The sequence below is a fragment of the Rosa rugosa genome, chromosome 2 (assembly GCF_958449725.1).
Source record: "Rosa rugosa chromosome 2, drRosRugo1.1, whole genome shotgun sequence".
Lineage (NCBI taxonomy): Eukaryota > Viridiplantae > Streptophyta > Magnoliopsida > Rosales > Rosaceae > Rosa > Rosa rugosa.
The window spans coordinates 62,304,668-62,428,771 of NC_084821.1; the positions used below are offsets into that span (position 1 = coordinate 62,304,668).

At 40.8% G+C, this 124,104-nt stretch overlaps 8 protein-coding genes, 1 long non-coding RNA gene and 1 other non-coding gene across 11 annotated transcripts; 5 read left to right on the top strand and 5 right to left on the bottom strand.

Annotated features, from left to right (window-relative positions):
- Positions 1-4,132: 4,132 nt before the first annotated feature.
- LOC133728259 (uncharacterized) lies at positions 4,133-5,612 on the top strand. Its single transcript, XR_009855711.1, has 4 exons — positions 4,133-4,543; positions 5,156-5,245; positions 5,331-5,406; positions 5,590-5,612. It is a non-coding gene; the product is annotated as an uncharacterized LOC133728259 (long non-coding RNA).
- Positions 5,613-16,516: 10,904 nt separating this feature from the next.
- On the top strand, positions 16,517-22,589 carry LOC133729146 (nuclear transcription factor Y subunit A-7). 2 transcript variants are annotated; one of them, XR_009856250.1, is made up of 7 exons: positions 16,517-16,689; positions 18,063-18,129; positions 18,901-19,043; positions 21,468-21,569; positions 21,659-21,823; positions 21,917-22,454; positions 22,496-22,589. XR_009856250.1 is itself a non-coding variant. In XM_062156631.1 (6 exons), exons 2-6 carry the CDS (start codon positions 18,102-18,104, stop codon positions 22,091-22,093), a joined length of 615 nt encoding a protein of 204 aa, XP_062012615.1. In that variant the 5' UTR covers positions 16,517-16,689; positions 18,063-18,101; the 3' UTR covers positions 22,094-22,467. The 2 variants fall into 2 exon arrangements, 1 of the variants encoding a protein (XP_062012615.1); XM_062156631.1 differs by lacking the exon at positions 22,496-22,589 and having other exon boundaries at positions 21,917-22,467.
- Positions 22,590-69,089: 46,500 nt separating this feature from the next.
- On the top strand, positions 69,090-75,572 carry LOC133729149 (homeobox-leucine zipper protein ATHB-14-like). The gene is made up of 18 exons (XM_062156633.1): positions 69,090-69,873; positions 71,071-71,230; positions 71,505-71,620; positions 71,709-71,799; positions 71,910-72,005; positions 72,124-72,237; positions 72,355-72,438; positions 72,598-72,753; positions 72,836-72,910; positions 72,995-73,101; positions 73,194-73,383; positions 73,495-73,683; positions 73,787-73,867; positions 73,985-74,119; positions 74,214-74,539; positions 74,685-74,796; positions 74,886-75,035; positions 75,234-75,572. The coding sequence occupies exons 1-18, from the start codon at positions 69,665-69,667 to the stop codon at positions 75,378-75,380; spliced, it is 2,538 nt and encodes an 845-aa protein (XP_062012617.1). The 5' UTR covers positions 69,090-69,664; the 3' UTR covers positions 75,381-75,572.
- A 5,893-nt stretch (positions 75,573-81,465) lies between these two features.
- Positions 81,466-81,556, top strand: TRNAY-GUA (transfer RNA tyrosine (anticodon GUA)). Its single transcript is given in 2 exon segments — positions 81,466-81,502; positions 81,521-81,556. It is a non-coding gene; the product is annotated as a tRNA-Tyr (tRNA).
- A 64-nt stretch (positions 81,557-81,620) lies between these two features.
- Positions 81,621-83,969, top strand: LOC133729151 (kxDL motif-containing protein LO9-177). The gene is made up of 3 exons (XM_062156635.1): positions 81,621-81,757; positions 82,655-82,807; positions 83,626-83,969. Exons 1-3 carry the CDS (start codon positions 81,642-81,644, stop codon positions 83,726-83,728), a joined length of 372 nt encoding a protein of 123 aa, XP_062012619.1. The 5' UTR covers positions 81,621-81,641; the 3' UTR covers positions 83,729-83,969.
- Positions 83,970-85,143: 1,174 nt separating this feature from the next.
- LOC133729150 (DNA-damage-repair/toleration protein DRT111, chloroplastic) lies at positions 85,144-88,195 on the bottom strand. Its single transcript, XM_062156634.1, has 2 exons — positions 87,128-88,195; positions 85,144-85,690 (listed from the first exon to the last, which is right to left on the bottom strand). The coding sequence occupies exons 1-2, from the start codon at positions 87,992-87,994 to the stop codon at positions 85,394-85,396; spliced, it is 1,164 nt and encodes a 387-aa protein (XP_062012618.1). The 5' UTR covers positions 87,995-88,195; the 3' UTR covers positions 85,144-85,393.
- A 3,114-nt stretch (positions 88,196-91,309) lies between these two features.
- Positions 91,310-94,405, bottom strand: LOC133728057 (uncharacterized). The gene is made up of 3 exons (XM_062155480.1): positions 94,359-94,405; positions 92,851-93,776; positions 91,310-92,431 (listed from the first exon to the last, which is right to left on the bottom strand). The coding sequence occupies exons 2-3, from the start codon at positions 93,764-93,766 to the stop codon at positions 91,434-91,436; spliced, it is 1,914 nt and encodes a 637-aa protein (XP_062011464.1). The 5' UTR covers positions 93,767-93,776; positions 94,359-94,405; the 3' UTR covers positions 91,310-91,433.
- A 1,554-nt stretch (positions 94,406-95,959) lies between these two features.
- LOC133729152 (uncharacterized) lies at positions 95,960-104,646 on the bottom strand. The gene is made up of 19 exons (XM_062156636.1): positions 104,273-104,646; positions 103,348-103,451; positions 102,315-102,401; positions 102,150-102,225; positions 101,977-102,051; positions 101,773-101,826; positions 101,060-101,119; positions 100,757-100,873; positions 100,285-100,379; positions 99,973-100,175; positions 99,762-99,859; positions 99,331-99,434; positions 99,078-99,243; positions 98,817-98,939; positions 98,123-98,205; positions 97,724-97,865; positions 97,571-97,600; positions 97,137-97,207; positions 95,960-97,014 (listed from the first exon to the last, which is right to left on the bottom strand). The coding sequence occupies exons 1-19, from the start codon at positions 104,309-104,311 to the stop codon at positions 96,408-96,410; spliced, it is 2,334 nt and encodes a 777-aa protein (XP_062012620.1). The 5' UTR covers positions 104,312-104,646; the 3' UTR covers positions 95,960-96,407.
- A 1,105-nt stretch (positions 104,647-105,751) lies between these two features.
- Positions 105,752-109,723, bottom strand: LOC133732849 (U3 snoRNP-associated protein-like EMB2271). Its single transcript, XM_062160447.1, has 7 exons — positions 109,147-109,723; positions 108,286-108,628; positions 107,610-107,834; positions 107,044-107,272; positions 106,749-106,906; positions 106,598-106,663; positions 105,752-106,234 (listed from the first exon to the last, which is right to left on the bottom strand). The coding sequence occupies exons 1-7, from the start codon at positions 109,605-109,607 to the stop codon at positions 106,139-106,141; spliced, it is 1,578 nt and encodes a 525-aa protein (XP_062016431.1). The 5' UTR covers positions 109,608-109,723; the 3' UTR covers positions 105,752-106,138.
- Positions 109,724-112,221: 2,498 nt separating this feature from the next.
- On the bottom strand, positions 112,222-117,866 carry LOC133729153 (30-kDa cleavage and polyadenylation specificity factor 30). The gene is made up of 7 exons (XM_062156637.1): positions 117,287-117,866; positions 116,257-116,640; positions 115,182-115,344; positions 114,944-115,054; positions 114,241-114,309; positions 113,718-113,804; positions 112,222-113,441 (listed from the first exon to the last, which is right to left on the bottom strand). Exons 1-7 carry the CDS (start codon positions 117,664-117,666, stop codon positions 112,560-112,562), a joined length of 2,076 nt encoding a protein of 691 aa, XP_062012621.1. The 5' UTR covers positions 117,667-117,866; the 3' UTR covers positions 112,222-112,559.
- Positions 117,867-124,104: the final 6,238 nt, after the last annotated feature.

The window sequence follows — 124,104 nt, forward strand, 5'->3', positions numbered from 1 at the left end:
AATCTCCAGAAGAAATAGAAGCCATTGGTGGAAGTTTTTACGTCGAACTCAAGCTCGCCGGATTCTGGAATTTTTCCGGCCACCGAAACTTTTGATCCAGATATCTCTAGCTGTAGACCATCGTTTCCTGTGATTCTTGAACCATTGAGTTCACCTTGAAGTTCTAAACAATTATCCCGAAGGGATCGAAGCGTATAGTTGAAGTTTTTACGTCGAATTCAAGCCTCGCCGGTTTTTGCAATTCTTCGCCGGTTTCTGGAAAATTTCCGGCCACCTCGACTGTTTTAGGTCATTTCGACCACTTCCGGTCATTTCCAGCTTACATGATAGTTATGAAAGTTCTTAAATCTTCTTCTGGGTCTGCTTCTTCTTCGAGCTCGGTGGTTGGATGCTGAGAAATTGAAGAGGATGGGTTGGGTTGGCGGCGGCGGCGGTAGAGGGTGATAGGAGAAGCGGAGTTCGGCTGGGATATGGAGTTGGGGTTGGCGGTGAGGTCGAGGCAGGAGATGAGGGACTTGAGGGAGGGGTCGCGGTCAATGAAGGCGGGGGGAGAAGGAGAGGAGAGGATATCGGTGGGGTTAGTTATGGTTTGGGTGGTGGAGAAGGAGAGGAGAGAGAGGAGGTGGAGAGAGAAGAAGAAGAGTCAGGTTGAAGAAGAAGAAGAAAAAGAAGAAAAAGAAATGAATTAAAAAAAAAAAAGGTAAAAAGTCTATTTTGCCTTTTTTTTTTTTTGCTCACGTGCTTGCCACGTCAGCAAACAAACGGAGCCGTTGAATTTTTTTGACAGAAGTATCACGTTGATGCCAATATAGGTCTTTAGGTATCACATTGATACTTTTGAGAGTTCGGGTATCAAATTGGCCTTGGCACAATAATTTGGGGACGGTACCTGAATTTTTCTCTACGTATATACGTATAATATATATATTGAAAGTTCATCCAAACTTAAGTGCCTTACATCTTAAGTGGAAAAAAGAAATTTTCCCCATAACTTAATAACGTCTCTGAATCATTTTGATGCTATATATATACATTGGTCAGCTTGTGGTACAGGGTAAACCGATCATGACTCCAATGTAGTGCGACACTTTGCAATTGCCCGGCCCTGAAAGAACCCCTGATATGCCAGATTTAATTAGCCTCCTGAATTTCGTAGTTTGGAGCGGGATGAAATCTGGAAGTCTACAAGTGTTCCTTGTCCATCCAAGATGTCAAAAACTCTGCCTTGTTGTGCACCAATTTGATTTCACTTGTTATCTCATTAATTATGATTGTTCTGATTGCAATTGCGATGGCGATGTTCTTCTCATTACATTTGATGATTTGAATCTGAAATTATCAACTCGAATTAATCCTTGGACATAAGTACCTATTGCTCATGAGCAATACTAGCTGCTTGCCCACTTCGAAATTGTATATAGACCCGGCCGCAAGCTTAATTGCTTAATTCCCTTACGCTCCAACTCTGTAAGCTTGCTTAATCTTCAAGTTTTTTTTTTTTTTTTTTTTGCATTCAGATTTACCTGTATTTGGACATCAAAGTCGAACATATATTAGTAATATTACCACCATGATAGAAGTGATATTATTGTACTATACAACTGTACGTTGGATGCATGTGATTCTCGCCTCTTTGTAATTTTCAGTAACATATGTATACATGCTTGATATATATCATCTACTGCAAAATGATATACATATAACTCCAAGATATGTGATATGATGGCTGGACCACGCCCCTTCGCCATTATATATTTCATGTTTGTCTGCAAAATGATATTCATATATAACTCCAAGATATGTGATATGATCGCTGGACCACGCCCCTTCGCCATTATATATTTCATGTTTGTGAAGTAGTGAAGGTTAGTAGATCGACTACGGATGTTAATTAGATTTCTATATTAGTAACCTAGAAACCTAGATTAATGTCATTGTAGATAATAGAAAACAATGTCTATCTTATCTATCTATCTATACCGTACGTGGAGGAAGGGATCTGTTCCCTTAGGCCCCGTCTGTTGTCCAGGAAATCAAATCTGGAATGTGAAATAGTTTTCTATATATTCCATTAAATTGTCGTGTTTGGTTAAATCATAAGTCTGGAAAGGAAAGTAAAATAAATGAGTTGACCGAAGTTCAATTCCATAAAAGAGTTGGAATAGAAATATCATCTAAGGTGTGGTATTTTTTTTTTTGGTTACATCTAAGGTGTGGTATTTCAATTCCTTCCACTACACCAAAAACGTTAACACACAACACTTTTTGCACAACGGAAAAAAAAAAGTGTTGTGTGATGAAGAAAAGTTAATCACACAACATGTTTAGTAAACTTACGTTGTATAAGGTGGTTAAAATTCTGAAGTTTTTGTTTAGAAAGTCATTGCACAACGGTTACAAGAATAATCTGTTGTGTGAATCAAAAAAAAATTTGCGGCAGATTTCCCTCCTAGATGGACTCAAATTTGGCTCCAAATTGTACAACAGTTTAGTTATTTGTGTTGTAGGAGTATACTTGCAAATCATCATACAATGGTTTTTAATGTGCCGTTGTGCAAGTAAGTGGCAGAATTTGGAGAAGTCTCCAAAATGACATTCATTCCCCCTCAAAACAAGCAAATTTGGCTTCAATGGTTTGTCATGCTTGCAACTTCCTACAACATAATGAACTATTTCTGTTGTGTGAATCAGAAATGCCTAACGTGAGCGCCAAAACTGGCATTTTAATTGCACAAGCGGGAAATTTTCATGTTTTGTTCCCTCAGCTATGTAGCAATTCAGACAACGTAAATGTATCTATACGTTGTCTGAGTAACTTAAAAAAAAAAAAAAAAAAAAAAAAAAAAGCTATTGCTTAATGCCTTAGACAACTGAGGGCACATTTAAACAAAGTTGCTTGGCTATTTTTCATAACCTCTCGATCTCTTCTCTCAGGACGCCCAACACTCACAGCTCTCCATCTCTCTCGCGAAATCTCTGTCCTCCTCATCGTTGAACTCTCACGTTCTACTCTCTCTCTCTCTCTCTCTCTCTCTCTTCAGATTGCTCCTCTCCTTATCTCACTCTTAGTCTTCTCTCGCTCACTTCTTCATCCAACTCTCTTCTTTACCCAGAAATCATAGTCTTCCTCTCTCTTTCATTCTGAAATCCCAAATAGGGAAACCCCAATCTTAGATTCCCCGAAATCAACCAAATCTCTATTGGTCGAACCCTCAATCTGAAACCCAAATTTCATTGACCTAACTCTCGTCTCCAAAATTAGCCGGATTTACACCGGACAACCATGGGCCAGGAACTTGATGAAGAACAAGCAGCGCCGCTGGTCATCCTCCGATGGCAAGATTTGGGTGAGTTGCCAGAAAAACGAGCTGATTATTAAGGCTCCCGAAAAGGCGAGAACGGGGGGTGGAAGATGGTTTGCAGAAGATTGCTCAAGAACAGCGGTGAATCTAGGGTTTTGTAGAAGAATACCCGATATCCATTGCTAGTTCCAGGTGAACTCTCTGCGAGATTGCACAATTTCAAGAACTCCCACTGCTTATTTCTGGGTATGATTCTTTTTCATGTTCTTCCTAGCGATAATTGGCAATTTTTGTTCTTTTTCAATTTCGTCAAATCTCTTGGTTTGATAAGCCTTAGTAATCTAATTCTGTTTTACGAATCTCATCGATATAGATCTATTTTTCTACACTTGGTGGAAACAAAAAGGTCAAGAATTTAAGTAGAATATACAGCAAGGCTTCTTGACAAATAACAATGGCAACTTTGTTGTTCAAGATGCATGTGATGTAATATGGCAGAGTTTTTAACTGATGCATGTGATGTAGTATGGCAGTTCCAATACATTGAATATTGGAACTGGGTTAACGAGATGATTACTTTGTGGCAATTTGATCTTTGATTGTTGAGAAGAAAAAGGTGATTACTTTGTGGAAGTTGATGTGTGTGTGAAAATGGGAGGTAAGTTATTCTGTTACTTAGGTTGGACTTGCAAGGATAGGTGTTTATTATATGTCAGAATGGTCACTCAATTCAGCAATTTTTTACATGCCAATGAGCAGAATTAAAAAGTTTCTTTGGCTTCTGTAGAAAACAGGGAAGGGTAGGAGACTGGGAAATTATGGAGGATTTCAAACATTTTTACCTAAACACTTGGTGATTTAATTCTGCTCCGCTGTTCAAGCCATTCTTTTGCATATATCAACAGAGGGAAAAGGGTTTTTCTTAATGTTATTTGATTTGAATTTTTTTTTTTGAATTATAAAACACAATTATGACATGATTACTGTCATGTCAAAAGGGTGAACTCATTGTTAAGGTGGTTGAATTTCCATAGAGACAGCTCTACGATACTCAATATGTGATACTCTATAATTTTCGTTTGGTGCAGAACGTCTTCAGTTTTGCTTTTGGGCCTAGAGTTAATTCAATTAAAATTATATCTTCTTCTGTTTTAGAATGTTTCATAATAATCACTTTGATTTGTGTTTTGTCTAGAATCTCTTCTTTCTTGCTTCTGGGGCCTTCTTATTTGCTGATCTCGGTGAGTTGTTTGTGTTTTATTTTCTATTGAGAATGGTATTTTTTTGTTTTGATTATGCTAAATTCAGGTCTAATCAATTATTTTTTATATTTTGTTTCTGGTTTTGCTATTCATTCTCTTTCTGCTGCTGTTGCTGCTATCCGATTTGTTGTTCCCCCTGCATGCATAAATTGCTCTTCCTTGCCTATTTCGGCGAGTTGCTTTTTATGTTGTCTGTTTTTTTTCTTGGTCTTCATATTTTTGGTTTGAATCCTTTTGAGTTTGCTTATTTGCATAAGGAGTTTGTGTTATATGCATATGGTGTATATTTGAGCCGAGAATAAATTAGTTAGTTGATGCATATGGTGCAGAAATCTCAAACTGCAGAATGTCTATTTGAAATTGCAGAATGGTTGAATCATTCATAGCAAAGTCATTGAAAAGCTATATATTTCTTGGTCTAAAGGTAGCTAGATGTCTATAAATGAGTTACTGGAAAAAACAATATTGGAATTTCTTTTGCTTCCTGATGCTGTCATTTAATTTGTATTATGTTCATAATGTTTTTCATTTCTCATATTTTTTTGCTAAGAAATTCTAATTACCTATGTGATTTGTTTTATGACTTCGCAGCATTGTTCTTTTACATGGAACTCCAGGGACTAGAAAAACCGCTTTATGTAAAGCATTAGCTCAAAAACTATCCATCTGATTTAACTCCAGGTTCGTGGATGTATCACTTTTCTCTCCATTAAGTCATGTGTTTGTATATTTGTAGAATGCCCGACTCATGGTTTATGATTTACAGATACCTACAGTCCCAATTGCTTCAAATTAATGCACATTCTCTATTCAACAAATGATACTCTGAAAATGGCAAGCTGGTATGTAGTCGACACTATCACTGAATATGACTGCTCTTTGTAAACTAAAGTTGGATTTGGACCATGTGCTCTTTGTAAACCAATCTGATAGTGATCTGATAGTTGTTTTGATTGGTGAAATTTACTGTTACTGTGATTTTGTTTTTTCATCTGGCTTGACTATAAATGTATGATGATATGCAGATGAAGTTGAAAGTCTCGCTGCTAGTAAAAAATTTGCTTGATCGAGTTTGGAACCTTCAGATTCTATTCAGGTACCATGCTCTCCCCTTTTCCTTTTGCAGGCTATTTTCTAAGCTTTTTCATCAGATGTAATACAAAAGATCAAAATTAACATTTTGCATTCAGTTGAGGGTATTCAAGCTTTTCCTAATTCCCTTCAACCATGGCATGTGCCCACAAGCCCTTGACTTGGAGTTACAGGACAGTAGTAAACTAGTAATGGTAGGTATCATAATGAAAATAAAGTAGAGGAGTAGTAATGAGCTAGATCCCTAAGGATTCATAGAGTCCTTCCAAACTGTACCATTGAAACTAAGATGAGACAAAAAGAAGAAATATAGCACTATCAAAACTGAGATTTGAGGATGGCATTGTCAAGCTATAATTCATGTTATTTCTTATCCTTCATTTGGTTTGGAAGACCTCCATCAATACTATGTTGTCCCTCACCTTTGGTTACATTCACCAAATTGTATAAAGTGGTGAATGAGACCGACAGATGTATGAGTTTAATTTTTGTTGCTAGAATGAGGCAAGATTAATTAGACTACAGAATACCATTTTGATTAAAGAAGCAACTGAATGTGCAGATGGACAGAAAATATGCAATAATGTCATTGTATAAGTTTCATTCTTTAGAGTATTGTTTTTGGCCATTTAGCTTTCTTTCAACGGTTTTGTTCAGGAAATTACTAAGGCCCTTTATGTAGTTATCTTGCTTCGATTTTTTTTTTCTCTCCCTACTTGACCAGCTTGACTTACTAAACCTAATGCTAACTATAATACTAAACAATATCTGTTTCACCGGACTGAGATTATAGATGAATAGAGGAGAAGAGAGATGCAGGTATTACCTATGGATTACTGATGTAGAGATTAGTTATCAACTTTATCTGATTCGGAGAATTTCTGGTGGTAGTATATATCAATTAGTTATCAGTTTTAAAAATCATATCGAATCTCATCGATATACTCATGCATTTCACTTTTGTTTCATATATAAATGATCACTATATCGATTCGAAGTTTGTAAGTAACATTGGTTGGTATATATTAGCATGTATCAATCAAATCATATTAAGAGTGTAGCAAATGACTAATATACAGCTCAGAGATGTATATGACTTCTATTTGGACAACTTGACTTGCAACTTTCAATATTTAAATCATAAGCATAACAATTGGATATATGCACTTTTGGATGGCATGCAGAAGGTTGTGTTCAGATGGATAGAGAGTAATTTCAACTTTCTGAAGCTTATTTGTTTGTATATAGGTTTTGGACTGGCTTTTTTGGCTGAGGTGTCTTTGGTTGGACATTTGGACAGAAATTGCAAACCACTCGCTTCAACTTTAAAGGTTTGACACCATGGCTGCACAGATTAAGTTCCTGGAATAGTGGGAAGACAAGAGTTTGTATCAATATGTTGGCTATTGAAACCAAGTTCCTGCACAAACTCTATATGTGGCATGTTTTACGTAGTTGTATCAGCTTTTGGGAAATGCTTTTAACATTAAGAGATATATGGAATAGGTTTGATTACTCATTTGAGCATTTGCAATGTGTTTTGTTTCCAATTGATCAACAATCTAGACATACTATTATTTACGTAATAATGGAGCATTAATTTTTCCTAATTCTGATCACACAATGATCAGGTAACAAAAATGGGACAAAAATACATTGTAATCAATCATATCACACATCGGTTTTTAACGAATCAGTGTCTTCTGATTTACACTCAGACAACAGAATTAATTGAACTCTGTTGTCCTACAAGTTAATCACACAACAGAAGCAATTGAACCATGTTGTCCTAAAGTTAATCACACAACAGATATAGTCTAAGAACTGAAGTTTGAAGAGCAATCAGACAACAGACAAACTAAAAAAATGTTGTCTGACATGCTTAACATACAACGGTTGCAAACTGGCACCGTTGTCTGAAGACGCCCCTCAACTGCTGCGCAGCTGCGCTGGGCATCTGTCGAGCCATCTGTCGAGCTATCACACAACGGTTATAACACATACCTGTTGTCTGTGTGTTTATCACACAACTGTGTTCCACCGTTGTCTGATTTTTCATCAGACAACGGCTCACTCTACAACGGTGGGTCTTCAAATCACACAACGGTTTTCTACCGTTGTCTGATAACAAAATTGGTGTAGTGTTCACTCAATGGAATTGAAAATTTACTTGTTTAATTAGACCAGTTCACTCATTTATTTTTAATTTTTCATATTTAATTTGATTGTGTTGTAGAGAAACTGAAATTGAGAGGAATTTGCTGTGTATTCTCATTGATAATAGAGGCCTCTTTATATAGAGGATTACAATACATAGAATCTCAATCATACAAGGAAAGTAATCGTACATTGAATAGGAATCTAGATCCTTCTATTTTAACCCTATTACCACTAGGTCAAGTAACCTAGAGTTTGGGCCAGACACATAATCGGGATTTCCTTGAACACTCCCCCTTGTGTCGTCCAAACGTGGTGCTTCTCTCGTTGCCTCATTAAAAACCTTGCCGAGTAACAAAAACCCAGTGGGACAAAAATAACCTCGGTCGAAAGGGAAAAAGAGCACAACACACCCTTCACGTTTCGAGACCATACATGTAGACATCTCCCCCTGAAGTCTGCATCTCCCCCTGATGACTACGGTCATGGGAGTTCGGATAACCTCCGTAAACGATGCTACCAATATGTTTCTCGAAAGTGGAATTTAGGCAATGACTTGGTGAGCAAGCCTGCCACACTGTCCTCAGATTGAACCTAGTTCACTTTGATCTTGAGGAGAGTCTGTTGTTGCTGATTATCCTTGGTGTTGTCGCTTTTGATGTAGCCTTGCTTCATTTGTTCAAAACAAGCAGCATTATCCTAAATGCTCGTAGGCTCATCTGTGGTAGACTTCAAACCACAATTGTTCGAACATGCGTAATTATGGATCCAATCCATATCCATTCACGAACCTCTTCGTGAAGAGGCAATGATCTCTGCATTGTTCGAAGATATAGCGACTAGGGTCTATTTCTGTAGACCTCCAAGATATCACGGTTTTAACCCATGGTGAACACTTAACCATTTTGGGAATGACCTTTGTGTGGGTCAGAGAGATACCCAGCATCAGCTAAACCTTCCAAAACACATGTTGTTTTGGGATGGGGATAGTGGACACAGGCCAGTGTTGGCGGCGTTCCTGGTGTGTGATGGGTCCGAATCCATCATCTCTCTGTAGGGATAGAACAAGCCCATATCAATCGTACATCTCAAGTACTGAAAGATATCTTTTACACCAATCTAATGACGTCGCGTTGGCGCAGAGCTATATCTTAGCTAACAAGTTCATGGTAAATGAGATGTCCGGTCTTGTGCATTGAGCTATGTACAATAATGCGCCTATTGTACTTAACTAGGGCATTTCTGCCCCTAGCGCATCTTCGTCATCATCCTTCGAACGAAGAGGATCCTTTTCAGGATCAAGACTACGGACGATCATGGGGGTGCTTGAAGGTTTGACCTTGTCAAAATGCCTAAGCATCTATCAACACGATGCTCAAGTTCCAAACCGAGACATAATCGTGTTCTCCCATAATTCTTCATCTCAAAATCGGATTTCAAGTGTTCAGCGGTTTCCCTTAACTCTTTAAGGGCTTCTAATGAAGATCATGTCCAACATGAACCGCGATAGAATCCGAAACTTGTTATGGAAACGCGTGGGCATATCCCTTCCCAATCAAGTAGTCATCTTAGTGAGCGTTTCAACCTCTTTGTAAAACGCGCTCCGTGGTCTAGAGCCACTTGACTTGGGTAAATGAAGTTCACCATGAACTTTCATTTATATTCCGTATCTAGATCCCCATAAAGATACGTAGTGACCACATTTGTAAGCTGCATGTTCAGTTATTCGGAAACTACCAAACTGATAGGGTAGTGGAGTGCAATGACATCCATTACGAGAGAATATGACTCATCGTAGTCGATTCCAGGGCGTTTTGTGAGAAGCCTTGCGCCATAAGGCGAGATTGCCATCTCTTTTTCTCATCACGCTTTCTAACGAAGACCCAGTAGTCAATAGGTTTTTATGTTAGGAGGTGTTGGCATCACTAGCTCGAAAACCTTCATCTTCGTTAGAGAATCCATCTTAACCTGGATCGCATCTTTTCCATTTAGGCCAAATTTCTCTGCGTTGGCATTCATTCATCAACGGAGCGTGGTTCGATATCATCAGACTCAACAAACTCATGCGCAACGAAATGCGTGACTACATCATCAATTATGATGGAGTTTTTATCCCACGTCTCATGTACACTAGTGTAAGTTTCATAGAGCTCTATATTCTCAGGAATAGGTTCTGACGTTGAGGCGTCCCCCAATGATAACCATAACCCGGAAGATACTCATGAGACGGATTTTGAGTGTCGATGATCAAAGGATTGGAGTGTGCCAAAATATCCTTCGAAACCCACGGGCCTCCCATGCATCCTAGCTGGGGCCATGGCCTGTAACGCTAGAGTGCCACATTCTTTGGCGTTGGCTCCATGCCTACCTCCGTGTAGGGTGGCGCTACGTCCTCTCATAGGGACGTCCTTCCTTGCAGGCATGTTTGCAGCATATTTGTGTGATCTAGTCACTTTAACAGGGATCGAGATGAGACATAGTGGGGACAGACTACGACAATTCCTGTCGTTCCTGTTGAACATTCGTGTTCGTATCTCCCCCTAACGACTGGAAGACTGTCTCATCAAAGTGACATCCGCAAATCTAGCGGTAAGGAGATCGCCTAGCAAGGGCATTAAGTGGCGGACGATAGTTGGAGTCTCAAATCCAACGTAGTTGCCCATTCGTCTATGAGGACCTATCATAGTGAGCTGTGGCAGCGCAATTGGCACATAAATGGCTCACTCAAATGTGCGTAAGTACAAAATACTTGTACCCAGTCACTAGCTGTAACGCAGAGAGACAATGAGTGGCGGTAGGTCGTAGACGAATTAGCATGGCTGCATGCGATATTGCATCACCCCAGGCGGATATAAGGAAATTGGTGCGCATTACCAATGTCTGGACTACCATCGTAGTCGTTTCCGCGAGACCATGTGGGTGTGTTCATGGGAATATAATGTCCAACATTAGTCCCAATGCAATAACCATCGAAAGTCTTCGATGTAAACTCTCTAGTATCGTCAAGTCCAATTGACGGAATAGGATGATCCGGGGAGTGAGCCCGTTGTTGTATAATATGTGCTAGGAGTGCACCATAAGCAGCATTACAGGTGGACAATGGCACAACACGGGACCAGCGTGTTGGCATATCAACCAACATCATGAGATATTTAAACGTCCGCAAGTTGGTGGAATCAGTCCACAGAATCCCTACGAATTCTATGTAAGAACATAATGAGTATTTTCATATCTTTTGCATAGGACGGTCTCAGTCCTAATTTCCCTAAGGAACGGGCTTTGTAAAAAGAGCGAGAGGCTTTAGAAGCAACCAATGAGAATTTTGGTTAGGCATGAGCGTCTGAAACGCTATTTTGAAGCAAGTTGGTGATTGCATCATCACCTGGGGCGCCATCACCATGATGGACGCCATCCATGGCGTCATGGATAGGGACTACGTCAGCCCTAAGCTGGTGGTGGACGGAGGCAGTGCCCTAGGCAGCAGCGTCGGTCACACTTAGTCCAGGAATCAACTTGTGATTCATGCTTCATTTCGCTCGAGAGAAAAGATGTCCATGTGAAGTCTTTCGTAGACGGATCATCATATCATGACTAGGATGACCTATCCTGTCGTGACAAAGCCAATATGTGTCTAAATCCAAGAGATCTTCTCTCATAACTTTTATTGGATTAATAGCTCGAATAGTGACATAGAGTCCACTAGAGAGACACATAAACTTCTCTTAGATGCGCCTTTGTTCGTAATCATTAGAGGTATTGCAAAGGAACTCATTTCCGTTCTCTACATGCGTTTTCGCATGGAATCCGTTGGCTATTTATAGGTGCGATTGGCCCTAGGAGCGTAGAGAGTTTCTGTGACAGTAATTAAGGTGCCATTTGGCAAGTGGAACTTGGGCTATTCCATGTCCTTGAATTAATACTGATGGCCCAGCCATCGTAGTCACAAAAGTCATATGCTCATAATCAAAATGGAGTCATAATGAAAAGAACTCGAAATTTTATTCATAAGCCAACAGAGTTACATCATTGTCTCTTTGACCAAAGAAAATCTAATCCAAAATGCTAGCTAAAACAATGGTAGTCGTTTGACTTCTTTCGGTAACTCCAAAATAAATATGACCAGGTGAGTAGAGAGATGTCGGTGGAGCAAAGCTCGCTTAAGTACCACTTATCTCAAAACCTTCCTAGACATCACACTCATTTTGGATGAGCCTATGTGAAGAAAAACTAAACCAATAGCATTTACTACATAGTGTGGCAATTGCCTATTACATCTCTTGGAAAATTAAGACTTAAACAGAATTGGCGATCTATTGATCCCAGCCAAATTTGTAGTCTTCAACCCTTTACTCTAGATCATCTTCTTGATCTTCTTGTTCCACATAGTGAGCTTCTCTTGCTTCACAATATGCTTTGTAGGCGGTGACAATTTCTTCACGAGCTCTACAAATGTGTGCCCAATGATCAGACACTCCACATCGAGAACATACATCTCTTTGCTCGAACTCCATTGATTGAGGCGCTTTGAAAGCGTCATTTAGATGGCTCTTAGTGTTGGTGGCGCCACCAACATGGCCAGAGGCGTTGCCTCCCTCTCTCTTTCCACGTTGACCTCTTCGGTTCCGTGTTCGCCTATATTGGCGGTTACCTTCCCAAGTAGAGCGATTATATAGACCAGAACGTCCAGAAGTATCCCTAAGGTTAGGGTTTCGCTCTTGGTGCCTTCTCTTAGGGGTGCGACTATAATTGGATTCCGGAATATGCTCTATTTCCACGGATCTCGAATTATAGTTCTTCACAAGGATGTTGTCGTGCTTTTCAGCGATATTCATAGCTCCAATGAGCTCATGAAACCTTGTGATCCGTCCTGCAGCAACATCGATTCGATAGTTTTTAGCAACCATCAATGCAGAGACGGGGAAAGTAGAGAGAGTCTTCTCAATCAACATCGCATCTGTGATCTCTTTACCACAGAATTCCATTAAGGATTTAATGCGAAGTGCTTCCGAGTTGTAGTCAAGAACTAACTTAAAATCACAGAAGCGGAGGCTATGTCATCTCACTTCTAGGTCAGGAAGCAGGGAGTCACAGACGTTGCCAAATCTTTCTTCGAGTGAGACCCACAGCCTTCTGGAGTCTTCTTCATTCATACACTCGTACTGGAGCGAATCATCCATATGACGAGTCATTAGGATGATGGCTTTCGCCTTATTTTCCTCTAAGGCTGCTCTATATGCTTCCAAAGCTTGAGCTTGCTCAACAGTTAGCACGTCCTGGCTAGGCTCGAGAATCGTATTCAAGATTCCATCGGCCTTGAGATGCTGGCGGATATCACGAACCCACCTGTGATATTCAAAACCAGTTGTTCCCAATGGAGCAAAGTCCAATTTGTTCAGGTTACTCATCCTGAAAAAGAACAAGAAATTAGGGTTAGTTTCGGAGCGTAAAAGGCTACCACGAAAACATATAAAATTTCTGAGCGTAGTCGCTTCCAAGAAATTAGGAATTTCTGAGCATAGTCGCTTCCAAGAAATTCGGTTCCAAGAGGGGTTGGATTAGATCGAAACAATGATATGTTTGTGGTCGATCTTAACATCTCAACAAACTCTAAGTTTGGAGATCTCAACAAGCTCTAAGCTTGGAGTGAGCACGAACCCCCACAGTTCGGCTTAATTTGGTCTCCCCTATAATGAAGAAAGGGGGGGTAGAAGAAGGGAGGTAGCAATTCCCCGAAAAAGAAGAGAAATTGAATTAAAAAACTCTAAAAAACGGGAACGTTTAGTAAAAAATAACTTGAAATAGGTCGCCGGAAAATTTGCCGCAAAAAAATCGCCGGAAAAAATGCCCGGAAAAGTCGCCGAAAAAGTGGCCGGCGGTCGTTGACCGGCATTGACCTGTTGACTGTTGACCGGCGTTGACCAGGGCTGGCGGATGCTGACGTGGCAGTGGTCCAGTGCTGACGTGGCGGATGATCCTAGGGCTGACGTCAGCGGCTTCTGGGCTTGGGTCAGTGGGCTTCTGGGCCTTCTTTCTTCTTCTGGGCTGGGTCTTCTTTTCTTCTCTCTTTCTTCTTCTTTTCTTCCTTTCTTCTTCTGCCGGTTTTCTGTCGGATGATTCATAGTGCCGGTTCAGTGAGTTTTAGACCGGTTTTCAGTGTTTTTCTTTCGGTTCTTGAAACTTCAGATGAAGAGGCTTCTTCTATCAAAATTTGGTGGGAATTGAATGTCCGAAAGATGGTGAACCGGTGGCATATGTGCTGCGGGCTGTATGGAGCTTCCGGTGGCGGGTTCGGTAGATTTCCGGCCGGTTCTTGGGGTGGCGCCGCCGGTTCTGGACTCCTGGGATCGATTTCTTCAAGGTGTGAGGTGGAGGAAGAAAAGGCTTCAACGTTTTGTATTCGGATTCAAGGTATTTAGCTTCTTGAATCAGGGTTTGGCTATTTGTTTCAGGGTTAGGGCTTCGTGCTGATAACGTGTTGTAGAGAAACTGAAATTGAGAGGAATTTGCTGTGTATTCTCATTGATAATAGGGGCCTCTTTATATAGAGGATTACAATACATAGAATCTCAATCATATAAGGAAAGTAATCGTACATTGAATAGGAATCTAGATCCTTCTATTTTAACCCTATTACCACTAGGCCAAGTAACCTAGAGTTTGGGCCAGACACATAATCGGGATTTCCTTGAACAGATTGGGAATTATTGGAAAATCATTAACAAATTAATTCTCTCAAACCATTTTCTAATCTCAAGTCTTGAATCCTTCCAAACACCACAAATGGAAATGTTAAATCAATTCCATTCCATCCTTGAAAGGAAAATTAGTACAATTTCTTTTCCCACTGTAACATTCTGGTCAACCAAACGGGGTCTTAGGGTTTGCTCCCAAATTTGAGCCTATTGGACTCCTATGTGGGCCTTGGTTCTTTTGCGGGCTTGGTTCTTTTGGGCCCTTAGAGCCCCTAGATGTTAATTTTTTATTTTAGGTTTGGATCTCCATATTTTTTTTTTAAGAAATGTTGATAGGTCTGTTTTTTTTTTTTCTTTAGTGAGAAAATCGACAAGGAAAACAGATGCTACGTTGTTAAATTTTTTTCATCTTTGAAGGTCTAGTTTTCCATGTTTTGGGGTTAGTTACAAAAAGGTGGGTGTATTAAGGGTATGCTGTTTGTAGCATACATGTGGGAGAGGTATGTTAGAGTAGTGTGCGGCTATGCGTTAAGTAATGGCTTTTTCTGATGGTCCCGCAGGAACAAATCATTATTGTACTGCTTGCTAAACTATTAAATAATGACATTTCACCTCAAAAAATCTATCTATCTATCTATCTATCTATCTATACTATAAAGCGAAGCGCCATGCTTCACCAAAATATTGATTGCCCAAAATACCCTTTTGTCTGAAAAAAAAAATATACTCATAATGAAATCATCAATATAGCTATTTTAGTAATAAAAAAAATTAAATAAAAAAATAAAAAAACAAACAAACATAAATACAATTTTTTTTGTTTGAATAAAAATACAGTTTTTTCTTTAAGAAGTGGATCATGTTTGAAGGGTCTTTACCAACCACACGCACGGGTACGAGGCTAGTTAGTATTTAGTCAAGTTAGTATAAATAGGGACTCTTTTCCTTTACTGCTTCTTATCTTTTTTAGAGATGAGCATTCTAGCCTTTGTAATAAACCAGAGAAATATCAGTAGTGTTTTCTTAGTTTCCTTGCTTCTTCTTCTTTGTCTTCTACCTTTAACCATCTTCATAAAAAAAAACTTAACATGGTATCAGAGCGGGTTACCCACGTGTGCATGCCTTGCGGCCACACGAGTTCCACGTCATCCAAGTTGTCTACGTGTATGACTTGAAAATTCGCCACACATGCGGGGGCGTGTTGAGAATATATACATCCCACATGGGGAAATATGAGCCTTGCAAACGGGTTTATAAAGGTTTGGGCCACTCCATCCATTGCCAATTGATTTTAGATGTGAACCTCAGATTACTTTATAAAGGAAATTGAAATTACTTTATCCAAACACGACCTAAATGTTTCCAAACCTCCACCAATACTGCATAAAACAAGCACAATGAAAAGGTAAAGCAGAAAATTTGTGACATGAGCCATAAGTTTGAGAATTTAATCGAAGACGAAAATACCGCATAAAACAAGCACAATGAAAAGGTAAAGCAGAGAATTTGTTACATCAGCCATAAGTTTGAGAATTTAATCGAAGACGAAAGCCAACGAGTAAATCCTAGGAATGAAATAAAAAAATCAGGCCAAATACCACGATATCTTTGTTAACCACCAATGAAATAAAAAATTTACTGTATTACACTGTTGGTCTAGTGTTTTTTTCCCTAAAACCTGCAATATAATTATATTTCTTTCTCGCTAAAGCCCAATCTTTGACTAGACAAAAGGAAGAAATTAGAGCCCAATTATAATTATTATATCCAAACCGTGGGCCCCGCCCGGTGGTGCGGTGGCGGACATAGAATTGACGCCCACCAGTCACTCTCACTTCTCGCCCGGTCACCATTGTGGGCCCCACATCACAGGAAATTTTCCTGGTCCAGATTAACCCTCCGATCACCATATTCCCCCGCTGCCCGAACCCGGTCCCGCAATCGCACGGCCCAGATCGCTTCACTCTGCCCAACCTGCTCGACATTTAACACCCCCCAAAAAAAGAAAAAAATTGCAGAGTGTGGATGGAAATAGCAAGTAGAGGGATTGTAATTCTGTGAGAGAGAGAGAGAGAGAGAGAGGGTTCAGTTCCCCAAAAATAAATTCCTCAGAGCAAAAGAAAGAATTTTTTGCCAATTTTAGTAGCAACCACACGAAAGGATCGTCAGAAACAGAAGAAAAAGGTAGAATTTTTCGAAACTCTCAAAACCCTAGTTTTTTTTTTCTTCTTTTTCTTTTTGGCTCTGAAATTCTGCTGTTCCCGATCCATTTTGGGACTGTTTTCTTTTTTTGGAGTGGAAATGTGTGGAAGTGGGAGTCTTTTGGTTTGTGTTTGATTTTATCAATTTTTGAGTTTTACGAGCTTAATCTGGAGGTATTTGCATGGTTAATTGAGCTCAATTTTTTGGTCTAATTGAGTTTTCGCTTGGTTGGAATTGGATTTTTGTAGATGAATTACTGCTAGTTTGAGATTGATTGAGACTATTTTCGGTTCAGTTTTTTCTACTACTTGCACTCCGCATCAATTTCTTTTACTGTGCCGAGGTTAGGTGAAAGAGGAATTGAAAATCTGGATATCAGTCTAGTTCTTGGAATTTTGAGTTTGTAAATTTGAGGCAAGAGTTGTAGCTTTTCGGTAATATAGTTGCAAACTAGTGTGATTGTATGTTTCGAAATCGTTGTGTTGGATAATGTTCGTTGAGATGGAATAGATAAGAATCGGTCAAAAAGTACTAAAGTATGTAGATCATGAGGGAGGTTTAGATGAATTCCTCGGTAGTAAAGAACGAGGGGCAAAGAAAGAGTATTGAATGGTTTTGAAAAGGAAAGGCTTCCACTTGTTTGGTGTTTACTGCAATCTTGGTGGTAATTTTGTAGGCCGTTCGTTGATGTATTACTTTCAGTTCTGTTGTGGCAAGGCAGTAAATTATATGGCATTCTTATTCTTTTTCAATAATGTCCATTTATCTAGTTATTTCAAGCATTGCCGCGACAATACATTCGCTGATTTATGAGCCGGCGGTTCGCATTTGAGTGTGAAACAACCTCTTTGTAAACTGCATCAAAGGCTTTGTAAATCTGATCCTCCTTAGTGACTCTGTACTGGATGTAGCCAGAGCCCCGTGCACTGAACCACCCCTTTTACTATTTTCGTATTTAGTTATTTCCTGTACTTCATAGTTCATTACTGGATACAAGAAAAGGCCAGCAGCCACCTACGCAACATCTCTAACTTATGCTGTATGCTGGTATCTGCACTTTATATAATAGTAGCTCATACTTGAAGACATGTGAAGCATCATCAGTTTCTTTGATTGTAGTCTTTTGTTATGTTTGCCAATATGGTTCTGTAATATATGTCCAATCTGCTAATATTTTCTTTTTATTTTCATGTGATGTGAATACATTCAGTTATGTTAGGATCATATTGAAGTAATTGAATGGTTCTCAATCAAATGACCTTTCTTCTTTTAGCTTATCATTTTTTAACTCGACTGTAATTGGAGTAGCATGTTATTTTGGAATGTCAATGACCTGGTTGATATCTATTTTGCAGCCACATTGTTTTGGGGCTCTCCACCTGCAACGCGTCCTCATGACTTCTTCTGTTCACGATCATTCCGGTATAGTTACAAAGAGCTAAATATTCATATCATTCTCTGATACTAGTAGTCTCAAACATTATGGATCTGGTAGTTAGTTGACATAAATAATTGATATACAACAAGAAATTGAGCTTCTTCTTGTATGTGATTTTGGTTCTTCTGGTTCTTCCATATAAGCATGGTGGTCGTTTTTGTTTAATTGACTAAAGCAAAGGTTCTTCCTTTCCTTTGGTGATTACTCTAGAACCCAATAACTGTTTCATGACACTATGGTATGTCCAAGCCCACTTCTGATTGATAGGTTGAACCTTGGTTGGGATATAGCAACAGATCCAACCCTCAACTTCCTTGGTGGTTCCTCATTTTGATAACTTACCATCTTAATAATATCCCACTGTCATTTAAGGTGACCGGCAGCAAGGCACTACCTAGTGAGAAAAATTATCCTGGGATAATGGTGGTTGTTATAGGAATTTTTAAGATGTCTCAAAGTAATTTTGGGTCATGATGTTCCAATCTTCTATATATTGCTCCTGTGCTACTGTAAAAATCAAGTAGTGATGTAGGAGACTTTTAACTTTTTCTCATATTTCTTGTTTCATAGAAATGAAGTCTATATAGCTGAAGCTTTTGTTACCTTATAAATTTGTTTATTTATTCAATCCTTTTGGTGTTTGTTTCCTTTTTTGAAGTCTGGCATCATAAGTTAACTGTTATGCCATATAACTCATGTAGTATAACCTTTCATCAAATGCAAAATTATATTGTTTTACTATATTTGATACACAGATAGTAGTGAATCTGATGATCAGCAAAAGCATTCAGAGTCTCCGATGATTTCTTCCTCACCTGCACCTGGAATGTCTAATCCTGGAATTCCAGGCCCTATGCAGTATGTAGCCCCTCCACAGATTGGAGCAGGACATGCAGTGGTACTATTTTTGAACTTCAACTTTTTCAGCATTCACCTTTTTTTTTTTTTTTTTTGGTGATTTGTTGGGTGCCTATTCATGTAATATACACCTCTGAATATGGAGAGTCATAGTCAAGTGATAATTGGGGAGATAATGTAAATCATTAAAATGAGCAACAACCAAAGGTAATTGTTGTCTCCAGGTAGTGAAAAAAGATTCAATGTTTATGTGGTTGTGATTTTACAACTCATGTTTGAACTTCAAGAGTTGGACTGCGCTGAAGCATGTATGTACCGTAAAACTATCTCATTAAATTGTTTGATATTTAATGACCTTTGAAGCGAGCGTATTATGAAGATGAGTTGCCTGCTTTCGAAATTGGGTCACGGGAATAACTGTGGTGAAGAAATGTGAAAGCACATATCCCCAAAGACAATGTGCATATAGTGGGAAGGAAAAGGAGATTAATCCTTCAAAACACTCTCGAAAAAAAGAGTAATCAGCAAAAACCAAAAGGTGAGAGCTTGATGAATTAGAGACTTCCGACCTGTAAAGAAATTGGCGGAATCATAGGACAAGAGTAAGGGTAAGATGCTGTTTAGCCTCACAAACATTATTGGACAATCCACCTGTAGACTGGAACTGTAAAATAAGGATAGGCCTGTGTACTATGAGAAGGGTACTGCAGGTGGTGCTTGGATGAAAATAGAACTGGTTTTGGTGCATCCTGTTGTACATCACATTATTAGTACTAATCATGTTGGGATGATTGTGGGAGAGAAAGTGTTCATATCAGCAGTTCTCCCGGGGTATGATTAAGTAATTAAGAGTTTGTAGTGTTGTAAGGCATCACTTGTGTTATTGTTGAGCTTTGTTTCGTGCATTGGGAGAGAGTAGCAGAACCATGCTGGTGATGGCATGTGGAAGCTGAATGGGTTGGTTTGGGGACATTGTTTTGCTGTAGCTTTGCAGGTCTTCATAGCCATGGCTGCGAGAATTCTTTAGTACAGATCTAACTAGTGGTGATCATAGCAATGGCTTATTTGTACTGACGTGGTGCACTGGACAATTAGTTTCTGGGTCAGGGTCTTCTTTGTTGAAGGTGCTTATTATATACCTACTTTATTTTCGGTAAGAATGGTGCCTTTAGTTAGCATGATGACTTCCACTATTTGGCACCCTAGTGTTTTAAGTTCTTGGTGTGGTGATGGGTGTTTGCTTTGTTCTGCACTGTAATGAAGTATGATATCTATCTTTTGCTAATAGACGTGAATTTTAAACAAACAAGCTCCATGTTTTACTCTTATTTTTCCTTCCCCATCTAAAATTCTGTAATGTATAAAGCAAGTTAGACACATGTGCAGTACCATGTTGAAACTGCACCACTCTCTTCTTTTAAAGTGGCACTAATACTCTAAGTTGTGTTATTGCTAGTGACATGGGTGACAAGCAGGGGAAGGTTTTCAATCTAGATGCCCTTTATTTCCTCCCCATCTTTTACTCTGCATTTTACTCTACTCATCACTGGCACCCATTTCGTGCTCAGCTTTTTATTACTTGCACTCGGAGTCTCTCTAGAAATTTTCATTTTTGCAGTATGTGTTTAGTTTAATGGCTTTGCATTCATTCATTTAGAAAAGGGTGAGAACTGATGGTCACTGCTCTTACGGCACTATTGTCAGCCTTTTTATTTGAAGGATGAGATTTTTGGGATTCTCTTATTGATATTATCAATATCTTTTAGAGATTACAGAGTTCTCAGAGCAGCTGAATATTTTCAAGTCAGTTTGCACATTCAGAGTTAAGATTTTCTAGTAGAAAAGGGCTTCTGATTTGCAAGTACTTGGGCAATTTATGTGTTTCCCGGGCCCATATTTTGTTGGGTTTAGTTTGGCGTTTAATCTTTTCTATAGATTAGATCTTTGTCCGAAGAAATTAGATTTTAAAGCGGTTACAACCTTCTCTCCCTTTATCCTTCCTATATGATTTAACATCTAGTTGCTTTGTCCACTTCCATTTCCATCCAATCAAATATGAGCACCTAAACAAACTATGTATTACTACTGTTCTGGCCTTTTGTTCATCTGATTCTTTTATCACTCTACTTTGTTTCGGGTGCTCTTAATTCTAGACAGTAATACATAGTTGCTTCCGTAAGAGGGTAAGAGGCGTTTTTTATGTAAGAAGAGCTGTGTGCTTTTTCCTCTTCCCTTTCAGGATTGGCAAATTATTATTTTTTTTTTTCATTTACCGATTGTTAACTATTGGGCTTTTTGGACAAATTGGTTACAGCAAAGGGCTTCTATTACTGAATAACCTGACTTCTTGTTACTTGTATGTTCTGCTTTTATCCATTTAATTTACAACTAGGAGGGCTAGAAAACAAAAATTGTTTATCTTATGTACCTAATATAAATTTAATTATATCTCGTCTAATTGAAGGCGCCAGGAGCCTACCCATATCCGGACCCTTACTACAGAAGCATCTTTGCTCCTTATGACACACAACCATATCCTCCACAACCCTATGGGGGGCAACCAACGGTATTTATTCCCCTTATTATATATCAATTTTGATAAAATGGTTGTATAAAATTGATAGTTGAGATTACATCCTGCTATGTCAATTTCAGGTCCATCTTCAGTTAATGGGAATTCAGCAAGCAGGAGTTCCATTGCCAACAGACGCAGTTGAGGAACCTGTGTTTGTAAATGCAAAACAATATCATGGCATCTTGCGACGTCGGCAGTCTCGTGCTAAAGCAGAATCTGAAAACAAAGCTCTAAAATCTCGGAAGGTACTAATTTTTAGTGCAAATCCCCTGCATCTCATGCTCAGTGAAAAGTTGTGAACTTCCTTTGTTGATTGGCAATTCATACTACTCTTGCAGCCTTACTTGCATGAATCTCGACACCTGCATGCACTGAGAAGAGCTAGAGGATGTGGGGGTCGGTTTCTTAATGCAAAGAAAGATGAGAATGAACAGAGTGAAGGAGACAATTCACAGGCAATTATCAACTTGAACTCTGATAAAAGTGAGCGTTCTTCCTCGGATAGAACATCCTAATACTTTGGAAGAAGTTGCAACTCATTCAAGGGGTTTATTCTCCGGCAACCACAAGGAAATTGAGGGTCCAATACTTTAGTCCCAGTAGTGCTTCATTTTGGCTCTACAGTTAAAGCTCGTTTAGCATGTATAGGTTCTTGAGTAGTGGTCTTGTAGGGATGTTGCAATAGACAAATCAGGTAGTCTCATAGCCATCTCTACAGCGGGTTCTTTTTAACCCAAAGAGAGTGATGGTTACGTTTGCTGTGAGGGCGGCATATCCTTGCACTTAAACCTGTTGTAAGGTTAAGTACTTATCTGACAGAAATTAGAGTCCCAGTTGTTTGGTTTGTTATTGTTTAAATAGATTGCAAAAATTTAGGTTGGGTGCTGTATTTTTTTTTTTTTTTTTTTTGAAAAGAGGTCGGGTGCTGTTATATGTTAGTAGTTTTGCTGGATTGTTATGAACTGAAGAATAAGTTGAATGGTTAATGAAACTGGTGTTGATTGGACTTCATGATTTGTAATTAATACCATATTGTGTTTAGATAAATAAAAGGCGAAAACAGAAGTGGAATAACGATCGTGGGGCTGAGTCTTCTGGTGAGGCCGGATTTCAAACTTCTTTCCAATAAAAAAATAATAAAAAATAAAAAGCGAAAATAGCAGTAAACTAATGTTTGGATAAAGATTTCAAACTTCTTTCCAATAAAAAAATAATAAAAAATAAAAAGCGAAAATAGCAGTAAACTAATGTTTGGATAAAGATAACTGCAACATTTTTCTTGAAGAAAATGAAGGATTTATTGTAAAGGGTTTTTGTCCATTTACCCTATTTTTAGGGATTTTTTTTCTCACTTATCCCATTAAGTTTTTTAAATTTCCCCTTACATAAAACACTCTAAGGAAGTCTTCCCTAATACCCCATTAACTTTTTTGTTTTTGTTTATTTTTGAGATCATTTTACCCTCACCTCTTTGTTACTTAGAGAGAGAGAGAGAATGGAAAAAAGAGAAACCATAGGAGACTTCGCCGGAGCTCAGTCACCGTCGCCGGAATCCGGCCAACTTTTGTCGGAATCCGGTTACCGGCTACCGGCTACCGGATTCCGGTCACCAGCTACCGACCGCCAGACTTTTCTGAAAATCTCGTCGGAGGTCCACAAAGAGGTCGTCGGAGATCTCATAGATCGCCTGAAATATTTATTGCCCCCAATAGAGGGGCAATAGACCAATACACGTGTATTGCCCCCCAATAGAGGGACAATAAACCTCTATTGCCCCCCAATAGACGTCTATTGCCCCCTAATAGAGCTTTCAGTCGCTGGAATGAGAACTAATCTCCCTAATTTTAGACAAATAAAACTTCGATTAAAGAAAAAAAACGAGAAGATTACATCAATTCAAAACGTCTATTACCCCCCCCAATAGACATCTATTGCCCTCCCAATAGACCTTTAACAAACCTCTATTGCCCCAATAGAACCATTTTTTTTTCCTTCAAGGCCTTCTGCCCCCATTTTACCCAAAAAAACAAGGCAAAGGAAAGAAATAAGTTGACTTGTGGCCCCCAATAAAACATTGTTTTTCCCTTTTCTTGCATTATAGGCCTTTTTCCCCCATTTACTAAAAAAAAAAAATTAAAAAAAAAAATCAGAGCGACGCCGTCCAATCCCTGACAGCAAAGCCCGGCGAAGTTGCTCGTGGAGCAGAAGCATCTCGAACCCAGATCAACTCCGGCCTTGAAATCGGAGCTTCCCTTGAACTTAGATTGACTCCGGAATTTCGACGAAATCCCGACCTTCCGATTCGGCCTTTGACGAGGCGTCCGGGTGGTGCAGCTTCGCCAAGCTCCTATACGCCGACTTGATCTCCATCTGCGACGCGTTGTTCTTTACCTGCAGAACCTCGTAGAGACTCGAGGATCTGGCTAGAGAGAGAGAGATGAGACAAAAATGTGAGTGAGTTAAAAATTGGAAACTTCTAACTTCTAACTCAAATTAAGGAGAGAGAGAGAGACATTTCTGACTTAGATATTTTCGACATTTTTATTTCATGATAGATTAGATATTTATTATTGTTTGTGCAAAAATCTCAAACTTTTACCAAGTAATGATTATTTGATGGGTACGACTATTGCCACCCTACCAAATGCTTAGTTCACCCTATAAATTTTTTTTAAACCAAATATTCCAATACTAACCCCAAAATTAAAATTTTTTGAGAAAAGATAAAATAAAATTAAGATTTATGCAACCACAACTACAAAAATACTTTGTATCTCTCAAATCAAATTTGAATTTCTTTCCATTAGATACTGAGAGTGCCTTGACTTAATTAGTCTCTTGTACATCTCAATTAAGTGTCCAACCAGTGCGTACAAGAAATAGAGAAAGAAAGGGACTAAGATAGTTGAAAATTGCTTCAATCTTCAATGGAGTGGTTGTACAATGCAGTGAGATTGTTCTGCATATTTTTGTTTTTTTGTTTTTTTTTTTTGTCTTTCATATATATATATATATATATATATATATGAAATAAGCAAGGAAGAGATCGAGGAAAGCATATGATCATTTGTAGGGCTGGGCTCGGGTCGGGTCGGGCCCGGAAATTAGTGAGACCGAGACCGAACCCGAAACTATCGGTTCGGGTTTTTTCTGAAATGAAAACCGACAGAAACCGAACCCATTCGGGCCGGTTTGGTTTTTCGGGTTTTTCGGGCCCAAAATGCCCAGTTCATTGAAGGCTTCAGCTTTGCCAGTTCATTGGAATCGGAACTTTGGGATGAATTTTGAGGAGAAGCCATCAAAGTGATATCAAGTTAACACTTTGGAATAGGACTTGCCTGCAAAAATGATAACACAAGAGAATAAGAAATTCAATAGGAGAATAAGAAGACATTCAGATTCAGTTATAATCTGCATCAAATTAACACAAGAGATTGCAGAACCAACCAAACTTCAATGGAAAAAATTCATCTGCCACCAGTCGCCGACTCCAAAGTCCAAAGTCCAAACCCGTCGTGACCGACGACTCGACGAGGTCCACCGCGTCTTCAAGAGCTTCGACTCCAAAGGCGACTGCAAGATCTCAACCTCGGAGCTCGGCAAAGTCCTCAAGGCCCTCGGCTCCAACGTCCCCGAGAACGAGCTCCAGCGCGTGATGGTCGACCTCGGTGGTTCACTGAGATCGTCGGCGACGGCGAACTTCTGGAGGCTGAGAGAATGAGAGGCTGAGATCGGGTTCACAGACAGAGGCTTTGAGAGTGGCGGATTTGAGGGAGAGTGGCGGATTTCATAGACGGAAGCTTTGAGAGTTTGAGGCTTGAGGCTTTGGTTTCGAGAGAGAGAGAGGGAGTGAGGGACTGATGGAGGCTGAGAGAATGAGAGGCTGAGATCGGGTTCGAGTAACCCTAATTCTTTTTTTAAAATATTTAATATATTAATATAACACCCAATCATAGATAGACAAGTGGCAACTCAGGGGATATACGGGTCGGGTTCGGGCTTTCGGGCTCTTCATATTTGAAACCCGAGACCGAACCGAGATAATATTTTCGGGTCGGGCCCTAGCCCGAACCGATATTTTCAAAATCAAAACCGAACCGATTCGGGCTTTTTGGGTCGGTTTTCGGGTTTTTCGGGTCCGGACGCCCACCCCTAATCATTTGAGAAGGATGGAGGTCTGCATGCAATATATCGATGATTGTTTTGTTTTTATTTATTTTTGAATTTATCTCTTTAGTTATTCTTCTTTCTATATTTTTAGGTTAAAAAAAAATAATCAGTTTTTCTAACTTTTAAGGGCAGAATTGGAATTTTAAGGGTCAAAAGTAAAATGTAGGGTGAACTGAGTATTTGGTAGGGTGGCAATAGCCGTACCCTTATTTTATAGGGTCCTTCACCCAAAGCACTAAAATTGGCTAAAACTATCTCACTTACCCCAACAACAAATTTTTATTCCCACTAACCCAATTTGAAATGAAATAACAATTTTACCCTTAATCAATCTAATTAATGAATTACTGTCATGCCACTCTCTCTCTCTCTCTCTCTCTCTCTCTCTCTCTCTCTCTCTCTCTCTCTCTCATGCTCCCAACCAGTGCACGGCCTTCAGCTCTAGTCTCTGGTCTAGATGGTCGGCGACGAGACAAGGACGACGATGACGTCAACAGAGGTGATACTTGGTGAAGGCGCAGATCCGGCGCCATCGATGGTCGCCGATGTTGATGGATCGGCGGTGGCAATTCAGAGCGAGTTTCGTGGTGACAACCCGACGACGCGTTGCCGATGGCCTCGGCCGTCTCCTTGGCCTCACCGAGGAGATTGGGTTGCATATCCTTCAGTGGTTTCTTCTCTGATGAAAATGAAGATATTTGTTCAACGTCGATCAAATGCTTTCTTCTCCTCCTCAATTGCCAATTTCAACTTCTGTTCGACGCTCTTCTAAATCCGATTCAATTTCTCCTCTTTCATTTCTTTCAAATCAAATTCTACACCCTGCTCCTTAATCGCCCTCTGAATCTGATTCAGTTCCTCACGAGATTTCTTCAACTTCTCTTTTATACTCCTCTCAACCCCATTCAATTCCTGTGGTAGAGGAGAAAGATGATTGGGTGCCCAAATAAATTTCTCTCTTTTGCTTTTTTTTTTTTGGTAAAATGGGGCAGAAGGAAAGAAAAAATGAAAAAAAAAAAAGAGTTCTATTGGGGCAATAGAAGTCTGTTAAAGGTCTATTGGGGGGCAATAGACGTTTTGAATTAATGTAATCTCCTCGTTTTTTTTCTTTAATCAAAGTTTTATTTGTCTAAATCTAAGGAAATTAGTTCCCATTCCGGCAACTGAAAGTTCTATTGGGGGGCAATAGACTATTGGGGGCAGTAGACGTCTATTGGGGGCAATAAACCTTTCCGGCAACCTATGAGATCTCCGACGACCTCTTTGGGGACCTCTGGAGAGTTTTTCAGAAAAAGTCCTGAATTCGGCGACCGATGACCGGAATCCGGTGGTCGGTGACCGGTTTCAGGCGAAAGTTGGCCGAAATCCGGCGACCGGTGACCGGGCTCCGACGAAGTCTCCTATGATTTCTCTCTCTTCCATTCTCTCTCTCTCTCTCTCTAAGTAACAAAAAGGTGAGGGTAAAATAATCTTTAAAAAAAACTTCATGGAGTATTAGGGAAGACTTCCTTAAAGTGTTTTGGGTAGGGGGAATTAAAAAAACTTAATGGGGTAAATGGGAAAAAAATCTCTAGAAATGGGGTAAATGGACAAAAACCCTATTTTATATCCCAATATGACTCCTAGTATATGTTAATGTTTGCCCTACCGAACAACAATTTGAGAGATATGCAACATGAGAACAATACTGTTTATTAGGGGCTGGGCAGAAACCGAACCGGACGTCCAAAACCGGCCGAACCAGGCCTGAAAACCGGGTTGGTGACCGAACCGGATGAAAATGGCGGGAAAAAATGAGTTGACCGAACCGGACCGGGTTTAGCCAGTGAACCGGCCGAAAAAAACCGAACCGGCCCGGATAATAATATTATTTAATTAATATAATTTTTATTTATATTAAAATTATTTTTAATAGTTGTCGAATTCTGATTGGTCTAAATGAGGTTACACATACATTGCGTTGCACCTGATTGCTCTCAGTCTCATATACGAAAACCCTAGTTTGGACCGGATCTCATTCCCTCATTTCGAATCCGCCTCTCTCTTTTCTCTCTCAACTCTCAGTCTCAGCTTCTCTCTCTCGACTCACAGCCGTCGAACGCCGGTTCTCTCTCTCTACTCACGACGCCGCTTCTCTCTCTCGACTCACAGCCTTTGAACGCCGACCGAAGACACCGACTCGGACTAACGCCGACCGAGGACGTCATCTCGACTCATCTCCGGATGGAATCGGTATGGGTTCAGCTTGATTTTCATTTCGATTTCGATTTTGTTTGATTTGATTGGGCATACCCAAGTCAAGGCTTGGTTCCTTTCTGTTCGATTTTGTTGTGAGTTGATGAATGAGTTCTGAATGTTGTGTTTTGAGTTGAATGTTGTTCTGGGTATGTTTGTTCTGAGTTGAATGTTGAGTTCTGAATGTTTGTTCTGGGTATGTTTGTTCTGGGTGTGTTTTGAGTTATGAATGTTGTGTTTTGAGTTGAATGTTGTTCTGAGTTGAAAGTTTTGATTGGAAGTTTATGTTTAGTTGGTCAAAGATTTCGATTTCGATTTTGTTTGATTTGATTGTCAATACCCAAGGCAAGGCTTGGTTCTTTCTGTGGTTTGTGGGTATGTTGTTGTGAGTTGATGAATGAGTTCTGAATGTGTGAACTGTGTTGAAAGTTGTGATTTTTGATCGGAAGTTTATGTTTAGTTGGTCAAAGATTGAGTTTTTAAGTTGTTTGGGAATATGATAATCTGTTATGTTTGCATCCCAACTGGTTTAGTTGGTCAAAGATTGAGTTTTTAAGTTCTTTGGGAATATGGTAATCTATTTTGTTTGCATCCCAAATTGTTTCTGTTTGTATCTTACTGATTTGATTTTTTCTTACTTTCTTATCAGGGAAGTGGAGCTTCGCAAACTCCCAATGCGACACCAGCTGGGTCAAGCAGCCTTTAAGTTATTTAACTATAGTTTGTAATAACTTTAAATTTAATGTTTCGCACTTTGAAGTTTGAACTTTATGTTTGTGCTGCTGGAACTTTGATTTACTGCTAGAACTTGGAAGTTGGAACTTTGATTTATGTTTGTGCTGCATGTTAGCTATTTGGTTTGTAAACAGATTGTTAGACTGTTGGAACTTTGATTTAGTTTTGGAAATTGCTTTTTGATTATAAATGTTGAACAGCTGGAGCAGATTGTTGATATTTGAATAATTTGATAGTTGATCTGCAGGTTTAACATTAACTTAATGTTATTACTTATTTGTGTAGTTGAGAACTTGAGATGTTGATGTCATGAACAGGTTACTTGTAATGTTCATTACTTGATTTAGTGAACAGATTATGAGTGATTTATACTTTATTTTGTTGATATTTTGATAGTAATGGTTACTCATTTTAGGACAGTTAAATTTGTCGACTTTGGTCGAAAATATGCCAAAAAGAAAAGAAAGTCGAACATAACCGAAACCGATCCGCACCGCACCGCAAAACGGTGTAACCGAAGTAAGCGGTGTAGGTTTTTAAAATGCGGTTGAGGTTTTAAATATAGCACAACCGAATGAAGCGGTTCGGTTGCGGTTTTAGCCTAACACCGAACCGCCCCGAACCGCGCCCACCCCTACTGTTTATTACATTTTTGTTCGTTAAACAAGTTTTAATTACATATTGATGTTTTTCCATTCAAATAAGAATTTGACAGAGATGAGATGTGAGAATTGAGAACCATGCTTTCTGAGAATTTGACAGGTTTTTTGTTTCCATTTCTGAGTTTATAAAACATGAATTGATAATTTTTATTTTTCCAAAGAATCCCTAGTACCAACTCACAATAAAATTTCCATAAATATATATATATATATATATATATATATATATATATATATATATATATATGTTTCTGGTGGCTTTCTCCGGGTACCTCACACAGAATGCTATACCGTCTGGGGTACCGATGCACCTCCTAAATCCTGTACCAAGAACACACGCTTAGAGGGGTAAACCGTACCGGACGGTTTACACCTCTCCGATGCCTGAGTGAGAAGCTAATATAGGTGTATAGTAAGTAAATAGTAGACAAAGGAGTTATTACCCGTAAAAGGTGGTTGTGCTAATGCCTTTATACTCGAGCATGTGAAGGAAGTCTCCCCCATCTTCGATGTGGGACACTAGTTGTTCTTCTGATGCCATATCAGTCCTCCTGTGTGTAAATAGTTGGGCTGTGCTGGCCTTGCCCAGGGCCCTGGGTGCCCGGGGTGGCATCCCAAATGAGCCCCGCCATGGTGGGTCGTGAACCCGGCCCATGGCATAGTACATGGGAGTACCGATGGGGCCCGGCCGATAGTGCCAAACTTAGTTGAGACTTCCCTAGTATGTACAAGTCCCCCAAGTTCCCGTTCAAGATGTTTCTTGGGTGGGGACTTATTATCGTCTCGGAAGTTTGGCACTAGTGTGCCCATAGGGAGTCCCCCAAGTTCCCGTTCAAGGGATATCTTGAGCGGGTTACGCTGTAGGTAGCTAATCTACACGCTGCGATAGGGTGAGGGCTGAGCCTCCGGTACCCAATGGGGTAGAGAGGACTTGGCTCTGATACCCGATGGGGTAGAGGAAGTGAGCCTCCGGTACCCAATGGGGTAGAGGATGTGAGCCTCCGGTACCCGATGGGGTAGAGGAAGTGAGCCTCCGGTACCCAATGGGGTAGAGAGGACTTGGCTCTGATACCCGATGGGGTAGAGGAAGTGAGCCTCCGGTACCCAATGGGGTAGAGGATGTGAGCCTCCGGTACCCGATGGGGTAGAGGAAGTGAGCCTCCGGTACCCAATGGGGTAGAGAGGACTTGGCTCTGATACCCGATGGGGTAGAGGAAGTGAGCCTCCGGTACCCAATGGGGTAGAGGATGTGAGCCTCCGGTACCCGATGGGGTAGAGGAAGTGAGCCTCCGGTACCCAATGGGGTAGAGAGGTCTTGGCTCTGATACCCGATGGGGTAGAGGAAGTGAGCCTCCGGTACCCAATGGGGTAGAGGATGTGAGCCTCCGGTACCCAATGGGGTAGAGAGGACTTGGCTCTGATACCCGATGGGGTAGAGGAAGTGAGCCTCCGGTACCCAATGGGGTAGAGAGGACTTGGCTCTGATACCCGATGGGGTAGAGAGAGGACTTGGCTCTGGTACCCGATGGGGTAGAGGAAGTGAGCCTCCGGTACCCAATGGGGTAGAGAGGACTTGGCTCTGATACCCGATGGGGTAGAGAGAGGACTTGGCTATGGTACCCGATGGAGTAGAGGAAGTGAGCCTCGTGGTACCCAATGGGGTAGGCGGTGTATGTCAGCCACGTGGGGCAGACTGAGTGCAATAAATGCCCGTCCCCTCAACTGACGGTTTTCAAGACGTGGGACACGTGTAGTGATCTTGCGGTTGAGGTCTTTTCGTCTTCAACGGCCCTGATGCTTTGGAGATTGAATTTAAGAGGGAAACAGTCTGTTTCCCTTCTCACTTTTTCCAAAATTCTGAGAATTTGCGAGTTTGCTTTTTTTTTTTACCTTCTCTCTGTGTGCCTCTGTTGCTGTGAGGAGTGAAGACGAAAGCCTTGAGGTGCGATCACAGAGAAGGCCTTGGCCGGATTAGCGACTGCAGGAAAAGAGGTAAGAGAATGTGGTTTGGTTTTTGGTTTTTCTTGTGTGTTTCCGTTTGGCATGTTTTTTTTTCTGTTTTTCTTGGGTTTTTTTTGTGTTGCGTTTCTGGGTTTTTGTTTGTTTGCGTTTCTGGGTTTCTCAGAATAAGCAATATGTGAAAGTGGGTAGGGATTGCTACGGCCGATTGGGTGTTTATGGACTTTGCTTGAATTTCTGGGTTTTTTGTTTGAAGTGGGGAGTGATCCGCGCTTCACCATGGTCTTAGATCTGGCTAGGCTAACCCTTGTGCTTCTGATTCCAGATACATCGAGTTTTGAAGTCCCCGGTATCGTAATTAGGATGGAATCAGAAACCAAGGGTGGGGATGCGGGATCGTCGTACCAGTCCTCTGCCAGGCAAGCTGAAGTGGACATCGATCGGTACTTAGCGCAAGTAAGTCAATTAGCAGAGAATACCGGATCCTCGACTGGGGTGTTCTCGGAGAGCAGTGAGGAGTCCGACGAGGGTGAGAGCGAGGGAGGGTCGGCGGAGGCCCCGGTAGTCACAGTGGCAATTCCCGAGGGCATACCGAAGCCTAGGTATACACTTGCGGATGGGACCGTATGCGACGAACCCCGGAGAAGTATGACGATGAAGGAGATCATCGCCATGCGACTGAAGTGGGGAATACCGGATACAGTGGAGCTTAGGCCTCTCAAGGATGGAGAGATGGCCGCAAATCCCGCCCCGGGGTGGGTGGCGCTGCACGAGAACCAGTTCCACCAAGGATTATAGCTACCTCTGCCCCGGTGCCTACAGTATCTGCTGCGGATGCTGAACCTGTCACCGGGGCAGTTGACCCCGAATGCTATTCGTCAAATATACAGTATGTTGGCCATGTGGGACTTGTGCCAACAAGGGTGGCCTTCCGTAAATGAATTCCGCGCGGTGCACAGGGTCCTGTACTCGAGGAAGCTGTCCTGTGCGGGTACGGTGACATTTGCTGCTAGGGACTACGAACCACTAGTTACCGATATGCCTTCCTCGATGAGCAAAAGGTGGAGGAACAAAGTATTTCTAGCCGGGGGCCGGTGGCAAATCAAAAATAAGAAGTGGCAGTTGACCGGTACCTTCCAAGCCATCGGGGACCAGGCCTACAGTTTGTCTGAGGTAGAAAGGAAGAGGATAGCCCGGGTATATGCCGTTTGGAATGAGAAGGAGAGGAGCTCTTATAGATTCATCCGGCACTCTATACTTTATAGGCTAGGACTAGGATGGCTTCCCGGTGAGGCTGAAAGGTTTTTTTTGTTTTTTTTTTTTGTATGTCACCCTATCCTTTTTCCTTGACTAACTTCGAACTGATTGCAATGAAAGCACCGAAGAGGAAACCCCGGAAAGGCAAAGAGGAGGACAAGATGGATGATAATCAGCTGATGGATATGCTGATGGGGCAGGGAGAAGACGCCCTTCACATTGAAGTCGACCTAGGGTCGAAAACTACGGGTCGGTCCGTTGAAGAGACCCTACTGGAGCTTACTGATGCGGGGTATGGGGAACCTGATCCTGAAGCTCCCGCGACCCAAGTCGTACAGCCGTCAGTTGCTGACGTCATTACCATTGCTGATACCGGAAAGGAAAAAGCACCGGCCTCTGTATCTATTTCCTCCCGCTCCACTGGGAGTGATGAGGCCTTGCTTCCAGGTGAGAAGAAGAGATCTCACAAGCATCGGCACCGAAGCGAGAAGCATGAGGTGATGTACACCGGCCGGGACGTTAAGGGATCCGGTGCTAAGAGACAGAAGAAGGATAACCCGGTACCTGAGTCGTCGCCTTCGCTTGCCCTGCTCTCTCCTGCCCTGCCGGTAATCCCCAAAAAGCCCATCAAGCAGCTGCTGAGTGAGTACGGGGTTGCTGATGAAAAGTTCGTGCGGGCCATGCTTAGTGACCTGAAGGATATTGATCTCGACCGGGTGCGGGCCAAAGACAATACTCCCAAAGAGAATCGCCGTATTGCCTGGGAATCCATGATGCGGGTACGAGTTTGCTTTACCCTTGTAGCCTTTTATTACTATATATACGTTTTGATCGGTGCGCTTGCAGGCACTCTTTAATGTGTACGCGGTGGATGCCAGCGAGGAAGATACTCAACTGAAGGAGGAGGTTAGCAGTCTCTCCGGGCAGGTGAAGTATCTTCATGGCGAGAAGGCCAGGCTGGAGAAGGAGCGGGACTCCTTGAAGAAGAAGATTGAGTCTTTGACTCCCCTGGTTGCCGAGATGGACGCGGCCAAGCAGCGGATCGCGGAGCTTGCATCTGAAATCTCTGAGGCCCGGGAAGAGGTGAAAAGTGCCCGGGACTCCGAAAAAGAGGCTGCGGAGTCTGCCACATCCTGGAAGGAGAAAGCAGACTACCTGGAGGAGCGTCTTCCCACGGAGAAGCACGAGGCTGTAGAGGAGTACAAGGCCTCCGAAGAGCTCATTGCCATGCTGGCTGCTGCCCAAGACAAAGCTGTTATCATGAAGTTCAAGGAATGGGTGGCGGCCGGGTACTTGGACGAGGCCAAATTCAGGCGGGGCCTTCTTGAGAAGAAGAAGAAAGACAAGGATGTTGCGGCCAGGTCTGGTGCCGGTGGATCCCAGAGTACCGGTGGGGAGCAGTGATACTTGGATTCCTTTTTTTGTATATGTTCTTTTTTTTTTTTTTTTAGTAGAAGCTATCCTTGCCTTGAACAATGGCGTAATTCCTGTGCTTGGTAGTCCAGGCTTTTGTGGATTAAATTTTTTTTGAATTTGAATGGGAATTGGAAAGGAATTAAAATTTCTAGGATTTTGTACCTTAAGCACTTACTTGCATCACTTATTACCGGAATAGAGTAACTGACAATAGCTATGTCCGGGCATGTCCGGGGTAGGTAAAAAAATGCTAGAAATGGTCTGAATAATTCATTTTTCCATTCAAATACCACATGGTGGTTAAATACAGAATGAGTACCCGATGGGTAGCTTGCCATAGCTGTATGGTCAAAAAGCAAAAGCTAGGACAAGATGCTCCCGGAGCTACTTGTAATAGTACCGCAGGCGCTGGGTATTCCATGGATGCCGGGATACGACTCCGTCCATGTCCCGGATGAAAAAGGTTGCGGGGCCTACCTCTTCAATGATCTCGTAAGGGCCTGTCCAAGATGGATCCAGTCCCCGGGGCTCTGGGTAGACCTGCTTCATGACCCAGTCCCCCAACTTCAGTGTGCGGGATTGTACCTTGGCATCGTCGTAGCGAGCTATCCTCCTCTTGTTAGCCAAGTTATGCATGTGTGCCACATCCCTTCGTTCCTCTAGTAAATCGGCATCGAGTTGTAGGCCTTCCGAGTTGGTACCCGCATCGAAGTATTCGATCCGGGGACTCTGGACCTGTGTTTCAATAGGGAGTACCGCTTCTGTCCCGAAAGCCATGCAGAATGGGGTCTCTCCGGTGGCCTCTGTTGTCGTGGTCCTTATAGCCCACAACACCTCCGGGAGTTTAGCAGCCCAAAGACCCTTGGCATCGTCGAGCTTCTTTTTCAGTATCCTCTTGATGATCTTGTTGACAGCCTCGACCTGACCGTTGGTCTGGGGGTGGGCCGGGGATGCATATAGAATCCTGGTGCCCAGGTTCTCTGTGTAAGCCCTCAACTCATCATTGTCAAACTGGGTACCATTGTCCGTGATTATGGTGTCCGGGACTCCAAACCTGCAGTAGATGTTCTTCCACAGGAAATTTTTTACCTTTTCCGTGGTGATGGCGACAAGAGGTTCTGCTTCAACCCACTTTGTTTGATAGTCCACAGCGACGATGGCGTATTTGAATTGTCCCACTGCTGTGGGAAGTTTACCAATCAAGTCCAAACCCCACTGACAGAACGGCCACGGTGCCAGGAGGATGGAAAGAGCAATGGGCGGTGCCCTTGGGATATTTGCATACATTTGGCACTTGTGGCAAGAACTGGATATTGTTTGGGCTAGGGCCGACATGGTTGGCCAGAAATATCCTGCCCTTAGGGTCTTGTGTGCAAGAGATCGGGCTCCGGCATGGTTACCGCATACACCAGCATGTATGTCCTTCATTATTTTGTGACCTTCCTCCGGTGTTACACACCTCAGACTGGGGAAGCAGTGGCCTCTCCGGTATAACTTGCCATTCATGATCGTGTATCGAGCTGACCTTAACTGCAGTCTTCTGGCCTCGACCTTATCATCCGGTGCCAGGCCGTCGATCATGTATTTCAAAATTGGGTCCATCCACGAAGCTGTGTGATCCACAGCGAATATTTCTGACACAGTTTTAGAAGTGCTAGGTCTCTCGAGTATTTCGACTTTAGTGGCTCCATAGGTAGGACTTGGGGAAGTTGATGCAAGCTTAGCAAGGGCGTCTGCCTTGTCGTTTTCTGCCCTCGGTATTTGGGTAAAAATGTAGGAGGTAAATCTCTGCACTAATGCCCGAGCCAGAGCCTGGTAAGAGGACATGTGGGGTTCCTTTGCCTCGAAGTTACCGCTGACCTGGTTTACGACTAACTGGGAATCACTGAAAATACTAAGGTGCTGCACCCCTAGTTCCCGGGCGATCTGCAGACCTGCTATGAGTGCCTCGTACTCTGCGATGTTGTTGGATGCCTTGAAGGCAAATTTGAGGGCGTACTCGTAGACTTGATCGTCCGGGCTAATTAGCAGGATACCGGCTCCACTTGTTTTCTTGTTGGATGCGCCATCAACACATAATCGCCAAGTGCTTGGCGGAGGCGGATCCGGGGCTAGTGGTTCAGGTGATTCCAGGGAAGGGTTATGGGAGGGAATCGCCTCAGAAATAAAATCTGCCGCTGCCTGGCCCTTGATAGCTGTCCGGGGTTGGTACTTGATATCGAACTCTCCCAGCTCGATGGCCCATTTAATTAACCTGCCCGATGTCTCTGGTTTCTGCAAAACCTGCCTCAGCGGGTGATTAGTGAAAACGGTGATTGAATGTGCTTGGAAGTAATGCCTAAGCTTCCGGGCCGATACCAGGAGGGCCAGTGCTATTTTTTCAATGTCCGGGTACCTGGATTCTGCACCAGTGTACCCCTTTCCAGCATAGTACACCGGGTACTCGCAATCGGAGTCCTTCCTAATCAGAGCTGAGCTTACAGCCGTTGAAGATGCCGCCAGATATATGTAGAGCATTTCTCCTGGAACAGGTTTGTAAAGTAGAGGTACCGCTGATAAGTACGCCTTCAAGCCAATAAAAGCAGTCTCGTGCTCAGCTGTCCAGGCTATTACCTCGACGTGCTGGGTTTTTAGCAGTTTGAAGAAAGGAGTACACTTGTCCGTCAGCCTGGAGATGAACCTTGACAGGGCGGCCACCTTGCCTGTAAGAGATTGGACCTCGTTCCGGTAGGTTGGGGATACCATGTCTAATATAGCCTGCACCTTCTCCGGGTTGGCCTCGATCCCCCTGTGGCTAATGATGTACCCGAGAAACTTTCCTACCTCGACCCCGAAGATGCACTTCTGCGGGTTAAGCCGCATACCATTGCGTAATATGATGGTGAAGACGATTGACAAGTTGGTTACGTGGTCCTCCGGAGTTAAACTTTTTACCAGCATATCGTCCACGTAAACTTCCATGATAGTACCGATAACTTCCTCAAACATAGAGTTGACGAGTCGCTGATAAGTGGCACCTGCGTTCTTTAATCCGAAAGGCATGACCTGGTAACAATAGAGACCCTTGTCTGTGGTGAAGGCAGTGTGCTCCTCGTCTGCCGGGTTCATTCGGATTTGGTTGTACCCGCTGAACGCATCCATGAAACTGAGTAACCGGTACCCAGCAGTGGAGTCGATTAGTTGGTCAATTCGCGGGAGCGGGAAGCTATCCTTGGGGCAAGCCCGGTTGAGGTTTGTGTAGTCCACACACATGCGCCATGATCCCTGAGATTTCTTTGGCACCATGACCACGTTGGCTAACCACCGGGGATACGTGACTTCCCTGACAAAGTTGATGGCCATCAACTTCTTTACTTCAGCCTGGATAGCCCGGTACTTATCGTGTGTGAAGGCCCTCCTCTTTTTTCTTACCGGTGCTGAATAAGGGACAATACTAAGATTGTGCGTGGCTATCTCCATTGGTATACCGGGCATGTCCTCATATGACCAGGCGAATGCAGATGAGTTTGGGCGGAGGAACGAGATCAACCTTTCCCTGATAACCGGAGACAGCTTAGTACCTATCTTAACAGTCCTGTCCGGGAACTGCTCTGATAGCACCACCTCCTCAATGTCCTCTACGGCACCGGGCCGTTCTTCGTCTGAATCGGTATCGTCCCTGGGATCCTCGTACCTGTCCGTCAGAGGGTTAGTAGCCACGGGCAACATCTCAGACTTTCCCCTACCGCGAGATACAGTCAATGAATAGCATTTCCTCGCTGCGGCCTGGTCACCTCGGATCGTAGCAATGCCGACCGGGGTTGGCACTTTCATCATCAGCATGTGACCTGCAATGAAGGTTTTCAGACGCCAAAGTGCCGGTCGGCCTAGGATAGCATTATAGGATGAGACGCAGTCCACCACGATGAACTCTGTTTTGATGGTTGAACAATTTGGGCTTTCGCCTACCGTGATCGATAGGTAATCTGATCCAAGTGGTTGGACGATATCCCCTGAAAAGCTAATGAGGGGCTCATTATCCTGCGACAGCTTGGCTCTCCCTCTGTTCAAAGCTTTGTACGCATCGCGAAATAATACGCTAACTGAGGCCCCGGTGTCCACGAGCACCCGGGACATTATATAATGGTCCATTTGGAGCGTGATTAAGAAGGGATCATCATGGGGCATTTTCAGATCGGCTTCCTCCTCCTGCAGGAATGTCACCGATGTCCATCCGGTACCACCGTCTTGCCGCGGGGCCTTGTGGAAGTTGAAAACTTCCGGATGACCGAAACTAGAATTTCGCCTCTTCCTCTGGGGATGTAATTCCTTCGGGCCCCCACCGTGGATCATGAAGATTTGGCCGTACACGTCCACCGCTCCTATCTCCTTAGCAGGCAGGTACCGTTGAAGCTTGCCCCTCTGGATAAGGGACTCGATAGTATTTTTTAAAGCAACACAGAGATTGGTATTGTGTCCGGCATCCTCGTGATAAGTGCAGAACTTTCCTGTATCTTGCTGGGTAAGTTTACTCTTCGGGAACTTCCTTGGGGGTGGGCCCGGTATCTCATCCTTACTTTCGTTCCAAATAGTCTCGTATGAAGCGTTAAGGATTGTGAACACCTCATACCGGGGGGGGGTGGGGTTCGCGGGGCCTGTTGTACCATTGGCTCCCGCTGATGGTGAGTGGTCCCATAACTGTTAGTCCTGGATGAGGATTCTTTGCTTCTTTTGCCCGAGGTATGGGGTGACCTGTCATGACTATGGGCCCACTCCCTCTTTCGTGGCTCATCCATGATAGTTGAAGCCGGGGTTGGCACCCTTAGCTCTGGCCTGGGGGTATCCCCGTAGGTTTCGAATTCGGCCTGGGCGTGTCTGATGGCAGTGGCCATCAGCTCGTCGTAGTTGGCTGGAGGATTATGGTTAATCCCATAGAGAAATTCTCCGCGCCTTAAGCCTCTCCTGAAAGCCAGCTCGGCCAGTTCCTTATTAAGGTCCCGGCACTTGGCGGTAGCCGCCTGCCACCGATTTACAAAAGACTTCAAGGTTTCATTCTCTCCCTGCTGGACCTTTAACAGGCCCTTTGGTGTGTGTATCCCATCGGTGCGTAAGATGAATCGAGCTACAAACTTGTCAGCTAACTCCTTGAAGTTCCCTACAGAACCGACCGGCAATTCGTAGAACCAACTCAAAGCTTCCCCTGACAAGGTTTCCTGGAACATATTACAACACACCTCATCCGTATATCCCTTGGCGCTTGTTTGCGAGCGGAAGGCCTGTAGATGCTGATAGGGGTCTCCAACCCCCGTGTAGTCAATCTTCAGTGGCTTCGACATATCCGCTCGAATGGCTCCTCTGACCTGTTGGGTGAAAGGACCCGGGCGGTCCTCGTAGGTGGCCAGGGCTCTCCAGGTGTCCCTGTTTTCTGTGGCCTGCACCCTTGCCTGCTGTACATACATGTACATTTGCAAGCATAATTAGCTCTAACGGGCTACGCTCATTGTACCGCCGAAGGTACTGATTCCAACCAAAGGAATGACATGCAGACACACCGCCAGGCGGGCTATAGCCCCAACGTCGGACCACCTCCAGATCGCCGCCAACGCGCCGCGCCAAGATGGCATCAGAAGCTTCTGAAACTGGGAATTGAAGCATATCAGTCCCACATCGAAAACAAAGAGAAGATCAACCTCTTCCTCACCTATAAAAGGTCCTCTCCTCTCTCCTCATTAATTACGCATTCAATACTTTACCTACTGTTACTTTGTCAACATAAAAACATTGACTAACTTAGGCATCGGAGAGTTGAAGACCGCCCAGCGCGGTCTCCCTCTGACGCCCTTTGTATTTTACTTGGCAGGTAGCGGAGGCTTTGAGAACACCATAAGTATCGATCCGCCCACCGGATCAGCGTTAACAAAGGTTCAGCTACCGCCGAACTTTTAGACATTAACATTGGCGCCGTCTGTGGGAACCCTTGAACAAAAGGCCATCCCACCACAATCACCATGACTAACGGTAGCGGGGGAAACGCTGAAGAGCAGGCAGACCATCCCGCCGTCCCCCAACCTCCCGACCCAGCAGTAGGCGTTAACCGCGCACTATTCACAACCCCGGCCAACCCCGGCGGTGAGGCAAATCCGAGCAGCAGCCGCCCGCCGGTCCAAGATCTCGTCACTATGTACGAGCTAGCACTGGCGGATCTTCACAAGGCAAACAAGGAGCGTGAGGCGGAACGCAAGGAGAAGGCTGAAGCCCAGCGGCAGGTGGCTACGCTCATGACACGTTTCGAGGAATTAAAGAAGACGCTGGAGGCCACCGCCCGCCCAGCACAGAGCGAGCAATCACATAGCACCAGGCATAGCCGACCCGGCACCGGAACGTTGGGGCCGGGGCCGGTCATACAGATGCAGGTGCCGCTGAACCCACCCGAGTTATTGGGAATGGGACCACCGCCCATACCCCAACCCATGTTAGAACAAGAAGCGGAATCACTCCCGCACACCAACCGCTAGGAGGCTAGGGCAAGGACCGAGAATATTCCGCCTGTGCCACGGCGCGGGCTGTCCCAGCGGGTTGTTCAGGCTGATTCCACCAACGATGCAACCGCCCAGATATTGGAAAGGATGCACCAGCTGGAGCAGAGGTTGATCCGGGCGGAGGCGGGCGTCCCAGCGCCAACTCAGAATCCACTCTTCGCTTCCAGACCCGGGCCCTTCACCGCTGCCATTCTGCAGGCTGTCAGACCGGCATATGCAAAAACCCCAAAGATGGCGCATTACGGTGGAATGTCTGATCCCTTCGTCCACATGGACACCTTCAAGAAGGTCACCAACAACAAGGGGTTCGACGACGCCACCTTGTGCCACTTGTTTAGCGAAACGTTGGATGGCGAGGCAATGAACTGGTTCTTTGAGTGTCCGCCGGGGTCTGTCAGTTCATTCAATGCACTATCCCATGCTTTCCTCTCCCGGTTCATCTTATTATCCGCTGGTCATCAGAACACAAGTCAGCTGTTCAGCGTCAAGCAGGGGGAGGACGAGTCACTGAAGGCCTTCGTCACAAGGTGGCGGGCGGCAGCATCTCAGTGCCGTGACCTAGACAAAAAGATGGCGTCGGCGGCCTTCAGGAAGGGACTGCTCAAGGGACCGTTCCTCTATCACCTCAACTACAATCATCCCAATGCGACGTATGACCACGTCATGAGTGAGGCGGTCATTCACGCCCAGGCGGAATTCATCACATACAGAGAAACCCCACCGCCACCACTAACACCAAAATCAACACAGCCATCTTCCAGTCATCAGGAAACCGCTAGCAAGACCCCCTCAGCACCATCAACTGATAAGAAAAGGGAGTGGCAACAGGGCCACCACCAGAGCAAGCGGCAGAAGGACCAGCATTACCATAAGGGAAACCGCCCAACCCATGGGGATAACCGCAACAAGCAGGCGGAGTCCTCGCAGCGGTATGCAGTTTTCACGGTCCTGACTGCCTCATATGAAGACATCTACAATCAGTGCAAGGATCAGATCCCACCGCCACCCCCTCCAAAATACCCAAAAACAGGCAAGCCCAGGAACACCGGCAAGTGGTGCAAATACCACGAGGACAGCGGCCACAATACCAACAGTTGCAATGCTCTCAAAACGGCCATTGAGACCTTGTACCGTGATGGCAAGATGGACCAGTTCAAGGTGCGTCAGCCACCACCAGTAATTGCCAACGTTGAGACCTTGGGCCGCATCAACACCATCGATGGCGGTGCCCCAATCACCAGCATGTCTCACAGGGCAAGGAAGCGCTATGCATGCGCTAATCACCCAAAGGAAGTCTGCAATATCCGCTACGAAAGATCCGCCAAACTCCCGAAATCAGGTTGGGAACCTATTACCTTTTCGGAGGAGGAAGAGCGCGAAGTGCATTTACCCCATGACGACCCATTCTTGGTCGATGCCATTCTGGGCAAATTCTCGGTGGGGAGAATTTTGGTGGATAGCGGATCCGCTGTCAACGTCATCTTCAATGGTTGCTACGACCATCTCAAGCGGAACAAAAAACTGCTCCAGGATCACGAGCCACTGCTCAGCTTCTCCGGTGACGTCACACAACCGCTGGGGTCAGATTACATGCGGCTGGTTATTGGTACTAGCCCTTGCATGGCGGAGGTACATACAGAATTCATTATTGTCGACTGCTTCAGTTCGTACAACGCCATCATCGGTCGACCAGCACTTAACAAGCTCAAGTGCATCATTGCCGGGTACATGCTCCTTATGAAGTTCCCCACGCCCAACGGCACGGGCTGTGTCAGGGGAAGCCAACAGCTGGCACGAGAATGTTACTCAACAACTATAGCGCGGTCGACGCGCCGCCATGAAATTCTGACAGTGGGTAATGAGGCACCGCCACCAAGCATCTTTGAGGATCCTAGGGATGAAGAGGAGAAGTATGTAAGGAAGGAGCCGGTCGACCCTGACACGTCACTAAAGGTTGTCTGCCTCTCGGACGAACACCCTGAGCGGACAGTCCGCATAGGCGCCCATCTAAACCCAGAGGTGGAGGCAGAGCTCACTCAGTTCCTACGTGATAACGCCGCCGTCTTTGCATGGTCATACGCGGACATGCCAGGTATCTCTCCTGACATTATCACTCATAAACTAACCATCAAACCCTCCTTTTATCCCATCAAGCAGAAGCGAAGGGCCTTTGATGAGGAAAAATACCGGGCAATCAGAGAGGAGGTCGCAAAACTCCAGGACATTGGGTTCATCCGCCAAGTTATCTATCCCCAGTGGATCTCAAACCTGGTTATGGTCAAGAAGGCCAGCGGCAAGTGGCGGATGTGTGTCGACTTCAAAAATCTCAACAAGGCATGCCCAAAGGATAGCTTTCCGCTACCTCGTATCGATCAGCTGGTCGATGCAACTGCCGGACATGAGCTCCTCAGCATGATGGACGCTTTCTCCGGATACAATCAGATCAAGATGCACCCCAGCGACCAGGAATGCACCACCTTCACCACCGACAAAGGCCTCTACTGCTACAATGTCATGCCTTTCGGTCTGAAGAACGCCGGTGCAACTTACCAGCGGTTGATGAACGCCATGTTCGCTGACCATCTGGGAAAAATCATCGAGGTCTACGTGGACGACATGTTAGTCAAAAGCGTAAAGGCCAGCGGACATGTGGCAAACCTCAAGGTCATAGTAACCATTCTCTTGGCCTACGGCATGCGCCTCAACCCAGAGAAGTGTTTCTTTGCGGTCACCGCTAGCAAATTCCTGGGATACATCGTCAGCGAGCGAGGCATCGAGGCTAACCCAGACAAGGTCCAGGCCATCCTTGACCTGGCGGACCCTGAGTATAAGGTACACGTCCAGTGCCTCCAGGGCAAGTTAACCGCCCTTTCTCGGTTCATCTCTCGACTCACTGATAAGTGCGCCCCATTCTTCAAACTCCTAAAAACAACGCACAAGAAGGTCATCGACTGGAACCCGGAGTGCCAGGCGGCGTTCCAGGGCTTAAAGGAATACCTGGCGGCAGTCCCTCTCCTTTATGTTCCTGTGCAAGGAGAAACACTATTCATCTACCTGGCGGTTTCGGCGTCGGCGGTAAGTTGCGCCATTGTCCGGCGGGAAGGCCAAGATGAGCTTCCAGTGTTTTACGCCGGCAGAGGCATGAACGGAGCAGAAACAAGATATCCTCCCTTGGAGCAGCTGGCCCTCGCACTTATCGTTGCTGCCAGACGCCTCCGGCAATACTTCCAGGCTCACACGATCCATGTGTTAACCAATCAGCCGCTGCGGCAGGTGATGCAGAACCCTGAGCACTCGGGGCGCCTCAGCAAGTGGGCCATCGAGCTCAGCGAATTCGACATAGATTACAGGCCAAGAACCGCCATGAAGGGCCAGGCAGTGGCGGACTTCATCGCTGAGCTAACCGAGCGACGGCCGGAGCCCGGTGTTGAGACAAGTCCCGGAACAGAAATGGTAACCGTTGAGGAGGTTGCTCCCCCACAGTCAGACTGGAACCTGCATGTTGACGGCTCCGCCAGCGCCAAGGCCAGCGGCGCCGGAATCATCTTAACAGGACCCGGGGGACTGAACGCGGAGTATGCGTTAAAATTCAACTTCAAAGCTTCGAACAACATGACGGAGTACGAGGCACTCATCGCCGGTCTGCTCCTCGCCATCGACTCAGGGGCTGACAGCGTCAACATATTCAGCGACTCCCAGCTAGTCGTTAACCAGGTCAACGACAGCTTCCAAGCCAAGGACCAGCAGTTAGCGGCATACTTGGGGTACGTCAAAACGTTGCTAAAAAAGTTCAAATTCCACAACATCACACAAATCCCCAGGGAAAAGAACGCCAAGGCTGATTCACTGGCGAGACTGGCAACCGCCCAGCCACATCAGAGTCCAGCGGACACAAGGGTAGAATACCTTGACAAGCCAAGCATCACAAAGACCCTGGCGGAGATCTTCAACATTGAAGTCAACTCCAGCTGGATGGACGAGATCATTGCATATAAGCGCAACGGCACATTGCCAGAGGATAAGATCCAGGCAAGACAGCTCAAGCGGAGAGCAACCCGCTACAACATTCAGAATGGCAAGCTGTACCGCCAGGGGTTCACCTACCCCAACCTCCGCTGCCTAACCCCAGAGGAGGGAAAAATCATCCTGGTGGAAATCCACGGCGGAGAATGTGGAAACCACTCAGGTGCCAGATCATTGGCCAACCGCACACTGCGACAAGGCTACTTCTGGCCCACACTGGGTGATGACGCCCGGAAAGTTTCGAGGTCTTGCCACAAATGCCAACAGTTCGCAGATCTCCCACATGCACCGGCGGAACCTCTGTCAGTAATCATCGGCCCTTGGGTTCACTCCACGTGGGGCCTTGATTTGATGGGAAAATTCCAAACCGCCAAGGGCCAGTTCAAGTACATCATTGTAGCCATCGACTACAACAGTAAATGGATAGAGGCGGAGCCACTAACGGCAATTACTACCGCCAAGGTCATTCGCTTCCTCTGGAAGAACATCTATTGCCGCTATGGTGTCCCGCACACAATCATTACAGACAACGGTACACAATTCAACAACAAGGAACTCATATCGTTCACCGCCAACTTGGGCACCAAGCTAAGTTTTGCATCTGTCGCCCATCCCCAAACCAACGGCCAGGTCGAAGCAGCAAACAAGATAATCAAGAAGCTGCTAAAAAAGAAGCTCGACAGCGCCAAGGGTTTATGGGCGGAGAAGCTTCCAGAAGTCCTATGGGCCATCCGGACAACTCCAACTACCGCCACCGGCGAAACTCCTTTCTGCATGATGTTCGGCGCAGAGGCGGTCCTCCCTATTGAAGTAACTCAGCCTACCGCTAGGGTCGAGGGCTACTGCACCGACACCAACGGCGACGGCATCAATCTGGACAGGGACCTCCTAGAAGAGAAAAGACTCAAGGCCCATTTGCGCAACTTGCAAAACAAAAGGCTGGTATCGCGTTTCTATAACGCAAGAGTCAAGGCCCGGAACCTCCAACTGGGGGACTGGGTAATGAAAGAAGTCATTCCACCTCCGACAAAGCTCCGCCCAACTTGGGAAGGCCCATACAACATTGTGGAAGTCGTGAGCCCAGGCACCTTCTACTTAATGGACAAGGATGGCGTCAAATCGGCCCACCCTTGGAATACTGAACACCTTCGCTATTATTACAAATAGTCAGACCGCTACCCAGGAGCATCTTGACTTAGCTAAATTTTTGTTTAATATTTAGGTAAGGGAAGCTACCCGACGGGTACTACCCCACTTTTGTACGCTGATCAATCAGCTATCAATGAAACGAGGAATTATTCAAACCATTGTTACCAAGTCTAGCACTGAGGGCAACTGGCAACGCCAGCGATCGTCAGCGGACCTCGTCCGCTACGAGGTGCACTTGGACCAATTTTAATTCCTTTAATGTGTCATTGATTGACAAAAGCAAAATGTAACTCAAAGTACTAACGGTACAAACACATGGGGCAAACATAAACTCAGAATTTCATATTATTCAGCAAAACATTACAAAATGATATGTCTCAACGGCTACAAAGGAAATAGGGAAGTTGCAAAATCTAGAGCGGTCCAACTGGCCTCAGGGGTGCTCTTCGGCATCTTCTGCTCCGGCGGGCGGCGGCACGACCGCTCGACTCGTCTGATCGGACCCTCGCGCTGTCGGACTTGGGGTCTCTATGGTACCATCCGCACGGGTGTGCGCCGCCAAGAAACCAGCGCGCGACACCTCCGATGGGGTGGGGTTGGGAGTCTGCTGGGAGTCTTCCGTCGGATGTGCACCACTTTCCCCGCTCCCTGACCGAGCGCCTCCCACTGGAGCTGCCACGACAGTTTTCTCCGGCGGCGCATCCGGCTGCAACGCTTTGGCGAAGTCGATGGCACCCTTCCGCTTCAGCATTTCTATGTTTGCCAGGGCCCCGGCCTTCGCCGACTCAGTCATCGCCTTCTTAAACTCCGCAGACCGCTTGAATGCCTCGACAGCGGCCGCCGCAGCGGTATTCCCTTCAGCTCTCAGACGAGCTACCTCACCTTCTAACCGCTTCAACTCCGTCACCCTGGCGGCGGACTCCCGCTGTACGATAATAAGTTTTTTGTCCTTGGCGGCAATCCGCTCCTCCAGCAACGCAACGTCCCGCTCCAACTTGGAGACGCGGTCATTCCTCTCCAAGTCACGCTCGATGGCCACGCGGAGCTTACCGCGGGCATCGGCAAGGTCACTCTCTGCCTTAGTCAGACGCCGCTCTGCCTCTGCCAGCTTCTCCTGACCCTCCGCCAACTCCCTCTGGAGACTTTGAATTTCCTCCCGCAACTCCCCCTCGACCATGGGCTGCTTCGACGCCGCCGCAAACATGTCGTACAGTCCCGCCGATATTTGCCCAAACGCCAAGTTGAAGGGCGATTGGTCAATTGCTGTCGGGCGTGATATACCCGCTAGGCCGCCGAACCCTAGCCGTTCGCATAGGTGGAAGAGAAACTCCCGCTCCCCATCTGTCATGAACGGTGCGTACTCGGCAAACGAGTCTAGCTCGTTGGCGGCGGGCTCTTCTCCCTCCACCACAGCAGTCTTCGACGGAGCTCCTCGGGCCCTCTTCTGTTGGCGCGAGCCGATCACCTCCACGTCCTCCCCCTCTTCCTCGTCAGGGGAGTCAGCCTGCCGACGTTTTCTCTCCGGCTCCCTCTGGTTCCCGGCGGCAGTCTTTGTCACCCTCACCGGCGGTTCCTCCCTTGCTGCAATGACAGTATCCGCCGGCGGCACCGCCTTTTCCTTTTGGGGGCCACGCCTGTTGGCGGGCATCCGATCTTTCTGCTGCCCAGCCGCAGCGCCTCCCTTCTTCCCGCCAGCCGCTGGGACCCCCGCCTGCACTACCGGCAGGCCATCCTCACCAAGATGGGAGTGGTGTGGCATTGGCAGCACTACCGGAACCTCTGACTGGCTCAGCGCCAGTGTCTCGGGGTTCACCAGCGTCTGTTGGGCTGCCAGCCCTTCGGCGTACATGGTCTCCAGATATGTCACACCCCAAACCCGAGACCAATATTATACTGAAATATGGTACCCGAATTTGTGATGTGGGTTATTACAAATAAAACTTCCTCAAAGGATAGATTAAAGTAAAAGAATTTGCAAATAAGTCTGAATAATACTTTTATTAGAAATTGAAATTATTATTTTTACAATACTAAAGCTGAACAAAATATATTACATTATTTCTTTTGAGAAAGCAGTAGAAAATAAAACATTCATTTATTTAGAGAAACGCCCCATTTTCCCCAAGCGTCTAATCGCTACCTGAAAACAAGAAGGTGTAGCATCATGAGCAACACAAGCCCAGTAAGTACACAACATACATTCTTATATTAATGTGTCTTATAGGAAATCAAAGTGAATAACCAAGTAAAAATGTACCGGGAACCATTTATATGTTCATACGAATTCTTAAATATGTATATGTATACACACAATACACACACACATATATACAAATATATTCATCCGTGTGAATGGTTTATAATAAATCATATAGTCACATCTCCTTATTGAACCAACAATATATTGCAGCATTAATACGTGAAGTAACCTCAAAGAAATGCATGCTCAATTCTCTTTTTCACTTAGCATCGTAACATATTAATAATATATCGCAGACATATATTTGATTGAAATAATATAAGTACACTTCTCTTCTTAGTGAATTTTCGGATTAACTGGTAACGAATCATAAATCCACGTACTAGGGTCCAACGTACTATACCCAAAGTACGGGTAAGCCGCAGCATACTAGGGTCCAACGTACTATACCCAAAGTATGTATACCCAAGGTCGGCTACTTCCTTCCTATGAGTATAATAGTGCACTATCTGTAGGGACTAGGGCCCAGGCTAACTCCTCATAACACCAAAACACATTTACCAGTAATTCACTTAAGTACGGGGTAATACTAATCACCCGGCTTCACAATTGTACTTTTCAAACATAATCAAATCCTCAAAATACAATCTTTATGAATTATAGATCGTAATATATATGTATATGTACACACACATATATATAGAGACATATACTTAGGAATAATTTCATATGAAAACATATGTAACATAATTGTATAACACAAATAAGTAAATTCACTAGTAAACAACATAATAAAATAAATAAGCTTATACATAATTGAAATCAAGTAAAATATTAAAGCACAAGCATTAAATGAGTAAATATACACAATTAATAAGCTTGTAAATAACTGAAATAAAGTAAAATAATAAAGTACAAGCATTAAATAAGTAAATATACAGAATTTAACAAAATTATATTATAGTTAGTATTTCAGTTCTTATGTCCAAATCCATTGAAGTTCATCAAACTTCAAAATGTGTTATGATGTCCATCACAAGTCCGAATTAGTCAAATGAGTACACCATGTCAAAGGGTTTTTCACAAGGAATTCAATGGAATAATTCATGTAGTCCAGATCAGAGGGATATAGTCCAGAAATGGTGAAGAACCATAACAGTGCAGAAACCGATATTTTTGTTACTGACCTTTGGTGTTTAAGTCTTTACGTTCTGTGTATTTTACCATTAATTCTCAAACTCTCCAGATCACAAGTAGAGGTCCTAAGCTTCAAATTGATATAAAGTTTGTAGAAAACGGATAAGAAATGAGGGAGATATGAATTTTTGAAGTTGTGATGGCTGTATGAGATTTCCAGCGAGTTTAAAAGTTGAAAACTTTGATTAGCCATAACTTCTTCATTTCTTAACCTTTTTGAGTGATTCAAAAGCCTAAATTAAAGAACTTTTGATGAGGAATTTAATACTGTAATTAGTTTTGACAAAACAGAATTTGTTATATACGAAAATACGAGTTTGCAGCAAAACAGATCCTTTTCCATTTTATCATTGATTATGCAATTTGATAAATCTTAAAGACAAAAGAATATAGGAAGGTATTCATGTACTTACTTAAGGAACTCAGAAGGTCTTGTGATCAAACTTTGGACTTCTTTCACAAAAGGAAACTTCTTAAGGGAAATAGGATGAAGGATTTGTGTGAGGAACTTTTAGTTGGGTTTTCTCTTCAACTAAGGGAGTTTTTGATCAAATTTTGCATTTGATCTTCAAGTTGAGTATGATCAGATCATAATGATATATATAGGCTAGAATTAAGCACTAAGATAAGTGAGTGACTAATATTGTAATGCAAGTGGCTAATCCACTAGTTAGGTTAAATGATTAAAAGGAAGAGTAAAATTAAAAGAGTAGTAAAAGAAAGAAAACATAAAGCAGCTTTGCCAATTATATATATATATATATATATATATATATAGATACACATTTACCTAATTGATAAGTAAAGAACTTTAGTGCTTTCTTAAGGTAAAAAGAAAATATCAATAATTAGTACTAAAATGACATGCATCATAAAAATAATATGGATGAGAGTCTTGAGCTTAATAACAAAGTAAGACATTTCGAATATAACTAATAATATAGTACTCTATAGTTGACACTAATTTTCGGGTTATTACAGTCTACCTACCTTAAAAAAAAATTCGTCCTCGAATTTTTACGTACCTTGTTCTATGAACAAATGTGGATGTTTCTTCCTCATTTCTGATTCTAACTCCCACGAAGCCTCGTTTTCATCGTGTCGATTCCATTGTATCTTCACTAGTGGGATTTCCTTAGTACGGAGTTTCCGTACTTCTCGACTCAAGATGCGAACCGGTGCCTCCTCATATGTGACATCTTCTGAGAGTTCTATGGTACTATGGTCGATGACATGGGAATTGTCTGGTTTGTATTCCCGTAGCATAGATACATGAAAAACGTTGTGCACGTTGGATAAGTTTTGGGGTAGATCTAGTCGGTAAGCTAAATCACCAACCTTCTCAATGATCTCGAAAGGTCCAATAAACCGTGGTGACAACTTGGCAATCTTTTTCCCGAAACGAATAACTCCTCTCATTGGTGAGACTTTCAGCAAGACACGATCTCCATCCTGAAATTCTACCCTCCTCCTATGTCGATCCGCATAACTCTTCTGGCGACTTTGTGCAGTTTTCAAACGTTCCTTAATTAAAGTGATAACCTCTGCAGATTGCTTAATTATATCAGGTCCGGGAAGAATGACTTCTCCAACTTCCGCCCAACATATTGGAGTACGACACGGTCTTCCATAGAGAGCTTCAAAAGGTGCCATCCCTATGCTTGAGTGATAGCTATTGTTGTAAGCAAACTCAATCAAATATAAGTGATCCTCCCAACTCCCTCCAAAATCCAAAATGCATGATCTAAGCATATCTTCTATTACTTGATTGACTCTCTCAGTTTGTCCGTCAGTTTGAGGGTGGAACGCGGTGCTCATGTTTAACTTCGTCTTCATTGCCGTTTGTAGGCTGACCCAAAATCTTGATGTGAACCGGGCATCACGATCAGACACTATTGAAACAGGAACTCCATGTAGTCGCACAACCTCTCTCAAGTATAGTTTACTTAAGACATCAATGGAATCTGTTATTTTTATTGGTAGGAAATGTGCAGACTTCGTAAGGCGATCAACAATGACCCAAATTGCATCGTTGGCCTTTTGTGTCCTTGGTAACCCTGTGACGAAGTCCATCGTGATGTGTTCCCACTTCCATTCAGGAATCTTGAGAGGTTGTAATAATCCTCCCTTTCGCAAGTGCTCCGCTTTCACCATTTGACATGTAAGGCACCTAGAGACATATGCGGCAATGTCTCTCTTCATGTTGTTCCACCAATAATTTTTCTTCAGATCTTTATACATCTTCATTCCTCCTGGGTGGATTGTAAATTTTGAACGATGTGCCTCCTGCATTATATCCTCTTTTAATGTTGCAATATTTGGCACGCAAAGCCTCCCCCTAAATTGCATTCCTCTTCCTGTGTGAGTGCTCCAATCTTCAGGGTGCTTCTCCTTCATTGCTTGAACATGTTTCACGAGATCTTCATCTTTTCCTTGTGCTTGGATGATTTGACTAATTATAGTGGGTTGCACCACTAAATTCCCTATAAAAACTCCATGCATGTTCACTGAAGGAGTAAGATTGCATTCGATTAGAATTCCCAGCATGCTCCAATGATCTCTTATAATTGAGGCAAGGTGACATTGAGGTTTTCTACTCAAAGCGTCAGCCACCACATTTGCTTTCCCTGGGTGGTATTGCAGTGTGAAGTCATAGTCCTTGATAAGCTCCATCCATTTTCGTTGTCGCATGTTTAAATCCTTCTGGGAGAAAATGTACTTGAGACTTTTGTGGTCGGAGAATAGATCGAATCGTTCTCCATACAAATAATGCCTCCAAATTTTCAAAGCAAAAACTACAGCTGCTAGTTCAAGATCGTGGGTTGGATAGTTCTTCTCATGCACCTTCAATTGTCGAGATGCGTATGCTACCACCTTCCCACTTTGCATGAGTACACAACCGAGCCCTTGATGTGATGCATCAGTATATATGATGAAAGGAACTCCACTTTCGGGGATGGTGAGGATGGGTGCTGTTGTCAACCTTTCCTTCAGCTTTTGGAATGCTCGTTCACAATTGTCATCCCAAATGTACTTCACATTCTTTCGAGTCAACCTCGTCATTGGGAGAGCAAGTTTTGAAAACCCTTCTATGAACCTTCGGTAATATCCAGCAAGGCCAAGAAAGCTTCGTACTTCAGTTGGAGTGGTAGGAGCTTCCCATTCTAACACAGCTTCAATCTTTGCAGGGTCCATTGCTATCCCCAGTTGAGAGACTACGTGGCCTAAGAACTTCACTTGGTGTTGCCAGAAATCACACTTCTCAAGTTTCGCACATAACTTGTGTTCCCTAAGCACTTGTAAGGTAGTCTCCAAGTGTTGTGTGTGATCCGCTTCACTTTTTGAATAAATCAAAATATCATCGATGAAGACGATGATGAATTTATCCAGAAATGGACTGAACACTCGGTTCATCAAATCCATGAATATGGCTGGTGCATTGGTTAATCCAAAGGACATCACCAACCACTCATATTGTCCATACCGTGTGTTAAATGCGGTTTTATGGATATCATCCTTCTTGACCAGAAGTTGATGGTACCCAGAGCGCAAGTCAATCTTTGAAAATATTCGAGCTCCCCGTAGTTGATCAAACAAATCATCGATTCGCGGCAATGGATACTTATTTTTGATAGTCACCTTGTTTAGTTGCCGATAGTCGATGCATAGTCGAAGAGATCCGTCTTTCTTCTTCACGAACAAAACAGGTGCTCCCCAGCTAGAAGCGCTAGCCCGGATAAATCCGAGATCGAGCAATCCTTTGATTTGCGTTTGTAACTCCTTCAATTCTTTTGGTGCCATTCTATAGGGAGTAACAGAAATTGGTCTGGCTTCAGGTATAAGGTCAATGCTGAATTCAATTTCTCGACTTGGAGGTAAATGAGTGATTTCTTGAAAAACGTCTTTGAAAGAGTTCACCACAGGGATTTGGTCTATTAAAGTTTTTGAACTCTTTAATTCGACATTGGCAAGAAGTTTGGAAGGTATGAAATTTTTGGGCAAGTCACACTGAATTTTTCTAATGGGTTGACCAGGAATACAGAAGGTGATGGTTTTCTCACGACAGCCTATGAGGGCATGATATTTGCTTAACCAATCAAATCCTAGAATTATGTCAAATCGCCTCAAGTTTATGACTATGAGGTCCATGGGAAATTCTGTATCTAGAACATGTATAGGACATGATTTGCATACTTTGGTTAAGGTGGTAGATTTTTCTAATGGTGTTGAGACTGTTAAAATTTCATCATGCTCAGTTGGTGTCAATCCCAAAGTTGTGACAAATGCAGCAGATATAAGCGAATCGGATGCACCAGTGTCAAATAGTATATGAGCATGAGTACTATATGCTATCAGCGTACCTTCCATCACGATGTTCTCACAAGCTATGGCATTTAGCTGGACAGGACGAGGTGGTGGGTTATTGTTTCGCCTCGGTGCATTGCACTGGTTTGAGAAATGTCCCACCTTTCCACAATTGAAACAAGATCCTGGAATGCGACGTGGCTTTGGACAAGCATTAGCCATGTGTCCCGTTTCCCCACAGTTGAAACACCGATTTGGCCCTCTTGCCACCTCCTTTCCTTTTTCAGTTGATGAGTCTCTCCCTTTCTGCTTCTTCCATGGTTGTCCGCTTCTCTGATTAGACATTGGATGACTTCTTTTTCCTCGGAAACCATTCTCTCGCTCTTTCTCCATGCGGTACTTTTGATTCTCTTCTTCTTGAGTTAAGGCTTTGTCTACAGCTTCTTCGTACGTGATTCCACGCTGAGTGACCATTCTTCGAATATTGGAGTTCAGTCCTCCAATGAATCGTCTTGCCTTTTTGTCATCGGTATCTACCATGTGTGGAGCAAAACGAGAAAGTTTAGTGAACTTAGTCTCATACTCAATCACAGTCATCTTTCCTTGGGTAAGTTGAATAAACTCTAATTCTTTCTTGTCTTTCTCAACTTGTGGAAAATATTTTTCCAGAAATTTCTCTTTGAAGACAGCCCATTCCATGAGTTCCATTGCTGCAGGAAGTGTGACACGTTTGACCGTGTCCCACCAGAAACGAGCATCTCCTTCTAACAGACAAGTAGCCACTCTTCGTAGCTCTACTTGGGTACAGTCCATCATTTCAAAGTGGATTTCCAGATTGTAAATCCACTCTTCAGCCTCGTGAGGTTTCCCTCCAGTAAATTTCGTTACCCCTAGACTCTTTATGTATGTTACTAGCCGTCCTAGCCTCCCACCGACTTGATTTGCCTCCATCCTTCTTGCGAAGGCTTCGACAAAATTGTCTGCATCGACAGGTGGATCTCTTCTATTGGCCATAGTCCTAATTTAAAGAAAATGATCTATATGGTTATAATCCAAACCAAAATATTCTTAAATATTTTATTATAAACATAAATTATAGTAAAACTAATTACACAATGGTTAGAAAAGGCTTTTAAGAGCTATTTTCTAACATCAACTTGATTACAAGCATTATTGAAACACAACGATCTTTTCATGAAATGAAAATACAAACAACAAATTTCTAGGGTCTCCCCTTATTTTAAGAACTACCCTTCTCCAGGACCACATTAGGACTAGAGGTATCTGTTTCCTCCATTCCGTCATTTAAACCAGGAGTAGGCATAAAACCAAAAGGAATAGACACATGGGGGCGAACACTCATGTATGGCTTTGATCTAATATGTGTATGAACATGAGAAGATGATGGTGCAACAACATCTTTGACATGTTTAACACTAGGAGATTCTACTGACTCTTCAGATTGAGCTACTTGTTGGTAATTGGGTGGTCCCCAATCTTTCGTCCTAAGCATCCCATTTGCAATGGCCTCATCATGTAGAATCATCATGTTTTCGGGATTACTTAAAATCCATCTAGCTTCCATGTATAGATTAATTCCTTCATTAACATATAAAGTTGCCATGTAGTACTTATCATCAAGGTTAATGCCAGGGTTGTCTTGGGAGATGTCAATACACATGTTATATGCTAGTTGCCTAGCCTTGGCATGTAGTTCCGAATACTCATTCTCATATTGGACATCACTTCGCAAAGCTTCTACGTATCGATAATCCATACTGTTAAGTGATCATTGATAAATAGATACATAAGTAACAAAATTCAAACTAAACGATAATCCATACTGTTAAGTGATCATTGATAAATAGATACATAAGTAACAAAATTCAAACTAAAATATTAATGATATTAATATGATTAAAACTTCAAGATGCAAAGACTATATATAAATAAGAATTTATACACAACTTGAACAATACACATATAAATATAACCCTCCCCGTTCTTGTTAAGTTTTACAAAAATAAAGGTTTTTTTTTTTTTTTTCAAAACTTAAGAGAACGAAAGCTCTGATACCAATCTGTCACACCCCAAACCCGAGACCAATATTATACTGAAATATGGTACCCGAATTTGTGATGTGGGTTATTACAAATAAAACTTCCTCAAAGGATAGATTAAAGTAAAAGAATTTGCAAATAAGTCTGAATAATACTTTTATTAGAAATTGAAATTATTATTTTTACAATACTAAAGCTGAACAAAATATATTACATTATTTCTTTTGAGAAAGCAGTAGAAAATAAAACATTCATTTATTTAGAGAAACGCCCCATTTTCCCCAAGCGTCTAATCGCTACCTGAAAACAAGAAGGTGTAGCATCATGAGCAACACAAGCCCAGTAAGTACACAACATACATTCTTATATTAATGTGTCTTATAGGAAATCAAAGTGAATAACCAAGTAAAAATGTACCGGGAACCATTTATATGTTCATACGAATTCTTAAATATGTATATGTATACACACAATACACACACACATATATACAAATATATTCATCCGTGTGAATGGTTTATAATAAATCATATAGTCACATCTCCTTATTGAACCAACAATATATTGCAGCATTAATACGTGAAGTAACCTCAAAGAAATGCATGCTCAATTCTCTTTTTCACTTAGCATCGTAACATATTAATAATATATCGCAGACATATATTTGATTGAAATAATATAAGTACACTTCTCTTCTTAGTGAATTTTCGGATTAACTGGTAACGAATCATAAATCCACGTACTAGGGTCCAACGTACTATACCCAAAGTACGGGTAAGCCGCAGCATACTAGGGTCCAACGTACTATACCCAAAGTATGTATACCCAAGGTCGGCTACTTCCTTCCTATGAGTATAATAGTGCACTATCTGTAGGGACTAGGGCCCAGGCTAACTCCTCATAACACCAAAACACATTTACCAGTAATTCACTTAAGTACGGGGTAATACTAATCACCCGGCTTCACAATTGTACTTTTCAAACATAATCAAATCCTCAAAATACAATCTTTATGAATTATAGATCGTAATATATATGTATATGTACACACACATATATATAGAGACATATACTTAGGAATAATTTCATATGAAAACATATGTAACATAATTGTATAACACAAATAAGTAAATTCACTAGTAAACAACATAATAAAATAAATAAGCTTATACATAATTGAAATCAAGTAAAATATTAAAGCACAAGCATTAAATGAGTAAATATACACAATTAATAAGCTTGTAAATAACTGAAATAAAGTAAAATAATAAAGTACAAGCATTAAATAAGTAAATATACAGAATTTAACAAAATTATATTATAGTTAGTATTTCAGTTCTTATGTCCAAATCCATTGAAGTTCATCAAACTTCAAAATGTGTTATGATGTCCATCACAAGTCCGAATTAGTCAAATGAGTACACCATGTCAAAGGGTTTTTCACAAGGAATTCAATGGAATAATTCATGTAGTCCAGATCAGAGGGATATAGTCCAGAAATGGTGAAGAACCATAACAGTGCAGAAACCGATATTTTTGTTACTGACCTTTGGTGTTTAAGTCTTTACGTTCTGTGTATTTTACCATTAATTCTCAAACTCTCCAGATCACAAGTAGAGGTCCTAAGCTTCAAATTGATATAAAGTTTGTAGAAAACGGATAAGAAATGAGGGAGATATGAATTTTTGAAGTTGTGATGGCTGTATGAGATTTCCAGCGAGTTTAAAAGTTGAAAACTTTGATTAGCCATAACTTCTTCATTTCTTAACCTTTTTGAGTGATTCAAAAGCCTAAATTAAAGAACTTTTGATGAGGAATTTAATACTGTAATTAGTTTTGACAAAACAGAATTTGTTATATACGAAAATACGAGTTTGCAGCAAAACAGATCCTTTTCCATTTTATCATTGATTATGCAATTTGATAAATCTTAAAGACAAAAGAATATAGGAAGGTATTCATGTACTTACTTAAGGAACTCAGAAGGTCTTGTGATCAAACTTTGGACTTCTTTCACAAAAGGAAACTTCTTAAGGGAAATAGGATGAAGGATTTGTGTGAGGAACTTTTAGTTGGGTTTTCTCTTCAACTAAGGGAGTTTTTGATCAAATTTTGCATTTGATCTTCAAGTTGAGTATGATCAGATCATAATGATATATATAGGCTAGAATTAAGCACTAAGATAAGTGAGTGACTAATATTGTAATGCAAGTGGCTAATCCACTAGTTAGGTTAAATGATTAAAAGGAAGAGTAAAATTAAAAGAGTAGTAAAAGAAAGAAAACATAAAGCAGCTTTGCCAATTATATATATATATATATATATATATATATAGATACACATTTACCTAATTGATAAGTAAAGAACTTTAGTGCTTTCTTAAGGTAAAAAGAAAATATCAATAATTAGTACTAAAATGACATGCATCATAAAAATAATATGGATGAGAGTCTTGAGCTTAATAACAAAGTAAGACATTTCGAATATAACTAATAATATAGTACTCTATAGTTGACACTAATTTTCGGGTTATTACAAGATAATTGTCCACCTCGGCGCGGTCCATTGCTTTTTCGAAAGCGTCGCGACTCGACTTATTTCCTGGCGGAGTTTCTGGGAAAATAAACATAAGCCAGTCAGTCTCGACTACTTATTACAAACGAAACATCGGTCTGACGGAAATTTCTTACCAACGGAGCGAGTAAGTTTCTGGTCGACTAGCAACTCCCAGCCAGTCAGAAGTCTGAAGTCCAGCAGGTTACGGTTCCGCCAACAGCCTCTGATACGAGCAATGCGACACTCCTCCTCCCGCGTTAGGTTGTACCGCAGTCCCGCTGCACAAACACAATTACATAGAGTACAGAGCCTTCAAGATAGAAACCCCGCCGGCTACCGCCAGCGGAAATTGGTTACCAACCTCGGATAGGTTGGAATTCCGACTTAATCCTAAACGTCGGCCCTTCTTCGTTCGCTCCAGCCTGGTACTCCCATCCCTCCGTGGCGACACAGAAGGTCCCCCGCCAATAGGACATTGAATCCCTTAGGTTTTCTATCAACTTCGGCGCTCCCTGACGGCGGCTCAGGTTCACTTGCCCTCTGCAACCCTGGCGCTTCACGTACACCAGTTCGTAGAAGTGAAGCACTTCCGCCACGGTAGGCCCCTCGCACCCGGACAACCGCCACAAAGAGTTCATCGCCAGCAGCAGGCGCCACATGTTGGGACAAACCTGACCGAACGAAAGGCCGAATTCACACACCAGGATTTGCAGATTCGGCACCAGCGGTAATGTCACTCCTTGGCGGAGTATCGCTTCGTGAACGGCCGCAAATCCCACCGGGAGAATTGACGCTTTCTCATCCGCAGTCGGCGGGCGCAGCTTAACAGAGCCCGGCAGCCGGAACGTCCGCTTCATCTTGCCAACAGCGGCGAGAGTCATCCGCCCTCCCGCCTCGTCGACGGGGGTGCCATCCCGGAGGAACCACGCGGACTCAGCGTCTTCCCCCGCTGTTGCCTCATCCCCAGCGGATCCGCTGGCGGCACTGTTGCTCGCCAAGCGCTCGTCGCGCCTAGCTTTGGCCGCCGCCACCTCACCCGCCTTAGAGCTCTCCGGACGTGACGTACGACCCATGGCTATTACCCAAGGTATGGTCTGTAGCGGCTCAACCTCTAGCGATTCCGGCAGTGAGGTTCCTGCATGGGCAGACGGACGCAACGAGTCAATAAATATCCTATCCGCCGCGCTGAACGACACGTCAGACCCGGAATCCTCACTGCTCGATATCTCTATGACGTTAGCCATCCCAAACCCTAAAACCCACACCAGTTAGCACAAACACAGATCTAGCCTATTCTTACGTCAGTATCGACAAAAACATGAGTCACAGTTTACCCAGAAATCACAAAAAACAAGAACAAATAACCAACAAACACTGAACCCAGATTCGACCATCTAGCAAACCCAGAAATCCCGACTGTCAAAAACACCAAAACCCATCCCCCAAAACCCACTTTACACACTCAGAACACCCCAATTTCACAAAACCCAGAAAACTGACAACAACAAATACATAGAAATTTAGTGGAACAGGGATAAGATTCAGAGAACCAACCTTACTGATGAAACCCTTGCTGTGATTGCAAGCGCTTGTCCTCACCAATAGAAACCTCGTTCCCAAGACCCGGTGACTCCACAGCTTTCGCCCTGCAGAACTCTATTCGCAAATCGCAGAGAGCTTGAAGACGACGACTCGGGTTTGAAGTTTTCACAAAGTGTCAAATCTCGCTAAGGTTCCCCCCCTTTTATGTCAACATCAACGCGTTCTAGGCCGTCCGCTAAAATACGACATCACACACCAGCCGTACACGTGTCACCACTTTTCACTTACTCTCCGGATTAACCGAGGCGTCGCCTCGGTTACGAAATCCATCATTACTATCATTAATGGCGGGAAGACGGCTACGCTTAGGGGACAGGCCTGCACACGCTAACCCTCTACGGGTTCAACACGTGTCAACCACCACCAGACGAAGCGTCCGGTGGGAGCAACCATTTGGGCAGAATTCCCCAATCGTCCGAAGTCTCCGCTGAGCGAAACCCCGCCAGCGGAACTTCTCGTCATCCAAGTGACGAAGTCTCCGCTGAGCGAAACCCCGCCAGCGGAACTTCTCACTTATCCTCTGCTAAGTGACGAAGTCTCCGCTGAGCGAAACCCCGCCAGCGGAACTTCTCACTTGTCATCTGCCAAGTGACGAAGTCTCCGCTGAGCGAAACCCAGCCAGCGGAACTTCTCACTTATCCTCTGCCAAGTGACGGAGTCTCCACTGAGCGAAACCCCGCCAGCGGAACTTCTCCCTTGCCATCCTGCAAGCTGGGCATCGTCCGCTATGAACATCTAGCGGAACCTCTTTTTCAGCTTGCTAGCTGCGTATGTTGTTCAGCACTATCGCTCTACAAAATACCGCTAGGCACGCCTACCGGGCGCCGCTTCTTACTGCATTTAGCGGGGGGATATCCGCCAAACGGCGAATCCCGAGGCCACGCCTCACTCTGACAACGACCGCCACGCGGCGTTACCGTCAGACCGTCCCTACGGGACACGGGGACTTGTCAACAGTCTACGACGGCCCTGATCAGGCACGTTGACCCCCGTCATTTGGGTCTTAAAGCTTGGGCTCGCTACCCAACACCCTCTGCTCCGTGCAGCTCCCCCTCAACAAACAATTTTCCGACCATCCGGAGGTCTATCTTAGCCGGGGAGTGGGGGACTCCCTGGGGGGCCTAGCAGGGGCCCACCCGAAAGGGTATAAAGCGTTTGCTCGATAAAACCAACGGTTGACAACGCACTGACGCTAATTATGCTCTTGCAAGTCTAGCGGAAGAAAACGCTTCAAACCGCCTAACAACTCCCCAACCAAGATTGCCCTCCTTGACTGGGGACTTGGGGGACTTGTACATACATGTACATTTGCAAGCATAATTAGCTCTAACGGGCTACGCTCATTGTACCGCCGAAGGTACTGATTCCAACCAAAGGAATGACATGCAGACATACCGCCAGGCGGGCTACAGCCCCAACGTCGGACCACCTCCAGATCGCCGCCACGCGCCGCGCCAAGATGGCATCAGAAGCTTCTGAAACTGGGAATTGAAGCATATCAGTCCCACATCGAAAACAAAGAGAAGATCAACCTCTTCCTCACCTATAAAAGGTCCTCTCCTCTCTCCTCATTAATTACGCATTCAATACTTTACCTACTGTTACTTTGTCAACATAAATACATTGACTAACTTAGGCATCGGAGAGTTGAAGACCGCCCAGCGCGGTCTCCCTCTGACGCCCTTTGTATTTTACTTGGCAGGTAGCGGAGGCTTTGAGAACACCATAAGTATCGATCCGCCCACCGGATCAGCGTTAACAAAGGTTCAGCTACCGCCGAACTTTTAGACATTAACACCTGCAGAGCGTGCAAAGAGTTGCTCATTTGCACAAGTAATGCCGTGTTTGCGTCGGTTACCGAGGGGATATTCGGTACTGGCTGTGGTAACGGTGGTGGTGGTAGATGCCTCAAGCTTTCCGGGAATAACTCTACCGGTACTTGGATTACCCGCTGGGCAGCGTTCACGCCTGTTGCTGGTTGGGATGCCCTAGCCAGGGCCTGGGTGAGCGCCTCGTTGTGCTGGTGCCTCCGGTCCAGTGCTCGGGCCAGCGCTGTGTTTTCATCTTCCAGATCCTGCATCTTCTGTTGCGTAAGGCGGTTTGTTTCCCTATCGGTACTCTGTTGTTCCCGATCGATCCTGGATTGTTCCCTGAAGGCTGCTATCTCCGCCCGCATGGATTCCAATTCCGATACCGGAGACACTTGGTCCGGGACATGCGGGTCCAAGGATCCGAGACCATGAATTTCTTCAACACCTGGCGCTTCTGCCGATGAAGTACCCGGAGAGAATATCAGTGCCCGGGCGACACTTCTACCCTCTCCTGCCGTTCCTTCCGGCTCAGTCATGACTAGACCCCTATCTGGCGCGCCAATGTTTCTGGTGGCTTTCTCCGGGTACCTCACACAGAATGCTATACCGTCTGGGGTACCGATGCACCTCCTAAATCCTGTACCAAGAACACACGCTTAGAGGGGTAAACTGTACCGGACGGTTTACACCTCTCCGATGCCTGAGTGAGAAGCTAATATAGGTGTATAGTAAGTAAATAGTAGACAAAGGAGTTATTACCCGTAAAAGGTGGTTGTGCTAATGCCTTTATACTCGAGCATGTGAAGGAAGTCTCCCCCATCTTCGATGTGGGACACTAGTTGTTCTTCTGATGCCATATCAGTCCTCCTGTGTGTAAATAGTTGGGCTGTGCTGGCCTTACCCAGGGCCCTGGGTGCCCGGGGTGGCATCCCAAATGAGCCCCACCATGGTGGGTCGTGAACCCGGCCCATGGCATAGTACATGGGAGTACCGATGGGGCCCGGCCGATAGTGCCAAACTTAGTTGAGACTTCCCTAGTATGTACAATATATATATATATTAAACTCCCAAATTGTTTTGTTCTCTCCCTCTCTCTCTTAATTTTCTTTAGTTTCCTATCAATTTCGTTTTTAGATCTCCATTTCATAATCAGGTTTTTAATTTGTCTTTTGTTGAAATATTTATCTGTTTGATTTTGCACTTTTGCTTGATCCTTCTATTCTTTTTTGAGTTTAGTTTAGTTTAGTTCTTTTTTCTTTTCAATTTTTTTAAAACAATTTGTTGTCGATCTTGTTCATATTTTACATTCAGCCCATAGTTTGCAAAAGATATTTCCCCACCAAAGAAATGAAATTGAACGAAGATTAAAAAATGGGAATGGATTTCAGAGTGGATGCTAGAGAAATAGAAATAGATAAAGAAAGATTTGATTGGACGAAGATTAAAAAAGGGGAATGGATTTCAAAATGGATGCTAAAGAAATAGAAAGAAATAAAGAAAGATTTGAGATCAGAAAGGGACGATAGGTGTGGGGAAGTTTGACCTAGATGAACCCAGAAAGAAAAAAACCACAACCCAGATTCTCAAAATAACAATTAGAAAAAGCCAAATTAATTAAAAAAAGAAATGCAGAATAAATTAAACATCCTACAAAGTGAAAGTAAAATCTAGAAAGAAAAAAAATGTTAGACATTTATTAGAAGGGCAAACATGGAAAAAATAGAATTAGTTATTTAATGTAATAAATATTGAGTTTAAAGTGGTAGTGGTGACGCAGACGGATTTGATCGGATTGATAAATTAGGTTTACCAGCAATAAACCTAGCAAAGAGTTCTGGAGTCCACCAGAGATAAAAGAGAATAATCTCAATTTATTGATAAAAGATGAAAAGATAGGTTTGCCTAAGGCGGCTTAAATAAGAGAAAATAAACCCTAGGACGACTAACAATGAAACCCTAAAGCCCATGGGTAAAAACGAAAACAATCCGAAAATAACTAGGAAAACCAAAACGGGTAAAATAGAAAAACGCATTTTTGAGGCCCTAAACGACCCCGAAAGCCCGAAAAAGGTCACACATCGTAGCAAAGCGACGAGTTTGATTTCTGGCGCGATTCCCTTTCCGGAAAGGTATGGTGCGTCCCAATCGGACTCCGAGAAGCTGTTTCGCGTCTACTAGTCACTTTTCGTTTTCCTCCTTTAACACGATCTAACTGCTCTTCAAATTTAGTTGCCATCTGTTCTGCATCAAGTGGAATCCACATGTCATTTATTGAGTGGGGAATGTTGAAAGGAAAAGGTAGAAGGGGAAGGTAGCTAGTATTCCTCTGGCTACAAACGGACAAACTCGGTTTTCCTCTTTCTAGAGCCGAGATTGACACCGATCATGTCTGTTAACAAATTTGACGGAAGATCTAACCTTAATCCACCAAACTTGGCCCAAGTCCGACCACAACTCTATGTCAGTTTCAGTTTTGATTTCGATCTCTCATCCCGAATTAGTACCTCAAAATTGGGGGACTCATAGAACCAATAGCCAAAAGCGCCCCCCCCCCCCCCCCCCCTCCCCCCAATTTTTTATATAGCCCAAAATGAAATTATTCTACTTGGTTGAATATTTGAATCTCTATCATTAGCTTGGTTGAAATTCATCGAAAATATGAGAAAATGCAATGAGATAAAAAAAGTTGTTGCTACCATGTTGACCATTGTTAATGAGTAATGGGTCATTCAAACAATATGATTCAGCTATCTCAATTATCTGTTCGTCAAAGATGGCTTCTCTAATTTTCAACGCCTCACTATTGCCTTGTTTTGTTTTATACGATCTGATTCCCAATGGTTTCTACCACGAAATCATTTCGATTTGTTGTCTGAAATTCTAGGGGCCTTTGAAATTGTCTTGTATGGAATTGCATGATTTTGTTCACCTAGAGATGTTCCCCTCGTCACTAGCTGACCAAGGATTATATGGTCAGTGACCGTCTGATTGAAATCGGACGGTTGACAGCTTTTATCTTTTAAAAAGTTAGAGAACTGTCAACCGTCCAATTTCAATCGGATGGTCACTGACCATATAATCCCTGGTCAGCTAGTGACCAGGTGAACGGGACCGTTTGTTCACCTCTTATTTGATGTCTTGGTTGTTGGACATGGACAGTTGGTATTAACATTTTTTGTTTTTGTTTTTATTTTCATGTCTTATATGTGCTGCAAGTTTTAAATCTCATAAAAATATTTTGAATAAAGCGATCTACCATTTAATTGGTTAGACCATTCAATAAGATTACGATACAGTCTTAACTAGGATACTCGAGACAACTATTGACATGTTTGTTTTCTTTTGATAGTGTGATGCAAGATTTCAAATTTTTTGATTTCTTTTTTCATTTAAATTTTTGCTCATTGAATTTGTTCGAAATAAAATTTTAACACAGGTTTTAATGCTCTTCATCTTTATGAGTCCCCCTAATTATTGATCAATTTATGCGTCTTCTAAAAGACTCCGTTTGTTAAAAACTTAAAATGGGTACAAACACTGATTTACTTTTTCCATTGATTACTTAATTTCGATCAAATCAGTGTTGCTGGAATTCTTAGCATTTGCAACAAAGAAAGTTCCATCATCTAATTCCATCGGGAAACGCATGACATGTTCTTTCTTTCCTTCTAATGTTTGGTAGAAAGTAAAGCTTGTCATTAAAAAGCAGAGTCACTTAAATTACTAATTATGATCTGGTTTATTATTGATTAGCTTTACATCAAACTAAAATCAAAATTCAATGTAGCCAATACATCCAGTCCATCTTGCATTTGGCAATGATAGAGATGGAGATCGAGTTACATCTCTTCCTGTGCTTAGCTTGCATGGTGATGGGGTCGACATGTTTTATACTAGTAATTGACAAAAAACAAGGAAATGGATTCCTCTCTTATGAAACCTTAATCACACTATAATTAATACGTCTAAAAATGCATATTAAATTAACACTCATTTTGTGTACACACTCATTATACTTTATTTTTGAAAGTAAGGATGGATAAACGTAGATAATGTAACTATTTACGTAAGTGTAGTATTGCCTTTTCATAAGTGAGAGTAGAGGACGAATGTTTCGACTTGGAAAACTCATCAAAAACCAAAGTTATGAGAACATGTTAGACAAAAGTTCGCTAGCTCAAGTATTTGAGGTGCTGCAAGGCAAATTTATTCCTCCAAGTGAAGAAGTAATTGAGAAGCTATCTTCTGCAAATGATCTCCAGACAATGACATAAGAAAACGAAAGAGCTAGCTCATGTATGGTGATGTTGTCATGTTGACAAAACTGATCATATATAAAATGGCATTAATTAATAATGCAGGAGTCTCTGTCATACACTCTCATGAAACCCTTCTTTTCTTTATCAAATCTCTACTTTTCTAGGGTTTTGACAAATTAAATTCATATGCTTTGACACCACTCCTAATCATATATAGCTAGCAAAGCATATGAATCTATATAAAAACATGATAAGATTTTCCCATCAAGCTTAATTGGCTCCTCCCATCGATCTCTATCCATGTCTAGCACCTTTACACCTCTCTTTTCATGCATGGACCTCACACAGCAAAAACCAGAGAGAGAGAGAGAGAGATGTAAAATGGAAGCAAAGGAGAGAGTCTGTAACACTCTTTTGGTGCATGACAATCAATGGGGTCATCCTCTCCTCCACCAAAAAAAATTAAAACTTTTCTGGGTCCATTTGGGATGGAGATGGAAAGGGACTTCCACATATACAAATACAACTTTGTTGATTTTGCAAAATCACGCAATGTGATACGGGAACATGGCTCAGTGGACCTCATGACCCATCTGTAGGACTACCATGTCCCCAAACCCTAATTTTTTTCTGTTCTGAATTCCTTTCTCTTCCAAAAGAAAAAGAAAAATGAAAGCTAATATAATTAAAAGAAAAAGGGAGAAGCAAAGGGCTTCATGATGATCATAATATACAAAGCTATAGGGAGACAAGAAGACACCAATTGAGTTTGTGTAGCCTCATTGACCTCCTAAAATCCCCATCATAAGCCCATTACTCATATATATACATGTATATATGTGAGAGAGAGAGAGAGAGAGAGAGAGAGAGAGAGAGAGAGGGGGAGGGGTGTGTCTTAGTTTGAAGGAAGTAGGGTTTGCACATAAGCTTTGGATGCTTTGAAGATATGATAAACCCTTTCTGTGTGTAAAATGTCAACCTGTGAAATCTAAAAGTCAATTGCTTTTCTCCCCCATCATCTCCTTCTCTCTTTTTTGCTCTTTCTCACTCTCTTGGATTCTTCTGAGTGAAGGCATAAATATTTGTGGGAAACACTCTCAATTGGCACCATAAAAGTGAATTTTGGTGCGGCAGCTCAGCTGCTTGGTTGGTGCTGGTCGATCTTAATTTCTTAACCCATAAAAGTTAAATTTAGCGTTTACATTCTATCTTTAAGTTTGAAACTTGAAACAGAAATATATATGTAAGTACAATTAACAATTGTTAATTAGACTCCCTGTAGTGAGAAAACATGCATGTCAATGAACCCAGAAAATTCCATGGACTCAAAAACCCTACAATATATATTTGTTAATACCACCTGGCAATTTATAAGCATGTAGTTGATGATGATATTGCACATGAGATTATATGACATAATCATATAAATATTAGGCCATTTAGGCTTAATTATATGACCTATATATCTAGGTTATTCTAGCTTGCTACTGTAATTAATCACTTGTTCTGTTGAATTGGAAGCGTTAATTAATTACCACTTTCTTGGTACTCAAAAATTAATCAGTGGTTCTAAATCCTTAATGTTCTTGAGCCTCTTAATTATTTATAAATTTAACTATATCTATTAGCTTTAATTATAGAAATGCACTAGCATCATTGAAGATTATTCCATAAGAAAACAAACAAAGCTAATCTCTTATTGAGCTGATAATTATGATATCTGGTATAACTGTTCGAGCATGCATGAACTTCATGCATGTATAGCTTCTTTTGTATAAATAATTTCAACTTTTATTAGAATCAAATATATGTTATATGTTACAAACTTATAACAATGATTTGTATGACACTGTTCATATGCATGTTATATTCTTTTTCTGGCCCCCCCCCCCCCTGTCCCCCTTTTTTCACCACCAACAAGAACAAGAAGAACAATCCAAAAATTCGATCATTTATTCAACAAAATTTTGTTGTCCAGATGTTTTGGCATTTTGGCTACTATCACGACTTATATATTTGTCAAAGATAGCAACTCCATGAGATAATTGAGGATCAAGCGATGCAGACCTATCAATTTTCCTAGTGATCTGAAACCCCTCATTTGTTTGTGAAGATTCAACCTTCCTTCGTTCCTGCTATCCATATGTGATTGTCTCTATATAAATGGAAGTTTTCATCATCTATATGATAACAGAATCATGGATGGGTTGTGTTAGAGTAGAACTTTGGCCAGTACACTAGTTGTTCATCTGGCGTGCAAATGTTGGAGTAATTATATAGGGTGATCATACAGCACCTATCGCTGGTGTGTTATTTCACTCCACTTTCAATCTTTTCATTTCGTAACAAAAACTCTAAATTCAAAAAAAAAAAAATCTAAAATTTAAATTTTTATCTTCATATGTTTTATTTTTGCGCGTAACAATATTTGAGTGAAATGATACACCATTAACACTGTATGATAAATACACATATTTTAGTGATTCATAATGGATAACAACTTAGAACCTCATGCTTCTTGTCACGTATCAACAGTCAAAGTTAACCCCAAGTAACTTGAATCAAGACTCTCTTGGCAAAACTAAAAACCCTAGGATCATCCATGATTCCGGGTTCCCGGGTCACACCCACCCACCCACCCAAGTCCTCTGTCAGCAATTGCGTTACAGTAGCTGTGTCCCATTTTCTGATATCCTCTCTGCCTTCACGCTTCCCATGCATGCGTGTACCCCACTGCTCTCTCTCTCTCTCTCATGCCTACCTCACTCATACGTACATACATACATCATTACATATCATATACACATGATACAACTACATCCATACATACATGCAGATACACAATCCCCCACTGTTCCTTCTCCCCCGCTACAACCTAAAAAGGTCTGTGTCACCGTTAGACCTTCCCGTTGCAACAAACTGTACTCCATGAATACACTGTTAAAGCTCTGCAAAGCTTGAACTAGTACAAGCTAGAACCTATCATTTTGACAGCTATTTGACTTGACCGGAGAGAGAGATAGAGAGGAACTGATTAGCCATTTTGTACACAAAACATTAATACCTAATATCAAATCAAATCAAGCTAACGAGAAAAGATGTAAAAGAAAACGTCTGTGGTCTGGTTTTTGGTGTTTTGAAACGGTGTCAGGGCTTCGGGTCTCTCCCGGCCACGACCTGCTCCTGCAAAGTCGAGCAGGCTCACATCATATCAAACTCCGCTTAGCTCCTGCCGTCCCTCATTTAATTTTATTCTTTTCCTTTTTCTCTCTTAACGCTCATCACATCAAACACACTTATTGAGGTTATTTAGAAATCAGAAATAAAAGAAAGATATAAAGGTTGCATCTTTTTGATTATTTATTGGTTGGTATGGGGAGAAAAACCCAATAGGGAAAGGAGGAGAGAAAAGGACAGGGGGTTTCTCAATTTTTCAATTGGCTCTTTGTTTTCTTCTGCTTGCTTTCTCTGTCACATACAAACACAACCCAACTCACCACAACAACAAACACACTCTCTCTCTCTGTGGGTTTTTTTCTTTCTTGAGATTTGAGTCTGGAGGAACAAAACCATAAGCCACTGTGGAGCTAAGCAAAGCAAAAGCCTTTTACCACATTTCTCTCATTTCACTTGCTGGTTGGGTTCTTTGTCTTTTGAGAGAGAGAGAGTAGAAAGCTGGAGATCATTGAGTCATCTGATGAAGGATAGAGGAGGCTCTCTTGGTGGAGAGAGCCTGCCCACTGATCACAATTACAACAAAGAAGAAGAAGACGAAGAACACCAGCTATTCTAGCTTAGCTTAACACTCACAAAAGCACCTTTCTTTCTTCACCCATTGTTTGTTTCTGTCCAAAACAGTTAGCTCTAGCCCTTTTAAGTAGTTCAAATCAGTGAGAAAAAACACTATCTGGGTCTCTGTTTTTCCATCTGGGTTTTTCTCTCTTGGCTTAGATTTGGTTTGCTTCAACTTGCATGGCACTTGTTATGCACAAAGAAAAACACAACCAAATGGATTCAAGCAAGTATGTGAGGTACACACCAGAGCAAGTTGAGGCCTTGGAGAGGGTCTACTCTGAATGCCCAAAGCCTAGTTCTTTGAGAAGGCAGCAGCTGATTAGAGAGTGTCCTATTCTCTCTAACATTGAGCCGAAACAGATCAAAGTCTGGTTCCAGAATCGAAGGTATAAACAAATCAGAAGCATTTGTATACCATTTTGTTTAAAATGAGCTCATTTTGTTGGGGTTTGCTCTGCCTTTTGTTCTTGTTTTTCTTTGATTTTACCATTTTTATTTGGTACATGGATCTCAGACTCAAGATTTTTCCTTGTGTTTTTTTGAGCGATGAGTTGGTTTTTGTGTTTTCAACTGAAGAGGAAATGTGGGTTTGGTTTCAGAAATGGTTCTTAACCGTTTGCAAAAGCAGAGTAAAGCCAGAGTTTCTTTGAGGAGAAAAAGACAACTTTTTGTTATTTTATCCTTCTTATTTAATAATGCAAATCTAAAGCTTCTCTTTTATTTTTGAAGGTTCTGTCTTTAATTTTCTCATTTAATTTGCATCTCTGTAAGATTTAATTTCCCTATATGGAAATTTCTTTTTGGTCAGACATGGAGTTTGTTCTTTCTCTTCCATTTTTATATTTATTTGGACTTGTTTGTTTGTTTTTGGATAGATGACAATTTTCTTCTGCAAACGGGTTTCTGTATATTTTGAGAATACAATTGAAGGAAAAGGACAGTTGATTTTAACTTTGGATGAAAATCCTTGTTTTATTTCACTACATTTGATTTTTGGGTCTCTCTCTCTCTCTCTCTCTCTTTTTAATTCCCAAATGCAAGCAGAAATTCCTATTATTCTTGGGTCTTCTTTTTAATCTGTGTAGAAACCCAGAAAGGCGTGGTTAAATGTAAATATTGCTTTTGCGTCTTTTGGGTTTTTAATGAAGGATAATGACTTCTCAGTTCACTTTTTTGGATTGGTATTCAATTATTTTGGTTCTTTCTATGTCTCACTGTTTTCCAAGTGTTTGTTGTTGTTGTTGTTGTCCTAAACACGCTCAATTAGTACACAATTCTTTAATCTATCAAAGATGGATTCTTCGGCCTAGTGTTTTAACACTGGTCCCCATGAATTAATGGGAATGCATTAACTTTAATCTGAAATCTGAGCTACTCTGGATATTTTTGATGCTACTCTGATATGAGAATTTTCAGCATTTCAAGCTGTTCATATTATGCTGCTTATTATTTATTATCGTCTGTAACAGTTACATAATTTACATTATCTTAAATTAAACAGCTGCTATTGTAATCCTTTTATATAATCAACTGGAAAACTATTGTCTACCTTACATCTGCTTATCTTTTTCTTACTGAAATAGATGCCGGGAGAAGCAGAGGAAGGAATCTTCTCGACTCACAACAGTGAATAGAAAGCTGTCTGCCATGAATAAGCTGTTAATGGAAGAAAATGACCGCTTACAGAAGCAAGTCTCTCATTTGGTTTATGAGAATGGATTCATGAAGCAGCAACTGCATACCGTAATTCCCTCCACCTTTACTAACCGCCTATTTTAGTTGTAGATACTCCACACTTAACTTTTTGTTCTTCCTTGCACATATAAAGCTTTTCTGCTTCTCCTGGTTTTACATTTATACTTGCTTCCTTAGATTTCCCTACCTATTTCTTTAAACTGGTTGTTCATCGTTTACCAAGGTTTAATACCATCATAGGCTCTGCCGTGAAAGTAGTGGATATACATTCTAATGAGGTTAATGAATCACATTCTAATTTTTCTTTTCCTATTGCAAGCAGGCATCTGGAACGACCACAGACAATAGCTGCGAGTCTGTGGTCATGAATGGTCAGCACCAACAACAGCACAACCCAACTCCCCAGCATCCTCAAAGGGATGCTAACAACCCAGCTGGGTAAGTAATTTTTGTCCTTGGATAAATCAGTTAAAGCAACTTGGTTTATGATTTAGGAAAATGAATAATATTTTATATTTTATTTCAGTCTTCTAGCAATTGCGGAGGAGACCTTGGCAGAGTTCCTTTCCAAGGCTACCGGAACTGCTGTCGACTGGGTCCAGATGATTGGGATGAAGGTAATAATTTATCTTCAATCATTCAACATGCATAGATACGTGCATGCGCTACTGAATTGATTACTTTTATATCAACTTCTAAATCTAACTATCCCAGTAATAATTTTCAGCCTGGTCCGGATTCTATTGGAATCGTTGCTGTTTCCCGCAACTCCAGTGGGGTAGCAGCACGAGCTTGCGGTCTTGTGAGCCTAGAGCCCACAAAGGTACATATCTTCTTCATTTTTCCTCGGTTCATTTACATATGTTTAGCATTTAAAACACTTTTTGATGCTTCTATTATTTATTTTCTCTGTCTAAAATGTATGTTGACTTACACTGTAGGTCGCCGAAATCCTCAAAGATCGTCCATCGTGGTTTCGGGATTGCCGTTGCCTTGATGTACTGAGTATAATTCCTGCGGGAAATGGTGGAACAATTGAGCTCTTATACATGCAGGTCCGTTTTTGTGAATTGGTGCTTTCTCAATGCATGTATCAGGAACTGGAATTCTTTTAAAATGAGCTGTTGTATGCTGCTTAGTTTTCTTAATCGTCACATGTTCTTCCCTACCAGACTTATGCACCTACAACACTAGCTGCAGCTCGTGACTTTTGGACGCTAAGATATACTACAACATTGGAAGATGGGAGTCTTGTGGTAATTCATCAACTTAATCCTTTGTATTCTAAGATGGGGAAATAAATGTGGGGCACATTCTGTTAAGACATAAGAATTGTGATTACTTACCTCAGTTTAAAATCTCCGGAGTTTAATGGGACTATATTGCATCTTACCATCTTGAAATTCCATTTACAGGTATGCGAGAGGTCATTGACTTCTTCTACCGGCGGCCCAACAGGGCCCCCATCTCCAAGTTTTGTGAGAGCTGAGATGCTTCCTAGTGGCTTTCTTATCCGACCGTGTGAGGGTGGCGGCTCCATTATTCACATCGTTGATCATGTCGATTTAGATGTGAGAGAATAGCTGATTAGCATTTGTCCCCTTCACTCTTTAGTCTATTTAATTGCCTTAATGAGTGCCTTTATGTGTTTAGGCCTGGAGCGTTCCTGAAGTTCTCAGGTCACTTTATGAATCATCCAAAATCATTGCTCAAAAAATGACTGTTGCAGTAAGTATTACATACAAAAGTCATTTACATTCTAGTTTATTCTTCCTTTTATTCACAATTTATCTTCGTAATTTTATTGTTCAGGCCCTGCGTCACATAAGGCAGATAGCTCAAGAGGCCACTGGAGAAATTCAGTATGCTGGGGGTCGCCAGCCTGCTGTATTGAGAACTTTTAGTCAAAGGCTCTGCAGGTAAGCCCTCAGAGACTCAGTATCCTCTCATGATTACTCTTCATCTACTTTCATAATAATGTTGCTAAGAATTTTTGGAATTGGGTCTACAGAGGTTTCAATGATGCTGTTAATGGATTTGCGGATGATGGTTGGTCCCTTTTGGGTAGTGATGGTGCGGAGGATGTGACCATTGCCATAAACTCGTCTCCAAACAAGTTTCTTGGTTCTCAGTATAATGCATCCATTTTCCCATCTTTTGGAGGAGGGGTGCTGTGTGCCAAGGCATCAATGTTGCTGCAGGTATGGCATGTGAAAGTTCATGGCTTTGAATTATCTGGGTATGAATTTCTAGCAACATTTATTTCTGCTTGCACCGATAATTGCCTTATGACTGTTCATTGGGGTGTGCAGAGTGTTCCTCCTGCTTTGCTTGTTCGTTTTCTGAGGGAGCACCGATCAGAGTGGGCCGACTATGGGGTTGATGCATACTCTGCTGCATGTCTTAAAGCTAGCCCTTACGCAGTTCCTTGTGCAAGACCAGGTGGCTTCCCAAGCAGCCAGGTTATTTTACCTCTTGCACCCACTGTGGAGAATGAGGAGGTAATGGCTATCATCTATCATCCTCTCAAACTTGTTTCAATCATTCCAGATCAAACTTGGGTACTATTCTGCTACTAAATGTCTACTGTTCACTCTTGTGCAGTTCTTAGAGGTTGTTCGGCTAGAGGGTCATGCTTACTCTCCTGAAGATGTTGCTTTGGCACGAGATATGTTCTTATTACAGGTTAGTATTACTGACTCTTGAATATATATATATACACATACGTAGATTTGAAATTTCAATTCTTTTATCATCATGGACTTTCTTATTAACACATTTTCCTGATAAATACTGAGGCAGTTGTGCAGCGGGGTTGATGAAAATGCAGTTGGTGCCTGTGCTCAGCTTGTGTTTGCACCTATAGATGAATCATTTGCTGATGATGCTCCTTTGTTGCCATCTGGTTTTCATGTCATACCGTTGGATGCCAAAACAGTTCAGTAACATCTCTACTCTGACTAACCTTACAGTATTTTCCTGCATCTATCTGCTGTGAGTATAATTGATTTGTCTTTTTTCTTTGTTGCAGGACGGACCAACTGCAAATCGCACATTGGATTTGGCCTCTACGCTTGAAGTAGGAGCCAGCAGTGCTCGCCGAGTTAACGAGGGTGATGCAAATAGTTACAACCTTAGGTCAGTTCTGACCATAGCCTTCCAATTTACATTTGAGAATCACCTGCGCGACAGTGTAGCAGCTATGGCTCGCCAGTATGTGCGTGGTGTTGTAAGCTCTGTTCAAAGGGTAGCTATGGCTATTGCCCCTTCTCGTCTCAGCTCCCAAATGGGACCAAAATCCCTTCCTGGTTCTCCTGAGGCTCATACTTTGGCACGCTGGATTTTCCGAAGCTACAGGTACAACTCTAAAATGATCTTTTTGGCCTACTTGCCTGTATTATTGGGCAAATATCTGTTTCCGCTGGACTAGGCAACCCCATATCTTAGCAGTGAATGGTCCTGTTTAGTTGCACTTCCCTGAACATTTGGTATTATTTTTCAGGATCCACACTGGGGCAGAGCTCTTTCGACTTGATTCCCCATCTGGTGATGCTGTTCTGAAGCAGCTTTGGGACCATCCTGATGCAATCATGTGTTGCTCTGTGAAAACAAATGTATATGCTTTCTTTCTTCTCAATATAAGCCAACTGAATGAAATACATGTTAGTACATTCTCAACATGGTTGTTAAAATATAATTGCAGGCATCCCCAGTGTTCACTTTTGCAAACCAGGCCGGACTTGACATGCTTGAAACAACTCTTGTGGCCCTCCAAGACATCATGCTTGACAAGATTCTGGATGAAGCTGGACGGAAAGTTCTCTGCTCAGAGTTCTCCAAAATCATGCACCAGGTAATGACGCATACCTACTTCAATAGTTGGAGTTTGTTGTGCTTAGAGTGGATAAATGTGCATGACAAATCCCAAATCATATATTGGACTTCGTCGGGTTCTGATCTTTGATTTATAGTTTGCTTTCTCTTATGTTGAATTGTTTGCTCATAGAGCAACTTTGCACCCGTTTCTAACCAAGTTTTCTGGATCTTTCAGGGGTTTGCATATCTGCCAGCGGGAATATGTGCTTCTAGCATGGGCAGACCGGTATCTTATGAGCAGGCTATTGCTTGGAAAGTTGTTAACGATGATGATTCCAACCATTGCCTGGCGCTCATGTTCACAAACTGGTCTTTCGTGTGATGGCGATAATAGATTCCCAATAATACTTATGCTATCTATTAAGTTATGTACGTAGTTACTTTCGAGAGTACTTTAGACATATTTATCTTAATGTAGCCAGTAGCAGCAGAATTTAATGGAGACTCTCAAGTCTCTACTATGGATGCTTATAATTAATTTGGCTGAATGAATATGAGTATGGTTAGTATGGAATTGCAGTCTACTTGTGGCATCATATTACTTCATGTCTCCTAACTCTCATTCAACGAAACCCTACTTATTTTTACAGTACGTAGTACGTTCTATACTAGTCATTGGGTTCGGCGGTAAGAAAGTTAATGAAGCTGAAGTATCTGTGTCCTTAATAATTCGAACAAAAAATGTCCCTAAAGTAGAGGCAAGAGTCTAGGAATTTACCTTGGGGGTCCCTAATCAAAAATTCATAGGAATCAACTAATCAAAATCCATAGCAATCAATAGACTACTGTGAAGGGTTTCAGATAGGTCTGCTGACAAGTCATTTTCCAAGCAGTAGAAGCCATTACTATGGCTTTAAACCCCAGTCTGCTGCATTTCTGCAGCTCTATCTCTATAGGAAGGAGGACAAAAATTTCATGAAGGCATTAAATCCAAGGACAAAACAAAAGGAGAGACAGAGCCCTTACCAGCTTACCTAATTAGGCTCCATCATAAAGTGCAAGGCTATAATCAGCTTGCACCTGTCTGATTCAATAAATGAAAGACCTCCCAAATCTATGAAACTTCAGAATGATGATGATGATATATATATGGAGCAGCAGATCACACTGTGATTTTGACTCAAACCAGATGCATGTATCCCCAAACTGGTGTGGGAAAGTTGGATCATGACTAGCTATTATGAGCACTAGCTATTATTAGCTTGAAACAAAAATTGAAACCCAGAGCAACTTGTTACTTATTTCAGTTTAACAATGAAAACAGCTACCCAACTAGAAATAAATGTGAAGGGTCTCATCAATAACCACACCAGCCAGCAGTTTAACTGTTTGTAGTAAAATTGGATATGTAAAATTCCAAGTCCATGGTATTTGAAAATCCGTTCAAGAAAATCAGCAGATGTCACCTGATGGATTCTGGGGTATTGGTCATGTGGAGTTCAAGTCATAAAGGCCGTACCGGCGTGGCTCCAAGTCTCCAACAGTGAAGTCATTAGGTCCCAGTCGTCTGACTTTTCCTAATAACCCACGAATCATGGATCATAAATTCATAATAATGATATATGCAAAATCAAAATCCATTCAGAAACTCAAGCCTGTTTGGTATTTAGCAACAGTACAAAGACTAGAATACCAAAAAAATGAAACAGTACCAAGTAGGCAAGTAACCAGATGTACAATGATGATTTTACATTAGGGCAGGACCAATTGCAATGATGCGCCCTCCCTACACTTTTGTTGTTGCATTTCGAGTCCTAAATTTCAAATTGTTGTTGAATTTGTTTGCTTAGTGTCATGCACTAATTACTCGAACACAACTAATTACGCTATTTATCCCATCACTAATTAGCTAGTCATGTGTCCCCAATTTACTTGAGAATTCTTTAATTACTCAAGTGTACGTCACTAATTTCATCCTTTATTACATCACTCTTTAATTCATTATTAAGTATTAACTTCATTCTTAATAATTTTATTTCCGATTTTATATCATGTAAAATTGTAAATCATATTATCTAACTTAATGTAAACTCTCATATCAGTCAAAGTATATAATTCTTAGTTATATAATACAAGTATACGACAAGAAAATTATGCATGTTTTCAGACGTAATCTAATTCTAACTCATTTCCGCGCCATAAATCACCGTTTCAAATAACACCGAGAGCATAGAAGTGAAAACCTATTTACCATTCCTAAATAACCAAAACTTCATGGACCAATATGCAATAAATAAACTTAAGGGATTAATCACACTGCAGCAAGCCAGCAACTACTCCAAGAATCAAAACCACACAGAGTCCCATAATTTGAAAAAGAGGGACCAGAATCGTTATTTCTGTTGTTAAAGGGATTCAGATCCATCAGTGGACCCGAAAAGAATCTCAGTCGCTCTCTCATCTCATCGGCTCATCCTTACCTTCTCTCTGTCACCTCACAGAAGCTCGCAGAGCTCACAGACCTTCAGAGCGTGCCAATGGCTACCATACACACAGAAGTGCAGAACCCTCAAAACCCTAGAAATAGTCAAGGAAGATGACGACACAGATTTCCCATTCAACACCCAGCCAGGTCACCATCAACTCTGTTTGAGCCACGTGTACATCCCCTTCAATCAAAAGGCGTGCCCTTAAACCCATGCCTGTGTAGTGTGTACCCTCTCCGCCTTTGGTCTCTGCAATGCTTTATTGCCCCTCTACGTATATTGCTGTCTTGTATATGCTACCCTGTTCTGCCGTGGCTATCCCGGCCTGTGGTAGCTAGACAGTAAAAGACTGCAGCTACTGTAAAACCTAACTCGTAATTAACTTCTATCATGTGATTTGACAAGGGATATCAAAGACACCGCCAAATAAAGGCTACTGGTTTTGGATCTTTTTGCTTGGATTCGGCAAATTTACCATAAGAGTGTAAATATGTGATTGGAGAGCATCAACTAAATACCCACCCCAGTCTTGTCATGTCCATTCGTGCCTGTTTTTCACGTTACTGGGTTCAGTGTTTCACATCTAATTCAAAGTTTAAAATCGGGAAATTTCCATATAACATCAAATCAAGTAATTCCACCATCTCTTTTACTAACTTTATAGAGAAGTTATTGCACATGTTGACGTGTGGGAGTAAGTGGCAAATTCATGTGTTGATGATACGGTAATTACCCTATTTTGATGTGTTCTTCAGATTAATTATTTATATAAACTTTTAATAAGAACACAATTGTTGATTAAATTCCACAAAGCCTTCAAATCAAAGAGGCATACATTCGATCAACTAGTTGTATTTTTCTGCCGAGGAAGAGAAAAAGGATTTGAATACACCGTTAGTATATTTGCAACATGTTTCTAATGAGCACAAAGTTATAATCTGTGCTATTTCTTACATTTGAGTAATTTCTGAAAAAATCTAAAGCTGCAATTTACTTCACGTGATTAGCACTTTCTATCCCTTGATATTAATTTACACTCTCCACTGGTATGTAACTTTTTAATGTAATCAGCAATAATAACTACATTAGTTTTACTTTCTCTTAAAGGGGTTAAATGTAATAACTAATAAGGGCGTGTCGCTACTATTTCCCTTTCCGAGAAGAAATCTGCTGTCCCTAATACCCTGTGTCAAACCTGTTCCCATGCATTCATTGGTCCATAAAGATTAAGAAAATATTTTCTTAATCTTTTGTTCCATATTTTATTCTTTGTGGACCAATAAATGCATGGGGACTGGTTTGACACAGTATTTTTGGGGACAGCAGATTTCATCCATACTATTTCCATATAAAAACCATGCATGCATTTATATGCACAACGATACCCAATGTAGGGTACGTAATAATAATAACAATCGTGTGTCATGCCAACCATGCCCATACATCATTCATCTTCAAACATGTCATACATGTATACATACATCATGAATGGGGAGTCATATTGGGACACAGCAGTTACATGGGTTGGGGATGGGGACCCTGCCCCCTGGCGCGACCCCTCTTTTTAACCTTTTCATCGTTTTGAAGAATCGAGGTCTGCGTTTTTTTAAAGGGGCGTGTGACTGACTGTGTGAGTGCGAAAGGCACTGTAAATTTTCGAGTCTCGTGCATCCTTCCTGGCTAATCCAAGCTCTAAGTTTGCGTATTTCTTATTCTCATTGCCAGTAAAAAGTAATATTTATTGACATGATCTCTCTATCTTTTGGTGCAGAGTAAATTAAAGCAACTGTTCTCGCATGGAGACTCCCAAACCCTACTTTCCACTTTTGTTAAATTAAAAAAAAAAAAAAAATTGTTTTATTTATTTATTTATTTTTATTCCAGGTGAGTGGAGATTCAGACCTTTCAGCACAAGCGTGCCCTTGAAAACCCTTTAGTGAAACTGTTTGCTTCTTCCAACAACAAGAAAGATCACTTTAAATGGACGAAAGAGATATTAAACTGCAAAGATCCCCGGCTTTTGAAACCCTAGCTAGACACCTAATGGTACCCAGGGTTAGGATTTTGCTGAATTGACTGACTCTGAATTAAAGAGATTGAGATCTAGGATCTTTTGGTTGTCGCAGCTCTATAAGATTTGGTAGGGTGGCATATACCTTGTTAGACTATCATGATCTAAGAGGGATTTCAGGGTGTACGTTTTAATTGTAAGTGGTTGGGGTTTGGGGTTTTGACTGTGGGGAGTTGAAGTTTACTTGTACGTTTTGTAACATGGGTTTTTGGGGGATTAGGGTTTTAGGGGACTGTGAGGGGGGTTTTGCTGTATTGTGGGGAAGCTGCAGACTATGCACCAGTAGCTAGATAGGATTATAATGATGAGGACCATGAGGTAGGTTTTTTGGGTTTGGTAATATTGGGGATTTTGTGGATGGGTTGGGGGATTTGTATGGTGGATTTTGGGAAATAATTATTGTGGAGTTCCTTTAGATCTTAATTAAGGTTTTGGACCAAGCAAGAAGCAAGTTTATTTAATTGGGTTCAGATTTCAGACCTTTGCATTTAATATTCAACTAATACCCAATGAATTTCAATGTATTTATGTTTGTGTTTTTCTGGAGGGACATGTATATGTTTGTAAATAAGCTATTTGGATAAAATAAAATTTATTATGACTACTATTTATATTTGCCTTTCTTGATGTATGAAGTTCGATTATCGATTCCACATATTCTCTCTAACACCCTCGGGAAACCCTAAGACCCTCGGTTGCCATCTCCTTCTCGTCTGGCGGCGGCCGGCGTCGGGACTAGCCTCCTGCTACACCGTCGTCATGGTTTTGCTGCCGGACGGGAGATCTAATGCCCCTGGGTTTGTCGAAGGGTTTTGGCTCGAGGTTTCCGTCCAAAAGTTCGGCTGGTAGGGTGCGAGGGGTGCGCGTGCTTCACGAGGCCGGTCGTCGATTCATGCTGCTGGTTTTTTGGGATCGACGGTGGCCATGGATCCCGATTGATGGCTGTGCGGTTGCAGGGCCTGCAGAGATGGGTCTTCTGTGCTGCTGCATGTTGCGGCGGCGTTGGCTGTGCACGGCTTCGATCGCCGGAGAGGGCGTGGCAAGGTGGGCGCAGTGCCGCAGCGACGTGGGTCAGGCGGACCTTGACCGGACGAGTGCGGTACGACGGCGTGGTGGAAGGGACACGGTGGACTGGCCGAACCAATGATGGGCCTGGTGCATTCCTTGGTGGACTCCCTCTTGGGCTGGAACTGTTTGGGCTGGGGTCTGCCCTAGTCCATAGCTAATTTGGGCTAGGGTTCTGCTCTAGTCCATAGCTAATTTGGGCTAGGGTTCTGCTCTAGTCCTTTGCTATTTGGGCTAGGGTTTAGGCCCTTGGCCCAACCCTATGTTTTTAGGCTATGCACTTTTGTTTTTTTATTTTGTGCCTATTTTACTATGTATGTTCATAGTTTCATAGGCTCGCTGAATAAGTGAGCACTGGTTGTCTAATGAGTGGTGCTAGCATACCACGTCCTAAACTTGTCCTTGGTATGGCAAGGGAAGGTATGTATCCGTGCCATTCTGGCTTGAGTATGAATGAAATTGATGTTTGGTTCAAAAAAAAAAAAAAAAGTTCGATTATCTTTTTTAGACATGAAATTTTTCTAGTGAAACTTATACATATTGGAGTCAATGTTATGGGATCATTATTGATCTAACTATTGAATCGTAAAAAATTAACATTGAAAAAAGTCAATTTTTAGACACGGAAAGCTCTTATGATCTCATTATTTACCAGTCCCAGAAGAAATGCTTTTTTTTTTGGTAATAGAAAACGAAAGCTTCCAAAAAGCCCTATTTTGTTCATAAATATAAATAAATAAATAAATAAAGAAGAATAGTAATATTGCATTGTTCTTACAAGCACTTTTACCCTTACCTTTCCTCTTCTATTAATAAAACAATTGTTCGGAGAGGAGTATCAACCACCGACCTTAGCTCAGTTGGTAGAGCGGAGGACTGTAGTTGGTATAACCATCAGATATCCTTAGGTCACTGGTTCGAATCCGGTAGGTCGGAAACTCTTTTTAATTTCAACTTTTTTTTTTTTGGTTATAATCCCACGGGGCTTAGTGATAGATAGTTGCAGAGAGTGATAGGTGAGATGGAGCAGATTGAGAAAGAAGCGATTAAGGAGGCATCAGTGGAGGTATCAAATGAATTCAAAACCCTAATCGATGCCCAGGATTTGGATTCCCTCAAACAACTGCAGCACCTCATGTACGTATTCTCTTCTCTCTTCCGCTCACTCAGCTTAAAGTTTTGATCTTTATTTGTTTCTCTGATCATATTGCTCATTAAAATTCTCTAATGTGAAGCTGTAATTCTATATTTTTATATTTCTTAATTGGGTATTTGTAAATGTTGAAAAGGAAGAAACTTGATTGATGCTTTGTTTTACTGTGTATTTGTGTAATGGAGATTGAATTGGATTGATGAGTCCTTTTGGATTAATTGTGCTACTTTGTAATTGATGGTAAAGCAGTGTGTTAGATGGGAGAAAAAGTTTAATTTGTATCAAACAGTGAGGGAATGGGATAGCTTTTGCAGTTTTTGCTTCTAGTCTTGAATGCTTGTCACTCCGAAAGATTTAACTTTTGCATCTCTGCTCTTAGAGGTTATCTGTGAAAAAAATGATGCAGACTAGACTAGACTACCATAGATTGTTTATGACATCGGTTAAACTACAGAAGTGAGCCGGTTCATCCTTTACCTTTATCTTACTTACAAGCTAGCAGATATTGATGCTAGTTGAAATATGCAAGTTGATGTCCATGTCATCAAGCCATCATTTTTCAGTCTCCATATTGTAGGAAGCTAGGATGGAAGTATTGCCGTTGAAACTTTATTTCTATTATCAATTACTTCAGTTTTCATATATATTACCATGTAAAGGGATTGTGTATATTTCTTTCACAACAAATTAGCACTAACATGATGTGGTATGTCAGAGTTAAGTTTGCAGCTTATAATGAATGGGATATTGAATTTGTTTTACTTTCTATATTGTATGATTCATGGTTGATCTCTTGTTGGCATTGGTTGCTTAGTTTCCTTGCATTTTGTATACATGTATTTGATTTCTGTTACACATTTCCTTTCCCTCTTTGATTGCAGATTGGGGAGGTTGCAAGATGGCAACGCGGTCCTGTCACACTTTAATGAAGTTTCAGAGAACTGCTTTGCTGAGGTTTCTGGAGATTTCTCTAAAAACACACGCCTCTTACGGTCTATGAAGTCTGATCTTGAATACATATTTCAGAAGTTAAGGTGTGATCATTGCGTTCTCTTTTCTTATTTAGAGTACTCACCCACATTTGTGTATTGCTATCTGGCTAAACTGTTCCTTGTTCTGGCTCTTGATGGTAACTAATCTGGAGATTCTTTCTGGCATATGTAATTGAATTTTGAGTATAGTTTCTTACCAAAAATGAAAACAGAAAGGAAAAAAGAAAATGCCTGTCAAGTGTATCTGTAAAAATTCTTTAGCTTGTACATATCCTAGATAGTTAAAGCCTTAAAGGGGTTGAGATTGTACCGCTTTCTACAGTTCAATTGGTGAAATTTAAGAACATATCTTATCCTACAAAGCTAAAAGGTCACAAAGACACACCATGCACAGAAGAACAAACCAGGCTGATCCCTGTGGATTCATGTAATTACTGATTTCACAACTTCACAAGAAAATGCCAGTTTGGTCCTAGCAATTTCATCTTTAGTGTATTTGAGATTAACTTTGTATGGCCAAAGGTTCTGAGTCATTTTAGTATCAAGGATAAGCTATATATCACATACTTTTGTCTTTCATTAACATGCACTTCCGCATCAAAGCTTAAAAGTATAATGGCATACCTTCTTTTCTGGAAAAATTTACCTTCAGGGTCTAATATTTAATTTGGTAGTGATTTCATTTCAGCCTCTATCCATTTTGATGATGGACGAGGTTTTGATTTACCTCACAGACCTTGCTCTTTGTTGCCAACCCTCTAATATAGTGATTACTTGTCTTATTCGTTTTTTGGATAGAAAGTTCTTGTCATATTCTACTACTAGGGAATGACACAGTCATTTTTGTAATATGATAACAGGAGCATGAAGTCAAGAATTTTGGCTACCTATCCAGATGCATTTCCAGATGACTCGAAACAAGAAGTACATGACCAAAGACCAGACCTTGAAATGCCACTGTGATGTTGGAAAGGATATTCAAGTTTTCTTTTGAATGCCCAGCGCAATTTCCATCAGGGTACTAGAAAGCATAGTCAAGTTCTGTAACATTAGAAAGCATGTTCAAGTTCTGTAACCCGATTACTTTCGTTTTGGTTGGTGTGGTTCTGTGTGAATAATTTGGTCTGCCTCAGATGATGTACCAATATCTGTATATGATTTGACCGAAAATGAGAAGTAATCCAATTTGTGAGCATTGTATTGATCTTCTGTTCTCAAGATTTAATTACTAGTGATTTAAGTTTATAGCCCCTTCTAAGTTCTTAAAGCACCATATAGAAATGATTGTTTAAAAATACAAATGAAACTTCTGATACTCATTTACGTTTCAGAGTTGCTGAACCCCTCCCTATGCGTGAAATTGAAACATGCAATTGTGACTCTTCACACCTTTTCTTTTAGTCTCTCAGTGTCATGCAAAACGAAGATACAGTGCATGCAGACTGCAGAACCATCGCCATTGGCTACTCCTAGCCGCGTGGCTCTCTCCCACCTGTCCGATTCCTCACCGACTCCAACCTACAAAGCTCTGTCTGAAAGCTCACACTTTTCATTCCCATTTCCGTTTATTATTTGGGGTTTAAGAGAGTGAGCACAGAGCACCAGTAGCAGTTGGAAATGGCGGGAACCAGCGGGAGTGGGAGGAGCGAGAGTGAGAAAGAGAAGACAAGGATACGGGAGAGGCAGAGAAGGGCCATCACCACTAAAATCTTCCATGGTTTACGCAAACACGGTGGCTACAAACTCCCTCCTCGCGCTGACATCAATGAGGTCCTCCGCCATCTTGCTAAAGAGGCCGGTTGGCTCGTGGAACCTGATGGCACCACCTACCGCTCTAATGTACCTGCTCAATCCTCTCCTCTCCTCTCATTCCCTTTCTTTTCTTACATTATACTCTGTTAATTTGTTCTATTGCTATGTGAAATGCGAGAGAAGGTACTGAATTGCTGTCCGGCTTGTGGGATCTCCAAAGCAAGCACTGCCGCAGCAATAGCAACGCCAACACCGAGCAGCAGTGTGGTCATGGGTGGTGGTGAATGTTCGACCACAGCTTCGCCACTCCGACTCCCTGAATTTAACAGCAGTGGCAGTGGCACGCACTCCATCTGCCCATTGCCCCTCATGTCCGAAGGTGAGCTACACCACCTGCCGGAGGTCAGGGCGTCCAACCACTCCACACCTATTGCTTCACCTCACTCTTAGAACTCATATTACACAATTTAGTGTTGGTTTTGAAATGCAAATTCTGTGGGGATGCAGTGTGCTGTGGTAGAACAACCCACTTTATGCAATCAAATCTGTTTCAACAAGGAAACCTGGTTTTTACAAAAACAGGATCCCGCCACAAATGCATTATGATAAAATTCTAATGAATAGAATTTCACAATCAAAATTGGTCAAGCACTAGAGCTTTGCGCAATTATAACATTTGCTTCACCTCATGTAGTTTATAGTTATAGTTACATCAGCTTGATGTCCACAAAAGTAAAGCTACTACAAGTTTGGATGCCACAACTGCCAGCAAGTAACATTCTAACTCTAGCCATGGCAATGTGAATCCAAGACTACCTTGTATTTCTAGTAACTCTACAGATGAAGGAAAGTTAACTCGCAGACAGATTCTGTAAATCAAGTGAAACCAGGGATTTCTCCTGGCATTGGAGCCAATTCATTGTTACCAAACCTCTCCTCATCATAGAATGAGGCACGGACCACTCTACCTCCAAAATATCGACCATCAAGGTCAACCAATGCTTTGGTTGTTTCTTCAGGTCTCTCAAACTGCACAAAGATTCTTACTGCTTCATCCACTGGGAAGTTTGGCTCTGTTATCTCAAATATGAGCACCCGGGTCACTGTACCATACTTTGCACACTCTGATGCTACTTCATCTTCTAACTCGTCATCCACCTCACCCGGTCCCACCTTCAAGAATAAAGGACATCACGTCAGCTTCACATTTCTTGATTAGACAGTCACATAAACAAGCAGGAAGATATCATTATATTTCCCTCTTTAGCCTCAATGGTCTACATGCATTAATTGTTTTCAATAATAAAGGTAAGTTCCGAAGATTAAACTCATCAATTTCCTAAAAATCAAACAATATTCTAGCAAGTTGTTTCTCTCAAAGTAAAATTGCAGGGAGAACTCATCCTCAAAATTTATATGGAAGATGAATGTATAAAGTCTGTACAAAGTTACAAACCTTTACAACATTTTCAGGGAAGGAGAACTAATCCTCAACTCTTTAGACATAGGACTACCTGGAATTAGTGATGATTATACTCAAGGTCTACCTAAGGGACACTATTGGCATACAAGATAGAAATAGTGGTTGAGATTATGGTTAAGAAGAGACTAGGCCTGTTAGTTAACAATACAGTTAAGAAATTTCGATGCAGGCACGAAAGAGAACAAGTCACCACAGTATCTCAGAAACTTTAAGACAGTCTTCAAGCTTGGATCATATGAAAAGACCTAAGAGCTGACTCATGACTTTTTAAAAGGAAAAGAGTTCGAGCCACCACAGTGAATCAGAACCTGTAAGACAATATTCAAGCTGGATCATATGAAAAAGACCTAAGAGCTGACTCATGACTCTTTAAAAGGAGAAGAGTTCGAGCCACCACAGTGAATCAGAACCTGTAAGACAATCTTCAAGCTGGATCGTATGAAAAAGACCCAAGAGCTAACCGCTAACCTCACTGCGATTCTAGATGTGATTCTACATATACAGCTCTTGGGTCCCTAGAGTACAAGGGCAACATGTACAGCCCTCTGGAGAGTTTATAGACATATCACCGGTAGTCAACAAAGTTAACTTAATAAAGCAGTCTAATTGATCAATTTAGGGCCAAAAGCTTGAATGTATAAGATAATGCTTTTGTATGTTATACTAGATAGTAAGTTTTAAGCATAAAATGAAGAATATATATGTATTAGAAACAAGTACATTTCAGAAAGTGTTCTGTAGTAAACTTACATATTGTTCACTTCTTCAGCTTCAATACACATTAGTTTATATAGAAGCAACTGAGTCTATATTAACTAACATGTGTATTGAAGCTGAAGAAGTGAACAATATATAAAGTATACTAACAGTGGATTCAACTAAATCTGAATTTCTGGTTTGATTTAACATCAGCTTGTTTAGAGTCAAATAAGAACCAGGAGTATCCACATATTCATCCTACGATAACACTAATGCAACATGCCAACAATCAGACCTACATTGCAAACTCTAAGAATTCAAGCTACTGTAAATCGCATATTGCATCATCATCAGTTCATCACACAAAGAACAAAGTAGCAAACTTTCAAACAAATGCATAAAGCATCAATGGTAAACCATACACATACCATGTTTCTAAGCAACAATACCCGAGTGGGTGGCCCATTAAGATTGACACCCTTGGCCTTCTTCTCCGGCTTTGTTTCACTAGCATTCACAATCACCCCGGCTCTCCTATCCGTCTTCTTGGCCATCAAAGGAGTAGTAATCCCCTGCTCTAGCTTCCCAAGCCCCTGCCCCTGCTTCCACCCCATTTTCGCCATCATTCTCTGAGCTGCAGTCATTTGACCTCCAGCTCCCACACCCAATCCTCCACTCTCCGACTTTCCTATAGTAAAACCATCCGCATTGCTCGGCGGAGACGGTGACCTTGGAGCTTCCGGCACCGCCGCTGAGCCACTCATCGCCGCCCTCCGCCTCCACGCTTCCTCGCCGGAAATGTTCAGCCTCGAATCTCCGAAATCCCTATCCCTATCCCTCTCTCTTTCTCTTTCTCTCTCCTCCCTCTCTCTCCTCTCCTTCTCCTCCTCCTCCTGTCTTCTCCGATCGAGCTCTCTCCTCACCTCGGCCTCCATCGCCTTCTTCTTCCTCTCCCTCCGGTACTCCTCGTAGTCATTCGGCCTCGCCGGATCGTACTCCTCCAGCACCGTCGACGTGACGCCCACCAGCGCCGGCTGCACCGACACGTCGCTGTGCATCACCGGCGCGGCCACCGGAGACGCCGCGGCGATTTTGGAAACCGCCGAGCTCGCCGACGGTTTGGGCTTGGTCTGGGATTTGAGGATCGTCTGCGGTGGCGCGAAAATCGAAGAGGGCTTGCGGAGAGTCTGGGGCGCCATTTTGGTGCTGCTCGACCACACCGTGGAGTTGGTGGGTTTGTTTTCTTCGTCCACCGACGACGGCGGCGGGAGGTCGCCGTAGAGCCCGCCTAGCATTTTTTTTACTGGGCTCTTCAAAAACCTAGAAAAGATTCAAGCTTTATCGATGGATGTGAATTTTGGGGATTGGGGATTAGGAAGAGAGGGGGAAATTGTTGGGATTAGGGTTTCGGGGGTTTGGATTAGAGATTGTGTCTCTGATTCTCTCGTCTTCTGCAAAAGGGTACACTGAAGAAGAAGCTATTTTACATATTTACTGGTATGGTCGGTTTGGGAACTAGAATTCGGCTCCTTCGTAAATTTATAATTTTTACTTTTTACTTTTTACTCAACCAAAATAAAATTTAATCTTTACATTTATAGCTTCTCGGCTCAATCAGAAAAAAGGATTGCATCCCTAACTAATTGTAAATTGATTCCCTTCGGCAATGGGGAGGCCCGCTGGTTCCGACGGTCTCGGGCTCTGTTCCGGCGTCACGGTAATGGATATCTCCGGCAGCCGCAGCGGCTGAGATAGTGAATAAAGTTGCGCTAGAGATACTAAAGAAAGTATCGCCTCACTTTTATCCATAGGATCAAGAGCCGCCGACAAAAATTTGATTCCTATAGTTAATAGTAATAGCATTCTTCAATTTTAGGAGAATGTGAGTTTTTACTCCTACAATTAGTTTCGAGCAGAACATTTATTTGAGGAATTAATCCTCATTTTAACTATTGGAAATCAAAGTTAAGCTTATCTCTTAGCCATTCATCCTTCATTATACTCTCCATGTTAATATCTTGAACATATATAAGACAAACGTGTAATGTTTGAAAAAAGCGAGCTGAGATGTAGTAATCCTAAATAGTATACCATATCTATGGGCTGATTATACGAGTATTGCACAAAAACATTATATGCAATCTAAGAATTCCTAACGTTTTAATTTTCTCCAATACCTTAACAAAGTATTCCAAAACTGAAGAAAACAATAATAATTAGATCAATGTCACCCTAGTATCAATTAATGTATTACAGGGAACAATTAGTTAGCTTACAACTAGCTTACATGAGAAGGTGTTCGTAGCAAACTACCAAGTCTTTAAATTAGTCCATATCACATGACATACATTTTGTATCAGCCAAACGAATTGAAACAAGCTTGGTGTTGGACTATGGTCACACACATAAGGTGAGGATTGATGAAGGCATGAAGCCATTGAATCCATTGAGCATCACATATATGTCATCATGCCAAGAGTACTCACCGCCGGCCCTCTTCTCGATTTAGATTGCTGGACTAGGTATTTAAGTTGTTTGATCAGAACATACCTGAGATCGAGCAAATGGTTTTACTGGAAGTAGAAGTTTCTGTCATTAGTATGAACTTGACGAGTTTGTTCTCAACACCAATGGTTAATAAACATCGAAAGAAATGAGATGAACGATTGCACATTTGCACTTACCAATAGCTAGTAATAAGATTAAACTAGTTATAGACCTGAAGATTGAAGATACTGAAAACACTTATGTATAAGTCTAGCTAAAACACCATAGGTGATCGATGTATGATATGTAGTATCTGCATTGCAGACTGAAAAAAGAAGAAACAAATATTATGTACTTGAAGTTAAATATTGCGACACTATGAACTTGGGATTTGGGAAGTGATCGGAAAAACTTAGCAGCTATATTTAGTGGCTTGACAGATTTCTTAGGTACACATCAACTGCCTGCTCCCGCTAAGCTTTGGGGTTTGCATTTACTATTTAGTAATGTGGAAGTTGAAGATGTCATAATTTGATCAATCGTAAGTAGAACAGTTGTTACTTGACTTGTCATCTACAATAAGCTAAGCTACAGTACTACCTATACAGTGAAAGTTCTCATCATGCTCATGCAAGCAAGTGATGCTAACGATGGCTACGCTCGAGTAAGCAAGCGAGGCGAAGCACATGGAAAGATGTGGTGTGATTTTCAACTCCATATGAACCAACTGCAAGCCTATGTCCAAAATCATAATTTTTACCCAAAATTTTGGATTATAGCACACAGTATTTGACCAAAAAATTAATATTCTTATTTCCTCACAATTTTTTTAATTAATAAATTATAATTTTTAAGCAATTTTTATAACTAATAATCTTTAAAAATCTCGACTTTTTTTTTTACGATATCCAAAGTAAAAAAACTAGGATAATCATTACAAAATAATCGGGTCCAGATTTTTTAGGTCTGTCAATCGTAAAATCATGTCTTACCAATGGTGAGATTATGGCATGTAAGAATTTCAATAAAAAATGGTGTCGATAATGTTTTACATGCCATAAGTGCTCGCATGACACCTCCAAAGTGTCAAACCATGTCAAGGCTTTTATTCTTGAAATTTTTTTCATGTGATCATCTCATTGTTAAAACATGATTTTTAGAATGTGCTCCACTAGATTAACCTCAAAAATCTCAAACGTATTTTTTTTTACCGATTTTTTTGGTTTTTTGACTTTGAAAAATTAAAAAACGTAGAAATGAGGGCATCAATCATATTCGGAGCATCTCCCAACAGAAGCCCTACAAATCTTGAATGAGATAGCAGAGAAGCAGACCACCATGCCTCACCTGATTCAAGATTGAGAGCAGAATCAAGTAAGCCCTTCTCTCCCTCTTGTAAATCCAAGGCATGGACCAATTTCTTGATTTCATGTAGTTTTCGAAATGTTTACCTCACAGCTAAGAGGAAGCAAAACAAAATCGGGTCGAGGTTTCTCAAGTTTGTTAATTGGAACGTTGCGCTTTACTAATGGTGAAAGTATGTCACGAAAAATTTTCAACAACAAAATGATATTGACAATATTTGATATGTTTCGATATGCCATGACATGTCAAAAATTACATGCCAAAATCAGAATATACTAGTTGATCTTTCTTTCATATGAGAATTTGCAAACAGTTTATGAATATGACTCTTAAAACCTAGAAAAATCAAAATTGATTGCAGAGCAAGAATAATATCCTAAAGCAAGTATGTTTATGGAGTAATCAAGCACCATGTTAATTTTCCTGGATGAATTAGGATTGTTTAGAATTGATTACACTGGGCGTAGTATAGCCCCATAGAGAACGTGATCTCTAGCTTCCATGTGATTGGAGGGCGTCGGGCCAACCACGTGTCACGTGGCATGGCCGCTCACGTCCCCTCCATAGCCTACTTATGAAATTCTGAAAACTGCATCAACCTTGTAAATATCTAGTTATCTCAGGCCTTGGCATTGATACCTTTGTATTACCGGAAATTTAGTTGCATGACGGAGTAAAACTAAGAAGCTAACAAACACAAATGACTACGGTGATTAAAACAGTAGCAAGATAAACTATATGAGTGATGAGTCCTAATTTAAACATAACATAAAAGAAGATGTGTGTTTGACGAAGAACAGAATCACAACATCCAGACAAGTAATGAAACAAGGCTAGGCATCAGTAAGACAAGTCATGAAACAAAGCAATGCATCAGTTTCTTCATGTCAAACCCTCCCACACTTGCTCTATGGGCCCTTTCATTTTCTCCAGAACTTGCCTCACTAAAGTAGGAGTATCCTTCTGATCATTGTATAATTCCTCCATCCCTTCCACCACCTCTTCCATACCCACCACATCATCCACACCCTCCATATCATGCACGCCATTCAGATCGTTCTCCACCGGTAAAAAGTGGGTTTTCTCCAGGCTAAATAAGTTGGGAGAAGCTATGCCGAACAACAGCAGTGGAAAGCTCAGATTAGACTCCAATGTTGCAATAATCTCTGCAAAGTCATCGAGAATGTCATCGATTTCTGCTTCTGTCATGCTTGCATGCCAATTAGTAACAACTTGATCAGCAATAATGTTTCCTTGGTTTAAATTTTGAACCGTCTTCAGTTCTTGGTCTGCTAGGCTTATGATTGTAATTATCTTTCTGTAAACCACTCCATACCCAGCAGGACCTGAGCAAGTGAACAACTCCAGTAAAAAAGGAAACAGAGACTCCAAGTTCTTGATTTTTAGAACCATTTCTGGTATTCCTTCTGACTTCAGCATCAGTATGAGCTTGACAAGATGTTTAGAGATTTGAGTCCCAAGATGAACTGCATACGCCTTTAGACTCTCCAATTTTGTTCCGGGCACAGGCTGGTGCTCTTCAAGCAATTGCCTTACACTCTTTCTATTTCTAGTGGCATTATATCCTTGCATTGCTGTAACTCTTTCAAAGTAAGGCCTAGAAACAGAAGAAGGCCATTCAGGATTTCTTATCTCAGAAAGGAACTCCTGCCTCCCAGGTGCTGCAGGATCAGACTTTCTATAAAAATGTATAGAAGTCACTTTAGCAACATAAAACTTGCCAAAGTCTAAGGCTATGCGGTTAGATTCCTTAAAATCCTCAAATTTCAGGACCGCCTTGACCTGATCCTCAAATGTTGCTCGACATATCTTCAAGCGTTGCTCTGCATCTCTGAAAGTTCCTTCTTCAGAGATATCACCTGTTCAATTTATCAGACATTTGAGTAATATTTCAGTCTCCAAGGAAACAGAATACAAGTATCAGAGAATCTGCATTGAGTTCTATTTTTAAAGGTCACTGTACTTGCTAATAATTCTATTCATCAAGCAAAAAATATGTGAAAGTCCTCATCAAATTCCCTATTCATATAAGATAAGTTGACTTTACTTGACTTGTCGGTTCTTATTCTTATTCTGATTAGGATCCATGCATGATTCGTGACAGGAGCTAACAAGAAAAGCAACACAATTTAACAACAAATATGCAGAAAACTTTACCAAAACTAGCTAGCATCACTGCCAAAGCAGATATATAGTGACAGCATTCCAAATCAAATCAGAGACTTACTAAATCATGCATGCATGCATTCCTTCCAACTCAATTCATTTAATCAGTTACCTGTCATCTGTCTTTTTTCAGGCCTCTCTCCTGAATGGCCCTCCGATTTGATCAAATCCAGCCATCTCTGTTCTGTGTTATGTTCCACAAGAAATGCATCCATTGCCATCAAACCCGTACTCTTAATGCTGAATTTTCCCTTTATTTCATTCACCATACTTTCAAACTTGTTCACTCTTGTCTCCAACCTTGTAAGTCCATTGCCCAGCAATTGCAACATTCGCTCTTCCAGCATTGGACAGCTCAAAAGTGTGTCCAACGTTGAAAGTACAAGTACAAATTGATCAAGAACTTTATTAATTTCTTGTTCTGATTCATACCAGCTGCTTGTACTATTTTTGACATCAATGTCAATATTCATTTCCTTCTTCATTTCTTGATCAACGATTTTGAATAGGGGAAGAATCATCTCATATGCCACACCTATACCAGAATTTGAATCCTCTATACCAGCACCATCTTCCAGAGCAGCCATAAAGGAAAATAGAAACTCTAACTGTTGAAATTTCTCAATCAGTTGATTTTTTCCCTTCCACATCATCATAAATAAAAGACAGGCAAGACTCGTAGAAAGGCGAGTTCCAAGACTAACTGATTGAGTCTTTATTTCCTCCACATTTATATCTTCATCAAACTCTTTGAGTTTGATCCACTGCATACAGCTCATCTCTACTCCTTTTAATCCTTCTTTCAATTTGTTATACTCTAAATAACTTGCAGAACTGGTAAATGCTTCTTTCATCTCCTCAACAAGTCTCTTTCTCTGGTCATGGTCTTCTTTGTTAGGGAGTACTTGAGGTGTAGAAATGCGGCTTTTGACAAATTTGATCGCTGAGTCATGCAAATTGAATAGGGCTATAGAAATTTCCAAATATCTCTTACGATAATCATCTGGATCAACAATCTCTGCGGCCATTGTTGAAGTCCTAAAGAAGGATAGGTACTAAAAAAGTGAGGTGAAAATGAAGATGAACACACAGTGAAGACCTGGAGGATTAACAACATGACCTGTAAGCTAGCAACAATGGCTTTATAACGTTTAAAATGTGACAGTTGAAAGTCTGAATTTCACATGATCCTTGTGGACATGATTTCTGTCGAAAATTAATCAATCACAATTCACAATCCCACAGGCCAAAGCTATCAAACATACTATTGTATGTCACAGTTTGCAGTTAAAAATGCTCAATCTATAACAAGTTTTAAATTGTAATACATCTCTGTTTTTACTCTTGAACCAAAAGTTTCTTTGCAAATCCTCTTAATCAAACCTAGAGAATAAATGAAATGACCCTTTTAATCAAACATGAAAATAAGCCTAAAATAAGTGATTCTTAACCCTTTCCTAGCCAAAATTTGTTTTGCTTTCAGTTTTTTTTTATTATTATTATTTTTTTCTTAAGAAACTTTATCTCTTCATATCAAATTAGCATTAATACAATTGAAAATTAAAGGATAAATACTAAATGGCTTCATATCCAATTAGAAAGGGTAATAAGAAGCCTTACCTATTTAGATATTGTCGCCACCAAAAAGTCTTCCTAATAATGTAATGATTTAGTCCAATTAACCTGTCCCCAACAGTTGAAAATTTAAATAAAGTAAATACCATAAATTTAAGGCATGCATAACATCTATAGTAATCAGAACAATATCTTATTTTAGCTCAAGTTAAAAAAATAAAAAAATAAATAAAATAGAGTTCACATAATTTTTAACCGAGTGAAAAATTGAAAAGAAGAGCTTTGGTGAATGAAAAGATAAGGAGAAACGATGGAACTCAAAGCTTCTAAATCTGGGTTTACAAAAAGACGAAGAATTTACAGATATATACACAGTGAAGCATTCAATAAATTTACAAAAAGAAAAAGAGCTTTGGTGATTTCTTCCCTCATCAGCCAAAAGAAAAAGCCACAAGCTTAATTTCTGGGTTCTCTGTTAGTAGCTAAAGTGCTAAACAAAGGAAATAGCTAGAAAGCTCAAAAAGGTAAGAGCTTTCATTTTCCCTTGGCCCAAAATTTACAGAGCTTCTTGTGTATCAGGTAAAATGAGAGAGAAATCTAGCTCAATAATATCATATACATGCATAGTTTGAAATGCTTTCCTGGGTTCTGTGTTAGCTAGGAGCTAAACAAAGGAAATAGAAAGCTCAAAATTGAAAAAGCCAAGAGCTTTCATTAATTTTCCCTTGGCCCAAATTTACAGAGCTTCATGATCTGTATGAGCTAAAATGGGAGAAAGCTGATCATGAACAATATTATATAGTTTGAAATGCATGCAATAATTTAACGAGGAAAGAGAGAGATCCATTAATTTATTACTTTTTTTGAGAGACTAACGTTTGCTTATGATGATGATGATGCCTACGCCCAGAGAGGCCTAGGTTACTAGTGAGTAGTGACTACGAGACTATGAGGATTGTGACCTGTAGTTGGGGCTTTCTTTTCCCACCTCGTCCTCGTGAAGAGTTCTATTTACCTTTCTAACTCCTTTTGCTTCTTCTTTTTCCCTCATATTTCCTTTATTTATGGTTTTTTTTTTTTTTTTTGTCTTCGATTTTGCGATTAACCTTCTGGAAACGGTATTTGATTTACTGATAGTAGTCTTTTTTTGTGTAAGTGAGAGATTTTAACTTCGATTCACAGACTAATTATTGTTTATTCTTAATTGATGATGTAATAAAAATAATAATAAAAAACTTACTAGAGATGTTGGTTTATGTCTTTGAAAGAAATACTGCGGGTGCTGAAAATTTTGTTGTTAGTTACGCTGGTTATGACTATGTAGTGATTTGGATAGAAATACAAGCTCTATTTGTACACCAAAAGACTTACAAGTGGAGTTCCATTTTGCAAGACAAGGTGGCCTTGTCAGCCCTAAGAATTTCTCCTATAACAGAAGGTATAAATGAAGCATTTTGGTTACACGTCAACCCCATCAATGAATCGCTAGTGATGATGGTTCAAATAGACGATTTCTAAGTTCGAAGTTGTTTCTTCACAGGCCTTTTGCCATCTTTTATACCAAAGAAAAGAAAAGAAAAGAAAAATGGATGTGCGATTGATTGTACTGTGAAATCGTATAAACTGTGTAGAGAAAGAGACATAAAGAGACTCAAATGAAATCAAATTTCACATTCAGAGAGAGGGAGGGGACAAGTTTATATATTGACAGGTCCTTGCTAAGGATACATGCACCACGTGAAAAATCCAACTTACGTAAAACCTAGCTTTAGACAATTGATGAAAGATCAAATTACTTGCTACGAGGTCTGCAAATGAAAACCTTCCCTTCCCTTTTCCTTGAAAAATATAAATAGAGAGGGCGGGGAGGGAAGGGTACCAAAAAAAGAGAACAGAGATTTTTTACAGGTGGGAAAAAAATTTCATCAGCCCTATATTCAAAAACACTGCCTTTGATGATGTGGCAAGGCCCTATGAGTGGCTAGGCGCCAACCAACCAGTGTCCAGAATTCAACTTCCCACCCGATCACCCGATCAATGTTGTGGAGTAATGAGTTAGCCCAGTTAAAACCGACTGATCATAAAGAATTTACATTAGTTCCCTTCCTTGTCATCCTTTTTATCCCCTACAGTGGCTGCTGCTTCTTGAGTGCCCTTTGTTCCAACAGCACTTGCTGCAGCGTCAGAAGTGGTTGAATCAGAACTTGGATTCCCATTTCCAGATTCTGAAAGCTCAGAAGGTTTTGAAGTTTTCTCAGCTGATATTTCTGCTTGATGTCCAGCATCAATTTCATCTTTACTTACCAATGGATCAGAGGACGGGGAACTTGTCGCTGCATCTGGAGATACCGTTTGAAGTTCACCATTAGGTAGGGCATCAGATGGTTCCCCAGAATCTGAAGTTTCCCTCCATTCAACCCACTCCGGTGGCTTATCAGTTTCACTGGATCCCACTTCTGTAGAATTGTTGGGCACGCTAACTTCTGAATCTTCAGGTTTTGTTCCCGGTTCTGGAGAAGATGTTGCAGTGTCAACCAAGTCATCATCTTCACCAACAATGACATTATCCTCACCACCACCATTGGTAACATTAGCCTCCATGGTATCAGGAGATGGAGAGGTAAGGGATCCAGTTGCACGATCACTGGAAGCCCTATCGTCCTCAAATGCGAACCAGTTGGAATTTGTAAACAGAGAACCACTGCAAGAGCAATGGTAACCATGTCAAGCCAATCAATAAGCAAAAAACCTAAATCAGCATAGCAACACCACTATTATAAGCCTATTAAGTTATTCAACAGGTCAGGCTCTTTGATCACCTACCTTTCCTGGTCATCTCCAAGACGCAGTGAAGATATGACAACTTCAGCAGATTCATCATCAAAGTATACATCCTGCCAAAACAATATTATAAGGAACCTTCCCATTTACAAACAAGCAATTGTAACTGTTGCAGCTTCTTAAGACCAAAATCCTCGATAGAACAACCACCTAAATTATTAGACTGGATACCTATATATCTATGTTACAGTTGTTACCAGAAAGTACTCGGTCAATACAAAAGTCCAGACATTTGTGCAACATATTACTCCACTTAAAAGCAATTAAAATGGACACTTCTACTAATAACTAGCTAAATGATAGTACTATACAGTTTTGGCACTATAGTCAGTCCCACCATACATGTTGAGAAGATATTGTTATAACTAAATATCTAACAATGAAATTTTATATTCATGGCATTGATAATACAATACCTCATCATCTCGTTCAAGTGAACCCTGGCCCTGAAGAAAAAGAAAAGGACAGTTACTTAGCTAATCAGATGAATAAAAAATAAGACTCTTCATTTTCAAAGTATTCATGGCACAAAAATGAACAGCAGGAATCAAATGGTTTCAGAGAGTCACCTCATCTAAATCATCATTGCTGTAAAGGCCATATCGAAAAGCCTGGCTCAAGTTATTAGCGAGAGCTGCAACATCATAATCTCTATCTTGGTAATCATCATCATCACTATCCCTATTTCGATCATGCAAGGCTGTTGGTCGCCTGAAACAATTATTACACCAGTAAAAAGCATGATCAGTAAAATTAGCACCAATAAAAGTATAGAAAAAAAGTGAAATGATAATAGATCACTTACAGTTTCAACCACCTAAAAATGAAGGCAATAATTATGCTAGAAAAGTAACCAGAACTTTTTTCATGTGGTATACACTAAAAACTATGTATTTAACCAAATTATGTAAAATTGCAAATCATGTGAGATGAGAACAGCAACTGCGTTTAAGGCAACCGGAACATACCCACATGCCCACTGATAGACATTCTCCAGTGCATTACGTTTCGATAGAACATTTGTCTGCCAATCAGTCCACTCACTGTTCTCCTGTCATAATAAGTGGAACTCTCAAAATGACTTTCACAGTGAAAAAGTAGAGGGATTTTTTTTTTCCTTTTGTTGAATGACTCTAATAAGAAGGGTTTAAATTCTTTCAAATGAACGATAGTTACTGGTTTTTGTCATTAGGGTCGAATACCATCAAGATTGTGCTATTCTGTATAAATAACATCACTTTTCAGAACTCATTTTAGCTGGTAATAACTGCATGAGTTGAAGACTGGATATGGATAGATTTATCAAGAATAAAGGGAATCAAATCAATTGAACTAGTATTAACCAACTGTGGTATGAACATAAAGAACAAAAAAGTTGAGCATATCATTTCTCGACTTCAATGACAGTGCTAATGGCAAAAAGAAAACTTGGATATCATTTCTCGATATTCCATACAGATAGCTTACACTCTTTCGATATTCAAGTAAGAATAACAGGAAGAAGGAAGAAAATAAACAGAAAATATAGAGGAGTTTGTGAAACACTCAAACAGCCATCTAAGACTGGGCTTAATCAATAACTGAATGCTTCGCCCCTAATTATTTGTTTAACAAATATTAAGCTATAACGACCAACAAACAAAAATATGCAGAAATAAAAACCTGCAGATATGCCTCAATCTCGCTGTTGTTATTCCCCAGCTGAATGAGTTTATTGGATATACGTGTTAAATGTCCAATATTCCCTATCCTGGGTGCGGGTCTACCCTCAGCAGGAATAGTTGGCTGCAAGAAAGAAAGAAAAAAAAATGAAACAAACCAATGCTTACACATCATTTTTCACATACAACCAGTGGCAAAAATTTAAAAGTACTAAAATATCTGGATATAAGATAATAATTAACAAATTGATGGAAGCGCCACCTTGTCCGAGTCAGCTGACAATGTAGAATTCTTTTCTGCTTGAAGTATTTTTCCAACAAGATCACATTCGCGAAGAAGATGCTCAACAAGAGGAGCATTCTTGCTTTCCAAACATGACACTAATATATTCTCTATGTGGTGATGCACAAAGTTGTTATACGGGTACCTGGAGTTAAATAAACCAGAGAATAAGACCTCATATGAAACCATTTTATTAAATAATTAAATTAAATAAATAAAAGCTAAAACTTACTTGAAAAACAAGTCTAAAATTCTTTGCACTGCTCCAAGACTAACCAATTCCTTCTCGGCAGCTTCACTACCGACTGTAAGTAATACCGAAATGAACTCTACAACCTGAAAAGTTTTCCATGTTCAGTGTAAGCACCAGAAAGATACAAATATCAGGTACGAATTTAAATTTGGTTATGATCATATCAATTACTGATGTTACAAAGTGATGACACTTTTTGTGAATATAGTAATGCAGAAAGACATAAATATTTCCTTCTGTACAAAGTGGTTATGGAATGAATCTAAAGTCGGGTTTTAGATATAAATCATTTGAAATTCTATACAATTACAGTCAAGAAATTTTTGGAAGGTTGAGGATAAGTAACACGAAAAAAAAATCAAATTCTTGAATTAGGATGAGAATCTAGAGCAGCCCTCAGAAGCACTCACCTTTAAGCGATGTTTTCCAAGAGGCGGCTGTAACTTGCCATATGTAGTTAACAACGTATTGTCTACTGATGAAACATCCAAGAGTTTCAGCAAATCACCTGCAGGATGGATCAGGAGCAGCATTCAGTTTCTTAAGATAAACCCGAATTCCCATTGCAATAAAAAGGGAAAAAGATTAGCAGTCTGCAACATTCATAAACAAAATTATTACCTAGGCTCTCCAACATGCCGACAACAGTCTCAGGGTTGGCAGTAACTGTGGATCCATGAGTCATTTGACGTCCATACATATGATATGTTCCCAAAGTTAGCCTCCTAGGGTCTAACAAAGAGATACACACTGACAAAGAGTTAACAAGAACCGATTTTGGCCGAGAGTCCTCCAAAGCATGCCGAAACAATCTTCCTATGAAACTACGTAAAACATGCAAATAAACATTAGCACAGAGGAAAAAGCTACAGTAGAGGTGCTTGAATATTTAGAGTAAACAAAAGAAACAAAAAAATAAAAAACAAATGCTACCTTGGGCTGGAGATTTTAGAAGAAAGTCCAGGTGGAGCAAACCTAGTTATAGCACAAAGCGTCTCCGCTGCATTAGCATGCACTTCAGGAGAATCCTGCAAAACCGTGCTCATAAGAGTGTGCCCATTACCCATTCGTGTTTTGGCACAGTAAAGAAATAATCCTTTGATAGAGACTATGCCAAAACATATAAAAGGAAAGGAAGGGTACATACATCTGTTAAAACTTTTTTAAAAACGAGCAATGCAAAATTGAACATCTTGTACAACTTATTTTAGAATAATAAATTGCAGAGCTATCTTTTAATATCAAAGGAAATGGCAAGTTTATGGTTATAACCTAAGTCCTATTCCTCAAAATATTTAAACAAATTTATCAGTTCAATATATACAAATAGAGAAGAAGAAGAAGCTGACACATTGCATAAATATATCACACGCGTTTAGCTTATGATATAAATTCATTCACTTACTGAAGAGCTGAACTTGTCCACAATCATCTCTAGCACATCGGTATCTTGTATCCAGTGCATTGCTTCCATATAGTTTGAATACATATGTTCATCAGCACCAACCAGACGTATTAAAACCTGTCAACATAACAAATTGAGTTTTCAAAAACCAGCCTGCTTTAGGACAATCAATTAGCAGCAAATAAATACTATATGGCCGAGAATTTTTGCTTATATTACTAAATGATAATCAAGATCTCAAGATTACTATTGGCAACGAGTTGCAGAAATTACAAGAACAGACAAAAGATACCAACAACCCACCTCCATGATTGATGTTATTCCAATCAGGTCAACTAGCTTCTTGACAATATCCTGATGACCCTGGATGCCCACATAAGAAAACTACATCAGCTTAACAATACCTTTAGAAGCAAATAACTGAAAAAGACAAACACTTAAGGTACTGCAGCATTACAACAGTCACGAATGGTTAAATCTGCAAGCTGAAATAAGCTTAAGAGGAGACACTATAGCTCCGACAAGTGATTTCATCAAGGGATTACATCGAAGAGGAGACGCTATAGCTCTTACAAGTGATTACATCAAAGCGAATAGAAACCTATACATAACTAGTCTTTTCAACGTATAAGGCATGGACCATACTCCTTTACTAATAAGAAAAAATTAATAATACAAAAATACACACAAGAATAATAGGAGAGTGCAGATAATTTCATTAAATAAATCACATCGACAATGATTTTGAGAATTAAAAATACAGCATATTAGTTGAAAGACTGCCAAAACAGAAACCAATTATTCTCCATCAACGGTTTGACAAGCCACATGGACAGGCAATCCCTATAAAATTTCCAACACAAACAGGCAGCAACTTAAAAAGTTGCATTTGATCTCATTTTGCCCAATTTTACAATTTGTCTACTTTTCCATTCTATCACAAAACATATGCATTTTAAGACATCACAGATTTAATAAAGTAATGCACAAGCACAAAAAACAAATAATGGGTTTACCTGAATATAGTGCAGAAAAGGAACTGCCTTACGCAACAGCAGGCAAACAACAACCTAGGAGGAGCAATTAGGATATATAAGAACCCAGCAGATATGTTAAAACTTTGGATATAAAAGCTTAGATATACATTTATAATTTCACATTAGTAAAAGAATACCTCCCTAAAATATCAAGATACAGTTACAAGTTCAAAAAAGTGATACCTTACTGAAGTAGCCAGCCAAGAGTGTGCTATGGGAATGATTTGGTTCCAAAAAGGAGAACAACAAATTCATCAACTGCCAACAAAACATAACCAAATGAATCAAATTTAAACTCGTTATACAATGCTACTTTCAACCAAAAGCAGGGAGATTGAATAGTTGCTGTTTCTAACCTCCTCATCCTCTACCAATGTTTTGAGTATGATATCAACTTCACAAGTAAAAATCTCACACGCAATAAAAGGAAATCTGTGGACACAAGAAATAGCTAAGATCAATCACACGGGAAGATAAAAGGAACAAGGTTCATGTCATCATGTGCATTCAAAGCAACATACTTGAAAGTTCGCCTCTTTTCAGCATCCTCGGGAGCTTCTTCAACAATATATCGAATGAGTTGCTCCACCTGGACTCTTTCTCGCAAGCTGCAACATACACAACATAGATAAATACACAATTGACATTGACAAATGAAAATGAGCTTTTCACTATATGGAAAAAACAAAATGAACAAATGCAAACATTACAAGTACAATATTAGGAAAAGACGACTATAGACGATTCGATTTTGTTGAGCCGGACAAAATGAAAAATCTAATTCACCAAAAATTAATTTTGAACTGTAAAAGAGGAAAATCATTCCATCCACATCAAACAAAAATCAAAAGAGCGTTCTTCATAGAGAAATGGAAATCAAGTAAAATCAAACAAAAAGTTAAAAAATGATTTATTAGTAGAATCAATTTCAGATCCAAGGCCACAGGTTCTGAAACTTCAGCCATGCAAAGTTTGCTCACATATTGAGTAGATTGGTGAGAAAAAAGCACTGAATTAACTCAAATCTACATTCAATTGCAAAGAAAATGTAAAGATGTTCACTTCCATCTGGTAAGGAGAAAATAACAAACCAAGTTCTTAGTCTAGAGATTTCAAATCCACGAAGTATCATATCTAGAATCACAAAGCACTGAATTAACTCAAATATACATTCAATTGCAAAGAAAATGTAAAGATGCTCACTTCCATCTGGTAAAGAGAAAATAATATACAAGTTCTTAGTCTAGAGATTTCAAAATGCACTAAGTATCATATCTAGAATTACAAATACTTTTAAGGCACATTCTGAGAATAAAGTGTTCAATTTATTGTTTCACCTCTGAGTCCATTAATCTATTGGCACATCTTGATATATAAAAACAAAGCTTCATTTCTGACAAGTGAAAAACAAATAACCCTCTTCTAAATGCACAGTAAGCGATAAAAATAGAAACAATACAGTAACTCACTGTTGAAGCACAATAACTAAAATGAGTCGAAAGAGAAACTAAAATGTAAAAGCTACATATAGTTTAGAAACGAAACGATCATTACAAATTGATTAGGCGCCCATTAAGAGCTTTGCATTCTTGAATAATCTCATCTTCATCAAGAAGCTCTTCCAATGTGAAATTATCCTTGTCCAAAATCGTCTCCACCTGGAACATTAACAAAAATTAAAATAAGAGACGAAAATGCAAAACTCCAATCTACAAAAGTGGTCATAGGATCAAGCATCGGTGACAGGTGGAAACCATTTCCAGCCCTCTAGAGAGGGTCAGGGGGACTTTTAGGGCAACATATATCCATATCCTAATTTTGCAACCCACACTTACACCAACATACATTCAGCAAGTAAGAAAATCAAGAGTATTAACTACCAACCGTCGCTACAAGGAACCACTTAAGCTTCACACAATCATGTCTAATTTAAAACCCACACAAAAGTTAAAGACTCTAAAATTGGATTTCATATCACCACACAATCCTCAATCTCCCCTTTTCGCATTACTGTATTGCATTTCATATACATCACTGTAGTCCAACTTAAACCACTGTACCGAGTTTTCTAACTCACCTATAACCAACGAAAAAAGAACGAAAACCAAACAACTCAATGCCAACTGCTGCACACTGATTCATTAAAATTATCTTCACTATAAGCACAATTGGTTCTCACTAAACCCACTAATCCCAATTCCGGATCCAATGCATTCTTAAAGAAACCACCCCTAGACCATTTTCGAACAACAATTCGATTCCCCAACCCCGAGAATTATCACCCAAGAACACTCCTCGAGATCCAAGATTCCAAATTTCTATTCCTGATCCCACATTTTCACACCAACCACGCCACAGAATTAACCCCAAATCAACACAAATCCCAAGATTCAATCCAACTACACGAAAACCAATCCATTACGTGCACAACGGCACAGGCAAAACCAGAAGAGGGTTAAAACGACGTCGGAGAACTCACCGGAGACGCCGTGGACAAGCCGGCCATACGCCAAAACATGGTTGGAATTGTGCCGAACCGAACCGGGGATCCGCGAATCCCGATGAACAAACCCTAGCGCCGCCCCCAATCGAGGAGGATTCAGCAATCGCCGAAGCACCGTGATTGGATTTGATCCAATTAAAAAAAAAAAAAAAAACCCTAGAAATTGGAAGATGGGGGATTCGATTTGGATCTAACCGGGAGCGAATAAGATTAGGAATTGAAGCCAATCGCGGAGAAGAGGGGGATATTTGAAGAATAAGAAGAAGATGAAATAGGGAAACTATAGAGAGGAGAGTTGAATTATTATATGGCCTCTCTCTCAAATTTCAATTTTTTTTTTCTCACTTTTTTTTTTGTGTGTGTGTGTCTGTGTTTTTATATAGTATGGTTTTTTTTTTTTTTTTGGCTCTGTGGGTTCTAGAGACTTTGTACTCTTTAGATTGCTATTTCAAGTTTGTGATAGGATGTTTGACCCAAAAAACAAAGTTTATGATAGTATTGTTTAATATGTTTTTGTTGGGTTAAGATTTTAAGACTTTTTTTTTTTTTTTTTTTGCGACTAGTAAATCTAAGACTTTGTGATAGGATTGTATTGTATAATATGTATTTGTTGGGTTAGGATATAAGGTTTGGGTATGTGCATGGAAAATGCTAGGTTTTGGTTGCTCTTCCTCTAAAGTTGGAGCCTTGGGGGTTTTGTAAGTTAGTTGACCACTTGCTATTTTATTTTACTTTTTTTTAATAATATTGTCCACTTTCTTGGGGAAGCATTCATTGTGAAATGCCATCACTTTTTTCTTTTTTTGAGTAGTCTAAAATTTTACTCTTCTTTTTTGAGGTCTTGTCCTTCTTGCATCACAGACTATGAGCTTAGCATTTTCCCTTTACCTACTCTCATAACACCACCTGACTATAATTATGAACAGTATTGTTGACATAAACGACAGTTTAAATTATATGAGATAAGGGGATCTTAACCATACATATATATATGCTTACCACTTGACTATAATTATGAACAGTATTGTTGACATAAACGACAGTTTAAATTATATGAGATAAGGGGATCTCAACCATATATATATATATGCTTAAATTATAACTTAAAACTGTGCATTATTATAAAAGTTATAATATCATAAATGAAAAATTCTAAATGTACCAATACATCAAGTAGACTAAATTTGATATAAAGGTAGATTGACTCTATGAATAAGCAGACTAGCTTGAATTGGTCTACCTCTGTATCGAGGTAGTCTACCTCTATATTGAACTAGTCTGCTTGATGTATAAGTACAGTAATGTATCATAAATTAGGTAATATTTGACAAAATATAGATTCTTTAGTCAATTCTAATTACTATTGAATTGCGTTCGAAAGCAATTGATAACCTTGAAACAGATAGAACTCGAGGCTTAAATTGAGAGGGCTTAAGCTCATGATGACAGCAGCGGTCGAACTAAAATTAATCTGAAAGTCGTGATATTAAAACAACGTCATCATAATGCCCTCACTGGTCACTACTCACTACTGGAATTGATGAATTATGTAGTGTTTTTTTTACTAAAATAGAACGATCCAATGGGCGGAGGCCCCAGAACAAATCAAGCCTGAAAACTTGACTTCACATTACAACTGAACTTTTGCCTTCTTCATGTTAAAAAATGCTGGCCTTCACCTTGGATAAAATTAGATTTAAAGGTTTGCATAGGAGACACGGTACAACAAGAATGCAAGCCAAACTCTGTAACTTTGAACAAAACGGACATTGTTTCATTTCCTTGTCAACTCATGGTAATCAAAATTGGGGGACAAAACATTTGGTACTCTTATGTTTTGAGCTAAAGCTTATTTGTATCTGACGAAAGCTTAAGGGTGTGGATTGCAACTCCATTCTGAGCAGCTCGGATAAGTCCCCACCTTCCTAGACGCGGTTCCTGTAGCAAAAATAATTGATTAGTTAGAAGATGATATTGTTTTCAGAAACTGAACAGTTTTGAAACAATTATGAAAAAAACTGTGGAAAATAGATAGAGGAGATAGAATGTTTGTTGGACTGTAAAAATAATAGAATACAAAGTCAAATCATTTGTGACCAATCAAACACCACTTGCTTTGCCAATTGTAGTCCTTGATAACGTGACCTACTACTACTCATAAATACACACAACAAGAAGGTACTCGAACAGTAAACTCTGCCAGAGCTATTCTGTTTCTTTCAAGTTTCACGTGCTCTTTTGAAGTTCAATCTTAACACTGATTTATTAAAAGAAAAAGAAAAAAAGGAATAGGGAGGTCACCTTTCCGACTCCTGCAACTAGAAAGCCTCCAGATTTTGCAATAGCTAAAGAATTAACAAATCCAACCTGCAAGAATATTGAGGGAAGTAAAGAAGCTTGTAAGTTTTGATTAACAAGAGGTAATCAAGGGTTACTAATGGCTTTGACATACCACGGGGAGACTGTGTAAGGGCTGAATGGCATTGCTCTCACTTTCAATAGACCATAAACGAACAAAGCCATTACCAGCTCCTGATGCGGCAAGGTCACTGCCTCGACAAGAAGTGACTGAACTGATCCAAGAATATGTTGATGAACAATCATAGCTTTCTGTACAACAGAAATCAATACCATGCCATTAGAACCAAATAGTACATATCATTGCTACATTGACGAAACTGAACTCTTATTTCTGAGGTAAAAGGAGTCTCCACAGTAAAACTTCGAGCTAGCCAGATTAAACTTACCTATGTGACCATTGGGGACTCTATCACCATCCTTCTGTTCAACATCTTTGTGTGCAGCTAACAAAGGATGAGCATTCTTAACTATGCATACAGGCTTCTTTCGCAGCATGGTCCAAAGCTCAACACTTCCATTATCAGAGCCAGATAAGAATTCATCATTGCTAATAAAAGAACAACACTCCAATGAGCATGCAGGGGCACGGAATACTAAACGCGACTCCTCCGGAACCTATTACAGAGCAACAAAAGATTGTATCTAATTAACACATCATTTAGAAACACCAGAGTATCTCAAAACATGATACTGAAAGAAAGCACGTGAGTATTCAAGGATGTCCATCCAAATTTTTTGAAATTGCTACTACAAAAGAAATGCGACCCTAGTTTATAATAAGCTAGAGTTTCCTATATGATATTTTGGTGGTTGTAGAAATGTCTACAACTGACATTTCCCAATACCAAAAATATGAATGGTGAAAAATAGTAGCTTTGATTAGTGTGATTTATCTGGATTTAATGTTTTATTTGGAAGCTTTCCCTAAACGCATAAAGGATCTACTTCTTACCTTGAATAACATCATGCTTCGATCATGTCCAACAGTCAAAAGCCGTTCTTTCCGTAGGCAATCCATAGATAATACTTCACCTTGGTGACCATATAATGTATTTATGTAAGTTCTATCTTCTGCATTCCATATCTTAACTGTTCGATCATATGAACCAGAAAAGAGTTCTGAACTCCCTTGCCTGAAAGTTAAACATGATACAGGTCCCCTGTGACCCGGAAAAGCCTGTTTAAAACAGACAAACCATGAATTAGAAAGAAATGTGTTCAAAAGTATTCTTTGGAGACATTTTATATCAAAAACCACACAGAACTAATATTCTATTAAGTGCATTTAACATGGAAATAAAACACAGCATATGATCCCAAAAACGAGTCAGCTTAGAGATATCATTGCTTTAGCAACAGAAAAACAAGTACTTTCTGTTGGTTGACTAAAGACATTCTTTTGTTATGATGTAAAGGTAAAATAAAATAAAGCAAAAACTACAAATAGACATGTAAGTTGGGACACGGTGCATATAAGCCATTGATACAGACTCCTCACAGAATGAGAGGTCACCTTCATTCCCCAAACCTACTGATTCATGGGTCATTGACACTCCAAAACCTCATAAGAAACTTAATATCTTTATTTGTATTTTATAACCAGCAAACAAATAATCAATTATAACTACCTGAACATGCTGTCTGGTACGAGTATCCCACAAATGAATATGGCGATCTAATCCTCCACTTGCCAAATACCGACCATCAGAACTAACTGCAAGTGCTAACAGTTGTTTGCTATGCTTTGTAGCTCTACCTAGTGGATCCTTGACCCCGTGGGACTTCAATACTTCGTCACTGGGCCACTGATACTTCTCTTTTTTCCCACTATCTACATCCCAATGCAAAATCGCGCCGTCCTTAGATGCTGAAAAACCTCTGACATCATCGTCAGAGAGAACCACTGCGGTGACAGATTGGCGATGCTTCACTAAGATCCGAAACTCATCAGTAGCTTCTGGCTTCTGAACCCTAAAAATGAAGAAATTAAACATCATGGTTCACGAATCAATAGATGAAATAGTAGAATGCAATTGCACTCCATTCTACATGAAAAATAACCACTGGAGCCATTTCATGATCAAACTCTGTACCTCACATAAAAATGAGGTGCAGGAAGCAAAGATCTTCAGAATGCACAATATAAACACTAATTCTTTCAGGTAAAATGTCAACAACAAGATATGTAAGCTAAAAACCTGATGCTATTATCTGATCAAAATGCACTTTATCACAACACAACAGGATCTCAATAACAATCAAAATGCCACTATAGATCCAGTTCTGACACAAAACCATCTGATCAAAATTCAAACCAAACCGAAAGTCCTAAAACTCACAACTTTGGATCTCGAAAACAATCAAATGCCACTACACACTGATCCACTCTGACACTAAACAACACCATACTAAGCTAATCACACACTAACAACCACATCGAAAATTAGAAATTGAAAACCCTAGCAATTGCATAAGAAATGGCTTAATACCTAGAAGCAATGGAGCGGCGGAGGCGGCCGCTGTCCTGGAGCTGCTGCTGCTGCAAAACCTTGGCCACAAGCGAGTCTCTGTCCCCTTCCTTCTCGCTGTCGTCATCGCTATCGTCATCCTCGTCTTCCTTCTTCTTCCTCTCATGTTCTCCAAGCCTCTTCAGATACTCCTTCGTCAGCCTCAGCTTCTTCTCCCCGGGAGTCTCCTCTATAATCTCCTCAGCCGCCTCCTCCTCCTCCTCGCCACTACCGACGGCGTCGTTTCGGTCGTCGTCGGACGACTCGTCGCTACGAATGTCCTCGTCGTATTTGAGCCGCTTCTTGGATTCGTTGGTGAAAAATGGGTCTTCCTTGAAGGACTGCCTCTTGCCATTTTTAGCTCCCTTTCTGTCTCCCCCTCTTCCGCCCTTGGGAGCTGAGCCTCCCCCGCCGCCGCCGCCTCGCTTCTTGTTCCTGTTCATCGGAGTATGCTAGGGTTTAAGTTGGAGTAAGAGAAATGAGAGGGAAACGATTGCTGCTGGTTTGCTAGGGTTTAAGTCGGAGCAAGAGAAATGAGAGGGAAACGCTGCTGGTTTGCTAGGGTTTAAGTTAAATGTGAAGGGTGTAATCGGACATCAAAAATACAAAACTGTTTAAAGAAAACTGAAATTGGGAGTCGTGCTTTCATTGATAATAGGGGTCTCTTTATATAGATGATTACAAGACATACAATCAGAGTTGTACAAGGAAAGATAATCGTACAATTAATCGGATATCTATGAATATCTCCGAGAATATCTCTAATTCTAGACCCTATTACAACTAAGTCAAGTAACCTAGAGTTTGGGCCAGACACATATTCTGGATTTATTTAAACAAAAACTACTTTTAGGGTGTTTGAATATCGGGTCGTGGGTTAAGGTATCCATATCCACAAGTCTTACCCGGATCCAATTTGTCCAAAAAGTCTTCATTTTTATTTTATTTTTTATGAAAAACAAAATACAAAATCCTCTAATACAACCATACTCAAGTTAGTCGAAAAAAAAAAAAAATTGTAGTTGAATCGAGAATCAACTAGATGAAGAGACAACGACTTGTCCTTTGGTGATTTCACAAATTAAGTAGAAACTATTTTTAAAAAATGCTCTCGTTTTCTCTCGTGAGAGAAACCTTAGGGTTACTATTGGCGATGATCGGTGGCGGCGCTGCTACTTCAAAATCCACACCCGGGCTCTCCAATTGTGATGTTGTTGGTGGCGCGGGCTATACTCATCGTCGCTTTCTCCTGACTCTCGCAAGAGAGGTATCTCGACTGCGTTCAACTTTGTTTGGTGGTGGTCTTGTTCTGTGGATCTGGAAGGATGGCGTTGCCTCCTTTCCTACTCCTTTTCTAGGTGGTGTCGGAGGCAGGTCTCGACAACACTCTGTACCTTGGATTCCGAAGGGTGGCGGTGCCCTCCTTCCTAATCGTCTTCTTAGTGGCAGCGGCAGGTCTCGACGGTGTCACTTTGCTCCAAGTTTGGATAGGAGTCGTCCTCTGGGCGGTTCGTGTCTCAAGTGGTTGTCAAACGACCTCTCTTTTGCTATGGTGGTTATGGAGGATCTGGTTTGCTATGGTAGTACTGGAGGATCTGGATTAGACCCGATTGTAGATTTTTTGGTCTGGATTGGGTTGATGTGCTGCTCGGTTGCTTCTGGTGGTCACGGCGACCTCGGTGGCAGGGGCTTCCCTTATGGTCTCGATATCTGGTGCGGTGGTTCCTATGGCGGCGACGGTAGTTCTATGGAGGAAGGAGGTCATTCATCTAGGGTTGGAAGCCCTGCTTTTGGTGCTGATGCTGGTGGTGAGGACCCAGGCGGCTTGGCTGTTTACAGAAGCGGCGCTGGTAGCAATGGTGAAGGAGGTGAGGTGGTCGTCGGCGATGGCTACAGCAAGCTGTTTGGAGGCGGCGATGCAAGAGTGGATGCTGCCAGGGTTTTTCCGAATTGGGCCTCCAGCTGGGAGGTTCTGGATGTGGGCCTCTCTGTGGGCTTTAGGATTGGGTGGCTTCGGGCCCACAATGCCTTTAGGGCCGTCTTGTCCTCCTGCTGGGATGACCGTGGTTGGGCTCCTTGCTTTGGGATCTCTAAGGTTGGGCTTCACAGAGGTGGAGGTGTATACGGGCTGGCAATTGACGGCTTGATAAGTTGGGCTATCTGGGATTCCAACTGGACTGTGGGTTGCTTTTGGCTGGAATGGGGCTCTAGGGCCCATAGTAACATTTAAATTTTTGTTTGGGTCGCAAAAACTAGAGCTTTAGTTGTTTCCCTTTTATGTCTGCTTCGAGGTTTCTTGGTTTTTGTTAGAATAATTGTGCGTGGATTTCCTAAAAGGTGGGTGTACTCGGGATTTTTTGGGATTTTATTCTTCTAGAATAGGGTGTCATGAGGTTCTAAGAAACGATTGCTTTCTGTCGACCCCATAGGGGTGTTTCGTTTTTGTACTGCTTGCTGAACTTAATGAAAGGGCTGACCTATTTCGATCAAAAAAAAAAAAAAAAAAGTTAGTCGAAACAAACAACTCTACTAACAGAGGGAAGGTTAGAGTGCTCCCTCCATTTCAACGCCATAAAGTTGTAAGAGCTTGTCCGCAGTGAAGTTTGTTTCTCTAAAAATTTTGTTGAGAATGTCAAATAGCTTTTGTAGAACGAGTCAGAAGCTTTGATTCAAATCCAATGCCAAGAAGTTTAAGGACTTCTTCAAGCACCCAACAATTTCATCAGTACATCCAACAGACCAAACCTTTCCTTTTTTTTTTTATATATATATACATATTATGACGTGACATTTGATATGATAGACGAATGAGAATCACATCGGTCAAATGCAAGTATCATACGTGTCTATAATTTGATACTATTTGAGACCTCGAGCAATTTCTTCCCTAAAACTAAGTTAAAAACCAATTTTCTCAAACAAATATAGTATATAACAATCTCTCAAAGTAAATTTCAACCTGAAAATGTATCAAGTATAAGCAACTCCTTTTGAAATGTTAAACACACTTCAACTCAGACAAAAGTAATTAACACCAATATCATACAAAACTACAGATGATACAATATTTATCTCTATGCATATTGAATAAAGATCTCGAGAAATTTCCTATACATATACGTTAATGTGGATTAGTTTTGGGCTCCAGTAACCCATTCATCACCTTTTCCAGAATACAGATACAAAGTACTACAAAATCAGCAAAGCATATTGGAAAATTATCAAAATGGGACCACAAGAAATTTCTTTAGAACATCTAAATTTTCTTCAGCAACTAAAAGAATTCATATATGAAGAATGTCGGTTGGTTTCCTAAGAAAGCCGGGTAAGCCTATGGGGGAAGATGGCTTCCCTGGTCAGTGGCATTGCTAGTGTTGCTGAGGTAGCAGGACCCGCTAGTGCTCAGAGGTAGCATCTCCTTCCGCGTCTCGCCGTTTCTTCTTTCCCTCTCCATGCCTGGACCGCCTCGGTGCCTCGTCTTCACTTTCACTGTCATCATTCCTACCATTGTTCCCACCACCATAATCTTCCTGGTACGATTTTGATGATTGCTGATAATGGGTCTCATCATCTGGTCCACCGGCCTGCATCTCTTTGCCATGGCCTGATCCTGCACTATACCTCTCATTTCGATCATTGCCAGCTCCCCTTGGATCTCTCTTCTGCAACCGGTTATTGTTTTGAGATGATGGTGGTGGGTGTGGGGGGAACATCAGCGGCATACCACCTGGACGACCACCTCGGGCTGGATTTGCACCTCCAACCCCCATCCCTCCCATAAATGGTCCACGTCCAGGACCCATCATCATCCCATAGGGACCAGGTGGAAACATACCACCAGGTTGTGAAGGACGCCCACGAAACATCATGCCAGAATTGGGCCCATTAAAATCACCGGAAAACCGAGGACCATATGGATTGAAACCCCGAGGGCCCATACCAAAAGGATTTGGCATAACAAATCCATCAGGTGTAACCGGTCCATACGGCATTGCATCTGGACCCATCATTCCAGGGGGGAAACCCTGCATCCCAGGCATAGGTCTGCCACCTCTTCCTCCTGGTGGCATATGAGGGGGCCACATACCTCTGCCCCTTCCTCTGTTCTCATTTGCTCCACCAGGAACTTGGTAGTCTTCCTCGTCGTCACTTTCTTCCTCTTCCTCTTCTTCATTGTCCTCAAATGGGACAATGTCTGGGTTCTCGCCACCATTCTCTGGATTGACTCCCTTTGCTTTTTCTTCTTCTCGTTTTGACTCTGCTGCAATGGAGATTGCCTGTAAAGATGAAGATAAACTGATTCAGACCCAAAGAGTTCTGACCATCTAATAAAACATAGGATGGACACATTAACGCAAACCAAATCTTGTCCCCCCGCCCCAATATACCATGTCAAATCATCAAGAAGGATGCACATAAGTTTCAGCATTTGGGAAAAATAGAGATAATCACATTAGTTAAAATTACAAAAGTAATTAACGGTAAATATTTTTGCTCTCCTACTGTTTCTGGTAGAGGGGAACAATTTATCGAATATGAAAAATTTAGCATACCATAAGTTCACTATCTGGCTCAAGATAAAGCAAGGATGCCAACTGCTCACCAATGGAGGGCTCTAGCTCTTGACAATCTCTGCTTATCTGCAAGTGCATAACCACAACAATAAGATTACAAGCTGATTTTATTCTGCTTAAGATTATGACTACTACAGGAACCAAAATGCATCTCTAGAATAAAAATGATCGCAGATTAAAAAGCACGGTCAGACAGCCTTATGCGGCTATTATAATAGTATCTTATCACATACTTTCACTTAAAGCTCAAGTGGTGCATCAAAATTTAGGTCCATTTGGAATAAAAAAATTCTCATCCAGAACTTTGAACCCTGTATACTATTTTTCTTCTCAGTAATGGTGAAAGCAGAAACAAAAATGCAAGAGCAGGAAGGTGATGGTGGAAGCAGAAGCATGTTTCAGTTGATTGAATTACAAACAAAAATTGGTTGACCTCACAATTAGACAAGGCAGGACACAAAAAAACTACTTGTGTTTATGTGGTATTAAGTTCAGAATATACCTTCACTGGCAAGTTCTCATTGTATGGGTTCCTCAAGTGACGAGTTTTGTGAAAGGACAGTTCACATAGCTGCACAAAAAAACCTAGAATTAGTCATCAAATCAAATTATTAGTTTGTCCATGCACATAATTTAAAGAGCTTCAGGTTCTATTATGCTTGTTCTAGTTCCAGATGATTCCATACCGGACCTTAGCTCATAGATAAGAGTTGGTTATAAATAATTCAATTCACTCTTACTATTAAAACAAGAACTGAAAACTTGATTTCAACCCAACAATAGGAAGTAAAAAACAAAGACAAAATAAGAATGACTATTAAAACCCAAGCCTCAAAAGAACAAAAATAATTATTTTTTATTAAAAGCAAGCAGGCACCTTGATCAAAGTATACCAATTTAATTTTATTGCTAATTTTGGTATTGGCTCCAGGGAGAGGAGGAGGGAGGGAGAGAGAGAGAGGAGGAGGAGGAGGAGGAGGAGGGGGGGGGGGGGTGTGTTTGGAGGAGGGGACACTCATTTCATTAAAGTTTCTGGCCTGGAATGATAAGCCCATAAAAGAAGTTAGAAACAACAATAACAGAGATTTCACGATCCTGGCTTTGCATTACTTGCAACAGGGAAAAAAAATAAAGAATCAGAAAGAGGTTGCAAATTCCAGAACATCACACAGAAACTTTGTAAATAAGTTCAACTAAAAGAACACCTTTAACCATTTGACAGAGAAATTACGCCCGTAATGTGCAGTTCCATGTGCATATTTCCAGTTCCCTCCACTAACAGACCCACCAATTCTGGACATCATCTTTGCACAACCCTGACAAAGCATATACATATGTTTAGTTCTACTACATCCAGTAGAGTAAAAAAGGAAAAGAAACCACTTGATAAAACAAAAATTAGTAAGCTATATGAAATCATTATAATCCAATTTGCAAACCTACCTGGAAATGTCGAGTCCGGTTGACTGAGAAAATTAAAATGACATTTTCTGCAGAGTCGAAAGCTTCGTTAAGTTTGGATTCATTGCTCCTTTGAGTTGCCCATACTCCTTGTTGTACGGATAATTCCAAATTTTCACGGTTGCAACTTTTAACAATAAAATACCTAAAGTTCCATGTTAGAAATAAATAAGTCGTTTCAATTTCATAAACAGGTGAATAAATTGGGGAAAAGATGAATACAGAAACTGCCTACAGATTCCTTAGATTGGAAGCATAACAAGATGCCAATATATGAATAAACCTTAAATTTGTGTAAAAAAGAAATCATTTACATTTCCCCAGCAAGCATTAACCAAAGTACATAATCACTACACCAAAAAGGTTGCCACAACCTTGAATTCAGAAACTTTGTATTTTAATAGTAATGAGGAAATATATTAACCCATAAGAGGGTGGATAGTTTAAACATTAATGATAATAGTCCTCTACGGAAGTTAAAAATAATATTCCATAGCCACATGTGATAAGAAGCAAGAAATAGAACCTGGTTGTAGCACCTAAAGTGAAAGCAAGTGTGAAATATATTGGATATTACATATTTTAAACAGATTATTATTATTATTATTATTATTATTATAGCTCCCAGGAAATTAGGTCTCACTGTATATAGCCTTTCTCTGGAGTGGAATACTTCTATTGGCCAGTTTTTCTGGATATAATGAAAGAGTAAAAGCAATAGAAAAGGATGGAATTCATCTTCCAATCCAGTACAATTAGGTCAGAAACTTATTTGCGAGCAACAACCCATGCTGTGCAGAAATCATAGCAAGAAAGTAAACTACATGAGAAAAAGAAATATCCATAACTCACATGATCAAATACAAATGGTACAAAGTGTGTATTATAAAATTAACTACTATAGGTCTAAAGAAAGCTAGATACAGCTTATGGAAGTAGAGAGAACTTGTTTGGGAAACTATCGATCAAACAATTTACCTCACATGATAATGTCCACAAAAAGAACAAAAAACTGATTTACATAACCTAATAAAAGACCTTGGGGCTCTGAACACACCTAGATATTCCTTGAGGCAAGGGCAATGCGGCTCTATTTGCCTGACTAGCCAGGCCATTGGGAATACTCTGTGCCTGAGTCTGGCCAACCTGCTGTTGTGTTTGCTGAAATTGTTGAGGCTGCTGGACATTAGCAGACTCTGCTGCTGAAGGTCTTATAACCACTTGATTGAATGAATTGGCTACTTGTGCGGGCTGAGATCTATCAGGTTGTTGGGGAAAACCACCATTCCGTTGTTGAAAAAACTTATTTGAGTTGTTGTAATTGTACGAATTCAGATGCTGAATCTTCTGAAGGACTTCTTCCACAGGGGGTGGAGGTCCAGGAAGCTTTGCATGTCTATACCGGCAATCAGGACCATTTGGACAAAAACCTAACTTGTACCTGCAATGACAGAATCCTTCCATTAGACCACACACCTTTGTTCAGTAAAATTGATGGTTGAATCACTCCAACTGAAATAATAATTAGCCAATTAGGCCAAACAAGAACTTTAAGATTATCTCATTCCTTCTACAGCCAACCTCATAATACTTAAACTACATTAAAGCCCCAGTCTGAATCTATACAAACGCAAATTAACTTTGACTACACACAACAACATATTAGTCTGATGCCAACACCTTAAAAAATTCATCGAAACAAACAATAACCTTTACTGTATCTAATCTGTTATCTCCTCACTCAACTCCGTATAAAGCCTGATCGCATTGCCATAAAGTCTATACCAACAATTGTTGCCCAACCACAAACCCCTTTACACCATAACATGGCCTCCCTAAACCCTAACAGTTAAAAGTAACCCCCTTCTATTTCAAATTTCCTGTATTTCCCAACTACACCTCAACACATTCACCTACGCATATGATCCCGAAGATCAATAACCAAACTTGTAACGCAATAACTAATAATCACAGCAATTCAATTCTTACAATCAAAAGTCTCCAGATTAGAATAAGCGAAATTAGATACAAAGATCAAGCAGCAAATATGAAGATGAAAAATGGGGCGAGTATATATATATACATACATATTACACTCTTTAATGTCCTCGTTGGTGTGCTTATAGACGCAATCCTGCTCCCTACACTCGCCGTACATACGGAAGAAGCGGCACACCGGCATGCGCGACTTGTCGTATTGGTGAAGGAAGCCGCAAGCCTCGCCCTTCATACAGAGGCTGCGAAGCCAGTGACGACACACCGTTTGCCGGAAGCTCTTCCGGCCCGAGGGGTTGACATTCGGGTCGGGTTGTGGCGCGGCGGCGGCTTGGTTGTTGGACTGCGCGACGAAGGAGTCGGACTGAATCGGGGCGTTGGAGGCCGGGCCGGTGTGGGTGGGGCCGGCGACGGCGGTGGTGTCGAGGCCGCCCTCGAAGTCGAAGTTGAGGACTCCATCTGAGTCCTCCATTGCTGGAATTCAATGAGAATTTGAGGATTTGGGGGGGTTTTGTTAGGGTTTCGGAGAATTAAAACGACGGAGCAAATATGCGTTTTGGAATAGCCTGTAATGAAGAAGAAGCAGAATGAACTGAAGAAGGGACGAAGAAGAAGAGAAAACTAGAAAAGGGTTTTGTGCCTGGGTATCTGTTCCGGGTTTGGGCTCAGAGTGTTATTACGTACTAATGCCCCTTTTTTCTCAACCGACCTAAAATTGCAAAGGAAAAGTTTTACAGCTGTAATATAAAATTAGTGTAAGTTCACATCGGTGCTCTAAATTTATTTTCGTAATGTATACAATAGAGTTAAAGTTGAGCCGCCGTGAGTTATGATTAGTTATTTTGGCGTTGTAACCATACGGTGGGTCGTTGTTTGTATAAAGAGTTAAAGACCCAGGTATCTGCCCCAGGTTTGGGCTCAGAGTATATTATTATTATTTTTTATTTATTGGAATATAAAGAAATTTCTATTCATACCTCCAAAATTTGTATTTAGAGTTTTAGACCTCTCCACTTAATAGACCATCGACTTATTTTTACAAATAACTAATTTGTTATTTACACTTCCCTTTCCCAAAATGTCTATCATCTAATAAAATCCTTTTTTTTTTTTTGAGGTTCTATTCATACCTCAAAAATCGGTACTTAGTGAGTTTTTTATATATATTCTTGTCTGCAGCATTGCCTAATTTCTTTGCCGCCGTAAAATTGTTCTACTACAAATTTGTTTCTATTATTGCAGTTCATAATCCAGAATGGCTGCAAATATAAATTCTTAAAGCAAGAAACGTTGAAGTGATGAATTAGTACTCACGTAACCTGATTAAAAGAACCCAGTGAAACTTATATTCAAATCACATAAGAGACCAGCTAGAGCTCCTTTCCAGAACCACAAATCTAAAAGAACATCTAAACAACACTTAAGAGTACACACTAAAAGAACTACAAGTCTTTTTTTCATGAGTTGACAAAGTCAACTATAACTTGAAAAAAGAACCCGATTAAAAGAACCCAGTGAAACTTATATTCAAATCACATAAGAGACCAGCTAGAGCTCCTTTCCAGAACCACAAATCTAAAAGAACATCTAAACAGCACTTAAGAGTACACACTAAAAGAACTACTGGTAATTTAACATGAGTTGACAAAGTCAACTATAACTTGAAAAAAGATAGAGGTCCGATCCATATGTCAATTTTGGAAATATGAATAGAAGCTCCCAAAATGTAAATGTAAAAAGTTACACTGCAGTTCATTTATATTAGTGCAAGTACACGTCGGTGCTCTAAATTCATTCCTGTAATGTATACAACAAAGTTAAAGTTGAGCCGCCTTGAGTTACAATTAGTTATTTCGGCGCTCTAATAATACGATTGCGTCCATGTTTATATATACAAACTTGAAATGTCAATTTTTGGTACATTTCTTCTTTACCCAAGATTATATCGTCTTTTGAAACCCTAATTGATGCGCCTCTCTTTCTCTACAATCAAGAAACATATAAGATCTTCAAATTTATTGATTGTCAGACAAAGAATATTGTGGGACTCTTCATTCTCTATATTTCTCTTTTACTTAATCAGTATCTATTTTTGTGGTTCCAGGTGCTAAAGATGAGTTGAATGCTTAGAAGACTTGGTAGCAGCTAGTGGTTGCGTCGACGTCTCCTAGAATAAAAGTTCAAGTTTCTTATTTGAAATTGTTCTAAATTTTAGAATGGAGCTTCCACTACCTTTGGTCTTTGAATGAACTAAAGTGTATTTTGAAGTTTTTCTTTACATCAATTTGACCTAATAAAAGTACAGCTTTCACCTCCAAATTTTGGGGTGTGACAGTATGCCACTACATGAAAAGCTTCACGTACTCTTATTGATGAAATGCAATACCGAAGTAATGAAGTTGAGCAAACTACAAACTTGGCCACTATGATATTCTGCTCGAAGATTACCATAACCATATGTCGATTCCTCGCTTCACCATCGCTGTCGAGCAAATCTTGTAAGGTCGAGATTGATCAACTTGAATGCCTTCGCCAGATAATGGAGTTCTTATACATCATTCCGGCATTCGAATTTCCATCCCCAATATTTGATCAAACTTCAATTCAATTTTGTCAGATTTTGTATGGAAACAGTAGAAATTTTTAATTGGCGAACAAAAATGGAAAACTACATGGACACCAATATATATCGAATCCCTAGCAAATTATTACAAGCACCAACTATGATCTTCGACATCTTAGAACATATATAAAAATATCTTTATCACTCGAATGTAATTTCCTTTTCGTTTTCAATTCTTAATCATACTGGAGCAACTTAGAAAAGCTACAACCAATTACGCGACGTGCGGCACATATTCTCCAACCTACCGAGCCTACCGTTGATAAACTAGTGGTCCATATATAGGACCATAAGCCGAGAGTTGTCCGAGATATCGGTCGCTCTCAGCCGTGACATTACCGACGCAGTTATGTTCTCCCGGAGATCCAACCAACTTCGGCAGATTTGCTTGTGGCAGTATTCAAGTCTGGTTGTCCCAGCAGCTAGCTTTCGTGGTTGTCCCAAACTTGAGTGGTTTCGTATGAGTTTTTCATTGAAGCTAGGGTTATAAAGTTGAAAAACTGGATGATAGTTCATTAATTTTTTTTTTTGAAAAGGGGTTTGGGATATATAGTTCATTAATTAGTTCTTGTGGGTTTTGTTTATGAGAAATTTTAAATACACACCCCAAACTACTTAATACACATCCCTATTATTTTATATTTCAAATCAGATTTTATAGGTAGGTTAAATGACCAAAATAGATATGTATGTATTAAAAGAAAAATAATAATAATAATAATCATATGTTCCTTATATTATTCTATAATTATAAACACAATGAATTTCTATACATGACATCCACATTTAAAACAAGAATAAAGTTAGAAACCATCTAATTGATTTAAATTTTTCTTAAATGAATTGTAATTAAATGGGGTGAGATACCATGCAATTTAGAATTGTAATCAAATCAGATTTTATAGGTAGGTTAAATGACCAAAATAGATATGTATGTATTAAAAGAAAAATAATAATAATAATAATCATATGTTCCTTATATTATTCTATAATTATAAACACAATGAATTTCTATACATGACATCCACATTTAAAACAAGAATAAAGTTAGAAACCATCTAATTGATTTAGAATTTTTCTTAAATGAATTGTAATTAAATGGGGTGAGATACCATGTAATTAAATGTTGGTTAGGGGTTGGGCCTCCTTGGCTCATGCAAGTCATCGACGATGATGGTCCCGTAACTAGTAGTGGTAGAAGGGATGGCTGGTGTAGAGATAGCTCTGCAATTTTGATTTCCAGTGTGTAATTTTCTTTGAGTTATTCAATAAAAGTTCACATTCTCAAAAAATGGGGTGAGATACCATGTAATTTAGAATTTCGAAATCAAGTGGGAACAACCTTGATCAAATTTATTGTTATAACAATACTTTTCACTAATTGGCGCTATCGATGGTGTTCATGTTCAAGATTCGATATTTACATGTGATCAAGTGCCATACATTAGAAAAAAAGGGATACCCAAATAGTAAAACATAATATGCATATAGAAGGGTTTAAATTAAATTTTTTATTCGGTCCAAGCAAGGGTACAAGGATAATACATGAGAAATTTTTTTGTTTGGTATGGTTACATAATCAAAAAACAAAATTATGTATTTTAGTAGTATATCTTAACATGTATGACCATTTTGGTAATTATACCCAGTCAAAGCACTTTTACCTTGCAACTTACCAAACACCTAGAAATTGCTTTTCATTCTCACAGCACTTTTAAAAACAGTTTACCAAACACCTCAGCTTCTTCTTACAGCAAGTTCGGAAGTGCTTCCGCTCACAGCAAATTCGGAAGTGTTTCTTCCCACAGCACAACAATCTCAAACTAAGCCTAAATATTTTTAAAACATATCGCTTTACTCCCACTTTTTAGTTCTTTTTTTATTATCTAAAAGTGATTATTAGACAATTTATTATCTAAAATAAAACATCACATGTATAAAACTTTGTAATTGTTAATGTGTTTGACCATCCAATGACAACTTCGTAGTTCTGCCATTGTGGAGAAACTACTGATACAATTTTGGTTGAATGTTCGACTCAAAATTTTATACTTGATCAAAAGGATGTTTAGTGGATGAGAACTCAAATAATATAAAACCTATTTCTAAGCATCTATTTGAACTTTGAAGGGAACAATAATGAATCCTTATGGATTTCCCAATAACTAACACAAGTAATTAATATGGTCAATTATATATACTAATCAAATGTTAAATAATAGTGTATTTCATGGTTTTTAAGTTTAAGGATATTTTAGGTAATTTGGGTTGTGTATTTAGTAAAATGTTAGAATGAGAAATTAAATGATAGGTGTATTGAGTAAGGAGTGTGTATTAAGTAATTAGGAATGTGTATTTAAAACTTCTCTTTGTTTATATCTTCAATTTTATGGATGACATCATCTCACAACCCAGACTGGCGCTTAATATAGCAATTGAATGTCTAGTTAAACTTGCTCTTCCAGGAAAAAGAAGATTAAGATATAATTACCAGAAAGCAGCCTGGACTTCTATCTTTTAAACTTCAAAACGCAAGTTTCCTAATCAGATTACGTCGAAGCAGGAGTGGACACGTGTCCTCGAAGTATGATCACGTTTTATGTGAAAATTGTAAATAAATCGAGCAAGAGGCAGCACACCATTCCTCACAAGCTGATATTCACAAATCTCATTCGTTTTCATATTCTCCAAATCCAACACATTTCCTCTCCTTCCCTCATTTCAATGAAGAGATTGTTGGCTAAGTATCAAAAATCTCGAGATGAAGATCTTGAAGAGCTGTGTACGACTAATAGTGTCAATGCATTACAAAAAGTCACAAACACCATACAGAAAAGAATTTTCAAGCAATGGTACACAGAGCTTAATTTACCTGCTTGTTGTCAAACCACATACAGCTTTCACTGGAGGTTTGCCCACCAAATCCTTCCACAATCCGATTATTTTGTCATCCATGAATCGCATAAAACGAGCCAGATTCCGGAAAGCAAGTTTGTCAGTTAACCAGAGGATTTCCTTGTAGTTGCTCAATTGGAGTTCAATGCCCCGCAGCTCTCTCTCCAATTTGCTGAGGTGATCTTGAAGACAGGCTAGGGGTAGCTTAGCGGAATCATCAGCTGCAAAAATCGGCACACCAAAGGCCGATTGGACGTTGAGTATCAGTAATTCCAATTGACCAAGACAATTATCTAAACCCTCCTTGGCAAGAAGCTGAAAGATATTGTCATCCCTTCTACATCCAATGAGCCTCGCCAGTTGTCCATCCGCAAAGTTCAGAAGAGGCACAAGCTTTTTGAAGACTGGTCATCCTCCTTCCTCAACCAGCTCAGTGACACCAAGAGCTCTGGTATTGAATTTCTGAAACTTTGAAATCTTGAGTCAGTGATTACGATCTCGTTGTCTATCACATATTAAACATTTCTATCAACCTTAGGGAAATACTCTAACATTGGACAATCAACTTGGTGAACATCCGGATCCTTTGCAGCAAAGACACCACTAATAAGCTCACTACATTCTGCGCAGAATGTGGTTTTGCACTCTTCCAGGTATCTAGTTGCACCAACAAGGGAATCTTGAAATGGTCCCTCTGTCTCAACAAAAACAGTATCAAAGCTCTTAGTCGTACAATAATGGCGGTGAAGAAAGATCCAGAAGTTCTCCCTTGGTGAATTGGCTACAATGTCGATATTGAAGATCCAATCGGCGTTTGGTCTGCCAAATTTTTCAGGTGATGAATCCTTGGATTACAGCAAGGCAAAGCTACGCTAAAACTTAAGAATACTTTTGTTGCTTTAGGTTTTTAGTAAAGGGTTTTGGTTCATGTCTTACTCTCACCATTGCTACCTACCCTTATTATGTTCGTCTTTTTAAACAGAAGATTTTTAGGAACGTGATTTATTGAAGTGAATAAACCAAGACAACTACACCTCATCGCCTCATCGGACCAAGCTTTACTTAAACAATTTTTATTTTAATCTCGTGCTTACAAACCCCTCCTACAACACTCAGCAATAAAAATTATTATTGCTTAGAAAAGATACTCTTAACACGTTATAATTGTGAAAACACGTTATTTTCAATGCATTTTTTTTTTGTCTGAATTGTCAATGCATAAGTTGAAAAACAAGAAATCATTGCTGATATTCCTACTTTCTACTCCCAGAAAGAAAAAGAACGAAAAAAAATGAAGTATAAAATTAAAAGGCAAAACTATTTCCCTTTTTAGGACATAAATTAACACCATATCGCCTGGGATATATAAATACAAAGATAGAAATTAACACA

What these genes read in the sequence shown, in the direction of transcription:
- LOC133729146 (XM_062156631.1), top strand. Translation starts at nt 18,102, where the DNA reads ATGACTTCTTCTGTTCACGATCATTCCG. An exon ending in TTCTGTTCACGATCATTCCG is followed by an intron (nt 18,130 to 18,900) that starts GTATAGTTACAA and finishes TTTGATACACAG; the next exon opens with ATAGTAGTGAATCTGATGAT. An exon ending in TTGGAGCAGGACATGCAGTG is followed by an intron (nt 19,044 to 21,467) that starts GTACTATTTTTG and finishes GTCTAATTGAAG; the next exon opens with GCGCCAGGAGCCTACCCATA.
- LOC133729149 (XM_062156633.1), top strand. Translation starts at nt 69,665, where the DNA reads ATGGCACTTGTTATGCACAAAGAAAAACACAACCAAATGGATTCAAGC. An exon ending in TTGAGCTCTTATACATGCAG is followed by an intron (nt 72,238 to 72,354) that starts GTCCGTTTTTGT and finishes CTTCCCTACCAG; the next exon opens with ACTTATGCACCTACAACACT. An exon ending in TGGAAGATGGGAGTCTTGTG is followed by an intron (nt 72,439 to 72,597) that starts GTAATTCATCAA and finishes TTCCATTTACAG; the next exon opens with GTATGCGAGAGGTCATTGAC.
- LOC133729151 (XM_062156635.1), top strand. Translation starts at nt 81,642, where the DNA reads ATGGAGCAGATTGAGAAAGAAGCGATTAAGGAGGCATCAGTGGAGGTA. An exon ending in AAACAACTGCAGCACCTCAT is followed by an intron (nt 81,758 to 82,654) that starts GTACGTATTCTC and finishes CTTTGATTGCAG; the next exon opens with ATTGGGGAGGTTGCAAGATG. An exon ending in TACATATTTCAGAAGTTAAG is followed by an intron (nt 82,808 to 83,625) that starts GTGTGATCATTG and finishes ATATGATAACAG; the next exon opens with GAGCATGAAGTCAAGAATTT.
- LOC133729150 (XM_062156634.1), bottom strand. Translation starts at nt 87,994, where the DNA reads ATGCTAGGCGGGCTCTACGGCGACCTCCCGCCGCCGTCGTCGGTGGAC. An exon ending in TATTGTTGCTTAGAAACATG is followed by an intron (nt 85,691 to 87,127) that starts GTATGTGTATGG and finishes TTATTCTTGAAG; the next exon opens with GTGGGACCGGGTGAGGTGGA.
- LOC133728057 (XM_062155480.1), bottom strand. Translation starts at nt 93,766, where the DNA reads ATGGCCGCAGAGATTGTTGATCCAGATGATTATCGTAAGAGATATTTG. An exon ending in TGAAAAAAGACAGATGACAG is followed by an intron (nt 92,432 to 92,850) that starts GTAACTGATTAA and finishes TAAATTGAACAG; the next exon opens with GTGATATCTCTGAAGAAGGA.
- LOC133729152 (XM_062156636.1), bottom strand. Translation starts at nt 104,311, where the DNA reads ATGTTTTGGCGTATGGCCGGCTTGTCCACGGCGTCTCCG. An exon ending in GAATAACATCAATCATGGAG is followed by an intron (nt 100,874 to 101,059) that starts GTGGGTTGTTGG and finishes TTATGTTGACAG; the next exon opens with GTTTTAATACGTCTGGTTGG. An exon ending in AGATTGAGGCATATCTGCAG is followed by an intron (nt 98,206 to 98,816) that starts GTTTTTATTTCT and finishes TTATTATGACAG; the next exon opens with GAGAACAGTGAGTGGACTGA.
- LOC133732849 (XM_062160447.1), bottom strand. Translation starts at nt 109,607, where the DNA reads ATGAACAGGAACAAGAAGCGAGGCGGCGGCGGCGGGGGAGGCTCAGCT. An exon ending in CCTTACACAGTCTCCCCGTG is followed by an intron (nt 106,664 to 106,748) that starts GTATGTCAAAGC and finishes ATATTCTTGCAG; the next exon opens with GTTGGATTTGTTAATTCTTT. An exon ending in TAGTTGCAGGAGTCGGAAAG is followed by an intron (nt 106,235 to 106,597) that starts GTGACCTCCCTA and finishes TTTTTGCTACAG; the next exon opens with GAACCGCGTCTAGGAAGGTG.
- LOC133729153 (XM_062156637.1), bottom strand. Translation starts at nt 117,666, where the DNA reads ATGGAGGACTCAGATGGAGTCCTCAACTTCGACTTCGAGGGCGGCCTC. An exon ending in TTGCCTCAAGGAATATCTAG is followed by an intron (nt 115,345 to 116,256) that starts GTGTGTTCAGAG and finishes ATGGAACTTTAG; the next exon opens with GTATTTTATTGTTAAAAGTT. An exon ending in TCTCTGTCAAATGGTTAAAG is followed by an intron (nt 114,310 to 114,943) that starts GTGTTCTTTTAG and finishes TTTTTTGTGCAG; the next exon opens with CTATGTGAACTGTCCTTTCA.